The sequence below is a fragment of the Pavona decussata genome, unplaced genomic scaffold, assembly GCF_977016875.1.
Source record: "Pavona decussata unplaced genomic scaffold, jaPavDecu1.1 SCAFFOLD_156, whole genome shotgun sequence".
NCBI classification, from domain to species: Eukaryota; Metazoa; Cnidaria; class Anthozoa; order Scleractinia; family Agariciidae; genus Pavona; species Pavona decussata.
Genome location: NW_028145568.1, coordinates 1,685,950 through 1,820,000, shown reverse-complemented (window position 1 = coordinate 1,820,000; position 134,051 = coordinate 1,685,950). Strand labels below are relative to the sequence as shown.

The 134,051-nt window shown below is 39.6% G+C and overlaps 5 protein-coding genes, 1 long non-coding RNA gene and 7 pseudogenes across 8 annotated transcripts in view; 10 read left to right on the top strand and 3 right to left on the bottom strand.

Annotated features, from left to right (window-relative positions):
• LOC146465213 (uncharacterized) overlaps positions 1-4,624 on the top strand; it is a 5,631-nt gene extending 1,007 nt beyond the window's left edge. The window contains exons 2-5 of the mRNA XM_085128465.1: positions 1,266-1,452; positions 2,118-2,201; positions 2,480-2,511; positions 2,928-4,624. Of these exons, the coding sequence (XP_084984591.1) occupies positions 2,503-2,511; positions 2,928-3,362 (444 nt within the window). The 5' untranslated portion in view covers positions 1,266-1,452; positions 2,118-2,201; positions 2,480-2,502 and the 3' untranslated portion in view covers positions 3,363-4,624. The remainder of the gene's footprint in view (positions 1-1,265; positions 1,453-2,117; positions 2,202-2,479; positions 2,512-2,927) is intronic.
• A 2,630-nt stretch (positions 4,625-7,254) lies between these two features.
• LOC146465212 (uncharacterized) lies at positions 7,255-9,814 on the top strand. The gene has a single exon (XM_085128800.1). It carries the CDS (start codon positions 7,337-7,339, stop codon positions 9,812-9,814), a length of 2,478 nt encoding a protein of 825 aa, XP_084984926.1. The 5' UTR covers positions 7,255-7,336.
• A 14,557-nt stretch (positions 9,815-24,371) lies between these two features.
• LOC146465210 (uncharacterized) lies at positions 24,372-35,869 on the top strand. The gene is made up of 5 exons (XM_085128463.1): positions 24,372-24,565; positions 25,539-25,709; positions 26,205-26,432; positions 27,273-27,476; positions 35,651-35,869. The coding sequence occupies exons 3-5, from the start codon at positions 26,295-26,297 to the stop codon at positions 35,765-35,767; spliced, it is 459 nt and encodes a 152-aa protein (XP_084984589.1). The 5' UTR covers positions 24,372-24,565; positions 25,539-25,709; positions 26,205-26,294; the 3' UTR covers positions 35,768-35,869.
• LOC146465211 (uncharacterized) lies at positions 29,859-33,074 on the top strand (annotated as a pseudogene). The gene is made up of 3 exons (XR_014868245.1): positions 29,859-30,363; positions 30,655-31,900; positions 32,589-33,074. The product of XR_014868245.1 is annotated as an uncharacterized LOC146465211 (transcript).
• A 693-nt stretch (positions 35,870-36,562) lies between the features above and the next one.
• Positions 36,563-41,389, top strand: LOC146465209 (uncharacterized). Of its 2 annotated transcripts, XM_085128461.1 has the most exons (8): positions 36,563-36,711; positions 36,973-37,102; positions 37,633-37,791; positions 38,649-38,788; positions 39,208-39,333; positions 39,508-39,701; positions 40,346-40,403; positions 41,269-41,389. In XM_085128461.1, exons 3-8 carry the CDS (start codon positions 37,776-37,778, stop codon positions 41,269-41,271), a joined length of 537 nt encoding a protein of 178 aa, XP_084984587.1. In that variant the 5' UTR covers positions 36,563-36,711; positions 36,973-37,102; positions 37,633-37,775; the 3' UTR covers positions 41,272-41,389. The 2 variants fall into 2 exon arrangements, with proteins under 2 accessions (XP_084984587.1, XP_084984588.1); XM_085128462.1 differs by lacking the exons at positions 38,649-38,788; positions 39,208-39,333; positions 39,508-39,701; positions 40,346-40,403; positions 41,269-41,389 and adding an exon at positions 38,163-38,348.
• A 955-nt stretch (positions 41,390-42,344) lies between these two features.
• On the top strand, positions 42,345-44,046 carry LOC146465208 (uncharacterized). Its single transcript, XR_014868244.1, has 3 exons — positions 42,345-42,687; positions 43,583-43,747; positions 43,997-44,046. It is a non-coding gene; the product is annotated as an uncharacterized LOC146465208 (long non-coding RNA).
• Positions 44,047-45,750: 1,704 nt separating this feature from the next.
• On the bottom strand, positions 45,751-57,950 carry LOC146465206 (uncharacterized; annotated as a pseudogene).
• LOC146465207 (uncharacterized) lies at positions 47,093-51,692 on the bottom strand (annotated as a pseudogene).
• An 11,996-nt stretch (positions 57,951-69,946) lies between the features above and the next one.
• Positions 69,947-70,753, top strand: LOC146465205 (uncharacterized; annotated as a pseudogene).
• Positions 70,754-72,415: 1,662 nt separating this feature from the next.
• LOC146465203 (uncharacterized) lies at positions 72,416-80,362 on the top strand (annotated as a pseudogene).
• LOC146465204 (uncharacterized) lies at positions 77,155-78,993 on the top strand (annotated as a pseudogene).
• Positions 80,363-88,099: 7,737 nt separating the features above from the next.
• Positions 88,100-89,187, top strand: LOC146465202 (uncharacterized). The gene is made up of 2 exons (XM_085128474.1): positions 88,100-88,330; positions 88,637-89,187. The coding sequence occupies exons 1-2, from the start codon at positions 88,116-88,118 to the stop codon at positions 88,812-88,814; spliced, it is 393 nt and encodes a 130-aa protein (XP_084984600.1). The 5' UTR covers positions 88,100-88,115; the 3' UTR covers positions 88,815-89,187.
• An 11,563-nt stretch (positions 89,188-100,750) lies between these two features.
• Positions 100,751-101,509, bottom strand: LOC146465201 (uncharacterized; annotated as a pseudogene).
• Between the last annotated feature and the right edge of the window lie 32,542 nt (positions 101,510-134,051).

Here is a 134,051-nt window from a genome sequence, read left to right as displayed (position 1 = left end):
GATCCATGCAGACAACAAGCATGCATATGTGCTTCTTGAAGATTGTTGAGGTGGTCATTCCCCATTTAGTTTTTTTATGAAGCCTTTGAAAACGTTTTTATGGAGTAATTTGTAGCTGGGTTAATATCATGATAGTCTTGGTATAAGCTGAAAACGTGAGTGATCGATCTTGATTTGGCGTGAAGATCAGTTTATGATCTTCGTGGAGTGTATGGCTCATTTTACTCAGATCAGGAACTAACAAGATCGTTACGGGTGAAAAGCTCACTGCAACATTGTCTAAAAAGTTCATGACAGCCTAGCCAGTCACTGTGATCACTCAGAAGAACTGACTTAAAGTGCACAATTTTCGGTTTTACTGTAGATTTTCAACTCCATTTTGTAATGGGCCATTCCATTTAATATCTGCACCCCCCTATTGAGGTACTGGGAAATCTGAGGGGGAGGGAGGGGGTCTTTTTAAAAGAGTTATTTCTGAGGGGGCATTTATGTCGGTATCTTTGAACTCTTTCTTTTTTCCTGAGGGGTAATGTGTCGGCACTTTGATCTTAATTTCTGAAGGGGTCTTGAAAAGTTATTTCCGATGGGGGTAGACACAAAAGCCCTCAATAGGGGGGGGGGGGGGGCGAATAATAAATAGAATGGGCTAATGTCAAGGTCGAGACTCAAGACTGCAGCTTCAGAGTCAAGTCACCAAATCCTGCTCAATAAAGTCACTTATATTTATGACTGTTGGAGTCTATTTTAACTGATTTAATTTTGTTGTAAATCGTGACTTCTGCTACTTCTACTCAGGAACAATAATACTAAATAAAATTTTGTAACTTGCATAATGATAGTATTTGATCAGTACTTGATACCATAGTTCATTAGTTGAAAATAGCAAGCAAAATAAAGGGAACACTAAGTAACAATCCTTTTGATCAATGCAATAATGTTTTCTTAAAGAGTGACCTATTTCATTGCAGGTGCAACTACATGTTCAATGTAAGTTGCACTGCCCAGACATACATCTGTACAGTTAACAATGAAATAATCATTATAATAATCTTTTTGTATTTGAGCTTGGAATTTTCTTTTTATATCAAAGCCACATGTAAATTTAGACTTGGGTTTGCTATGAACAAGACAGCCAGTTGTCTGAGTTGTCTGAATGTGCTACTACAAAACATTGTGAGAATGCTGACTGAAGTAAGAGAATGAGATAACACTGTGTACTCTGGTCAGGACATAAGTTAACATGACTGTCTTATTTTCCTGTACAGGTCCCTCTAGCCCTGGAGGTGCAGCTGAATGAAATGTGGGAGAAGATTAATTTTTCATATTTTTTTAATTTTATAAGTTGGAGCTGGCAAGCAACACTTGCAAAGTGATCGCATCCATGGTATTTTTCTATGCCACCACAAATTGTCAAAGTGCATGTTTAGAGCAAGTTGAACTGAGTGAGCATCTGTGAGTTAAATGCAGACCTTGTGAGAAAAAAGGGTTTATTTTTATTTTTTAATGCTAATTTACTTATTTTAGCTCATTTTTTACTCAAGATTCACTTTATTTCTTGAAGTCAAATATCAACGAAGTGCTTGTATTTTAAAGGTAGTGCATTTTGACCCAAAATTGTGGTACCCTAATGACACTGCCTCTTTGATCTCTGTAAATTTTCGGGGACACAATCAAACCAAATTCAGTGTAATAGGTTCACTTATTAATTTTTGAGTATAACTCAGTTTCCAGTTCAGTTAATGGCATGATTTGTAAATAAGGGGGACAAAAAATCATCACTAAATGAAATAACAGGTTTTCTATAGATCATATAACCGGTTTTTTAAAGTCTTTGTTATAGTACAGTCGAACCTGTATATAACGGCCTTGTATTAAGCGGGCACCCTCTATTAAGCGGCCAGTTTTTAAAGTCCCGATTGTTTGCTCATACAAACGCTGTATTTCTTACCTGTATTAGGCGGCCACCTCTATTAAACGGCCGCGGCCACCCTGTAGCAGTCCTATGTTTGTCTTTCTTTGTTATTTTTAGTGGAGCTCTTGTGCGCGCCACAGGCGCGTGCAGCAGAGCGCCATAGCTAACCATTACACATGCAATTTATTTTAATTTCTCTTTTCAGGCACCAGTAGTACTGGGGATGTATCATTAGATGATTACACACTATGCACCGATGATAGTGATGGTGACAGCACATGAAAGACAAGTATGTAGCCTTTTTTTATAACAAAATAGAATAAGTTAAACATGCCTATAGATGCACATTACATTTTTTAAACTTGTGTTACCTTAAATACAGTACATCCACAAGCAGTCAATGATTTCTTATAATTAAAGGTGATAAAAATTAATTCCAAGCAATTGGTAAAAGCAGCACAGTCACTGTTAATTTGCTGCTGACTTCACCGGCTGTCCGTTTTGCTGGTCCATCTTCCCTTATTTACTACACTGACACTCAGTTAAGTTATTTTCCTTTCATATTAGGCGTTTGCAAGCAATCCCAGAACATGAGACAGGTGAGACTTACATGTACATATTATGGTTTATCTTTCCCAATTGTATCTTCTCTTTCTGAGTGTTTAGCCATTTAGCAGTTACATGTACTACTATTTAAGACTATTGTACAAATTGTGTTGAACTATCATTATTACTTATTACCGTTCTCAAAATAAGGGCCAATAATAATTATTTTAAAACACCGTGGAACCTCAACAAAGTGCCAAGGGACTAAAAAAAATTGGCTCATACATTAAAAACGACCAGGCCAGCCTGGAGAACGTTGCTTGTTGTACCAAAGAATTTATTTTTAACATCAGGTTTATTAAATCAAGGTTCCACCTGTACAGCCAAACATTAAGTACTTAAACGGATTAATTGACCATCTCCATTCTTACCACTTTAATATAACAGTACATGTATGTTTTTCTTCCAGGACTGTTGCAAGAGTTGTGAGGCCGAGTTCACAGAATTGAAGAAATCAATTGCCAATATAACAGATGAGTTGGCCACCATAAAAAGAAAGACAAGGAAGCTTAAAAGAAATCAGCCTGCTGAACTGGACCCACAGGTTTCTCAGTCCACAGAGTTAGAAAAGGAATGTCGATCTTTAGTTGGGAACTCAACTTCCCTTTTCAACACTGTAAGCATCCTCCTGAGGAAGTTGTTTACAGTAGATGAAATTTTAGCACACTCAGTTTCTGGTAAGGCACCAAATTCTAAAACTATTGCAAAGCCTAAGTTTGATGGAGCAAGGCTAGACCTCCTTAGGAGTCTTTGCCTTGAGGTACACAAAGAGGCAAATTTCACTCAAATAACAGCAAAAATGCAAGCTGTTCAAAAAGCTGTTAAAAGAGAGAAGGGTGAATGAGACTTGTTGAGTTGGTTAGTGTTTATTACTTAATGTGCTTTAATGACGTGAAAACTATTTATGCCTGTTGGAAAGGCCTGTCAAAGAGAACAAGAATCAGGCCTTTTTTTAATTTAGACCTGAAAACGAAATTGTTGCCATTATTATGTGATCTACCTTTGCACTGACACTAGTTGTGAAATCATCAAGTTTTGAACAAAAACTTGAATATCTCTGGAACAAGAGAAGATATTTCAGAAATGAAAAATAATACCATTATTTGTCATAGTTCAAAAGGCCTTTCAAATAAGCATAATTTATGGTTACTTCATGGTCACTTAAAACAACAAAAGTTTACTTAGTGAGTCTGGCTTTGATACAGTGTAAATGTCAACTTTGGTGTAGGCTTGATCACTTGTGTTCAGATATGTACATTTAAGATAAAGGACTGTGGTACAGTGTAATTAGTTCACTTCAATTGTACTTGACTAAAGTGTTGGATTATGGCAAAATTGTGAAAATCAGGAAGTTTATGAGATGGTTGCTGGTTTGGCAAGCGATTTTCGTCAGTGGTTTGATAACTGAAAGAGTATAGTCTGTACAGTGTATTCCTTGCTTATGCTGTCAGCAATTTTGTTCTGGCCAAAAATGAAATTGCTAAATCATTCATCTTGAATGTTGCACTTTGTGCCTCTATATTGAAAGACATCATGTCAGATAGTGCTTACCATTATTTTCTTTTCACAATGTGGTGCTTTAAATACATTTGTACAGTTTTTCCCCAAAAGGCAGGCTTATTTCAAACTACACTGTTCATGCGTGAAAGTCTTTAAAATGTATGCCTACTGACAAGCTTTACTTGAAATGCCTTTAAAAGTTAATCACTTCTTGGCTAAAACACTGCTCAAGTTGTAATGTTGTGAAATATGACTTATTACAGTGGTGCTGGTTGGTTGAGAGTTCAGTTACGTTACATAATGTAAATTGAATCGGAAAAGTTTTCGGGATTCAATAGAATTTATTGCACTACATATTTTAATATTTGCAACAGTCCTGGTAATGCTTGTAACTTGACTGTACATATATGAACTTAACTTCAACTTTACTCATTAAAAAAGTTAAGATTCAGATGATGTATTCTGCACGCAGAATATATGAAATGTCTTGTAATGCCATGGCAACTTATAAGTCACTGACAGTTTTCTTTTGACTATGTGGCATAGAAATTTAATGAGCATTGGTCAACCGTGTAATACGGGCTGCAATGTAATAATAAATTGTAATAAACCTAAACCTTGTTTACTTATTTGCTATTCAATATGTCATTATCTCAGTCTTTCACACCTTGTTCAATACAGAAAGTACAATTGAAGGGGTGCCTGGAAAAAGCCTTAGGTGACTTCTGGAAAATAGCTAGATTCTCCTTCCAAATTCATTGTATTCGCTTGTGAAACAAAAGGAGAATTTGACCTTACATCTTAAGTCACTTAGGGCATTATTCCACTCCTTCAATTTTGGTCCGTATCATCTTCAGACCATGGTAAACTGTTTTAATACATGGCCCATATCAATGTCAGACCATGGTCAACCATGTTAATACATCGTCCTTATTTATATCAGACCATGGTCAACCATGTTAATACAGGGTCCTTATCGATCTCAGACCATGGTCAACCATGTTAATACATGGTCCTTATCAATGTCAGACCATGGTCAACCATGTTAATACATGGTTCTTATCAATGTCAACCATGGTTTGGCAATGGTGTGGTGTGATGTATTAACATGTCAACCATGTTAATACATGGTTCTTATCAATGTCAGACCACGGTCAACCATGTTAATACATGGTCCTTATCTATGTCAGACCACGGTCAACCATGTTAATACATGCATAACGTTTTACATTGTTTCCATTTTTGGCCATGTTTGACCATTGTTTAACATGTTTATTGACCATGTTCAACCATGGTCGGCTCTGGTTTATATTGTCCCATTTCTACAATCATTTTGACTATGGTCGACCATGGTCAAACTTAGTGCAATTTAATGTTCATGGTTGACCATGGCCAGACCATGGTCACACCATTGCCAAACCATGTTTGACCATGGTTGTGGACCGTGATCAACCATGGTAAAACCATGGTAGAACATGGTCTGTCCATGGTCCTGTTGCAGGGGCTTAATCCAATACAACAGAAGTTATGTCACAAGCCCTTATGAAACATATTTGCTCTTCTTGTATGGAGAGACGAACTGATCTGATTTGTGACATTTTCTAGTTATTGTTGTGAAGTCCCAGGCGTTCGTGACCGCGTGGGACCTAGACCGGATGTAGACTATTATGGGCTATTAAAAAAAGCACATGGAATGAAATGGCTGTCGTATAGATGAATTTTGTTTGTGAAACGATAAATATCCATAGCGGTCCTTTGAGAGCCGGATGAAAAGAAACGGCGATGGGAGATGAGGAAAATACGAAGCGGAAACGCAATCTACCAAAATATTTGAGCGACTATGTGGGAGTGCCAGGACAAAACAGGGACAAAACCGAGAGCACTTCGGTCACTTCCAGCAGTAGACACAGCAGCAAACAAGGCAGTCGGACGAGCAAGAACACTTTGACCACGTCGAGAGAACGAGCCAGACAGGCCGCGAGGGAGGCAAATCTCGCAAAACTGAAAGTGGAAGAGCTCAAAGAAAAATGTCGACTGGAAGTGGAAATTGTTGCTCAAAAAGCTGAACTTGACGCGCAACTGAAAATCAAAGACGCACAACCGGAAGCCGACTGGAAAGAAAAGGAGGCGATGCTCCTACAAGATGAAGCGAGTGAAGATGAGATTGTTGATTGCTTGGAAGATTTTGAAGAACTTGTCGAGAACGCAGCTGGCGCCGAAAACAAGGCAAAAACCGAACCAAAGTTGGAAGTTATCAAGAAAGAAGATGCCCCCGAACAGGATACAAAGTTCAGAGTAAAGGAGTGGTTGGAGAAGATAAATCCTAAACAGGAACCAGCCGATGATGAACCGAGGAACAAAATTCGTGAGTCTGCAATGGAAAAAGGAATGGTTGGGGACTGGACAGCTTTCGGTAAGCCACCTTTCTTACCTTCGCTTCCTAAGATTAATTTGCCTGTGTTTGATGGAGATCCATGTCATTGGCCGAACTGGTATGGAATGTTCAAAGCACTTGTTCATGACCAAAAGCTCTCCAAAACACAAAAGATGATTTATTTAAAGGCATCAGTAAAAGGGTCGGCAGAGAAGGCTATTGCAGGAAAGGTCTTTGATGGAACAATGTATGAAGAAGCTATCAAAGAGTTGAAACATCGGTTTGGAAATCCAGAGCTTATCTCCAAGTCTTTAATTAGAAAGCTTTTGGACTTGCCAACACTGAGAGATGAAAATGTTTTAAGTCTCAGGTCATTTGTTGACAACCTGCACAATATTGTCAGGACATTGAAAACTTATGGTCATGGTGCAGACCTGCAAGCAGCCGCCAACATGCAACAAGTTATGGAAAGATTGCCGCCTAGAATTGCTGAGAGGTGGAGCCGACGGAAGATAGAGCTGGAACCAAAGAAAGTTGATCTCAGTGACCTAGGCAGATGGTTGGAGACAGAGGTGCAAGTCAAAGAAATGGCCTATGGAGGTACCAGTGAACCAGAGAAGCCTTAACATGAAGGAGGGAAGTCCAAAGCAAATGCAAGTAGCTCAAGGTGGCAGGCAAGACGGCAAAATGGGCGAGCCAACACATTCGCAACTTCAGGAGGAAAACTGGAATGTGCTGTCTGCAAAGGTGATCGTCAGATTACTACGTGTGAGACCTGGAAAAGAGCAACTGTGAACAACCGATGGGAGTTAGCGAAGAAACACAATTTATGCTTTCTGAGCCTCAAGAGGAACCATCGAACATGGCGTTGCTCATCAAAAGATTCCTGTACAGTAGAACGATGCGGTCGGAGGCATCACCCACAGTTGCACAAAACAGAGGAAATGTTAAGGTTAAACCCATCTGCTGACACATTCCGCCCTGCACAAGCTGCTGAAGAGAATGCACAACAGACAGGAATGCCCACAACCTATGCAACCTGCGGAGCGATTGAGCAACCTGACACTGTGAGACGCACTGGAAAAGTGGCTCTTCAGATGGTACCAGTAATTCTAGAAGGGAGAAACGGTATCAGGATTAGAGCAAATGCATTCCTAGATGGAGGTTCAGGTTCATCTTATCTCAGAGAAGAGGTAGCTGATACTTTAGGTCTAGAAGCAGAACGTCAGCCACTCCGTGTTTCAGTGTTTGGAGCAACGTCTGTTGTGACGGACAGCAAAACTGTGACTGTGCATGTAGAAAGTATGGATGGTGCAACCAAGAGGGAAGTTCTTCTGTGGACAACTCCAAGCATATGTGAAATGAAAGCAATGGATTGGTCCCGGAGTAAGAAAGGATTGAACCATCTTCGGGATTTAGAGATTCCAATGCCGGTTGGACGTGGAGAAGTCGATCTACTCATTGGCAGTGATTACTATGAGGAACTGCTTCTGCCAGTTGAGGATCGTGTAGGCAAACCAGGGGACCCTGTGGGTGTTAAGACACAGCTGGGATGGACAGTTGTTGGACAGGTGCCAGGTGGAGTTAGTGAGTGTCGTGCAGCAAATCACACTTACAGGTTTCATGCTATTCCTACTCCAGAGTTGAAAGCTGATGAATTAATGCAGAAGATGTGGGAACTCGCTGATCACAAGAGTGAACCGCTGACCGCAGAGGAAATGCTGGCCGCAGAAAAAGCAAGCAGGTCAAGACGGTACCTTGATGGGCGTTATGAAGTGGGGATTCCCTGGGTGGATGATCAACCACCATTGTATTCCAATCGAGCAGGAGCTGAGGGCCGAGTCCTTTCGCTCGAAAAGCAGCTCAAAAGAAGGCCAGATGTTGCTGAGAAGTATTGCCAAGTGATGGAGGCGAATGTGGCGAAGGGTTATGTTAGGAAGGTGGAGCCAGGTGAAGTTGATGATGGAGAAAGCTGGTATCTACCGCACTTCCCGGTGGTGAGAGAAGACAAACAGACAACCAAAGTGAGGATTGTCTACAATTCAGCGGCGAGGTATGGGGGAATCAGCTTGAATGACACCATGTTGCTGGGTCCCAAGCTGCAACAAGACATCTTCAATGTGTTACTGCGATTTCGTAAGAACCCTGTTGCTCTTGTAGCTGACCTCACAGAGATGTTTTCGCAAGTTGTTATGGCGAAACAAGACAGGCGATATCACTGCTTCCTGTGGCGAGGGCTAGATCTCACCAGACCCCCTGAAGTGTACGAAGCGATGAGACTGTTGTTTTGTGATCGCGCTTCACCGTACCTGGCGCAATGCATTGTACGACAACATGCTGAAGACCATAAAGATGACTACCCAGTAGCAGTTGCTATCATCCTTCTTCAGATGTACATGGACGACATCATGGCGTCGCTTGAGACTGACGATGAAGCGATAAAGACTCGTGATCAACTCATCAAGCTGCTTGGTGAAGCGGGCTTCAAAATACAGCGATGGTGTAGCAACCGGCCTAAGGTTCTGGAGGATGTGCCACTAGAAGATCACGTAGCAAATGTTAACATTGAGGAGTCAGAACTGCCATGCATGAAGGCGCTTGGAGTCCAGTGGAACGTTGAAACGGACATGTTTACCTTCAAGTTGAACCCACCAATGGACATTGACTACACAAAGCGAGGATTCCTGAAGAAACTTGCAACTCTGTTTGATCCCCTTCAAATGCTAGCACCATTTACAATCACAGCAAGGATGGCAATGCAAGAAACTTGGCTGCTGGGACTGGGTTGGGATGATGAGTTCCCAACTGATTTGAAGAAGAGATGTCAAGGGTGGTTTAATGAGTTGCCAGAGCTTGCTGGAGTTCGGGTTCCGAGGTGTTATCGTGCAGAGAGAAAGCGTGTTGTTGACAGCTCGATTCACACAATGGTCGACGCTTCACAGTTGGCGTATGCAGCGGTCAGTTATGTCCGGCATAAATATGAGAGTGGAGAAGTAATGGTGCGGTTTGTTGCAGCGAAAGCTAAGGTTGCCCCCAGGAAGGCAACAAGCATCCCTCGTTTAGAGTTGATGGCTGCAGTATTGGGAGTCAGATTGTTGAGGAAGGTAGCAGAGCTGTCACAGATCCCGTTTGAGGCTTGTACAATATGGACGAACAGTGAGGATGTTGTTTGTTGGATTCAGGGACAGTCCAGGAGGTACAAGACTTTTGTCGCAAACAGAATCTCAGAGATTCATCAGAAGTCAAATCCTCAACAGTGGCGTCATGTTCCAACTGACTTTAACTGTGCTGACGACGCGACCCGAGGTCTACATGCAAGTCAGTTGACTGTGAACCACCGCTGGTTCCGTGGACCTGAGTTCTTATACCACACCCCAGAATGCTGGCCCCAGAAGAAACTTATCCGAGAGAGAGACTTCTGAAGACTGCCAAGTGGAAATAGCCAAGCTGAAGATGACGTTCGTAACTGATGTTTCTGAACCATTGATGGATCCATTGAAGTACTCCAGCTGGACCAGACTGATAAGAGTCACTGCGTGGGTGATTAGATTTGTTGCCAAGCTGTCTCCCAAGGTTAAGAAGAGGGACAACCTTCCAGAAGCACAGATGAAAGAGTCATTGACACCTGCTGAGTTAGATGAAGCTAGAAAGTTCTGGGTGAAACAAGCACAGAGTGAGCGATTCCCAGAGGAGGTGCAAAACTTGAACAGAGGGAAGAAAGTGAGGAAGCAGAGCCATCTAAAAGCGCTAACCCCAACCATGGATGAAGCGGGCGTGTTACGAGTTGGCGGACGACTTGCTAGAGCAGCTCTCCCTTACAATGCTATTCACCCAATGATACTGCCAAAAAAGCATCACATTACTCGCCTAATTGTAGCAGATGTACACAATCGGTGTCACCATGCAGGGGTAAATCACGTCTTACCACAAGTGCGACATCACTACTGGGTTGTGGATGGTCGTCAGGAAGTGAAGAATTGGGACAGAGACTGTAAGGTGTGCGAAAAGCGGCGCGCAGAACCGGCAGTGCAGATAATGGCACCTCTCCCGGAACCCAGACTTGGAACAACCATGAGGGCGTTCGCGAAATCCTGTGTTGATTACGCTGGGCCGTTCTTTACCAAGATGACACGAAGAGTTTCCGCCAAGAGGTACTTGTGCTTGTTTACATGTGCAGCCACCAGAGCCGTGCATCTTGAGATGGCATTTTCTCTGAGTAGCGCAGATTTCTTGAATGCATTCAGTTGGTGGCTACCAGGGGGAGACCAGAAGAAGTCACAAGTGACAACGGTACTAACTTTGTGGGAGCCGAGAGGGAGCTGCGAGAGCTTGTTCAGTCAATGGATCATAAGGGCATTGCAGACGACGCTGCAAACAAGGGGATCAAGTGGAACTGGAATCCGCCCCTTGGTTCACACTTTGGAGGAATGTTTGAGTCCCTGATTAAAGTAGCCACGAAAACCTTGAAGTCAATTGTTGGAAATGCAGGGCTGAATGATGATGAACTCCAAACTGCCATTAAAGAAGTAGAAGCACTAATGAACTCGAGACCGCTGACGTATGAGGGGACTGACGCCCGTGATGAACCCGTGCTGACCCCGAGTCATTTCCTTGTTGGACAGTTGGGAGGACAGTTAGCGCCTCGAGTTGCTGATGAAGTAGCATTCAACCCTAGAAACCGATGGAGACTAATCCAGAGTCTTGTGAAGTTGTTCTGGAAGTACTGGAGGGATGAATTTCTTGCGACGCTGAACACACAAAAGAAGTGGAGAGAGATACGTGACAACCTGAAAACAGGAGATGTAGTGCTGGTTGTTGATCAGAATGCACCGCGTGCGAAGTGGGATCTTGCACGAGTTGCTGAGTTCCCAGGCAAAAATGGGCAAGTGCGCGTTGTTCAAGTAATCGTCAAAGGTCACAACTTCATCCGTCCAGTTACCCAGCTGTGCCCACTGAATGTATGATGCTGACGCTGAGGTCAAGATTCCCATGAGAGGAAGAGCTGTACCTGGATCCGCTCTTCGGGGGGGGATTGGAAAGACGAACTGATCTGATTTGCGACATTTTCTAGTTATTGTTGTGAAGTCCCAGGCGTTCGTGACCGCGTGGGACCTAGACCGGATGTAGACTATTATGGGCTATTAAAAAAAAGCACATGGAATGAAAATGGCTGTCGTATAGATGAATTTTGTTTGTGAAATGACAAATATCCATTGTAGGTTGCCAAAGATAAGGCCATTATGCTCTTCACTATCTAAAGGCCAAGACCATATCAAGTGTATGATCTAAAGTACTGAAAAACAAATGCAAACACTTTTGCATTCTGTACAAAAGCACTTCGAGTAAAAGTGATTTGTTAAGGTCCTTAGGACAAAGGGATTATGAACAAAATAAATTATTGTGATAAGAAAGGAACATGAAGTAATAACTCATGATAATTTCATCACTGCAGATAAAGAGTCATCTGAAGGGGAAAAATAGGTTGTTTCCATGCACATCCTAGAAAGCTACTGTCATTTACCGTTTTTAACACTGATGAACATTACATAACCACTTTGAGATACACAATTTACCTTGTAATGAAAAATATTGCACCCATTCCCTGTGCTCACTTATGAAAATATTTTCCACAGTCAATGATAAAATTACAATTATTTAAAATATTTAACTACATGTAGAAATACAATTAATTAAAATATTTTCAACAGTCAATGATAAAATTTCAATGGCCATAAAGTTTCCCCTATTTAATGAATAATGAAATGAATTTAACAATAGTTATGAAGATTATACTGTATGATCTCAATTATTAAGGTAATATATTTTTTTTAATGAGAGTATTGAACTGTTTTAACAAAGAAAAATAAGTTTTAGCAAGCCGCATGTATTTATAATTGCATCATTGTTTTTGATGTACTGATTATTGAAAATTTCAGTGATCAACATTGTTATTCCTGGTGATGAAGAAACTTTTTATACAGATACAATGTAGGTTTTAAAAAGAACCTTGCAATTAAAAACAAAGGAATGAAAATGGTGTTTGATTAATTGTTACTGTCAAATGCTTCTTGTGATTTATGGGGTCAAATTCTTCTCTTTCTTCAGATTTAAAAAGTGTATGAAAAACTCCCTTTTTACATTTACAGGCTTTTAACAGAGTCAAGCCAGGCCCTCTTTTTTGATTTACAGGCTTTTTACAGAGTCAAGCCAGGCACCCTTTTTTTATTTACAGGCTTTTTCCAGAGTCAAGCCAGGCCCCCTTTTTATATTTACAGGCTTTTTACAGAATCAAGCCAGGCCCCCCTTTTTTAATTTACAGGCTTTTTTACAGAGCCAAGCCAGGCACCCTTTTTTCAATTTACAGGCTTTTTTACAGAGTCAAGTCAGGCGCTCTTTTTCGATTTACAGGCTTTTTATAGAGTCAAGCCAGGCCCTCTTTTTTTATTTACAGGCTTGTTACAGAATCAAGCCAGGCCCCCTTTTACAATTTACAGGCTTTTTACAGAATCAAGTCGGGCCCCCTTTTTTCGATTTATAGGCTTTTTGCAGAATCAAGCCAGTCCCCCTTTTTCGATTTACAGGCTTTTTACAGAATCAAGCTAGGCCCCCTTTTTCGATTTACAGGGTTTTTATAGAATCAAGTCAGGCGCTCTTTTTCGATTTACACGCTTTTTACAGAGTGAAGTCAGTCCCCCTTTTTCGATTTACAGGCTTTTTACAGAATCAAGTGAGGCGCTCTTTTTCGATTTACAGGCTTTTTACAGAGTCAAGTCAGTCCCCCTTTTTCGATTTACACGCTTTTTACAGAATCAAGCGAGGCGCTCTTTTTCGATTTACAGGCTTTTTACAGAATCAAGCCAGGCCCCCTTTTTCGATTTACAGGCTTTTTACAGAATCAAGCCAGGCCCCCTTTTTCGATTTACCGCGTTTTTACAGAATCAAGCCAGCCGCCCTATTTTATTTACAGGCTTTTTACAGCGACAAGCCAGGCCCCCTTTTTCGATTTACCGCGTTTTTACAGAATCAAGCCAGCTGCCCTATTTTATTTACAGGCTTTTTACAGCGACAAGCCAGGCCCCCTTTTTCGATTTACAGCGTTTTTACAGAGTTAAAGTAGTCCCCCGTTTATGATTTACAGCGTTTTTACATAGTAAAACCAGGCCCGACTTTTCCATTTACAGGGTATTTACAGCGACGAGCCAGTCCCTTTTTCTATTTACAGGGTTTTTACAGAGTGAAATCAGGTCCCCGTTTTCGATTTACAGAGTTTTTGCATGGTCAAATCACAGTCCCTTTGGGAGATTGACAGAGTTTTTACAGGGTCGTGGCAAGATTTACAACCTATTTACAAGGTCAAACGCACTCTCTTCCAAGATTTACATGTTATTTACAGGTTACAGGCAATTTTTACATGATCTTGGCTGTAGTGTCTTACAAATTTACAAGACGTTTGTCACTTTTTACATGCTCTATTCATAATATTTAGAGTTTCTTTACAGTATCTTCTGAGATCCTGTAAAAAGGCATTTTAGCCATAAAATGATAATTACAGTATTTTCCAGGTGATTTACATGTTATTTACATGTAAAAAGGAAACTAAACAGTGCATGTAAATTTATCATTTTTTCCAGTGTATACTAGTGTGTTTTTATTATTATTCTGATCTTGATCTTTCCGGTCGGCGTTTGTGACAATTTTTAGTAGAAAAAAATTGAGCCAGGGCTAACAATTTTAGCCTTGGCAGGCTTGCCCACAATTCAAAATATATATTAACAGTAAAATATTGCAGTTGCATAGACGACCATATACCATGACCGACCTTGTTTCATGTTATCAAATCTCATTGAAACTGCACAGCAGAAAAAAAACTGATCACGTCCCAACGTGTCATAATACCCTGTTTTAGGGGCATCTGTTTTTTCTCTCATTTGTTTCACTTAGGCAGCGCTCGTTTGCTTAGTTAAGAGCTTTATTTTGGTGTATTTTCGTGGTTTGTCTGTCAAATCAGAAAGCTCTGACCTCATACGTTCATTGTAAGTTTGATTCCCAGAAACTGAAATTACCAAATTTATACTTGCTAACAAGAAAAAACTTTACAATAATAACGATAACAATAGCTGATTCTGGCGGTGTTTGCATGATACCACACCCCTTGATAATTTTGCCGGGCGACGTGGCGCACACTTGGAGTTTGAGTGACATTCCAAATTCACAGGCTTTCGGTTCATTGTAAATTAAAGTGCTCTGAGATTTGAAGAACAATTTTGCAATGCGGAAGACAACGGAGGGAGAAAAATTGTGGAGTATCTCGATTGTTGATGGCGGCGCAAAAGTTTCAGAAACGATGCTCCCTTAAAAAGTACACAGAGTGAAGAGGGGTATGGGTTTTTGTTGGATGTTAGCAACGACATCCACACAACCAAACAGTCAGACAAACCGCAGTCAGGAAAAAAGATGATCCAGGTAAGAACCATCCTCAGGTATACGTAAGCCCTCCTTTATTTCGCCTTCATTTTCCTTAGTTGTCGGGTTAGTTTTGTTTGAAGACCGCACCAGCCATTTCATATCATTTCAGTGTCGGTCAAGTAATGTTACTTAGAAGAGGGGTGGTTCCAATTCATTATGTATTCCTTAACCCGAGTCACTGAGTATTATTAAGACTAAGATGACAAAAGTAACTGAATGGCGAAACATACACAAGACTAGTATCCAAGAACTGTTATAAACGGACCACAACTTTCTGTTGTAGGCAACAATGAAATTCAACGACTTGAACAAAGAAAGTTGAAATGATAGCAAGGAAACGTCCGGAGTAACTGCAAACATAAAAAATCGATCCCGGCGTTATCATGAACTCACTGATTGAGAAAATTGTTAGATTGTTATGGTCAAATAGATGTGTGGATGCTCGACCGGTTTATTTAAATATCTGGTCTCGACATTCGCTTTATAAAGAGCATCAGTTGCTCATAGAGAATTTTTATGTCATTACAAATTGGTATTACACGGTTGGATATAAGCTTATACTGTATAATTACTTTTTTGTGGAAACATGAACTTGGCCGGGTGTGGATCCTTTTTATTTTTCTGGCTGCCTTTGAAGAGCTACGTATCATGCTATGTTTCATGCTCTCAGACAATTTGTGATTGATCGTGTTACATGAAGATAAATTCCAATATTATTGTTGTGAAAATCTGAAATGGCGGCTCGTGTTGTCCCTCGTGAGACGAGAGCAGACTCTTGCGGGGATTATATTGTGGATGAGGAATCGGATTAGAAGACGAAAAAAAAGAAAAAAACAGAATGAGTCAAAGTAGAGATCATGAAATGAGATGCTGGTAAGGAAGAATTAGAGTACGATGTATATATGTAAACTTGGACTGTAAATCTGCAGTCTTAAGGCTGATTTAGACGGTAAAACTTTTGCTTACATCTGTCGCATGCGATTTCTAGAGCCCTTTACAACTTCACGCGGATTCAAGTGTGTCATTGAGAAATGGGTGATACCGCTGGATTTTGTGGCTTGAGGGCTCTGTTTATTCTTTACTGAAAGCACGCGAAATAGGTTCGGTTTCTACTCGGTTGAAAAAGGTGAGATCTTATGGAGGAAGACCCTGAAGTGAATTCAAAGAACTGGAACAATAGCTCGATTAAGTGGCTTTCCACCGCGAAGAAGTGAAATTATCCTTTTGTTCTTGACGTGTAAATTAACTCCAGAGAATGGTTGGGAATCACTGCGCACATTACTTTGGATTTACGTTTTTTGCAACATGCTTTCAGCTTTAATTTTCGTAAGACTACAAATTCCCCGCCCCTGGGTCACCAGAAATTACAAATGTCTAACAACGCTGTTTCTTCGGGCAACTGAAAACAGCAACAAAACATATTACTGAAGTCAGTTGTTCTTATAGTAAAACCTTGCTAACTCAAACTCGGTTAACTCAAACTCTCTGCTAACATCCCCTGGATTTGACCTATATTTTACCTTTGATACAGCCCCAACACACTTCATTGCCATTGAGAAATTGGAGCTACCATCAAAAGGGAAGCAGTTTAGGAGGGTGAATGATGACTTTGTGAATAACCTGGAATCTGAACTTGAAAAAAAAACCCAGCTGGTAGCTATGGAGCTCTTTTCGTCGTGGCCAAAGGCCTTGTGGATAAGAGCCAATGGAAATTTGAGGAGAAAGACTCCTATACGTATGAAGTTCTTGGTGGAACACATCTCTCATTGGCTACCAAAAGGATGCATGAGAAGTATCCCAAAAACCCACACTTCTCTGGGAGATTGTGTCGTGTTTATGTTGGTGCAACAGATGAACAGGCCGTTTATCTTGGTGCAATGCACCAACAAATGTAGATAACTGGAACTAGTTACTAAGTTTCCCGAAAAGGACTGGCACTAGCCTGAAGAGAGAATCGGAGAGAATGTAAAACTACTGATCGCTGTAGAGCGAATAAAACAGTTCTTTGTTGGATTTTTGTCACTTCTTGGGCGTATCGGGCTAACAAATTTGGCAACCCTGCCAGGACAGTGACTCGACGAAAATGAAACACCGAAGGAACCGCTTGTGGCGACCGATTGTGGCATGTTTTTGAAGTTTGTTGTTGTGCTCGCTACAACTACGTGGTTCAGTTTACCACCATTGACGAATGAAGAAACCATGTTGATTAGTAAAATGGCAGAGGAACTTCAATTGGAAGTACAGTCCCGAATTTACGCCACAGATTGGAGCTCGCTGGAACAAATTGCCAAATTTTTCAAGGTCGAACACGAAGACAAGTCGAAAGTTGCGGTGGCTAAACATGTTGTACAGAGGCTAGAAGAAGAACTTGGAAAACTAAAGGAAGAGGAAATCGTGCCCTATTTCGAAGACATGAAAAAGTTATTGGCGGAAAAGCCTTCCTCTAGCATCAAGGGCGAAGGAAAGGGCAAAAAAGGCAGTTCTTAGCGATTCGAAACCTCCCACATTATCAAAGGAAGATCCGGTTCATAAACTGTTGTCAACTAGTGCTTTACGCAGACAGTTTAAGGTTAATGGACAGATTGGAGAGCCTGAGCAAAAGGATAAAATCAGTTTCTCATCGCTACCACGCCAAATTCAAACTGGGTTGGCACAAGGTTATTCTGAGAATGAAATTGTTGATGGTGTTATCCGCTCTATCACACCTGGATTGGTACTTAGGAGCTATCTCGAAGCTTATAAAGATTTGACATTGGATCGATTAAAGAAAATCTTCCGTAGCCACTATGGTGTAAAGAACACATCAGAGCTCTATCATCAATATGTCAAAGCCCTAAGGAATCACCCCAGACATTTTTGATGAATGCTTTGGATCTCTGGCAGCAAATCCTGTTTGCATGTAGTGACAAGGATGATGACACATGTCTCCAGTATGACCCTGTGCACATACAACATCTTTTCCTTCAATCGTTAGAAACTGGTTTGAAAGGACGAAAGCATTCGGGCTAAGATCCGCCCATTCCTAAAGAATCCAAGCATTACAGATGAGGTTTTGATACAACAGATGAGTGTGGCAGTTTTAGCAGAGAAAGAAAGAGACAAGAAGCTGAAAAATAACAGCAAATCCAAATCCCAGCAGCATCAGTAGCTTCAGTGTCTGATTCATCAAAGGAAAAAAAAAGGACCCAAGGAAAGCCCCCCGCAGAATGACTTATTAGCAGCTATTAATGCAATTAAATCAGAGGTTGAGGCATTGAGAGGAGAAGTTAGAAAGAGAGACAGCACAAACAGTATATCTTCTGGAAGGGGTCCCAGAAGACTGCCTCTGTGTTCAGGTTGTTTTGAAAACAAGAAAGAAAATTGCAACCACTGCTTCAAGTGTGGCAGCGATTCTCATTTTGCAAGAGGGTGCCGGAAGTCATTAAATGAGAGACGGTTGTTTGCGCGAGACAACAAGCAGTCGTATATTCATCAAAGTCTCACCAATGTAATCACTGCTGTAAGAGAGGAGGAGAGCATGAGCAACTTAAGAGATGCAGCCAGTGCCAGAGTGTGTGGTATTGTTCTGTGGAATGTCAAGGAGCGCACTGGAAGGACCACAGATTGTTATGCCAGGCGATTGGTCATTTAAGTAGCCGTGACTCGAAAGAGTTCAGAGACCCCACTTGTGTGAGTCACTTAACTCCCAGAGAGCATGCGAAAGTCATTGGCCTTGTTGGTAAGAAGTGTATAGTAAAGTGCCTACTCAATGATTGTGAGTTTGAATTATTATGGGATACTGGTGCCCAAGTATCGATAATTTCATTGGCAGCAATTCAGCAGCATCTAGTTGTCAGAACTGCTGGACACGAACTTGAATTTGACAGCAGTGAATGGGACCAAGATCCCTTACATTGGGTGGGTGGAAGTCAGACTAAAGTTAACCCCTTCTAGTAGAGGCAGCAACCAAGAGGAAATGGTAGTGCCCTTCTTAGTAACGTCAGAGAAATTGGACTGTCCTATTTTAGGATATAATGTTATTGAAGAGTTAGTGAGCCAGGATCAGAATCCAATGCCAACAGTGTATAAGAGTTTTCCAGGAAAGGACAAGAAAAACCTTGATGCTCTTGTCAACTTCATTCAGGGTTCAACCTCAGACTCCATTTGTAGAATAAAGTCTGCAAGGAAAGAAGTGATAATTCCTAAGGATAAGACTGTTCATGTTACTTGTCATGCAAATACAGGACCTGTGGAAAGGCTTATGCCTGTGTTATTTGAGCCAGATACACTAGCACAGTGGCCGGATGGTTTGGAAGTCAATGAAACTGCTAAATATCAAACCTGGAAAAACATCTAAGGTGCAAGTTGCTGTACACAATAGAACAGATCATGGCATGGTGCTCAGGAATGGTACACCCCTGGGAGTTCTTCTAGCTGTTAACTCAGTTACAGCAGCAGATGTAAAGCTAAGTGAGGAAAGCACCCAGAGTACATGTAACCACAAATCTCCTGAGGAGAATCAAGATCAGGGAGCTCTAAAGAAGACTTTCCCCAGCCAGCAGAACAAAATCAGTGAAAACCCTCTCCCAGCAGTTGATCTCAGTGGTTTGGACCAAGACAAGCGTATTGTGGCTGAGGCAATGCTAAGGGAAGAGTTTGAGTCATTTGCACCATCTGAAGAAGATATCGGTTGCATACCTGGCCTAGAGATGGAAATTAATCTGAGTGATCACCACCCAGTCCAAAAGAAGTACACATCAGTTCCGAGACAGTAGTACCCAGAGGTGAAACAGTACATTGAGGACCTGATGAACCAGAATTTCATTGCTGAATCAAAATCACCATATTCGTCTCCACTTGTTTGTGTCCGCAAGAAGGATGGGACCCTAAGGCTGTGCATTGATTATAGAGAACTAAATCGTAGGACGGTTGCTGATAGACATCCTGTCCCAAGAGTTCAAGAAACTCTGGACAGTCTGGGTGGGAACACCTGGTTCAGCGTACTAGATCAGGGTAAAGCATATCACCAGGGATTTGTGAGTGAAGGAAGTAGAGCAGCCACAGCATTCATCACACCATGGGGACTCTATGAGTGGATAAGGATACCATTTGGATTAATGAATGCGCCTGCAAATTTCCAGCGGTTTATGGATCAGTGTCTGGGTGAACTGAGAGATAAGGTGGCCATTCCATACCTTGATGACATAATTGTGTTTAGTAGGACTTTTGAAGAGCATGTTGAGCACCTGAGAGCAGTGTTAAGGAAGCTGCTTCAGCATGGAGTGAAGTTAAAGCCAAAAAAATGTAGTCTGTTTAAGGGTGAGGTCTGTTTCCTGGGGAGGATTGTGTCTGGTGATGGTTATCGAATGGATCCAGGAAGTGTTAGAGCCATCGAGAAGCTAAAGGAAGCAAGGCCAAGAAGTGTTGGTGAAGTAAGACAGCTTGCTGGAATACTCAGTTACTACCGTCGATACATCAAGAACTTTGCAAAGGTTGCACGACCAATATATAACCTGCTAACAACCACAGGAAAGAATGGGCAGCCATCCTCAAAGACACCAGTTTGCTGGGGAAGTAAACAGCAAGCAGCCCTGGAGGAGCTCGTGGGAAACCTCAGTAGTCCACCTATCATGGCCTACCCGGATTTCTTGAAAGCATTTACTCTTCATACTGATGCAAGTGGAGAGGGCCTAGGAGCAGTGTTGTACCAGAAACAGAATGACGTCATGAGAGTAATTGCTTATGCTTCACGAGCATTGTCACCAGCTGAAAGGAACTACCACCTCCACGCAGGCAAGCTGGAGTTTCTGGCCCTGAAGTGGGCAATTACTGACCAGTTCTGCGATTACTTGTACTACACTCCCAAGTTTACTGTTTTCACCGACAATAATTCCCTGACCTACATCCTCACATCAGCGAAACTTAATGCAACAGGTCTGCGATGGGTGAATGAACTTGCTGATTTCCACTTTGAAATCAGATATGGACCAGGCAAAGCGAATGCAGATGCTGATACCCTGTCGCATGTGCCACTTAGTTTTGAGGAATACATGGAAGGTTGCTCAGAAGTAGTCAGTCAGGATGTCTTGAATGCTGTTACATCATCAATTCATGAAACAAACTCTGGTCAAACTGCCTGGTTGTCCTCCCTCGCGGCGGTACCTGACCTGTTAAAGGAAGACTGTGAAGACGTAGCAACTTTGCCCACTTTTGAAATTGTAGCTGCCCAACAGGAAGACCCAACAATTGCTCGTGCTTTACATTTCATGCAAATCAGGAGGCGTCGCACCTACCAGGAGAGACAGAAGGAGCCTGCTATGGTACGACAGCTTTTACACGAGTGGAATAACCTGTTCGTTGCTGAAGATGGAATTCTCTATCACAAGTCTGGATCTAGAAATCAAATGGTGTTGCCCAGGAAGTACCACAAAAGAGTTTATGAGGAACTGCATAAGAATATGGGACATTTGCGAGCAGATAGAGTTATTGAACTAGCCAGACAGCGTTTCTATTGGCCTTTTATGCGGGCAGACATCACTCATTATGTTACAGAAGTGTGCCGGTGCCTGAAACAACGAAAGCCTACAACCCACATTAATGCACCACTTCAGCCCATCACTTCTACAGCACCTTTTCAACTTGTATCCATGGATTTTGTCCATCTCGAACCAAGCTCTGGTGGATATCAATATATACTGGTGATCATGGGCCACTTCACGAGATTTGCTCAAGCGTATGCCACGCGTGACAAATCAGCCAAGACTGCTGCTGATAGGCTGTATAATGACTTTATCATGAGATTTGGATTCCCGGAGACCATTCATCATGATCAAGGAGGTGAATTCGAAAATAAGCTTTTCTACAATCTCGAGAAACTTAGTGGTATCAAACATTCGCGAACAACACCCTATCACCCGCAGGGGAACGGACAGGTTGAGAGGTTCAACTGGACACTCTTGTCAATGCTGCTAGCACTACCTGCGAACAGAAATCCCGCTGGCGTGACCACCTTAATAAGGTAGTCCACGGCTATAACTGTACCCGTCACGACTCCACTGGCTTCTCACCATTCTATCTACTATTTGGGAGAAACCCACGACTCCCCATCGATCTAATGTTTGGCCTGAAGCCTCCAGCAGGGTAATCGACATATCCGGAATATGTCAGGAAATGGAGACAAGCGATGAAAGAAGCTTATGACTTGACGTCTGCTCATGCAAAGAAAAGTGCAGAAACTGGTAAACAACAGTATGACAAGAGAGTGAGACATACTGCCCTTTACGAAGGAGATCGCGTGCTAGTGAGGAATATGAACGAGCGAGGTGGCCCAGGCAAATTACGCCCTTACTGGGAGCAACAAATTTATGTTGTAACTCATAACATGAAAGATACACCAGTTTATGAAGTAAAGCCGGAGAATGGGGATGGAAGATCCAGAGTTCTGCATCGCAACCTCCTATTGCCATGCTCTTACTTTCCTGTTGAAAGTGAAACTAAACCATTGAAACGTAGCCAACGAACATCCAGGAGCACCAGCAAGCAAGTGATCCCACAAGAGGAAATTTCCGTTGCCACTGATGAGGACGTTCCTAGTTTAACACCAAATCAGCTTCAAGAATTTTACGGGTCTACAAGCTATCATGAAGAAGATAACACTAGATCTGCCGCAGGGTTAGCAGAACAGAATGTCGATCCTCATCAGGCTGATGACCTTGACTCAGAGCATGATATGGAAGGCCTAGCACAACCGGAGGTGATTTTAGATGATGCTATAGATGGAGCACCTCCAAGGCAGTCGCAATGAACTAGCAGACCACTGCTTAGAATGACATATGATACACTGGGACAGCCTTCCTTTCCAGCTGGAATTCAAGGTATTATAGCATCACATCCACAGCAGTTTGTATGGCAACCGTTTACAGTGCCATGGATGTTACAATCTACCCTGCAGCCTCAGATTTGCGTTGTCTACCTTCCTGCACCAGTCCAACCGTTTCCCTGTGTTCCCTGGTGCTATTGATAGCTCCTTGGAAAGGAACAATTGAACTGATTTGTATCTGTTGGAGTCACGTTCATTTTGAGATAACACTAAGTAATTAATGTCCTTTTATAAATCACGTTATATTATGACTATTTTGGCCTATGTTCAAGGAGAGTATTCAAGGGGTGTAATTCCGTTTCGGAGATCGTTTCTTTTATGGAAAGTTCTTTGTATAGAGTATGGGATGATGTAGATATAGTGATTTTTGTGTTATGCTGCAGCAGGAGACCGAGACTTGAGTGTGACAAAAGCTATTGTTCTGGCCTGATCACCCGGAATAATAATTTAAATACGTTCACTCGTGGATGACAAATAAGAACACAGAGAACTCATGTACATTAGTCAGTGACATTTGATTCACTACCTAATCTTGAGGACAACATTCCTTTTAGCGGAGAGAAATGTAGAGAACTGGAACTAGTTACTAAGTTAACCGAAAAGGACTGGCACTAGCCTGAAGAGAGAATCGGAGAGAATGTAAAACTACTGATCGCTGTAGAGCGAATAAAACAGTTCTTTGTTGGATTTGTCGCTTCTTGGGCGTATTGGGCTGACACAAACATGGATGTTTCAACATGACGTTACTAATATAGAGGAGGTAAAGCTCTTTATAAATTTTAATATAGGAATGTTCTGGCAAGAGATACATGTACATGTACAGGAGACTTACCAAGTGAATAAATAGAAATAAATATTAATAGCATTTGATTTTTCAGCAATTTTATTATTTCAGAGGTACACTGAGATTCATTTAGGAAATGTTTATAGTTGTACTACAAAAGTATAAATTTTAAAATAATGCCCGCCTGACTCAAAGGTGGACTTCAGTCAATACCTGGCTAGGTTCTGGTCGAATTTCATTTACATGTGTCAGAAAAATTAATGTCCTTAAGACTAATAAACCAGATATATGTTCCTCTCTATGGAAGCCAGCTATGGAATTCATGTCAGGTTGCTTGCACATGCATTGTACAAAAATACCTTACATGTACATGCAATTGTTCAAACGGCCAAGTAAAATTAAATAATTTCATGTGCCTACATTTAAGAACCAGGGTGTTGACGGAATTCTGAATACCAAATTGTATCTCCATTTGATATACTAGGTTGAGAGGTGCCGTAGCCAGTTGTTTGGGCAGGAGGACATTTCAGGTGATCCACCAGAACCGAGTCAAACATGGAGGGATGAATGTTCTCGCTTGTTATGTAGAGAGGTAACTTCTCATCGCCCATTTTGTTATGGACAGAAATCCATTTTACTGTCTGAGTTGGGAGTACGAAGTACCAGATATTCAGCTGTTTCTCATTGTACATGTACATTGGTTCTAAATGTTCCAAATAAACGCCCTCTCTCTATTAAAATAATAGTGAATACATTTTGTCAAGAAAATGAACTTTTTTGGGCCCTTTCACAACTAAGAGTATTTTTCTTTTACAGTGTATTTCTTATTCATATGATCATTTTTTTTGTACATATTTACAGAAAAAAGTTTTTGCTATACCCAGAGTCAGAAAAGATGTCTGGAAGGATTTCCAAGAAGTTAATGCTCTGTACGAGAAAGGGAATTTGAAGGACCAAAAAGTTAGTGTTGGAGAAGCGGTACGGGTAATTGTAACGCTGAAGCAGTCACACATGAAGCCATTATGCAGCCTGACGGACGAGCAAAGACTCTCTTTGTTAAGAAAGGTGAAGTGTACACGTACAGTGTTAATTGTTGTTCATAGTATTTAAAGTTGATATATAATCTTGTGTTATTTTGCATTGAGCATTTTTTTAATACATTTACAGTAATGTTATAAATACATATTATACATACTGTATGTAAACAAGGGAACTACAGTCTAAGATATACTGCTGTGGATTGTAGGTTTCAACAGCTGTGCCTGTTAATTAACTTAGTTCAAGCTAACGTTGCAGTCAGTTATGTCCCTTATTGGCACATATGCATGCTGCTCCTGTTTCTTTTACTGTACATCAAAATTTTGTGATATATGTGAACCATAATTAAAGGGGCAGTGTCATGGCAATTTTCTTAATTTTTGTCACACATTTGCTAAATTTATATCAAAGTACCTTGGGCAGTACATAGATTTCTTTCAGACAATGAAGGGAACAAAGTTGGACTCCATTTCCATCCTGGCCATTGGTGACCAGACATATTCATTAATATTTTATTAATAGCTTCTGCGTAATATAATAGCCAGTCATTTAACAACACTGGTCTATTTTAAATGTCTTACTCTAGCCTTTCATTGATACACATGCGTTTCATTTTTGGCTCTTTTCAGTGATACTAAAAGTTGGTGGTACAGCTGCCCCTTTAACATACACACAAACAACTTCAACTACATGTATCCCGGTCTAGTGGAACTGTACAATCATATTTATTATCATACTGCATTTACATGTAGTACATGTAGCAGCCTTCATTGAACTGCAAAAATTGAAATAAACACCCAGGGCATCATTTGGAGGATGTGCATGTTAATTCAGGCAATTAGTATAATTAGGAAATAAATCTGACTATCTAGTTCTTTTGGCCACACTCACCATTTTGTTATTGTATGTTAGATTAACGCTGCCTGGATTGACTATATAATGTATGCAGGTTCCATTATTTACTGTAAAGTTTTCTAAAACATGATTTCCTACCTTTTAGGTAAAGGAAAGGGAGTTGAGCTTGAAAGAGCTGAAAGATGAAGCCAATGATGTGAACGCTCTTTCTCAAGTGCAGGAGGCAATTGGAAATTTTTTCAAAATAATCAGCTGGTAGGAGGCAGTGAGAAAATTTGGAGGCATTGTTTGTTCAGAAAGGCTTCTACGGTTTAGGGTAGACCTGATTGTGTTACTTAAAAAAAAAACTCATTAAGTTAAATTATCATTACTTCTTACATTGCACCATCTATCAGCTACATGCCACCAACCGGCACCGTCATACTGACGGAGTAAGTGGAAACCATACTCACCTAACCCACTATTTACTTTGCTGCATATGTACCAATAGGGTGAGTGGAGTGGGAGCAATAATCTGCAACAATCTGCTACGATTCGCAAATGAAGCTAACCAGAATACAAAACGATTCGCAAACAAAGCTTCAACATGCATCCACAATGACTTAATGCAAACAAGCGTCAGGAAGAATCCGCAATGATCATCCAAGACCAGCCAGCATGGAGAGTATATACGAGCAAGTCCAGCAAAATCCCTTTGGCCACCCCACAGGTCACATACAGCTAAGGGAAGGACTGCTGGCTGCATTGACTCAGGTTTAATCTTGCCTAAATTAAATTTAGCCACATATAATATATTCTGTTAAAATTATAGAGTGATTTTGGGGAATTACACGATTTCAAGGTGTTTTTAAAACACCTCAAAGACAAAGCAGACAGAGGAGAGGAGGAGGAAACAAACGACATGGTGATAACTGGACTCGATGGTGTAAGCGGCCACATTGTCTTTTCCAGATATAAGGATATCAATATAGAGGAGGCATTGGCATACTTTGAAAATGGGGCATTCTTGTCAGTGGGACATGCAGGGTTCAATTATGAGGTTAGTGGATCAATAATGTAACTTAGTTAATGCGGCTTTTATGACAAGAGGCATATACATGTACATGAATACATGCACTGCAGTCTTGCATAAGAAACTCTTCTGCACTATGTAGCCCGGTGTGTACAAGGTTTTCGGATTCGCACAGTAATTGAGTCATAATTGCAACAGTTGTTGTTTGGAGAATACAAGCTGAACCACTGAAATCAGATTTTTATCTCAACCATCTCATACACTACAGGTGTTAAAACATCAGGCATAGTACTTAGCACAATACATGTATTTTCTTGGGTTCTGTGCCTTTGTCCTGAAAAGAAGGCAGTTTAACAGAAACGTAATAATAGTAATTTGAATCGAACAAAAAGTGCATCTGATATTAGCTAAATGTTAACAATACAGTTGAACCTCCCTCCGCGACCACCCCTCATAAGAGACCACCTCTCCTGAGCGACCAGTTTTCCAAAATACCAAGAGTTTTCAAGTCACTACAGTTAGAACCTCTTGTAAGCGACCACCTCTCGTTGTGACCACGACCACTTTTACAGCTGAAAGTTGAAAATTTTCTTGTTTTTTTTAATCTCCCATAAGCGACCACTTGACAGATAATCAGCAAAAAAATAGATAATTTGTAATCAACTGTTATTAGTAACATTCTCTCATCATTGCGTAGACAAGAGGCTGAAATTTCACAGTTGGAGGTACAGGAGGTATTTTCCGAAATAGACTTTTCTTGTGAATTTAAAAATTACCATTTGCGTATGGTTTTGCCTCTCGTAAGCTACCACCTAGGCTTGACATTTTTGGGGTGGTCGCATACAGGAGGTTTAACTTTCTTTCCAGCAGGACTTAGAGAATGAAGTCCGCGACATTGTTGATCTGGTGATACGCATAAATTTTAAAAGGCTGATGACAATCGTCAACCTCATAATAGTATGCCCTGCTGCAGCATCACACCAAGTTCAGCAAGCTGTCTTGTCTCATGGAACTGCCATGACCCAATGGGGCTTTGTAGGGAGCAAAAATGCCCGATTTAGAAAACCAAAGGTAAGTGCACTAGTGCTTCATGGGTAGTATCGAAAATGAATCACTCAACCTAAGCACGCAGCACCCTCGAAACTCGAAAGCAAAGCACCCCAACTTGAACATGGTTGTTCTGGTTTTGAATGCGTATAACTAAAATATCTGATGTGTGATGCTAGCCCTTGAACAGCTTTCCCCTCCTTCAAGAAAAACTTAAACAGAAAAAGTTATTTAATTGCCAACAATGTAATTGGCAGGTTTCTCCAGTATAAATCATCAAGTCTATCTACACTTGTAGTTCTGCTGCAATACAAAACTACAACATTACTGTAGTAAAAGTTACAAATAATGTTAAACATGTTTATGTATACACATTGGTTTACCATTATGGATACTGATTAAAGTTAGCATTCCCCACTGAGTGATGTTTACTAAGCCTGTGTGGTCCTGAGTCATTCTTTGGCCACAGAGTGAACGAAGCCACAGCGCGTGATGAGAGTGTGCAGCCGTGAAAAGAGTGGGGCTGCAATCCACAAGGAGCCTCTATCCCCCTCTCAATCCTCCCACAGTGAAAGCTTGTGCTCTCCCTACCAGGATCCCCACGGCTTTGCTTGCCCCTTGTCCAAATAATGCTTTGCCATGCAGGCTAATGTTTAATAGGTTGTTGAAGCTTGCAAACATGCATTTTGTCTTTCAAACTTACTTATGACTGAAGCCATTGACTGCTTTGTTGTGGGCCACTGGGCAGTCTCTGACAAGAAGCTAACTGATAGACATGTTTCCAGAAACACAACAAATTTGATTGAGGTGGAGAAGGAAAGTGTTCAAGGCCATCCAAAAGAATTTTATAGCAACTTTTTCAAAGGAGGGAGATCCTGTCCTTGACATTGGCAGTGGAAATGTAAACTTATTTTCTGTCATGGCCAAGTGTTGACTCTTATTAAATTGGTAGTTATTAGTTATGGGAACCTCTTGATCAAGCAAACAGTAAAACGTTTGAGTGAAGGTAATGTTTTCAACGTTCAATTAGGAGATCAACAAGCAACAACCACACTACCCAGCAATTAATAGCAGAGATAATTTCCATGCTTGATGGATGCTTTTAACGTCATTCCCCCGAAACAGAAATAAACATAGATTTTTTCCTAACTTTGCTCATTCGTTGACCATAATAAGAAAACTCCAAAAATGAAATTAAAAAGGGGGGTCCCCATGCTCTGGAAGGAGCCGCAAGCAGTCAAATATATCGCCTCGTCAGCAAATTTCCAAAATTTGGAGGCTAGTGTTTTATCCACAGAGATTGATTTCTTATCACACACGCATACAGTATCCTCCAACGGTAAATGCTAGTCGAAGCTGGTAGTGTAAATCTTCACGAGTGAAGATGCACTTCAAGAGTGTCGCATCAATAACTTTGGAATAGAGAACTGACCAATTTCCGATTATTCTCAAAAAGCGTTGAGTTTTTTGTATCAAATGTACTAAAAAGGGAAGATATAGTTTAACTAATGTTTAAAACACGAGCAGCAGTGTTTTATCGAGATTTAAAACCACTGCAAGTGATGTTTTATGGACCATTTTATTGGTCAATGGGCTTATGAATTGTTAATGAGTTTTCGAGTGAAATGTACTGTGCTTATATTTATATTGAAATAGTTTTAAGGTATGTGCCCTGGCTAAAATGGTGAATTTTGAAAAAATAAAATAAAATACTTATACCTTGGCTGAGTTCCTTTTATTTAATCAAGGTGACATAATGTTTATAGTAGAACACAGAAACATCAAGAGATTTTACACATAGCCACCCTATGGTGCACACTGGTTTAATTATTAATCGAATCAAAATCAGGAACTTTCTGTTTTTCTTCTCTGGTATGTAACATTATGGCAAAAACTTTACTGAATCTGTTTCAGTTCCACATAATGCACTGACATGGTTTTAATACCACCTTGAAGTGGAATATTTTTATTAAAAATTAATATTTTTCAATTGCAAACGGTATACTCACGGTCGTATTTTTTTGTTGACCTCATTTTTATTCCCCGGACGGTATCGAAACTAGGATTGTACATCGGCACGTAATCGTTCATCATGCCAAGTTTTATGAGAAAATGCTCAATAATTCCCGAGAATTTTCATTTCTCCTAGTGCCCCTACCTGTGAAGAAGTTTAAAAGTGGAAATCCATTAGTCAAAATGTCCGATTACACCAAAAATTGCTCATTTCATTCGATTTCTCAACTTGGACGCCATCTTGGTCTTTCTCCGCTGTCCAAATCTATCGCAGAGCAGAAAACGCTTTTTATTCCCTCACCCCTCCCTAGTCAGGTGACGTTTCGGTCGTTGCTATGCGGAAGAACTTCCGGTCATGTGCGCATGCTGTGATATTCTCTCGAATCATCAAAAATGGCGCCGCCGAAGAAGAGGAGAAAGATTTCTTCCGCTGAGAAGAAGAAATTAGCAGAAGAAAGAGGGATGAAAAGTGCAGAAAAACGTGGAAAAGGCCTTGGAAGCAGGAAGACGTTTAGCAGCCTTCCAGCCAACTGGAGAGAAAAAAGGTACCAACGTGGTTCAAAGACCCAGTTGCAGTTTTCAAGTCCAGGTAAAACAGTATACAAAACGCAGGCAGCCGTTAAAGAAGCTCTCAAGTCGAGGAAAATGGATGCATGTCTACTTGAGAAACTAAGCTCTGACAGCCAAGACGAGGGAAAGACTGACGATTCTGACTATTTGCTTTCTGATGAGGGATTGCCAGAGAAGTTACAAGTGGTCGAATGTGACAGCGAAGATGACAAAACTGCACGTGGTCAACATATGGAGCGCCGCTTATTTGTCTGTGAGTCATCACAGCTCATGGATTTCGTCCAGCAAATTAACGACACCTCCAAGTGTTCTACGGCAAACTGTAATGGTAAGTTAGCCTCAACATTTTACAAACTTTATTGCTATGTTACATCTGCAAAAGCCAACAGAATATTTTCATTGTTTTCTTGATATTCTCGCACCTCTGCATGTCTCTGCTATCTTGCTCCTGCTAAAAAGTTATCTGCCCACATTTGCCCTTATTGTATACAGATGACCTGAGCTGTTATGCCCATGAAATGCTAAATGAAGAAATATAATTTATGATCAACAGCTTTGCATGTCTTTTCTGTCACAGAGTTATATTTCTAAGCTAACTCTCGTATTCCAAATTTGTTAGGTTTTCTAGTGCTTTCCAAAGTTGAGGCAGTCGGTCAAGGGGGGAGCCTGAATGCCACCTTCACGTGTAACAGTTGCCAACTGCGTACAGTTAATTTCCAAGGATCAGCCCTTGTTGAAGGATCTCGGCGAACTGTTGTGGGGCTTGCCCTTGGGGTAGCCTTTTTTCTATCTGGTCATGGATTTGCCAAGTTTGACAGAACTTTGAGACAGTTCCTAGGCATCAGCTGTGTCACCAAGAATCGTTACTACGAGATCATTAAGCTTGTATACCCTGTTGTTACGGATATTTTGAATGAAATGTGCGAAGACGAGAAGGAGCGAATGAAATCAATCTCACCTGATGTTCTTGGTAGTTGGAAAAAAGCGGTTGTCACATCTGATGGTGTTTGGCATACCAGGGGGCACTTCAGTAAGAATGGTTCTTTTATTATTAAGAACTACCTAACTGGAGGGCTCCTTTGGTATGGCCATAAGTGCATGAGAGGAAAGGATAACGTCATTGAGGAAGACCTGTACGAGGGCACTGCGAAATCCATGGAAGGAGTTTTGGCAGATGAGTGTTACCAACAAGCAAAGGATGAAGGATGCAAAGTGAACACGGTTTGGCAAGATGGCGACTCTACATCGGCAAAAGCTGTAAATAGCACCCATCCCACAGCAAAAGTTTATAAATGTGGAGGGCATGTAGGAAGAGCCCACACAAACAATTTGAAAGAATCCTCAAAAAAGAAGGAATTCACCGACGACATCAAAAGGAAGTACAAGGAAAAATTTCCTACCATTGAAACAATAAAATGCAAATGTAGTGGAACTAGGCACAAGTCTGGATGTGGCTGTTTATCTGACAGTTTCATCAAAGGGGCCCGCATCAACCACTTCATCATTCTGCAGCAGAGTAAAACACCGGAGGAATACGCCAGCCGTATCAGAGATTTATCGACCCACCACTGCAGAGATGTTCACGAATGGGAAGGCGGGTCTTGTGATTTCCATGATGCCCTGACATGTTCTTGCAAGAAATGTGCCGAGGATAAAGATTTGCAATGCGATGGCATTCCATACAAAACCAAGTGTCCTCTCACGTGTGATTTCCATTGGATGTCATACAGAATTGAATGCAAAAACAGAGCAGAGCAAGCCGAGAAAGTAATCCACCCAGAGTTAGGGCGAGGCCATTCTAATCTTTGTGAAGCCCATTTCACTGTTCTGCCGCAATTTTGAGCAAAGGATCAAAGTCTTGACAGGTATGATAAATACCATAATGTATTTAGTAGCTAGGATCCTAAAGAAGCAAGACTTTTGCAAAGCCCTCCCCTCTATTAGAGTACCCCTCCTGATAAAGAAAGCAAGCAAAACCTCCATGTGATATTACATTTTTTATTAATAACTGGATCATTGTATAATACAATGCCAGGGAGGGCTCAGTGGCCAAGGTATATAAGCCATTATACCCAGCCCGAGAAATAGCAACTATAAATTGCTTTCTAGTTGTTCTTGAAAAGGAAATCAGCAAGGCCTACTAATATTACTTGATTGTTTTTAAAAACAATTCCACTCGCGCTTGTTGGATATGAGATGATTATAGCCAACTCGGGCCTACGCACCTCGTTGGCTATCTGTCATCTCATATTAAACGCACGCTCATGGAATAATTGTTAAATACACTTATTGACTGAGTGGGAGGGCTGGACCAGAGAAAAGTTTTCTGGAGGACACAGCATACAGACCAAATGCAGCAAAGGCCCCACCAGATTTTCTTTCCCTGTTTGCGCTAGTAAGTTTGGTATAGAAAGCGTGCACAGGGTCATATGATAAATGTAAATTCTTTTATAGATTTTCATGTGAGGCTGTGAATATCCCATTTGTGACTTGTGTGTACTGAAAATCAAGTCACATGGGATGTTTATAAACAGTATTCTTTTGTTTACTTAGATTGCACTACATGGCATCTACCAATGCAGGGCTGTGTCAAGGCAACATGTCATGGTGCTATGAAGTTCGAGGAGCGAATTATCACTGGGTTGCTGATCTCTATGAGCAGTTAAATCTACCTGTGTTACCAGCTGTCGTACAGGCATTGCAGAAAGCTGTGGAAGAGAGGGCAGCAACACTACAAAAGGAGAGGACTGACGAAGCAAAGGCCAACCGAGTACACATGAAAGTCGCCAGGGCAGAAGATCAGGAGGCCAGAAGAAAATGGTTGAAGCGAAAAGCCATTGAGCACACCTACGGGCATGATGATGATGACGATCTAGGTAATGAGGAGGAAACATCTGGTACAACAGATGGACCAAGTAGTAATGTGGTTATAAGTGGAAAGAGCTGTCGCTGTGGGTCCACTGAACACAAGCGGACATCGCACAAGTCATGTCCACTGAACAAGAAGAAGTAAATGAAAATGTGGAGTTGGACACAAGCGCTATCGTGTATATATTTTACAGTTCGACTACTGTTACCGGGGTCACTTAATCAAAACTGGCCAATCAGATTGCAAGACTAGAACAATAAATTTCAACCAAAGTTGATTGAACCAATCACCAGTAGACGGAGTTTTGAAATTATTCACCGTTTGTATCATAATGTGATCTTATTGGCCAGTTTTAAGTGACCCCGGTAATAGTAGTAGTAGTCTGTAACAATAACAACTAATGTTTTTCAATTGAGAGGGGTACTCAGGTACTTTTAATGTTGGGGAAGTAGCAAGACCTTTTGGTTTGAAATTTTTGATATTGTAATTTTCTTGTGTTTGAAATTTCCTGCATGAGTCTGTTTTTGGTAGAAATTTTTGTTGTACCAGATGCAGCATGCTTCCTCCTCATTGCCTAGATCGTCATCATCATCGTGTCCATAACAATTTTTCTGCACAGAAAAAAAAACATTTTTGGTTACATTCCAGTTAGTTAGACTTTTGATATGTTAGTTGAAGCCTCCTGAGCACCCCTGTGATGGAAAGCAATGTCTTGTTTGCTTACATTGTAAAAACTCTGACTTATTATTATTCAAAAGGAGGAAAGTTTGCATCAAACAAATACACCTCCAGTAAGCATGCTTTGTTCCCACCAAGACAGGCCACTAAGCATACAAACGAAACTCATTGCTACAGCTTTGTTTCAGGGTCTATTTCGTTCAGGTTTTGCTTCACATGAAAGTTAGAGCATGATGGACCAATGTTTACCAAATTAGGGCATTTTTGAAACAGCAGTGTACTGTGTGGGGTCCTTTTAGTGATACTTCATTGTTAGGAATTCAAACCATGCTCATAGTAACAGGGCTATTGAAGATTGCATAAACACTTTTATTAGCCTATGTGTAAATATTATATATATAATTTTCTTCATATAATTTTCTTTGTTCAAACTGTACTTCTTCAAAATACTCTTTGAATATTCGTGATTTGATAATGATGATGTAATTATTTGAAAAAAATATATCTTTATAAAAAAAATAGACCACAATCATTTTTTCTTTCCCTTTGACTTTATTTCCCTGAGATCGTACAAACACTTTTATTAGCCTTTGTGTAAATATTATGTATATAATTTTTCTTCATATAATTTTCTTTGTTTACACTGTACTTCTTCAAAATACTCTTTGAATATTCATGATTTGATAATGATGATGTAATCATTTGAAAAAATATATATCTTTATAAAAAAAAATAGACCACGATCATTTTTTCTTTCTCTTTGATATCATCCCCCTGAGACGGCATTACACTTTTATTAGCCTATGTGTAAACATTATGTATATAATTTTTCTTCATATAATTTTCTTTGTTTACACTGCACTTCTTCAAAATACTCTTTGAATATTCATGATTTGATAATGATGATGTAATCATTTGAAAAAAAAATATATCTTTATAAAAAAAAAAAAAAACCATGATCATTTTTTCTTTCCCTTTGACTTCATTTCCCTGGTCTTGATCGCTGGCCACTTAGCTTTTGAAAGGTCACCAATGTTGACCTTGTACACCTGAAAATGGGATAAAATATCATGTAAAGTCTACGGTCACAAGTTATTTTCATTCATACCCACCCATTTCCAGCAGTTGGACCTGGGAGAATTGAGGTAGCAACTAGAACATGGGCATACAGGAGATAACAAAGGTTTTATCTGATTTTGACTTTTCCACAAATAACATTTCTATCTGTTTACCTTTGCGTGCGTTGGGTCAGGCTTCTCTACAGGGCAGCCGGGAATGATTTCCCTCACCACTCCTTTCAGAGTGGGAGGGAAAACGTAAGTTGGCTGGCAGCCAACCTCTGCCCCCAGCGTTTGCCCACTTCCATGCTGCATTGGGAAAAGAAACATTGTCAGCCATTTCTAAACGTTTTCGTATTACTGATGTTAAATTGCAGTTGGCAATTATTTATTACAATTGGTCCCGAATTTTTGCTCCATAATCAAAGCATATGTCTGTTTAGATTGTTGGGCAACACGAAGCTGTGTACATGTATGACTGTCATTAGTAGATCAATAGATGCATAAAAGTAGGTAAAGGAGTAATCCTTGCTTGCTTCAAACAAAGATGAACCCACAAAAATACGACAAAATGGCTCTATACAAGGAATGAACAAGGGAAACTGTATGCGCTAGTTTTCACTTACCCACAACTTCAAAAATAGGTTCCGATAGAGCCTTGCACTCTTTGCCTCTTTCTTGCCTCTTTCAATGACTCAGCCGCCGCCATCTTTTCCTTCACGTGAAGCGAGGAGTGGAAAACCGCTGCCCAGAATTTCGCAAGCTCAACTTTTCCCTAGTAACCGCCCCAGCCCCCTCCTCGGTCATAGGAACTAACTTCCGGTGAAAACAACAAAACTTGTCAAGGCATAGAAGTCTAAGCATCCCTCATATCGGCCTAAAACCATACTTTTTTAAAATTAAGTGTTATAAACTGCAAACAGGCCAAAAATCGCTTGAATCTGAAATGCTAAAATTATCCAGGGCCCATACCTTAAGATCCCAAAAAAGTCTTCCTTTTTCCATTTCAGTTATTACGAGAGGGTAAAACAAATGAGAGAAAGCGTGGAAGCCAACCCCGAGAAACACCAGGGAAGAGGTTGTTCTCTCGCATACTCTCTAGCGTTGGAGTGGTTCAAAAAATTTGAAAAAAATGCAGACCACATGCCCAACTGTGCGACAAAAACCCTTCCCTCGTGCCTCTCAAAGACAGCCGTGTTCCAGCTGTACCGGGAGCAGATGGCTGGGAAGCCAACTTAAATGCATACTTCGTTCGTGTATGGCATGTGGAAGAAACATTTTGGAAACGTAATAATTCCAAAGGTTGGTGGAAATAAGACCATGTATTACACACATATCTTATTGTGAGCCTGTTTTCAGGCTTGATTTGTCAGCCAAGGATACGTTACTTTCTAATAATCCATATCTGCATACTCCACGATGGAGATGAAATTGTCTCCACCTGTGGAAATGACGATTATAACAATAATTCAGCCCAGGACACCACCAGTTTACTGATTTCCCCCTTTATAGATAATGCTCGTCGAAACGTTATTTATTCTGGGTATGGCCAAAGCGTATTTGATTAAGAGGATAGTAAGTTGCAAAACAGATTGATGCATGTCACTATCACTGGATCGTGGCCTCTTCTAAATATTCCTTTGCAAGCCTTAGCTATGAATTGATGGCTATCTTCGATGGTCGACGAACTGATCAATAATAAATAATTAACTTAATAACTAACTAAGTTAATTAACTTAATTAACTTTTAGGAGATAACTCGTCTTCAAAGGCGCAATAATTGAGGTACATTAATAACAATGATAATAATAATATAATAAAAGTCTTTATTTTCTCAAAAGATAAAAAATACATATCCATTAACCTTACTTCCTTAAAATGCTTAAGAATTGAAATTAAACTATTAATAACGCATCTTTCGCTTTTATTTTTATTTTTTTTTACAGCAAAGCCGGTTCAGCAAGTGTGCAATTTGTGTACACATCAAAGAACGCCTCTTAAGTCCAGGTACATCAGGTGAAAGGAGGATTGAGCTCGGTCTAATGAGGAAGATACACCTCACGCAGCAATTGTAAGTATGCCTTGTGAACAAAATGTGCTTCACGTATTGCATTGATTTAATTAAAGTAATGGGAGATACAAACATCAACAGGGAACAGGTAATCCATATTAAAAAGGTAAAGCGGGAAGGATACATAAAACAACATAATTCAATGGGATGACCCAAATCTTAGCTTGGGGCTAGACTGCATTGACAATTACGACGAGTTAAGAACTTTTATGGAAGACCTTCTGAAGAGGCTATTCTAATTACGTACTTACTAATCTACAGGGCAGAAAGAAACAAATATTACAAGCATGGGTTGAAAGCTAAAACAAACCCGGAGAAGTACCTGTCCATCATCCTTGATGGAATGGATCAGGGCAAACATAATTTATCGAACTTTGCCACAAGCACCAAGGTAAATGGCTGAACTATTTTTTTTCAGCGAAATCAAGAGCTCACGATTCAGGCCTTCCGCCATTAGAGAAGTATATATATGTTATTATTTAAACATGTATACTACGAGTTTGCTGTCCCAAAGTTCAAGAGCAACTTTTTCCAATTTTCTAGGAAGATTGAAAGGAAGTCATGAACTTCTGGTAAATAAATTTCTGGCTAAATCGTACAAGTTAAATCGTGACTTACAATGAATGATTTTATTTGCATGTAGGTATACCATTTCCTTTTATTAACCTTTTAACTTCAATCTTTTATCGTGCAGTCTCGGTTAAACTAGCATTTATTGGGAGACTAAAAATTAGGTGAAAGAACAAAAAAAAGGTTACCAGGTTCCCCTGTAGCATATGACTTGATTTCATTACATTCTCGTGATGTAGCAAACTTGGTTATATTTGAAGCCAGTTGAAGGGTAGTTAAAATTTTAATAAATGCATCATTTAGCTCTTGAAATGAGCATTCAACAAACCAACTTTATTGGTTTAATTTAAGGTTGATGGAAGCACCTGGCGCTTGAAGACACACATCACAGGGGTCCTGGTCAACTGGAGGTCTTCCGGTGCCGCCCACCTTGACTTGTGTCAGAGGCCTCACGATTCAAACCTAACCATCAATGTTCTTCTCCACCTGTTGTTATGGATACAAACATCGGTAATATCTGAAGTTTGAACGCTTAAAACAAACATACCTAAAGTTTTCATGACATATCAACGAAAGCGAAAAAATTTGTAGGGGAGTAGGGGTGCTACAGTGGTGAAAGCACTTGCCTCTCACGAGAGTGGCCCGGGTTCAATTTCCTGATTCCGCATCATTAGTGGATTTATTTTGTTTGTTATTTTTGTCTGGTTCTTATCCTTACTCCAAGAGCTTTTTCTCTGGGTACTCCGGTTTTCGCCTCTGTAACCTAGCACAAATTTTGAGCCATTTTTGAGATTTTCTATTAACTTGCTTAATCACTACCTTTTTTTGCTTAATGGCGTACATCCACAACTCACTTTTCTGTTCAATTTGAATTTGTCTAGATGGGCCATCTGCCATCTACATTATATCTCCAAATGGACAACTGTTGGAGGGAGTGCAAGAATCGGTACATTTTAACCTTCCTTGCCCTCCTCGTGGAGTTAGACATTTTCAAGAAGGTAAATGCTAATAATTGATTTCTTAATTTCCGAATTTAGTCTCCATTCCGTGAAAGTTAATAAAAGCTGTACCACTCTTCATTTTCATACTTGCTGCAGATTTCGTTAGTCAGAACAGAAGACACAGCAATATTCAGGCAGTTTTTTTTTAATTGATATAACCTTCAGTTTTATATTTCGTCCCACTGAAGATACAAATCAACCTTCCCTTGTCAGGTACTCAACTTTATAAATTTTAGTTCTTAAGTAATTTGGTTTATTCTCTTTTTCATTTGAGATCAAAATTTGTTTTTTAATGGTGCGCCACATGCACGAAGACGTGGACCAGCTATTCTCGACTAACAAAGTTAAATGTTCTTACACTGCCAGATTTGCTGAAGGAAATTGGTGAGAGCTATACGCCAGCCATCCTCGTGTCCCTGTTAAAGTTTATGTTCGAAGTAAAAGGTTGGTTGGAAACATACGCGGAAAATGATCTCAGCGGTCATGTGGAACCGAATCAATTCAAGGTAAATATTAGATGCCTATGGACTTGGGATAAAATTAAATTTTTTAAAGTAATTTGCAGCACAATAGCCAAGTCTGCTGGTAGCTCCATGCTAAGAACATCAAATCCTAAGGACAATAGTCTTTCTGAAAGATGCCTCATGAGTGCTCTTCAAACTTCCCGTGTGCTTCATATCTCTATGAACGTACAGCTGAGGCAAGAAAAATTTATTTTAACATTTTCAACGCGGTAGGTAATTTTTTCTCGAGGCATTTCTATGCTGACATTATCCGAGTGCACACCGGGAATACGAAGCACCCACGTGCAATTGAATTTGATTACAGTAATTTACTAGTTTTGTTAAATAATTGATGGACTTTTCTTCTGGCAAGGGTTTTTTCTCATTGTCAACCTGTTTTGATTGCTTTTGGTAATTTGCAGGTCACTAAGGGCAGGGACGGTAAGGCAAAACTAAAGTACAAAAAGTGGTCGACTAGTGAGGTCTGGCTCCCTGAAGATTCAGAAGGAATCACTCTTTTAAAAAGAATTCCCAAAGGAACACCACCAGTATGTTTAAAACATGTCAAGTTAGTGGTAAACTCTCGCGTAACACACTCTTTTTGACTTGAATTACTTTTAACTTTGGTTGGATTAGGTGTCAAAATAGTTCGAATGTCTTGGAACACGTGGGTAACTTCCACCGAGTAAATAAATATAATATGCTCTAATTTGTTGTGATAGGTTGTAGAGGCAAACACTTCGAAAATGAACCTAGAGAGGATTAAGGCAGACTTAAATAAGTTTCGCCTCCATTTTGATGACGACGCAACAAAATGGTGGGAATTGTTTTTGCAAAACCCGGACAAAGTAGAAGAAGCCACTCCAAGATGGATACTTCCTCTGTTGTTTAAGGCACGGGCAGAAGAGCCTCAGAGGTAAGAAAGTGAAGAAATTTCACGAGCAGAACGGGAGCTAGTAAGGCTCGTTGCAAGAGAAGAGCGAGAAGTAGAGGTAATCGACCTCTCTGAAGTATTTTATCTAGAGCTCTAAAGATTCAAGTTTTTTATACCTAAGAAGAGAAGAGATTGCGACTATTTCCTTTTTAGAATCCCCAAATACTAAAAATGAAACTTAAAAGAAACACTGATTCCGATCACACGCGAAATATTCATCCATGAAACTTTTGTACGTTCCTATTATTACATTCCATCTTCGTTGCGAAGGAAATTACCTGTTTGATTTAAATCTTGACGTTCTTTCCCATTTCAAACGTCATGTTGAAATAATGGTGCAGTTATATTGAAGGATTGAGCAAACAGGTCTTGAACCAACTATCCTAGAAATTTGGTCTATGGATTTCTTCAAACTTCCAGCTCCATCTTAATACTTCTGTTTTCAGTCCCCAAGTTGTATACAGGACTTTTTTAGACGCTTCCTTGGATGGAGAACGCCGCTACAAAGCAGTGGGCAAATAGTGGATGATTAATTGATCACTTAGAGCGAGGTTTCCTTCTGTCGTATGTTAATTTGAGTTATTTTGTTTCCATTGTATTTATTACTTCTTCACTTTTTCTTTTAGGTACGGGCAGGAGGAAAAAGACGTAACAGCGACAAAGCTCAAAGAGAGTAAAAACATGGTAAATATTTACTTTTGATGGGTAGTGTATTAATTTGAATTACAACTTAGTTGACACTGTATGGATATTGTTAGGAGAAAATTGTTGTTGTTCACTATGGGAATTAAAGGGTTAAGACCTCTACTCATGCAGAGGTTATCTTATGTAGAAAAAACATTTTATTGAAACCTGTTCACATGCAATTTAATATTTCTTCAATGGGAATATAACAGGGAATAAGTGTTTGATGTCTTTCTATATGATTTTGAATACAGTTGAAGCTCCCATAATATTTAAGCAACCACTTCGAGGATTTTTAAAACTGATTGTATCTTAGAGCTGGTCACTTACAAGAGTTGGCACTGATCACTAATCCTGCCTTTGTTAAAACTGATCTTCCTTTTTAATTCATTAAAATTGGCACATTTCTTCTACATAAAACAAAGGATGGTTTACTTTGTTTATTACAAGTATATAAGTTGTTACATGTTGCATGTTTGAATCATTTCAATTTCATATCATATATCGGCTTTCTTTCAAATTTACGTCCTTTCCTGGCTTCATCCATCTGTGAATGTCAACACTCAAAGTGATGGAGGAAAAAGTTTTGTGCCTGGAATTGGCATCAGGGCCAAAACTACGGATCAGTGGGCAGAAGTCTCAAGACAAGTATGATACTAGACAGAAAAGGATTCTACAATTTTAGAAACAAACAGTTTTGTTTTAGATGCGGGAATTGCTATTTTATTTCAGTTTATAGCAGTGATGGTTTACTGTAGGTCAATTGTTGGTAAACTGATGGCTGACAGTATGCCGACAGTCAACCAACAGAGTTCTTTTGTCTCTTTTCTCTTGTTCTATTGCATTGGCGATTCAATCGAGGTAGTAATTTCTGAACTTAACAGAGCTTTGGAAGAGCCTCTATACTGGTGCAAAACAAACTCGCTTGTGCCTCATCCAAAGAAATGCGAAGCAATGATCCTCAACCGTGGAAGATTCACTGGCCCATTGAAAGAGTCAACGTTGGCCCAGCACACCATCAAATGGGTTACACACTCTCGTCTATTAGGCGTATTGATAGATGATCAACTAAACTGGTCTAAACATGTTAGTGTTGTTAAAAAAGGCTTTGTTGATATGTTAACCTTGTTAAAACGTACCAAATTTCTTCCAAAGAATATGCTATTAGACTTGTATTTTAGAGTTATTATGCCGTTGATTGTATATGGTATATCAGTATGGGGAGGCCTCACCAATAAGGAAGGTTTTAAGGCATTAGAAACATTGCACTGTAGAGCCGGAGAATTATCTTTGAGCTACCTTGGGAGATATCTAATGCAGATGTTCTGAAAAAGGCTAATTGGTCTTCTTTAGCCTTTATGTATAAAATTAGCTTAGCTAAGCTTATGTATAAAATCAACAATAACCTGACTCCAGACGCTATGTCAGCTATTATTAAGAACAGTGATAACATCAAGCGATATCAACTTAGAAAGAAACTGAAAATTGATGTCCCTCGTTTCAACACCAACTACATGAGGAACTCTGTAGCTCGTAGAGGAGCAATAGTTTGGAACAAGTTGGTTCCTCAACTCAATGAAGATATAGACAATGTTAAGAAATATGCGATTATGGCAAGACGGTCAAAGACTCTGCTACACCTAGATTTCGACTGTATCTCCCCTCAAACATTGTCCAGAAGGGAGGAAGATTTCAAGTATAATTAGTGTTAATAATTAGTCGATACTAGAGTACCACCTTGTACTTTAGAATTTTAAGCTTTTATCGTTTTAGACTTATATGTAGTAAGTAGCTATATTTTAGCTGGTGTATATCCTATTTATTTTCTAATTCATTGGTAAACTTATTTAATTATTTGGACACGACCCCACAAGCGAAGCGTCGCTTTAATACTTATTGTGTATAAATAAAGATTATTGATTGATTGATTGATTTGGGAGCTCTTCTTCACTTTTAATTCATATATGTAATTTCTTAATAGGCTATATGCGCAGGTAGCAGTGTGCAATCAATGCAATTATCCATATCTCCACAAAGATAGTAAGTTAATGATAATGATCGAAACATGTATGTATTCTTCAATCTTTGTGCCCTACATAGGAACTTTCAACGGAGGCAGAGAAGTATGGTGTATCTTGTGTTAATGTGGCAATTACCTTTGGAAATGAGAGTGAATGCTCAACAAGTGACCTTACAAAAAGGTCACCAAAGAGCGAAATGAAGAAAGGCATCAAGCTTCCAAAGAGGGAACTCAATAGTAGCTTAGTGGCTCTGATAGATGCAGGTTTGAGCAAATTTTTACTAATGATAATTGAATTCACTCCAAAATGCTCGTGCAATATACATAGTTGATGGGTAATGAAATATATCTGCATGGCATACTCTGTTCTGTAACACATTGTGACGAAAAGCGATGCAAAGTTTAATTAAAATAGATTTTGAGGATACAGTAAATCCTCTGTTAAGACCCCCAGGGGGGGGGGGGGGGTAAAAGAGTGGGGGTTAGGCTTATTTAATTAAGCGAAACGCATCAACGGAACCAAGATTTCTTGAGGTTCCATGACTGTTTACTGCTTTTTCTAACAATAAGAAACTGGTGAGAATTCTCCTCAGAGAACTGTATAGCGTAAAGTTGAAAGGAGTGAGGGGTAATTATGGAATCTCCTTTTGGGTGTCTAGTAGCTTGAGCTTTTAAACAAAGGAACGTCTCAATCTTAACCCAAGAAAGTGTATACGGCCTTATTTCTCATTATGGAAATGCATACAGCTATTTCGAGAATGCTTGTCAGAAAACATGTGCCCACAACAATCTTGAAAGGTAATGTGGAATATGATCAATACACTGTTCCTGACACTGTAGCTGTCGAATCTTTTATTGTTGATTTACTTTAGCACTCTCAAACATATGTCCACGTTTTCTTCGAAGAACAGTGAACTCAAAAACCATCCACAGTACCTGTTGAAATTGTCACGTGCACTTTTCCGACAACCTTTCTCGAAATAGCTGTACATATACATGTACAGAGCTTACATGGGACTTTAAATGGGGTTAATTTGTTCAGAGACACTCACGAGTTAAACTGCATCTGCTTATACATTTATGAGCTTCTGCTGTATTACAATTTTTTCACAATTATTGCTATTCCACAATATTCTATCTATTGAAATCTTATTTATAGTGACAGGAAATGCAGGCAATGAAGAGGATGTTCTTGAAGACTTTCTTAATGGAACATTAATTCAAGATGAAATTCCTGGCTCCAATAGCACTGCCCAGGTACTCAGTGTCAAATGAAGGGACAGCATCAACCAGCTTTCTGCCAAGCTCGAGAAACTTGTAGAAGGTTAGCTAATAAATAGTAGATTTGCAAGTTATTAAACGTTTATTCCCTGAACTAAATATTATGCCAATTAAGTGTAAATTCGAGTGAGTAATTAAGTCCGGTGGTGATGTACTGGTAATATAATAAGAAAAGGAGATGAACTGCACATAACATTAGGTCATTGCACAAATTAATGTCTTGTAAATCGTACCTGTGATCATACATTATGTGTGGTATCTAATGGTTTGATGCAAGATTGTTGTTTTGCAGAGGGGAGTGATGGAGAAATCTTTACAACTCCTCAAGAGACTCCAGAGGCAAGTCTTAATTGTAATGTTGGCCAGGGGTATTGATCATAACTTCTTTATCGTGATCAGTTGATCGAAATGAGAAGATCTTTAAGTTGTAAGATAATAGCTGCAGGCTTTGGATGTTAATAGACAAGTTTCTATTAATTTAAAAAAAATATGTACATCTTGGACACAATGGAGGCAATGACTCCGAATTCAAAACGAACGGCAGAGCAATACACTCCAAAGAGCAGAAAAGTTTTCATACAGGTACTTTAAAATAGATTTTACATTCTTCTTTGCTAATTTAAATTACTTGTCAAGCATATCACTAAAATGCAGCTCAAAAAGAGTAAGAGAATTAGGCCCTGCTTTGGATGTCCTTGCAGCTAAGGCCCATTGTCACCCTTAATGCATTGTGAGAATTTTGTGTAGTTAAAAATTGCCATTTGAGAATTGAACGCCAATCAGAACAATGCATTCAACAGATGAATTTTTCCAAACAAAGGGACAATCACCCAAATCCACCTGGGTGAACATAGGCCTTCAACTTAATAATATTGAATTTAAGTGATTTCACTGTTAAGCAAGATGTCTTCCTGGTGATGTAAAACACCAGTTATACAAATTTTGAAATCCACTAAGTGTGTCTACTTTGAAACAATGATTTGTTCAAAAATGTTATTAACAATTTTTCCTCAAGCCTGACTGGGCTCTGAGGCAATAGCTATTGACTCATAGGCCATGAGGGCGAGGGAAATGAAATAATGTTTTAGTAAAATCCAACTAGTTGGCCAAAAATATTGAGACAAAACAACTTTAGCTAGTTAAAGCTAGACTTAAAGCCATCGTTTTACCTTTCAAAGCCGTCGCTTTTTGCTACTAGTGGGCCATAACATATAGGTAGCCTAGTAGTAGCTCAACCAATCACATTGCAGCATTGATAATAGGCCACTAGTCAAATTTTACTAATAAAAAATAGACATGTTCTACACATTTAAATTGAAGGGATATAAGCTTGGAGTGTCAAAAAGGCTAGCTTTACACCTAGAGGAAGAAGATGGAAAGGAAGATAAATGTGATTCAATATTGTAAACTTCCTGTCATGTATAATTTCTGTCCTGTTATTAACAGCTTGCAAAGTAATGTGGCAAAATCAATCATCATTATTAATTGATATATTTCTAACATATAACCAACTCTTCAGACTTCCTGGTGATATGGAATAATATTGAAGTACTGCCAGTAGCTGCATGAATATCACTTTTGAATATTTTGTTACGAAACTCTCAACAAAAGACAAAACAGACAAAACAATAGGACTTAAAGGAGCTTAATTGGGTTTATCTTCCTTAACAGCCCTTGTACTAGCCTGCGAAAGCATCAGATTCCAGGTTTTTCCGATGGAGATCTATGTGATGACCAGAAATAGTCTGTGGTTCCAGGCTACCCTAATTAGTACTAGAACAATTGGCAGCCAAACTCACACAATTTGAACCTCAGTATCAAAATTTATGTGATATGTGTGAGATCGAAATTTATTATTCTTTGTTTCCCTTTTTATCTACAAACTTGTGAAGCTGGTAGTATATGTCCTAATTCCAGAACAGCGAAATCACTTAGGAACGTGGTCAATGTATTCTTGTTAATGCACTACAAACATTGACTGTGTTTGGCTTTGCAGGTGATATTTCTTCTGTAAATTCTGGTGCTTCCAGTGACAATCCTGGCACCTCAAGTGTCAACGGGACCATTGGAATTTTTCCAAAGGAGCAAAAAGGTGCTTGATGGTGCATTACAGGTTGGTTGCTGTGGACCTCCACTGATTGGTTCATCTAAAACGTTCTCTCTCGGCTGTACTGCAGCATGGTTTTGTTCACTTCTTGACGTGGAGATCATGTTAACCTCTTCAGCGAGATTGTTGACAGCATTTTTCATTTTTTGGTGGTATGAGCTCCACCAACTGCGTATTTGGATTTCCTTTAGGGCTTTAATACCACGCTGCCTCATTACCTCGATTGCATCCTTTGGGTTTGCACGAATTCCCTGGGTAGCTTGACGTTCGTAAAATTCTATCATTACTTCTTTTTGTGCCAAGGTAGACGTCACGTGTTTTCCACTGCCTTTCTTCAAGGCAAAGGCGGGTAACGGCTGCTTCTCACTATGAGGATATCGCTCTACTCTGACTCTGTTTGCTGTGATGAGAGAATCGGCTGCATGCTGAACAAATTGATGCTATAAATAGCAGCAGGTACTCTGGGCTGGGATTGTACTCTGGCCACTGGTGTTGACTCTTGCTGGATAGTGGCTCCTGTCGCACCAGCAAGTGGGCTCGTTCTTCCAGACAGTGCTTGCAACTGTTGCTTAGTTCTCTTGAGCTCCTTTCCCACTGCTGCCAACGACCTTGCAACCAGACCTCCAGCATGTTTTCCTTCTAGTGGAAAAGTGAAGCTCTGTTACGAGTTCGTTTTGTGAGTGGCGAATAGTTCGTAGTCTAAACAGAACGCAGGGTTGTCGGAACAACAACAAGGTTATTTATTCCAAATGAGCGTAGCAAATTCAACACAAAACTTCACAACAAGCACACGCTAGGCTTGTAAATTACAGTTCGCCCTCTGTCACACTTGAATAAACACGGCCTCTGCCAAATATACACACGACCTCTGTCACACTTCAATAAACACGGCCTCTGCCAAACTTTACACGTGACCTTTGTCACACTACGATAAACACGTACTCTCTTCTCATAAACAACAACCTCTCTAAAAGCTAAACCGATTTCCTTATATACTAATGAGCGTAAGATTCTAGAACTTTCCGGCGCAACTAAATAAAGTAACATTACAATATAAATCTATTTACGGGATCATACGTAAACGGCTTCAGAAACTGCTTAGTCACTATGATGCAAAACTAATTAAATATGCGAGAATATTCTAGACTAAATTAGCATACGGTCACGCAACAATTTTTCGTAACATAACCCCCTCTTGAGAAGAAATTTCTTAAATTTCTACTAACGACGAAAAATTAATTAAATAGTGCAAAGAGAGGAGGTAGTCCAATGTCTCTAAAGTTATTCCTCTACTCTGCTCAGATAATCTGCTCCTACATTCTCGGATCCCTTGATAGCCTCAACTCTAAAGTTGTAGCTCTGAAGAAACATAGCCCAACGCATGAGCCGTCCATTAGCGAACTTCGCACTGTTGATATACTTCAGTGGTTCGTGATCAGTTTGCAGTACAAAGGGAACTCCGTATAAATACAGGTGAAACCTGTTGAATCCCCACACAATGGCTAAACACTCTTTCTCAATGGTTGAGTAATTACGCTCCGCACTTGATAATTTCTTGCTACCGTAGCAAACGGGGAACAGCTTGCCATCATGTTCCTGCATTAGTACAGCACCAATACCACTGTCGGAGGCATCAGTCCGCAGAAAGTAGGTTTTCTCTGGATCTGGCAGCCGCAGGATTGGTTCTTTTGTGAGGAGGGCCTTAATACTCTGATAGGCTTTCTCTTGTGCCTCGCCCCATTCGACTTTGTTCGGTTGACCTTTGCGCGTGAGGTCTGTCAGCGGGGCAGCTAAGGCTGCGAAGTTGGGAATAAAATCTCGATAATATCCGGCTAAACCCATGAACGATCTTATCTGCTTCTTTGTAGTAGGTCTTGGAGCATCTCTAATCTTTGCCACGTTGTCTTGATGAAGACCAATTAAACCTCCCTCCAAACGATGACCGAGAAAGTCAACAGCGTTAACTCCAAAAAGACATTTAGTCGGTCTTATGGTCATTCCAGCTGCTAATAATCGTGTAAACAACTCTTGTAGTATCTTGATGTGTTCTTCCCACGTACGGGTGTGAACCAAAATATCATCCCAGTAAAACTCTACGTTATCCATTCCATGCAATAGCTTCTTCATGGCTCTCTTTAAGATCGCTGCGGAGTTGATCATACCAAACGGCATCTTCAGGAATTCGTATGATCCGTCAGGCGTCACAAAAGCGGTCTTTGGTATGTCTTCCTCAGGGATAGAAATTTGCCAGTAGCCCTTACTCAAATCAATTCTTGTGAAATACTTGTCACCATTCAACTTCTGGAACAAATGCTCGGCAGTCGGCATAGGTCCAGGGTCAAACACAGTTAATTTGTTCAACTTCCGGTAGTCCACGCATATCCTATTTGTGTTGTCTTTTTTCTTAACAACCACGACAGGTGAGGCATATGATGAACTTGACTCTCTTATAACTCCCATCTTCATCATGTCTGTAATATCCTTCTTCAGCGATTCTCTCAGGCTATACGGTACTGGGTAAGGTCTTGATCTGACTGGTTGATCGGATGTAAGTTTTATATGATGTTGAGCCAAACTTGTAGTACCTGGAGCTTCTGTAAACAAGCTTTGAAACTGACTTGCAAGGTCTTTGAACTCTGCTCTTTGCTCATCAGTAAGGTTATCTCCAGTAGCCACATCTTTGATTGACTCTTTAGCGACATATCCACCAATTTCTAAAAAATCAACACCATCCACAGGATCAACTTCTTCTGCTTCATTTTTAGCATGTCCGCTCTTACTAATGTCAGCGTTCACTTCGACAGCCACTGCTCCAACGGGTACAGAATCCTCTCGTTCAAAATACTTCTTTAGCAGGTTGGCATGGTAAACTCTCTCCTTTCCTTTGACACACACCTTATAATCAGTGAGACCCACTACTGCACTAACCTCAAATGGACCTTTCCACTGCATTAGAAGCTTGTTATGGTCGGTCGGTAGCAGTATTAATACTTTATCTCCTTGTGCAAACCTTCTGGCTTTAGCCTTACGATCGTAGTAATGCTTGCCTTTGTGCTGTGCTTTCTGAAGTTCAGTATGCGCAAGCTTGAGGGTATCTTCCAGCTTCTCACGTAGCTCCAACACATACTGGTAGCTGTTCTTTACTTCAGGTTCCTCCAACTCTTTCGTCCAGAGCTCTTTAAGAATAAACATCGGCCCTCTGACAGCTCTTCCATACAGCAACTCAAACGGCGAAAAACCAGTAGACTCCTGAGGAACTTCACGATACGCAAACAATAAAGCGTTGATGTAACGATTCCACTGTCTCGGCTGCTCGCTGCACAATCTCTTTAACATACTTTTCATGGTTCCATTAAACTTCTCCGTCAGGCCATTACACATAGGGTGATAAGGAGTCGTAGTGAGCTGTTTAATGCTCAACAACCGTGTCACTTCCTTCATACACTCAGATACAAATTGCGTGCCGAGGTCACTCAAGATCTCTTCAGGCACTCCTAAACGACTGAAGATATCCACCAACGCTTCCGCCACAGTCTCCGTATCAATGTTTTTGAGCGGGACAGCTTCAGGATAACGGGTTGCAAAGTCGACCAACGTCAATATGTATCTATGACCGTCTTCACTCGGGGGGCCAATAGGCCCAACCAGATCGATTGCTACTCTCTTGAACGGCTTGTCAATTAATGGCATCTTCTCCAGGGGAACCTTCGGTACAGAACCCTTGTTAACCGTCTTCTGACATACATCACATGACTTGCAGTAACGAGTCACGTCCCCTTGAATACCTGGCCAATAGAATGCGCTTTGAATCTTATCAGCCGTCTTCTTTATTCCCATGTGACCTCCCATGAGCGATCCGTGAGCTAGTTCCATGATCCGACTTCTCAGCTGCACAGGAACCATAACTTGCTTCAGGGGTTTACCATTATTCACGTAAGGGTGTTTGTAGACGCGGTACAAAACTCCACCTTTCACTTCAAATGAAATCTCAGCCTGGCCTCTCACAACTACATCATTTCGCTCCCAATATTTTTGTAAGCTCTCGTCATCATTTTGCATTTGTTTGAGCTTTTCTCTATCAACTACAGGACTTTCTTTAGTACTCGGTACCTTCAATGGGATACGTTCTCCGGCCTTCTTTGCTTGACCTCTCGTGGTTACAGCACACGCCTCTTGCACATGATCTTGCCAGCTTGGATCTGGGTCGTCAGCAGCTCTCGCGCCTGGTACATTACCAACAATTAAATCATAAACAGCATCGGGAAGACACTGCGCTTCCACTTGGCCCTTGAGATAAGGTGTATCAACGTCAATCTTTGCAATGGGCACTTTCCTTGCCGTGTTGTCGATGAGCAGCATAACATTAAATTCGCCAGTGAACTGATCCTCAGACACAAGATCCTTCTTTACTACTATTCCGCTACAGCCAGTGTCTCTCAGGACATCAACAGACTTCTCTCCAACTCTACCTTTCACTACAGGCATTTTACTTCTCACTCCAGACAAAGGTTCAACACAGGCGCTACTCAATAATGGAATCTTCTTACCACAGGCTAACAGCAGCTTCTCATCTTTCATACAGGACTTAACTTCTTCCGCTGTGGGTTTACTCTCAGTCTGCTGGACTAAGCAACTGGCGCTCACTTGACCACGTTGCACAGGGTTACCATCCTTACTTTGTCCTCCGGATCTCCGTCCACCTGATCGACAGTTTCTAGCTTCGTGTCCTTGCTTGCCACACAGAAAACACCTTTTTCCTATGGTTGGGCAGTTGGCGGCTCTATGACCACGAGCGTTACACCTAAAGCACTGGAGGGCTGTTGAATTAGACTGTGTGTTCTTGGCTTCCTCCCTCTCAGGCGGTAATACCGGCTTTCTGCTCACTGGGCTAAACAAATGCTTACCATGGGCCTCTAAGTACTGGTCAGCGATCTTTGCAATCTGCGCTAGGGTTTCAGGTGCCCTTTCTCGTAGGTGAATGGCCAAATCCTTAGGGCAGGAGTCAATAAACTGTTCTTTCACTATCAAGTCCTTTAGACCGTCAAAGGTTCGCTCAGTATCCGAAAGCTCTAGCCACCGTAACAGGTACCTGTCCAGTCGCACGATAAACTGGTCCGGACTTTCGTCAACTTCCGGCTTAGACGCTCTGAATTTACGACGATAGCCGTCTTCTGTGAGATCATATCTCTTCATCAGCGCAATCTTGACTTTACCGTAATCTCTAGCTGCTTCTTCAGATAGGCGTGAGTACACTTTGAGTGCCCGTCCAGACAACAGAGCACTGAGCTTTGATGCCCATCCAGTTCTATGCCACTTGGCTGTATCTGCAAATCTCTCGAACCTCTGCAAATATGCGTCCAAATCATCTTTACCATCCACGAACGCTGGAAGTTTCGGCGCTTTAGCTCTATCATCTCTCTCTGCGGTACGACCATCACCATTCGTTGCTGCTAACCTAGCAAGTTCCAACTCATGTTCTCTCTTGGCGGCCTCAGCAATTTCCTTCTGTCTCATGAGGTCAGCTTCATGTTGTAATTTCCTAATTTCTCTTTCCTGACGTCTCGCTTCCCTTTCTTCATCCTGGCGTCTGCGTCTCTCTTCCCTCTCTTCTTCCTCACGTCTCTGCCTTTCTGCTTTCTCTTCTTCCTCACGTCTTTGCCTTTCTGCTCTCTCTTCTTCCTCACGTCTTTGCCTTTCTGCTCTCTCTTCTTCCTCGAGCTTCTGCTCCTTTACTAACTGCCTTTGTTTTTCTGCTCTCTTCTTCCTCACGTCTTTCTTTTTCTTCTCTCTCTTCTTCCAACTTCTGTTGTTCACGCACAAATTCGAGTAGCTTTTCACCTTCTAGTCCAAACTCCTTACCAAGTTGCATAAGTTTCTCCATTTGACAGCGTTAGAATTCCAAGGCTCTTTCACTTGCTACCACTTGTTTCTACGGCACAGTTACTTCCTTCCGAGTTGCGATCCTTTCCTGGTTATCGGTAGACAACAAACAGTTCCTTGAATTCCACTCTCCCGGACAGGCCCCCAATGTTACGAGTTCGTTTTGTGAGTGGCGAATAGTTCGTAGTCTAAACAGAACGCAGGGTTGTCGGAACAACAACAAGGTTATTTATTCCAAATGAGCGTAGCAAATTCAACACAAAACTTCACAACAAGCACACGCTAGGCTTGTAAATTACAGTTCGCCCTCTGTCACACTTGAATAAACACGGCCTCTGCCAAATATACACACGACCTCTGTCACACTTCAATAAACACGGCCTCTGCCAAACTTTACACGTGACCTTTGTCACACTACGATAAACACGTACTCTCTTCTCATAAACAACAACCTCTCTAAAAGCTAAACCGATTTCCTTATATACTAATGAGCGTAAGATTCTAGAACTTTCCGGCGCAACTAAATAAAGTAACATTACAATATAAATCTATTTACGGGATCATACGTAAACGGCTTCAGAAACTGCTTAGTCACTATGATGCAAAACTAATTAAATATGCGAGAATATTCTAGACTAAATTAGCAAACGGTCACGCAACAATTTTTCGTAACAAGCTCCCAAACAAGGATATATCCTTGAGGGTGCCCACTTTCTTTGGTGCCTTTTCTCTGTCTATCAAGAGCTGAAAGCAGGATGTATTCTTGATGCTCTGCAAAAAACATTCAATTATTTATGGTTAGACATCTGCTGTGCAAACTCCAGGTCATTTTTTTCTCTTTGGACAGTACAGCATTACAACAAAAAGTATAATGCTGGAGTACACAGCCATTTGATTGCAAAGATTTCTACAGTGTAATAAACATGGCAACAGACATCTTAAAACAGGCAGGTGGTCACTTCTAAAAAAACTGCAAGGGCTGTTGGACCAAATTTGAGATGAGAGAGCAGAACTATCTGTAAATTATTGGTGAACTATCTGATTGTTATGCCATTTTTTCAGTAAATCTAATCACCCCCTTAGTTGCAAACTTGGCAGGGTGATTATTTCTAACGTAATTTATTGGATAACAGATGTACATGTGTTGTTCATCAATTGACATATTTTAAAAACTTGTTCTCAGTCCTCTGCTGCTTTTAAATTGGCTAATGCAGGGTTACCCCCCACCCCCAACAATGCATCTGGGAATAAGACAAGACGTATAAATAGTAATAATATCTTGTCCAAGGTTCTCTTAACACAAGTTCAGTTTTTGCAAAGGGACCTGGTTTCTTAGTGGTATGGAAATTTTTTTGCTCATTGAGGTTTTTCTCCGCGTACTCCGGTTTTCCCCTCTCCTCAAAAACCAACACTTCTAAATTCCAATTCGATCTGGAAAGTGTCCCCAATTAGTGCTCTGTGCTAAATACATTGACACTTAAATAGAGTGATTTATTTTTTATTTAATATTGTTACAGCTGATTTCATTGCTGTGTATAGACCCGGATTTTTTTTACATGATTCGACAATATGATTCGAGCGATAATTTACCAAGCTCATCGATGAACTCGCAAAATCATGAAGGTTCTGTACAAAGACTTGAGGTGGCGGGTGATTTATCACCAATATTTGTACGGGAGCTCCATAAAGGAAACAGCCAATGTTATTTTTACGAGTTTCAAAAATCCGTAGATTGTATCGGCAACGTGGCGAGGTAAACTGAAAGAGAAGAAAAGGAAAGAATCAAAGAATCTTGTCTTGTAAGCTCGTGTTTGTATTGTTTATGTTTGGTTTCTTGAACAATATTTTGACCAATATATGCTAGCATAAACGTTTCTTTGCCTGGTATCTGAACAGATAGAGAAGGCGATGGTTAGGAGCAAGCCGGAACTCTATATAGATGAATACCAAGACTGGTTTCACGCCGTTACAGGGACCCGGCTTAGCTGATTGCAACAATGTGTCAATCGATTGTGCGTCTTGGTTTTACGTACAAAAAGGCAAGTTAGACTTGCAGACACAAGATTAGCTGTTCTCCAGTCTCCAAGTTGTTTCCCACACGTACCCAGCGAACAATTATGTGGGCAAAATGGGCGTCCAAAACTGTTTTGCCCTCTCCCGCCTCAAAGTTGTTGTACTCAGCCTGTATCAAATCAAAGGTTTCATTCACTTCAGCCAATTAAGCCAAGAAACTGGTGTTGTGGTAATGCGGTCCATTGTCTGCAAATAAAATAAAATAATAATAAAAATATGTGAGCTCTAAATTTAGAGACCATGTTCTTTCACAGCATCAAACTAATATACTTTCATTTGTGTTACTGTTTGAAGTATCAATTTTGGACCATAATTTTATGCAGTCTGTACACCTTTAAATATTTCTGTTGTGGTTCAATAATTTTCTTATTCACTCAGAAACAGTGACTGGATATATTAGGTACATATACAATGGACAAGCATGAAGAAACATTGGAAATATGTGTGTATAATTAGGACCAATAAAGCTGATGCACAACAAGAACTACCTTTGTATGCACATTCAATTATTTTACATTCCTTTGATTTAAAGAGAAAAGTAAAAGGACTTCTTACTCGTCAAGAAACAAGTAATAGCTGCAGTATGAGAAACAAACCAAACTTCCCTTCAAACAAGTCCTCTCATAGCAGTGAGGTATACAATGCAACTCTCCTTTACATGTACTTGTAGCAATCAACTTTTACACCCTTGTATATGCCCACCTTCAGTAACTGGTGTGAGAGATATCACTTACCAGAGAACAAATAGACCTTGAATCCTGGAATGCAGTCTCAAGCCAGTGAAAACCAACATCAAGGGCACTCTGAATACACCAGGTGTCTTGTTTTGTGTCCTTACTCCATAGGTCTATCACCTCAGCAGATCCCTGGTCTGGCAATACTTGAGCAGTAACATAGAACCCATGGAGTGAGATGCCCCTCTTCCCTTTGATTCTCCCGTGTTCGCTTTCCTAATTCCAACTTCATCTTGTAGACAACTACTACAACACACTCACCAGGCTTCAAGTTTTTCAGGACGTATTAGTAATAGTCTGTTTGATGCTTTGTGCGCAAGAGGTGGGAGACATAATCCCAATGGGTGTTGACAGTTTTTTGAAGTTTCTGGTTGAGCTTTTCTTTTGCAACCCCACTGGATGATTCCTGGAGGGCTGATGTAAGATTGTCACAAGCCACATAAAACCCTGTCATTTCATGTAGGCTATCAGGGTGTTCTTCTGAACAAGTACCAAAAGCATGGGTAAGGCAAAGTTCCAAACATGAAGAATGCCTTTCTGCTAACTTTCTGCTAATGTTTGGTGGTTCCTCAACTGCCTTGCCACAGAAGCAGAGTCAATGTTGGTTGCTTCTCCTCCCAGGTTGGCAATTTCATGAGGAAGCTCACACATCAGATCAAAGTTTGTATGACCGTAACTGTCACACAAATTACACAGTCCTGCAAGCATGGTGTTCATGCGAAAGTTCTGTGGTAGGTGTGTGTAAATAAATGTCCTCTTGACACTGTTGGGGTTTACCAAAAGGTACTGCTGTACAATGCTCTTCAGGGAGTCTTGCCAATAACGTACAGCAGTTTCTTTGCCATCAACCAAGACTCCCCGACATGATGATGCTCTGGCAATGGCATCACAATTAAGAAATTGTCAGTTCTTCTTATGTTTTTGAACTTACTCGCTGCCTGCTGAATTTAAACTCACTTGGTGGAACACCACGACATCCAAACAGGATAGCATGGACTCTTGCTGCCGTGATAGTATTTGGGGAACATTGAAACAAATTTTGCAGAAAAGTGTATGGGTAGTCATGGGCCACAATTGAAAGCAATCTTCGTTTCTCGTCCCCATAGTGACGAATTCTGCCAAGCCTTTTGGCTGCTGCAACCCTTGAGTTTACATCCAGGGGGGTATCTCTAATTATAGCAATTTTGCTTTGTGTCTTTGTATTGCCAATCAAAAGTTTCTGTTTTTGTAACTTAGCATTGTCCTTGACTTGTTTGGTAGACTCTTTGTCCTTACATGCCTTGTACTCCTTTGCTAAGGTTCGCAGAAAATCGCTTTTTCATGAAATGGTTGTTGTAGCAATGAAAAGCCAAATGTTTGCTGCCAATTTCTACTTTGCACAATGTCCTCCATTAGTTTTATCAAAGGTGGTCCAGGTTCAAAGTGTACATACTTCATCGCCACTGTCTTAATTGTCTCAATTATTTCTTAACGTATGGCCCTTTTGGTTCTATCTTGGGCTTCTTGGTAAGGCCTCAATGGAGGAATAGGCTCTTGTGTTCCTCTTGATGCAAATGAATGTGAAGTAGCAGCTATGCTGTTGTTTGCTACATCTGATTCAGTGTTGACCTGAAATAGTTGCATCAGAAACGCTTCAGTCTCAAATGTTAGAATAAAGAACAAACACAAGTTATGGAGAGCTAGCAACAACAACATTCCACTTTCCCTCATTTTCATAGATTTATATATTTTTCATCCAATAAAACAATAATAACACCACGTTACACAGATACCATGTATAAACATAACACGTCTGGTAATTGCAATGGGACATATACAAGTCAAGGAAGCTTTCTAGGCGGCCAGACCTCCAGGAGAAGTACACTCCAATAGAAATAATCCACCACAACAATAGATTTAGCTATCTCCTGGAATAACAGGCGTGTTTTTAGTTTATAATTTACAACACTTGCACATTATATGAACTGGAGTCTTCAGAGATCAGAGAAGGAATATCATTCAATTCAAGCAACCTGAAACTAAAAATAAATAAATAAATTGCACTGTAGCTTACCGTTTGCATATCGGGTACCAAGTTAATCCCCGGGTCAGTTTCGGGCTGAACATGGTGTGAAGGAAAGCTACCCTCCTCCATTTGAAAGTCTCCCTGAAGAAAAAGGAAAACAGATTCAATTTACATCGAGAAATACAACTGAAGCTTGTTTCTTCATAGCAACTTTTTTTTCTTAGAACTGGAGATCACGGATTTGTGACAAGTTTCATATCCTCGCACAGGTGTGATAAATTGTGCTACGATTGCCTCAACTGTTAATTTTATCGTGTTCAACCCCAAATCCTCCCCCCCAGGTGATAAATAATGACCGATCCCTAACTGCCTGTAAGCGATCTTCATGGAAAATGTTCTCCATCAACGTATGAAGAACAGTGCACCCCTCTTGCAATGATTATCGATTCAATGCTTCAACTGGATTGGTGGTACATGGTCCCTGTTCGCAATCCTTGTCTTTCATTTCCTTAAAGGCCCTTGTAAACATTGCTAGGTGATTTAACCGACACCACCATCTGCTCCAATGCTTTAGTTTTTTCCAGTTTTGGTTATCAAGCTTGTCAAGTGAAGAAGACAGGTCTGTATCAATCAACGCCTTGGCATCCTGTAGTTTTCTGGAGCCCGATAGTACATTGAAAATCAAGTACACATTCTCTTTATCTGTTTCTTGTTCAATATTGAGAGCTAGGGATTTAAAGAAACGCGATTCAGCCTCGCTTTGGCAAACCAACTTACAAACTCTATTGACCGATCGTTGCCAATGAACACTGCATCCTCGTATGACTTTCCTGGCCAGTTCGTCACCGATGCATTGTTTTAGTCCTTTGTATTATGCATCGTCGAAGTCCACGAGTATAGACCTCAAATTTATGCCATTCATAAAATGGGTGTGATCCCTAAAAACCTTATTGAAAATCGAGGTTATCGAGTTTGCATATGTCTCGCTATCTTGCCTACTGCACATGACCCTAGCGACCGCGTTATACATGTACGTTTATTCATTGAAAGTTACAATGTTGAGGAGGTATGGAAAAACGTCATTACCACTGTAGGTCACATCCATGAATAGGTCTTCTGCTTTACTCAAAATAGATGATTGAAATGGCGACATAAAGAACACATACTTCCTAGAAGGCGTGAAAATATACTCACCTCCTTCCATCTGATACTGTCCCATCATTTTGTTAACTTGTTCGCTGATATTCATGTTTTCATCACAAAACTGGTTGCCTTCCACTTTTTTCCTAATGTTCTCAAATCCAAGAAACTCATCTAGTGGACGAAGTTCTTTATGACAAGATGTCCATTTACCAAGCGCCATCTTCCTCTCCCGCCTGACACGGTCAGCGTTGGCTGCAGGTGAACTGGCTTCAGCGGGGACATAACCAAGTCCATACCCTTTCATGATATCTTAACTAGTTTTAGTACTATCATCAGATACCACTTTTTGGATGTCTTCTTTGACTTTGCTCGACAAGATATGTGGTGCTGGTGTAGAGCGATAGTGTTTTGTGCCTGGCACAACCCCAATCCATCGCCTTCCATCATCACAGGATGGCCATATGTAAACCATGTGCGTGGGACATGCTACAGTGAAAACGAGAGAAAAGCTGCCTTTGAGATGTACCCATCGATTCACCTTTTGTCTGTTAGAGACAACGTAGGAACAGTCAGGGCCAGTATACTTCTTTACTCCTTCACAGGGCCCTCTTTTCACGTTTACTAAGGTATTCACACCATCAATAGCTATGTTGTGCTTTGCTGTTTGCGTGCCTCGTTTGGAAACCTGATTATCGTCCCAAATAAAGTGAGGTCGACTACTGGGGGCGAACTCAAACTTTCTACAATCTTTTATGAGGGCAAAGCTTCTTTGCTTGGTCTCAGAGTCTGCGTTGAAACCTGGGAATTCGTACTGGGACTTGTTTTTCAACTCAATTTGTTGATCTTCTCAAGAATTCCTTTATTGTTGGAAGATGATGATGCCCTCTCCCAGTCCTTGCTGTAGTGGCAACCCTCTTCTCCTTTACTTTTTGGTCTAGCGGATCGTTTCTTGGATCCAAAACGAGGACGTCATATGGAGAATCTAGGAATTGTTTCCCTATTCCAGAAACTTTGTAACACCTCCATATTCTTGGGAACGAGTTGCACCTTATTATATTTTATGTCAATGAACTGTAAATGGATAGCTTGTCTTAAAATCCTTGACCACCACCCATTAGAACTTTTAGGTCCAAAATTCTGCGTACCAGCGGAATATGTTTGTGTTTGCTCCATGATTTTTTAATTACGGGCAGTGAGAATGCATGTTTTTTGCTACCTCGTAGCCATCCAATTAGTACTTCCTCTTTTACCCCTTCCTTGTAAGCTTGCATTTGTCCAAGGTCTAAAACCGCCTCAATAAGAAGGCTTATTGCTTGCTTTGCATTAAGATCTCTTTCCTCTTTGATATCACAACTGGAACAACATTCATCTACACACTGCAAGTCCAGCTGGCCTTCTCCAAACTTCCTGATGATTTCCTCTCTCATATATCTTCCGCAGTATATAGAGTATGCCCAACGCCATGACTGAATCAATTGTTTGTATCTCTTCTTCTTCTATCTTTGAACAGTTTTTGGTCCAGTAAGCTAAGCGTTGGTCATCTTTTGACTCATTGACTAAGAGAAAACCATTGGCACTGTTACCACTTCTTCCAGCTCTGCCAAATTCTTGGATTAAGACGCTGAGGTTACGCATGCAACCCACCCTGAAAATATTGTCCACGTGTGGACTATGTGTGCCAACCTTGTATGACTCAGTGGCTACCAAAACTTGGAACTCTTTTGACCTGAAGTCAGAGTCAGTCTTCTTCTTAACATTGGCGTCATGCCCCTTTCATAGTAGGGTCTAACATTTTCTTTTCCCAAAAGCAACTTGAGTAATGACGTCATTAGTTCTACATCGCTGCAAAAATCCATGTAGACAATGGCATATTCCTCACCTGATATATTCTTTTTGTCCTTAGCACATTGTGACCAGATTTCTTCCTTCCTATTTGTTTTTTCATCTGAACTGGAATTCGTCTTCTTCCTTGATATAACGTATGATTTCATGTTCAACTTGATGTTGATACGATTGATCGAACTTTTAACGAGGACAGGATTCTTCAAATAATCAGCGCACAAACTCTCCAGCTGGGCCTGACTTACAGTGGCAGTTAGTGTCATCACAGGTACGCAACTACAACTTTCTTTAATTCCTTTGAAAAAATCGTAGTTTGACAGTTGTAGAACCACGATGAGACTGAGAAGAGCTCATTTATCAGCTTACGTTATCGTAATCACTAATGGATTTCCAGTACAACTACAAGGAAAACAACATCACCCGATCATCGTGACTCAAACTATTCCATTAGCATGGATACATTTATCAATCTGCGAAGCATACACTTGGAATAAATGAATCAGCATCACGCGTAAATGCCAGTATATGCATCTTGTTCTTATTAGTTTGCCTGAGTCACGAGGGGCGTGACGCACTCTGGCCGTGAATGTTTGTCATAATTACGTGCTCCAATCAAAAAAAGCAAATTTCCTGTAATTGCAGTAGTCGGAAAATTGGAATATCTATCTGTAAATTAACAAGTATTTGAAGAAACCGTAAAAGGTATTCATTCCAAATAACCTTATATGGTCGCATAATTTGCATTTTACTGCATTTTTCAGAACAATTGTCATTCTGGAACCATTTTAAGGTGATTCTTTCGTTCAAGAAGTTGAAGTGAGATTTACTCCAAACTTTCCCTGATCGTTTCCTTCCTTAGCAACAGAACGAGAATGTCATTTGAGGACGCGAGAGCTCGCGGAATAGTCTGGACAACAGTCTATTTCGACTATGTATGGGTATTCTTGATGCGCCCGCCGTTGTCAACTGACGTTCCCATTCTGTTGCTAAATCAGCCTATTAGTGGTCTAAGTAATTGGTTCACTCCACTGATTTACATTCCCTTGCTGGGGGACTCACTCCTTTGTCATATAACAAAGATTACTTTGTTCGTTTTGACCAATATAATGAGTCGATGTTTGTGTCTCATTATTTTGTTACGTCAAAGTTGTGCTTCCTGTTTATGTGAAAGAGAGCATTAACCTATGGAATTCAATGCGTCCCAGTTGTAGTTGCATTAAATGGCTTTCTTTTTTTGTTAGATGGCTTTAGAAAACTCGCAGGATAGTCTGGCGGATTCCTCCAATGTTCCTTTGCCAGAGCCTACTCCAGAGGAGGAGAGAAGGCTCACAAAGAATCACAAAGAGAAAATCAAGAACCTGATAATGAAGAAGAACCAAGGCCACGAGCTGATATTCTCTGAGAACTAAACTGGGTCACAAGCGAGCCTTGAAGGAGGGAGGCTTGTGATGAGGCATTCAGGAGGGGAGGAGAAGCTGGATCACGTCAGTTCTCTCGAAGATCGAGGCAGCATAACAGAGAAAGTAAGTATGTCAATCCATACACTAATATTAACCAGAATTAAAACTAATTTCAATTATTTTCTTTCACAGGGAGATGTTATAATTGTGGCCGTCTGGGCCACATCAGAAGTCGGTGTCCTGCTGCAAGAAGAAGTGCGCCTCGCAGTGGCACCACATTAATTTTTAACGCAAAAACAATAAATGTTCACCAATCCGCATAGATAATTTATGTGGATTGGTGAACATTTACTGTTTTTATACTACATTTACTGTATACTTTTAGAGATGTCTCGCGTCCAAGGGATGTAGCGTGTACAGTTTAAACTGTATACATAAACCAGTATGTGACTTTTCAGGCCAGTAACTAATGGCCTAATTTGAAACTGCTCCTAATACATACTGCAACATTTTAGGCCAGTAACTAAAGGCCAAATTTGGATCCACTTATATTACATACTGTGACATTTTAGGCCAGTAACTACTGGCTTATTTTCCATCGGTATTTTAACTCATATTGCAACATTTTAGGCCAGTTTGCCGTCGGTATATTAACTCTTATTACATATTGCAACATTTTAGGCCAGTAACTACTGGCTTATTTGCTGTCGGTATGTTAACACCTACTACATACTGCGACATTTTAGGCCAATAGTTACAGGCCTAATTTGCGTCTGTTGCATAATATAATATACAGACCAAAGTTAGTCGCCTAAAATGTCACAGTATACAGGGTGTTTCAAAAGTTCGTGGACATTTTAAAAAGTCTATACTTTGTCCAGATTTCTTATATTTCTCTCCATTTTCTTGCAGATATTAACAAATCTTATTGTTTATCGATTTTCAGAACTTTTGTATGAGTCAGATAAAAAGCCTCGTTGAAATAAATATTTTCCCGCCAAAAGGTGCAAATCTGTGTCATGTGTGTTTCTGTACTTTCCCGCCATTTTTGTTTGTTTTCAGTAGCAACTACATACTGTAGATTTTCAACGTCTTGATATAATTTCTAATTATGAACCCTAAAAAAGCAGTCTATTTAGGAGCACAGGCAGCAATTCTACGATCATCTGGAGTATCTGTTCGAGAAACGGCTAAAATACTGCAAAAAAGCAAGAGCTGGGTAGCGAAGTGGTCAAGTTCACAAGAGTTTTACGACAAGCCAAGAAGTGGTCGACCATCAGTCCTTGACAGAACCGCAAAGAAAGTTATAGAAAAAGCAAAGTATAAAAGAGGAAATTCTGCAAGAAAAATCAGCAAACAACTGAAGAACAAAAGTCTGCCTGGATCTGCACCAACAGTGTGGAGGTATCTGTCAAGAAAAGGATGGAAACCTTTGAGACGAAAAAAGCTTCCACTTCTGAGCAACAACCAGAGGAAAGCTCGCTTAGTATTCGCTCGTAAATATCGTAAATTTACAGCAGATGAATGGGAAAATTTTCGCTTAGCGATGAGTGCCCTAAATACCTTTTTCATCTTCCGAACCCTAAAAACGATATCGTATGGGGCTCACAGGAGAGTCAAGTTCCGCCATCGTACCAAGTTAAAGGAAGCGCCAAATGGATGGTTTGGAGTGGCATGACAGGCCGCGGCCTTACTTCCCTACATTTCATCCCGCAAGGACAAACTGTAACGGCAGAGTATTATATCACAAAAATCCTTGAGAAAGAAGTGAAGCCCCTTTTCAGCCGAAGATCTACAACAGAAGAGCCTATAAAACGAAAGCTTTTCACGAACAATAGCAGTGCGACTTTCGTTCAAGATGGCGCACCAGCTCATACGGCGAAAGCAACACAGCAGTGGTGCAAGAGAAACCTCCCGAATTTTATCCAAAAAGATGAGTGGCCAGCAAATTAACCTGACCTTAACCCCATTGAAAACCTATGGAGCATCATCGACGAAGCTGCATACAGAGTTCCGATCCCCAAGACGATGGGAGGACTAAAATCAAGGTTACGGCAAGCCTGGCGGAACATACTGCTAGCAAGCCTAAGGGAGCTAGCTCGTTCCATGCCGCAACGGCTCAAAAACGTTATACAGAACAATGGGGGGCACTCTGGATATTGATGTTTCAACAGTGGTCAAAGGAAACAATGTACATAAAACTGGAAAACCTTCATTAATATCGGATTCCTAAAACTACCATTTATTTGTATTAAAAAAAGTGTCCACGAACTTTTGAAACACCCTGTATATACTGCGATAACAACATATTATGTCGTTCTCTAAACGCCCCCCATAAAGTTGCCTTCATGCCGAATTATCAAAATCTTTCAGTTACCATAGTTATCCCTCTATAGGAAACTCCAGGTAATACATGTAATAATGTATGGCCATAATTTTCAAAGGCACAGTTTTTAAATTATTTTCATTTGCAGTACCAAGGACACGGGAATCACACTTCAAGAGTTCAGTGCATTTGCCCAAAGTCAGTATCCCCAATTTGATGTTCTGGAATCCAACTGGATACTTCATGTCCGACAGAATGCAGTGTTATTTTGGACCCAGAAGATGGACTTTTGAGTAAGCCATCTACTTAAATTCAGGCATTGCAAAATTTCTTTATGTGCAAAGAAAAATTGCATCAGTTGATGCAGCTGTTGCGGTTTTGTTTATTTTGAACCAACAAAAGAACAAACAAAAATCAATGCTATGTGATGAAGGATTTTAACTTTGCATCTTTATCGAACATTTACGTGATTCAATGTGATTACTGGGTGTGCTTGTATACATGCATTTAAACCAAAATAAAGGGGTGTACATAGTTAAACTGCTGAACATAAATTGGTTGCCTTTGGGGGAATATCACTTTTGCTGCTCTAGCTGGAAGCTATATATTTTGCATGTATATTTACTAAAGTGCATAGGCCAAACATAGCTATTCTTTTACCATCTGATTATCCAACGTCCCTCCTCTACCTGTGAGGATAATGGATGACCCGTATGGCTATACCTTGAATGGAAGAGCAGTTATTACTTCTTTCCAGTAAATAGACGGTAAGTCGTTTTTTTTTTTATATATATATTTATTCATGTCAATGCATTTTTCCTCGTTGATATTAATACACTCAGTCAGCATTGTAACATGATGATGTTAGTAAAATTGTATTTTGGCCTTTCTAACTCTAACACAAAAAGGGCTGTGTTCCCCTAATTTTCAGTGGTCATTGTGAATTTTATTGAAACTGCACTTGAAATTTTCCTAAGAATATCAAAGATGGTTCTTCGTTGCGACCACTCCGTGGTTGTCTTTAGTACAGATGTTCTTGACCAAAAAGCTATTTCCCCTGGTGCCTGCTTATACCAAGTAAGCTTATTTGGAATTTTACCTTCAATATCAATTAAAGATGCAGAGAACATTTCGAAGGATGGATATAAGACCATGCTGGAGAAGTTAATTCAGATGTTCAAAGATGGCCACTTAAGGTGGTCCATATGTGTGAACGAGAAAAAAAACTGCCTTCATTCTCTGTCATCTGAAAGGGCATACACATCTATAACTTATGTGAAAACATAAGGCTTTACTTTTTACTGGTTTCACCGTGAGCAATGTTAAAATATCGTCGTCAAGGTCGCCATCGGTCTCAAGTGGCAGCCAGCGGAACCCACAACCTTGCACAATTTGTTTCTGTCAGTGGGAGTCCTAATGAGACCTCGCGTGAAATCACACTCATTCGCGCGAAACAGTGTGACAAGAGAGCCATATTTTGGTGGCTGGTAAGTTCACTTTCAGTTTCGTTTATAGAACATTAAAATTCAAACTAATCCAAATACTCTGTTTCAAAAAATCTCCTTCGAAACAAAACTAAACAAAGCGCTAATTCCGATCATAGAGAGTGTAAGAATGCTGGGGTGAGTGAGATTATTTAAACTTGTTTTGCCTGGCTTGTGAATGATTCTCACAAATATTTGTTATGTCAACTTGCAGCTTTGATTTGCCAAAGCGTCCACGACAATTGCTGGCTGAGGCGAGAGAAATGTCGGGGAAACCCAACGTTCACAACAAAGAAATACGTTCATTTATTTATCGTGTCATGTACACGTTTCTGGCGGTAAGCAAGGTCATTTTCTGGCTTTACATCAGTCAGCTAGTCAAATATTCCTTTTTTGGAATGAAATGTTCCTATTCGCCTGATACCCATCATTTTATGAGGGATATGTTGTTCAATATATCTTGGAGAAACAATTTCACTGAAATCGGATGTGCAGCCAGAAGGTGAGAAATTTTGTACTCTGTAGAGCGCACGTGGTCGAAATTATCTTATATAACATAAGATTTATGAGCCAAACTGCCATTTTTCAGAGCAGGAACAAGTATTCCAGAAAGACCCACATATTTCGTTCTCCTAATTTGTTTATTTGGCGTCTCTTAGTAGGAGAAAACAGATTTAAATAAAATCCAACAATCAAACAAATCATAATCAAAGGGTGTAGGAGAGTGTCTTCATGTTGTTGAGGGGAGGGGTCATAACACAGTGCACTCTACTATTACTAAAAAGTAATATATCTGTTTTGTATAATGCACATATTTTTAGATGTAAAAGTTGGGACTTTGTAAAAGGACTAATAAATACGTGTTAAAAGATACGCGTCTTACATATCACGCATATTTTTGTAAAGGATAAATAGGTAGGTGCCTCGCTTCATTAAGTCAGAAGAGAAGGCAACCAGAATTGTAAGTAGTTTTAGTGATTTTCTTGTACCTTTTGCAATTCCTGTAGTTAGCTGTATCTGTAAAATACTCTAACGTCTATATCTCTCTTTTTTTCCCCTTTGTAGTTTGACAACGTAAAACACAAAACTTAACTGTTATTAACTCATTGTTTGTTCAAAAATCTGCTTGGTCGACGTCTCTTCCGAAAGGATAAACATATATCCAATTCAATATCTAAATCTGGTTGCTGCATGACAATGGCATTGGGGATGGTAGCTCACTCATCTACCCAGAGCAGGTAGTGGATGCTACATGTATAGGAGCAATTTACCCGGGGGACATAAGAGATTATGCTCTCAAAAAGCAGGAAGGTAAGGAAGTGCCAATTAATAATAATAATAATAATAATAATAATAATAATAATAATAATAATAATAATAATAATAACAATAACAATGTTTTTTTTCTTTTGACAGGGGAGGAAAAGTAAGGCATGTTCACGGAAAGTATAATGTTCAAAACATCCACATTTCTGTAGAACATTGTTGCATTTGCTGTGACTTTTACGTCCTCCTTTACGCTCACGACATCTTCTGGCGTGCTCTCCAAACCTCTTTCGATATCTTTAATAGTAGATTTAATCCCCTAAATTTCGGTCTTAAATTCGAAGCGGAGGTTGCTATATCAGTATGGATGTTCGCAAAGCTGTGCATCACCACTTTGTTCAAACTATCTTTAGAGTTCTGTAGAGATTTAAACTTGGAGGCGGCCATGTCATCTTCATCTACGGATGAACTCGATCTTTATTTCTGACGTTTTCTGCCCATAAGAGTACAGAAATACTGCTTCTGTCGTAAGGAAAGCTTTTAAAAACTTGTTAATCGATTTCTTGATCCAGAAGTGCTGCTAGATGTACTCATTTAGCTGAGGAAAATAACCATTTTGTGTAGAACTTCAGAGAATATGTCCGTGTACCATAGTGCTCTTCCCCAGTCCCTTTTATCTTCCTTTTAGGAAATTGACAGTTTTCTCCACAAACTCAATATGGTGAATGGCATGTCACAGCCGATAACCTTTGCCTCAGATGCCAACACCCTTATATTGGCGCTGAGGTCAAGGAAGGCAGGAGATTCTGCAGTCACAAGTAAGAGGGCACACAAGATCACTCTCAGAATCCTTGATCCATCTTTTGTGGAGTGGCTAAATTACGGTAAGCACCATTAGTGGGATAGTACTGTAGATATTATTATAAATAACAAATTTGTAATATTTATTTATTATGATTACAAAATTATTAAAATGGGCATCTGAAACACTTGGTTACACTACACTTTGAAAGGGTGCCAATAGTGAGCAGTTCATGACTCATTCAAGTCGAAAAGACCATTCGACCCCAACATGTATTCTTGCATTATTAGATTTCTTTTATTAAGGATTGCATAACCCTGAGCTAACTTGGCAGCACTTGGTATCACTGACCAAAAACTTGCGGAAGACTTTAATGCAGGGAATGAAATGGAAATGGAAGATCAGTTGCCAACTACTCAATTGTATGAAGAGGTTTCCATCCTGGAACATACAATTCTAACAAGAGTGCAAGGTATGTGATAATCAACAATTCTTTAATCAAAAAGGTTCTGTCAATATCTAATCATTTATTCATCGACATTTCGTCAGCATTCAATCAGGACCCTCTAAACAACGATCATAGACAGTTTAACAGGGAACCTGAGCCTCAAGAAGCATTGTACATGTCTGAGTATGCCAAGGCAATTCCTCAGATACCCTTTTTACAGGAATTAAGAACAGTCTGATCTTAACATTATATGGCAACAATTTGGCACTTAAGAAAGTGAAAACGGAGGAGCATGATCATGGGTAAATATGGTAACAGGTTAGAATATAATAAAAGACGGAAAATTATTTTCTAATGTGCAAATTAAAATTATGTAAATAAATTGATTGAAAATAAATTATGATTATGTAAATAATTATGTAAAAAATTATGTAAATAATTATGATTATGTAAATAAATTGAGAATTAAAATTATATATTTGCTATTGAGAAGTTTCATTTCCACACTCAGATGTTAATTGAATGTGAAAATATTAATACAATACCATTTTGTTTTAAATTTATGTATATCTATCTGGATCCCAGGGGGGGTACTCGGGTATATTAGTAACGGGGACTTGCGAAGACCTTTTTTGGGTTTGAAATTCTCGGCTTGGGACTTTTTTTGGGTTTGAAATTTTCTGGTGGACTTTTTTTGCCCTTAAGATTTTGGCGAGGACTTTTTTAGGGGTTGATGAAAATCGTGCCCTACCATTCTTGATTGTACGCAAAACGACTTTGAAAAATGACTGCAGTCTGCCTAAAGTGTTGTGACAGATGCACGAGGAATGAATAAAGTCGGACGCATGAAATATCTCGCATTCTCTTGGTGTTTTGTACTTTTATTGTTTTTGATGCTTAAAAAATTTGGACTTTTTTTGGGTTACGTTTTTGGCTGCTGGACTTTATTTGGGTTTTCCTTAGCGTGACAGGACTTTTTTTGGGTTTCAAAATTTGGCCTCATTCGCACCTCCCCGTAACTAATATACCCGAGTACCCCCCCTGGGATCTGGATCTATACAGAAACTGTCTCCAGCCTCGAAACAAGTTTTTTCAAACCCTTACCCCAAGAAGGAAAAGGGCCTTTGAAATGGTGGGTAAATAACATGGGACCTCACTGTTTCTCTAGTTGAGAAACAAACTAAGTTAAAAGTGAGAAGATTTTTATCTTTAAAATGGGCTTCAAGCAAAACACAAGAATCATCAGCTCCGGCTATTGGATTAAAATGCGAGGCTGTGCTCCAAGAAGATGGCCCAGTACCTTAAATTCAGTTTATACCAACTTTTATATACAACTCACATTTATATGTCAAAACACATGGTACCATAGGCATAAAATAAAACAAAAAAATAAAAAAAAATAAAAGGAAAAGAAATTAATGGTTTTTATGGAATTGTATGGTGGTCAGACGAGATTAGCTTTTGAGCTTAAAGCTAATGCTGTATTATGAATAGGTACAATTATGAAAAAAAAAAAAAAAAAAAAAAAAAGGTGTAAAAATGTCCTGGTTGCCAAAAGCAATATTTAGACAAAAAAAGAAAGATGGTTCAGTTTAACCCAGGATCAAGCCAAATCTCAAGCAAGGCTTTCTTGTCATAAGGACTCTCAAAATAATGTTGAGCCTTTACAGTAATGATAACACTAAATTGTTACTCTTAGCAATCAATAGGAAGGTACAAAAGTGCAAACAATAATTGAATTCTGGATTAGCGCTAATCGGCCTTTTAGGGCCCACTGGGTGGTGCTTGGATTATGGTATCACAAAAGGTATCAGGTTTAGAAATGATTGTTCCTAGTTCTGAAACTGGACTTTGACTGCATAACCAGCTTATTCAAATGTTAAGGATTGACAATTATCAAATATATTAAAACTTAATAATTTTCATGTGCAAAGCATATCATTAGAGTCTATCTACGCAATGACATGGAAAAGACCTCACAGCACTGCTAGACAATAAATTATAAGGTGGATATGGCAGGTCACAATTTTATGTTACATTTTTTTTAACATAGGTTGATTCTCAAATGTTCTTGTGTTTTGACCCTAATTCATGAAAACTCAGGGGTAGGAGACAATGGAAATAGAGAATAATCCTAATTAGATTAAAAATTTTAACATGAATTTAATTTCACCTGTAACAGACATTTGTCATGATAATTGACAATTGAATTTGGAGAATGTTAATTACTATGTGAAAATACAAAATGCATTTTGAATAACAAGGTTTTACTCCCACAGGAACAACAACCATTGGCACACAGTGCACCCCAACAAAAGCAGCTGCAAGCTGCTCAAGTACACATTCAGCAAGACCAAATGCAGTACGACTCAAGACACTGTTAATATTTCAAAACACCTTTTGTGGATAGACAATATTTATCTTGAGAGCGGCTGCCTGTAAGAATCAAGAACTGCATTTCAGCGACCACTTGGTCGAATTTCTGATATTTCGTCTGAAGATATCCTTAGATTAACCATTTTCGAAAATCATGTTTTAAAGTTCCAAAGCATTTTATTTTTTGAGAAAATGGCAAGAGTTTGAAATGTGGCCTAGGTGAAAACCGCGAAAATTTAGGTCAAAGGACGAAGCCCCGTTCATGGTGTAAAATAACCCAATGAACTTGAAACTTTACACAAACCTAGACCAACCATCTCACAAGAAAATTAATGCAATAAACATTCCAAACTGAGATGATAAATGAGATGCCTCCAGGAGAAGCCAAAGACATGGTGTTGCGTCTATGAGGGCATTCTGACAGATTTGCAACTTTTTATGTGACATCCCATGAAATTCCCACGGTAACAACTCTCAGTGCTTTGAGAAAGAGGGGTGGGGTATTGAGCTTGTAAATGACTCCTAGATGTACCCAACTTAGCTGTATTTTTTCTTATCTTAACTAGCCAGTGAGGCTACGTTCTCCCATATTAAGACTTCCTTGTCTCACCAATCCATATTACAATTAATTTTGCTCTTCCTTTTTCAGAACCAACAGGACACATTTCAAAGACGACCTCTATCCAATTGGTGCATTAAAGAAAGGCAAACTTGATACAGCTTTTGAAGATGATCTTCTTTTGTTCCTTGGCATGGAATCAAGTGCTGATGTCATGTTTTTCAATTGAATGCAACTTGGAGATGCAGTGTTCCATTCCCAAAAGTACAAGAGAGTTTCAAGAAGGAACAGCTTGACCGTTGCCTACAGGCAAGAAGAAGGCACAAGATATGGGCAAATTGAAGTGTTCTTTTTGGTCCGGCAGGATCCAGCAATGACCTGTGGGGCTGTCATTTGCTCCAATGTCAAAATCTTGCCAACACATCTGTGAATGCCATGAACTGTTGGGTAAGCCAATACACCATATTGTTTCCCTCCGACATCCAAACAAGGACAGATTTGATATAGTCCTTCTTGAAGAGATCATTGATGTCTGTGCATGAAGTTTTCGGATAATGAGGTTGGATATGCAACACATTTCCCAAATCATTTTCAGAAAGATTAATTGTAATTTTGTTATGTTGCCTAATTTGAGTGTTGGTAGTTTTAACAAACAAATTGATTTGCATCATCTGTAAAGGTTCTGTAACTGAAACAAAATGTTGAAATTATTTGAGACAATCATGAAGTCTTCGCTTGAGACTCAGCAAGTTTGTGCTAGGTGAAATTCTTAACTTTTGTAAAGCTAGAGATTAGATTACTACAATTGAAGTGGCTTTTAAGAGTGAAGATCTTAAGTCTTATTTATAAGTAGCATGAGTTACATTGTATAACAGGACACCAAAAAGGACATAAAATAATGACAACAATTGTAATTATTACCATAAACACCGGCGTATAACCTCTCCTTGCTGCTAGAACGACTGCAGAAATCATTAATTTGGCATCAGAGGAATGGTACTGCAATGGTTCGATTCTTACCTTTCTCAATGAGGCGGATTCTATGGTACGAGATCTTCCCGTGGGTGTACCCCAAGGTTCAATTCTGGGACCTGTACTCTACCTTCTGTATACTACGCCACTTGCTAAAGTGATTAGATCTTATAGCTTGGATTATCATCTATACGCTGACGATAATCAGTGATACTTTGCATTCACATTGATGGATGTGGATACTGCTAAATCGAGGGTTGAGAATTGCATTTCTGCAATATGTTGCTGGATGGATCTCAATGAATTGAAGTTAAACCACGACAAAACAGTGGTCATGCTCATCCACTCAAAGTATCGTCCCTCTCCATCCTTTCAGTCCTTATGTGTTGGTGATGAGAGCGTGGCTGCCTCTCATTCGGCTAGGAGCCTTGGTGTTATCTTTGATGAGCACGTCTTTTCATGCACGTGTCTAGCATCCGTAGATCATCATTTTATCATCTTAGGAACCTATTTAGAATTGGGTAGTATTTCACTCAAGAATCAGCAGAAGTTGCTGTTCATGCATTTGTCACATCGAAACTAGATTATTGTAATGCCTTATCGTATGGCCTGCCTATGTGCCAGCTACAAAGATTGCAGTATGTAAAAAACACGGCGGTTAGAGTTGTGTTGCAAGTGAGTAAGTTTCAGTATATTACACCTGTTTTGTGCGAGCTTCACTGGCTACCCATTCAATATCGTTTTATTTTCAAGATTCTGCTTCTCGTGTACAAATCACTGAATGGAACATCGCCTAGCTACTTATCTCAGAAACTGCGTTATTGTTCTTATACTAGATCATTGAGGTCTGTTAGTAATGAACTCTTAATGCAACCGAGACTTATGGAGATAGAGCTTTCGCTGTTCTGTTGCACTAAGAGAATGAAACTTAATACGCTATACGAAAGCCTTATTGGAGAAAAGTGAAACAAGCAGAACTGCGATAAAGCTGGTAAATCATGTGTACACGGAGGACAAAGAAAAGATACTTGTGAAGGACATGACCGTCGTTGGAACACCACAGGCCACTGAGTACTCTCTCCAGTACTAGGAACTTGCAGATCACTCTTAAGAGGCAGTTTTGATATTGGATGTACTAAATACACATACATATTGTTTCTTTTAAACAAGCTCTCAAAACATACTTTTTTAAGATAGCTTTTAATTGATTTACTGTTATGTGCATATGAAAATATTTCTATTGTATATGCCCAATAAAAGTTTTATATTTATTATAATTATTATTACTGTCAGCATGGTGGGAAAGGTCAGCCAACTAAAGAATCCGAACACTGTAGGCAACCCACTAAAGCCCCTTCAGTTCGTGGAGGCGACTTTCACCAACACTACAGGTTCCATTCCCTGGATGTGTTTCAAGAACACATCCCGAAGATATTGGCAGGCAAGTCCCACAAGTTGACCAACGTGCAGTTAAAGGTGTGGCGGGCCCCAAGAAGATTTCCACAACAAAGCCACCATAAACCACCATAACAGAAATTAATGACAAAAGTTTAACCACCATCATTGTTAAGCAACATGATGTCGAAGATCCCCTGTCCACCGCTCTAATCACAGAAGTAACGGTAATTTTGAAGAGCTCCCCAAACCGACTGTTGATGACAATCGGCCAACAAACGGCCAACAGTCAGCTGACAGTTTATAAACAGATTGTCGACCGACTGTCGGTCGACTGTTGTGATCTGTCGGTGAGTTGTCGGTAGGATTTAGGTTGAAAATACATTAAAATAAATGCATTATCAAAGAAATAACAAGAATTGGATTAGATTTGCTTAATTTACTTATGTTTCTGCCTGTGTGCTGGGACGCCATATTGTATTTTTGCCGTAACTGTTTACTAATACCCAATCCCCCTTTTTCGAAAATTCAAAGATCCCGCTGGCACATTGGCTGTATGTCATTTTCCCGTGGTCCATTGAAATACAAAGCAAAAAAGTGGCAATGCTGATGGGGTTATCACTGAGGACAGTCACCACAGCACTGCAGGCACTCAGAAACATCTGCTCCCTGAGGATCCTACATGGTCACATTAAGTTAGGCAGGCGCGGAGAGACAGTGGAGATCGATGAATCGATGTTCGGCCACAAACGCAAATAGGATTTTTATGCCCCTTTTTCTCTGTGTAATAAGTAAATGTAAATAGGAGAAGTCTTGGGGAGGAGTTTATGGTAGTTGAGGAAACCCCCTCTAGTATTTCATTGGTCAGGTGATCATTCGCTCCATGTGCTCGTCATTCGTCTCTCGTTTTACATCGATCAAGACGTGTTTTTTGTTGCTAGGTAAGCCAACAATTGTCTTTTGAGGGTTTTTGTCTCGATCATTGGTTTAGCTGCGGGTAACTTGTCCCCCTCTTTTTTCTTGGCTCGTACATATATACTTTTCGTGTCATCTTTGTTTCCATCACACGATTTCTTCGTCTCGCAAGCGCTCGCTCCCTCGTGGTCGTTTGCTTTCTTAGTTGGGGGTTTTTTCCCATGGCTTCTTATCGTCATACGGTTCTTGTTTTGGGTCATTCATTTGTCCGGCGAACAAAGGAAGCTCTTGAGGCTAATTTTGATCCTCGGGCAGATATTTCTTACGGCATCTCAGACGACACCATTGTTCATTTACATGGCAAAGGCGGTCTTACGGTCCTTGGTTTGCGTAGTGATCTGGTTATTGCGTCTTCCCTCGCCCCGATGTAGTGATTTTGGATATCAGCACAAATGATTTGGCTGCCAGTGGGCCTGAAGTAGTTGGCTCACGCATCGAGGAGCTGGTGAATTTGTTATTGGACACTGATTCGGTCGAGCGATCGGTGTGTGCGAGGTAATACCTCGTGTTGGGCAACCAGCCTTTAACGAGGCGGTCCCGGTCCTGAATCAGTATCTTCGGGTGGTTTTAGACCCGTTTCTTAATGTTTTTTGTTGGCAGCACAGGGGTTTTAGTAATCCCTCGGTGAGTCCGTATTTACCAGATGGTGTCCATGTGAATAAATTGGGTCAATACTGGTGGTACCGGAGTTATCGTGGCGCCATGTTGCATGCTCGTTCCCTGTTGTATTTCACACCTTCGCTGTAACTGTATACTCTCCATTGTTATGTTTGCTCATTTATTCATTTTACTTTTGGGGGGCTAGTTTGCATGGGCGGCTGTCTCCCATGGTTCAATTTTCATTCATTTTTATCCATTCATGCATGTTAATTTGAGGACTTGTTTCCCCGGTTGGCCATATTTGATCGAGATTTTTTCCCGTTATATAATTTTGTTGCAGTGTTTTGTTTTCGTTCCTTGCTTGAAGTCTGTTGTCGCCCCAATTTTTTGTTCTGGGGCCTTGTTCCAGTAAAGCTCAAAGTTTTTATTCCTCACTTTCTTTATTGTTGTGCATTTTTTATTTTTATTTATTTCTTTATTTATTTGTTAGACGTTTCTGGAACTTGCTATTGTGGTAGCATTATGCCAGCCTTGCTCGCTCCTGCCCTTCATACGCAATTTTTGTATCATTTGTCCCGAGGCTTTTGTTCCTTGGTTTTTTTTTTTTTGTTTAGTTCTCCCAGGCTCTGTTCCTGGTTTTATGTTAGACGTTGCGAGGCTTTGTTCCTCCACATTCTTTTTTTAATAGGCGTTTAAGGAACTTGCGGTTGCGGCGGCATTATGCCAGCAATGCTCGTTCCTGTCCGAGGCTTTTGTTCCTCGGTTTTGCTTTAGTTGTCCCAGGCTCTGTTCCTGTTTTTTATGTTAGATGTTGCGAGGCTTTGTTCCTCCACATTCTTTTTTGATTAGGCGTTTAAGGAAATTGCGGTTGCCGGCGGCCATGTGTCAGCCATGCTTATTCCTGCCTTTCAATGACTTTAAATGACTTTACTTAGCCTGCTTGGCTTGTTTATTTGGTCCAAGGCCTTGTTCCTTGGTTATTTATTTTCTTTGCAAAGTTTTATTTCGCATGTTCCTGCCTTGTGCTCGATTCTGGCTTTGTTTTTGTCTTCCTAGATGCCTCCTCGACGTTGACAACGCCAGAAGTGCCCCTCTTCCCAAGCATTGGAGGCTCTGGTGGTGTCACCCCCACGGCGATCGCGGGCCAGCTCTGGCCAAAGTGCACCTGGTGGGGCGCCTCCAGTGAGCACCACCGCTACTACTGCTGCTCCCCTAGCGTCCAGTGGGGATGTTGCACCTGCCGGCACCCGTGCTGCTACTTTGCTGCCACCGACAGGCATGCCTACTTCTTCCGCCGCAACCTTACAGTTGCCCCCGGAGCTTTTGAGCCAGATTGTTGCCCAGGTGACTTCCGAGGTGACAAGGCAGCTGCGCCCTTTCATGGCGGCACCTCAACCCAGCCAGGAACAGGCGCAGGCAGGTAATCACCTTTCCCAACCACTCGTTGAAGTTCCCCTCGAGCAAGACCAGGCCCGGGATCACGCACCAGCTGCGGTCACAGAGGCCAGTGAACAAGTCCAAGTGGCTGTTCAGCACCTTCACTCGTCCTTGGCAGGTGAGACCAGCTCTTTACCTGGGACGGCCAAGCCCACTGAATTGTTTACCTCGGTTTATTTGCCTGTTGATGCCCGTGTTCCTGCCAAGATTAAGACCAAAATTTGGCAGGAGGAATATATTGATTTTGGGTCCTTGTTCGTCAATCCAACACTGGATGGTGGTTTTCAATTCACCATCCAGAATTCTGGGGAGGGCTCCTCGCCATCATTGGCGCTTGAGCCTTTGACGAAACCCAAGCTTGAGCCTTTGACAAAACCCAAGCGTATTACTACTATTGATGCCTGGATGCAGGCTTTCCATGTTTTTGTTGGTATTTATGTTGGGTGATACCCCCACGAGGCCCAAGGTCTCATGAAATATGGGGCAACTGTTCAGGACCTGGCTGCTCAGGGGAACAACTGGTGCTTTCACGACGAGCATTTCCGTTTTTTGCGGCAGTCCCCAACTACCTCTGTCCCCTGGGGCAATATTCACATGGAGTTGTGGCTTAGGTCGCAAGGTGCCCCTAAGAGATCACTGCCTCAGGTGGGTTCTGTGCGATCAGGTTCTTCCACTAGTATCCCCAAAGGATACTGTTTCAAATTTCACCGGGGCGGTGATTGCTCGGGCTGTGCCTTCAAACATTTGTGTCCCAAGTGCGAGGGTTCCCACAGGGCCCTTAATTGTAATTTTCGTGCCTTTGGGAAGCATACAGGTCCCAACTCCCAGTTTCGTGACCCCGGTAAGCCCACTGGCAGCCGGGCCCTGCCTCAGTCAAAATCCACAGCGCCTACCAACACCCGTCAATAGTGATCGTTTGTTTTTCTTTCTGTCTGGGTACGACCCATCAATTGCTGAAGTTTTAGTTAAGGGTTTTACACAGGGGTTTCCCTTACATTATGAGGGCTCGCCTTCTTTTCATGCCTCCAATTTACTCTCAGCCATTCAGAATCCTGCCGCGGTCGATGCTAAGATTACGAAAGAGCTTGAGGCGCATAGGCTTGCAGGGCCTTTCTCCTCTCCACCTTTTTTGGTTTTTCGGGTCTCTCCACTCGGTTTGGTTCCTAAAAAAGTGAAGGGTGAGTTTCGTTTGATTCATCACTTCTCGTACCCGAAGGGTGGTTCGTTGAATGATAACATTCCTGTTGAGTTTACCAGTGTTTCGTATGCCACTGTTGAGGATGCCATCCGTTTAATCCAGTCTGTTGGTCCGGGGTGTTTTCTTGCAAAAACCGACATCAAGAACGCTTTTCAGATAGTTCCCATCCAGCCCCAGGATTATCATCTCTTGGGCATATGTTGGCGGGTATGTATTATTATGACCGCTGTATGCCTATCGGCTGTTCAAGCTCTTGCAAAACTTTTGAAATGCTTTCATCAGCTGTTGAATGGATCGCTCAAACAAAACTGCACATCCCGTTTATTTTACATTTGTTGGATGATTTTTTGCTTGTTTCTCACACTGAGAAAACCTGTCGGAAACAATTGGAGTTATTTTTGATGCTTTGTAGTTACTTGGGTATTCCAATGGCCCCCGAGAAGACTGTCGGTCCATCGACCACCATTGCTTTTGCAGGTATTGAGTTAGATTCCATTTTGATGGAAGCTCGCTTGCCCCAGGAGAAGATTGATAAATGCCAGGAATTGATTTCCATTTTTCGTCAGCGTCGAAAAGTTACTCTTAAGGAAATACAATCCTTGACTGGTTTACTGAATTTTGCTTGTGCAGTGGTGGTCCCTGGACGAGCCTTTCTTCGTTGCTTAATTGACCTCACCTTGGGAATTAGAAGCCCTCATTTTCGTATTCGCCTCTCCCAGGCTGTCAAGGAGGACCTGCGGGTTTGGCAGCAATTTTTGGCTGGGTTCAATGGGCGCACTATTTTTCTTTCTGAGGTTTGGTATAATTCTAACCAACTCCAATTATTTACCGATGCCTCTGGTGCTGTTGGTTTTGGGGCAATTTTTTGGCGCCCATTGGTGCTATGGAGAGTGGCCGATCAGTTGGAGGCATCAAAATATCGCAATCTTGGAATTTTATCCCATTGTTTTGAGTATCCATTTGTGGGGTAACGAGATGTGTAATTGCCGAATTTTGTTTTTTACCGACAATGAGGCATTAGTGCACGTTATTATAAATAAATAAATAATAATAATCTTTATTGAGGAAATAAATGTCACTAATAAGTGATTTACAAAAGAGTCCTCGAAATAATTAATTAATAAGCAATCTTGTCGGGATAAGGAGTTGATGGTCTTTGTGCGTAGGCTGGTACTAGTATGTTTATCCCATAATATTGTTTTCAAAGCAAAGCATATTCCAGGTGTGAAAAACAAATTAGCTGATTCTTTGTCTCGGTTACAATTGCAGACCTTCCACCAACTAGCACCAGCCTTCATGCATCCATCTCCCACAGAAACCCTCGGCATCTGCAACCGCTCAATTGGCAAATTTAGCGTCGTTTTTGTTGCATTCCAGTCTCCAGCCTTCTTCTATCCCTACATACAAACGCGCGTGGCACCTTTTCCATCAGTTTCATCAGTCGGTATTCCAGTCTCCTTGTGGTCCATTGCCTATTTTGCCACCGGTGCTCGCTCTTTTTATCGCTTATTTGTTTGATTCTCACTATGCTCCATCCACTGTTACCACTTATGTTTCGGCATTGGGCTACTCTCATAAGCTCATGGGTTTTTCGGACCCTGCCAAAATTTTTTTTATGTTTTTCAATTGCTGAAAGGTTATAGTAAAGTTGGTTTCCGCTTAGACAGCCGTTTACCCATCACACCACCTATTTTGGACAAGTTGATATTCGTGGCTGATCAGCTACAGGGCTCTCCTTATCAGGTGAGCCAGTTCCGGGCGATGTGTTCCCTAGCATTTTTGCCTTTTTACGCGTAGGTGAAATTACTTTAAGCTCGGGGCGGGGGGCTAATCTTCCACTTCATCTCAGCCACTTTAAGAAATTGTTAAATCCCATGGGCGATCTAGTTGCTTATAAGTTGACTTTTCGGAATTTTAAGCATAATTACAATCGTCGCCCTTTTTCCCTTGTTATCTCTCATCAGGCTCGTTTTTGTCCGGTGGACTTGTTATCGCAATACTTGGCTAAGCGTGGTAATCATCCAGGCCCCCTTTTCATCACAGTGGATGACTTACCTGTTTCTAGATCGGTTTTTTCTGCGCAACTGTCGATGGCAATCAGTTTATGTGGGCTTGCTCCCTCTCGCTGTAAAGGGCATAGTTTTCGTATTGGCGCTGCCTCGCATGCTGCAGATCAGGGGTTTTCTGATGCCCAGATTCGTTTATTGGGGTGTTGGAAATCAAACGCTTTCCAGAAGTATATCAGATTGCCTAGCCTTTCTCGGTAACCTAATGTGCTGGTCAAGTGGGCCTGATGGTACAGTTGGTATGGGTGGCTGCATTGTCGGGCCCAGTTGGTCCGGTCTTTTAGTTGTAATGCACTGGTGTTGGTGGGCAGTTGTTTACATTAAGATGGTCAAGGGGGTTCAGGGGTGCAGTTAGCATGGGCGGCTGCACTGTTGGGCCCCCTTAAGCCATTCTTCTATCGATACTACTCTGGTATTTGTTGTCATTGCTTTTAGGATACAGTTTGCATGGGCGGCTGTTTTAACCTTGTCATTTAGCTTTTATTAACTCCCGTTACACTCAACAGTTTGCAGGGGCGACTGTCCACCGGTTTCTGTTTTCCAAAATGTGCTGGTGTTAATGGGCAGCTGTTTTTTCATTAAGCTGGTCAGGGTGGCTCAGGGGTACAGTTAGCATGGGCGGCTGCATTGTTGGGCCCCCTTAAGCCATTCTCCTATAGATACTCCTCTGGTATTTGTTGCCATTGTTTTTAGGATACAGTTTGCATGGGCGACTGTTTTCACCTTGTCATTTAGCTTTTATTAACTCTAGTTGCACAACGTTTGCGGGTACAGTTTGCAGGGGCGACTGTCTCACCAATTTTGTTTTCCACTTATTGCTTACTTATTACTTCATGTTTTTAGTGCTTTTCCCCTCTTTTGTTATTTCGTGCTGCACTTGCCTGGGGTGGGGCAGCATATGTTTCTCATATGCTTGTGGCGTTTTCAGTGCCCTCACCTTTACTGGGCCAGAATGTTAATTATTAATTTTATGAAATTTGAGATTTTAATAAAAGCGGCTATGGGCCTTTGTCCATAGCCATATAAGTCCAAACTTTGAATTTTGTTTATTGCCCAGTAAACGAAGCTCAGGCAAGGCGGCTTTTTCCTGGGGAAAAGATCTTAGGGTTAAAGAGGAAAAGGCATAAATACAATACAGGGTGCATTTCCAAAGGCACCGGGGTGTTCGGCATAATTAAAAGAGGAAGTGGCAGAGCTCTCACCTTTCGAGTACCCGACCGTACCAGAGAAACCCTGGTTACTGGCCTTGTGCAGAACTTCATTGAACCCAGAACTCTCATCATTTCTGGCAAGTTTTCGCCCTACTTCAAACTGAACAAGAAATGGTCATGTTCATCTCATGGTGAACCATTCGGAGAACTTTGTCGATCCTTACACAGGAGCTCACATGAACACCATAGAAGGAGTCTGGAGTCAGGTGAAGAGAAAGTTGAAAGCAATCAACGGGGCCCACAGTGACAAACTGCCTAGTTATCTTGACGAGTTCAACTGACGGAAAGTGTATCCATATGTAAACACACCGCCATCTTGGTTTTTGCATGTGATCGTTAGGATCATCATTCTAGTGTGAATTATTTTCGTTAAATGGTTTACAATACAAAAGCATCCGCGCATGTTTTTTAAGAGGTAAGTTTTGTATTGTCTAAAAGTTTACAACTCGGTCACTTTGGAACGTGAATGTTTCATCTCGTTTTTATCAGTATTATCATAATCTGAACTCAAATATAATGGTTCGGTCATTTTCTGGGCAGACTAAACCTTTCACTCAAAGCCAGTAGTCTGAGTGACACCATGCCACCGCAAAATGTTACAAGAGAGTGATGAAAATGTCAACGTTCGTAAAGACAAACTTTATGTGGAGATACATGACACACTTACACACAGAGAGGTGCAAAGCATTATAGGGCGATTCCAAAACGCTTTTAACTACGCTTATTGATGAGAAAATGAGTGAAGTTTAAGAGGGAGCAGTGGATAATTTCAAAGAAAATTATTTCGAAATGGACATTTCTCTTATTTGATTCTCTTTCAACTACTGAATGTATGTATAGTTTTAATTCTACAGCTTATTTTGATCGAGTAATACAGAACAGTGTTTTGTTTGTAACATAAAACGTGAGCTTAGATACCATAAAATAAGTTCGGTTCGTGGACTGCTCAAGTAGACTTGTAATCTCACTTATATTGTACAGTGGAATTGATCTGTCGGTAAACTGTCGGTTAGCTATCGGTCCACTGTCGGCCGACAATTTACCGACAGTCGGTTTGGGGAGCTCTTCTTCAAAATTACCGAAGTAACAAGTGTCCCACATTTCGAAAGGTTCTTGAAGTGTTATAAATGTTCAACAAAATAAGCCAGGCAGAAGCAACGAAAGTTGCACACTGTATAAAATGTGGTATGATAAAAGCCAATAACTGTTAATGGTTTATCAGGTACCATCAAAGTCATTGACGACACCAGAAAGTAACTCCTACAGAAAGTAACCAGTGAAATTCTCAAGGAATTGCTCGGCGAAGATGTTTTGCCATTAGACGAGAATTCTCTTGGCGAGAAGCTGCTCTTCGCCGAAAAATTTGAAGTCAAATGCGATGCTAAATCTGTGGAGAAAGGGACAAACAAAGAACCGAGACAAGCCTGCAAGGAGAACAGTATTGGCATTCGTTTGACTTTGTGGTCTATGCAATAACAAATCAATGAACGTTGTTAACGTTGATTTTATGAATAATGATTAATTATGTTACATCACTCACATTCTCTTTTATAAAATGTCAAGAGACATGAACGTTTTTTAACTTTGATTGAGTTTGTATACCGATGATGAAGTTACACTTGAAACAAAAATTACCAAGAAAACATTCGATATAAAGAGAACATTTGTGATATTTTGTGATTATTTGCCAAGAAAATATTGATACTATTTGTCAACAGAATATTATTCATGATAAGTGAAAAGAGAAAGACTGTTTTTGAATGAGTCTAGAATTTTAAGTCTCGAAATGAAGACAAGATTGACATCAAATCAGACAAAGAAATTTAGAAGATGACTGTTACAAGCTACGAGGTTAAAGAATGGAAGGAAATGCATGGAGGCTTCTTCATGACATAGCGTTGCCCATTGATGATGTACCTGTTGTCAGATTACATAAGAGCATTTGTAACAGAGAGAGAGGAGCAGGCGGGGTTTTTTACTCAACAGGACCCAGCTAATCATGATTATATGAAGGCATCTGAAAGTTGAAAGAAACATGTAGTATCCAGCTATACTTATTTTGCTAAAATTTGTGGCTAGAGTTACACATGGAATTTGTCAAAGACACCTACAAGGTTAAGAAAGAGCAACAGTGCGATTCATGTGAAAATGGTTGGCTGGCTTCATGATGGACAGAATTCCACGCACTTTCCCGGATAAAGAGAAAGAAGTCAAGGTGCAAATTAAAATGTCTTTGAATCCCCGGCTACTTCTTTAAATGGAACAGCATGACCAATACTGTTAATGGCTTTATGTGTTATTCCTTCGATGAAGGAAAGCTGAACACAGGGAAAGAAATTGCAGAATTTTCTTCTCCGTTTGTTCCTGAGGAACTAGTTAAAATATACCTAGATTATTCAAAACATCTCCATTTTTCCAAAGATTTGCAAAGTCAAGCAACCGTTGAGAAGCGATGAAACCGAGAACGAGGATAACAATTGGGAAGAGTTACTACTATCTGGAGGGTTAAAATCTCTGTTTTTGAATTTGACACTTACTTGAAAAAACCCTCCCTTCCATACAAGAAAAAAATTGAAAAATTAAAAGATTCTGCTAATAATCAGTCATCTACAAGAAGCAAAGGGGGCAGACATTAGTGACTATGATTAACAAAATGATATCCTTTCACGCTATATTAAGCTATTTTGCAAGATAGCCCTTGACATCTTTGTTATTAGTTTCAAGTATCAATTGTCTATTTATCTCACGCTATGATTGTGTTAGTTTTATGCATCAGTCAATTCCGGCGGTGCCCATCCCCCTTCCTTTGGGCAACCCCGGGGCATTTGCTCACATTGTCAGTCTGGGCGGTGGGGCATTCGTAATTTTATCGCAGCCCAGGGGCTGAGCATTTGCCTACTCTGGGGCGAGCCCCGAGCATTTGACACACATTTTTTCGAAAGTGCCATGGAGGAATTCATCGGCAAAGACGAGGCGTTTGTTGAGGATTGGCTAGTCCGTCAGGGACTACACAAACTTGTGGATGTTTTTAAAGGTATGTTTTCTCAATTTTAGATATTTCTTCATTAGTTGAAAGCATATAAATATAAAAAGCAACAACTTGAACTATATCTTGTTTGTCACATATCGAGAAATGGGAAACAATCAACGTGAACAACTACAGCTGTATTTTGCATTTTGCATTCAAAACTAGCATAGCATTTTTTAAATTCACGAAAGTCAACCTGGGGTGCACTTTGCAATAATTTAGGTTTGACAATTCATATGATACGATCTTCAAGACAGATCTTGCAAGCTTAAAATGCAATGCATCATATCAAAAAACGAAGCCTGCAAATACAGGCGCCTATCATCGCTCACGGCAGGAAGGGCGTCCTCTGCAATCCCAGCACAGTTTATTAAATATAAATATTAAATTTTCCAAAAGCTCCATAACTTTTTTGTTCTTAAAAGGCTCTGAAATAGTTTTTAAAGCAGTACGAATTGTTTTCATTGAATTCGTAGTGATGTTTAATAGCAATAGGCGACTTTTTAATTATATATATATAAAAAAAAAAAAACTGCAGTGGTGATGGAAGGCGACGATCCCGGGGCGGGGCATTTGCCCTCTTCCTTCATCCCCACCCCGGGGCATTTAGACAGCTTATGTGTCCCCAGCAGGGGTTAGGCCGGGGGGGGGGGGGGGGGGGGATGGGCACTGCTGGAATTGACTGACGCATCGTAATGATTGTTTTACTCTGTTAGATTTGTATTTCATGTCTTATCTAAGTAGGACGTATTCTCAACTATCGCTTTTCAGTTCGAACCTACTAGTACAATTACTACTCCCATTTATATCTGCTACTACTATTACTTGCAATCTACTGCTTTTCTCTACCTCGTCAGTCGCTACCTATGGTGAACTTGATCTATGGACTTGACCTGTAATTAATCTCTAGAATCTTTACAATTACAAGCGGAAACATTTAAGGTAAAAGAGCACGTTTTGGTACAGTACAGAGCGCAAAAAGGAGGCAAACTTTTACCGAAAAGAGGGTTTGTTGTTTAAGGTACAGTGGTAAAGAAGAGAAAAAGAAATCCTGATACATATAAAGTCAGGCTTAGGCCTCCAAATTCTTCTAAACACAAAGAAAAATGGCTTTCGGTAGAAGACATTGGAAGCATTAGGAAACCCCACCCAGGAAGCACAAACATTGGGAAAAGTTTCATATCATTATGACAAGACAGGGGCATTATCAACCATTTCTCGATCAAGGTTACGAAGTTTCTTTCAACCCAGCCAGTGATAGTAACTGCCAGTTTGCAGTTTGCAGCTTTAGGCTGGTTTTTTCGACATCTTGGCATGTTGTGTTCGGAAGAAGCTCAGCGGAAGGAAATTGTTGATTGTTGATCGCCCAAGACGGTTTTCCCTTAGAGTTATTTGTTGGGGTACCGTGGTCTCAGCACTTGGCAAATATGAGCCACAATGATGCTTATGGTGACCATATTACCCTACAGGCAATGGCAAATGTTTGTAGCGTAGAGCTCGTCGTTATATCTTCGTTAGGGCCAGGCGCACAAACGATAATTTCCCCACAAAATTCTGAACCCATTGCTTCATTTACATTGGGGCATTTCGCTGAAAATGACAGCACTCATTATGTCTGTCTAAGAGTTCCAGAAAACACACCGTGCAGAGCAAAGTAAATTGTGTGGAAAAGGATTAGATAACATTTTAAAGCAGCACGATTTTAATCCCAGTAATAACAATATTTAAGAGAGCCACGCATATAAAAATAGGTGATTTCCCAGGATCACGTGGTTGAAGAGATCAGCGAAAACCAAGAGGGTCACGAGGAAATGGTCGTAGCCGTCAGCAACAAAACTGATGACGAGAATGCTGTAGACGATAGCATCCACAAGGCGAATAACTGCATCAGGGACAATGCAGATCAAAATGGAAATGCAAACGAACGTGACAAGATTTCAGATGATCACGTGGATGAAGATAACCACGCAGGAAACTTGATCATAAATGCTATAAACGATGGCGATGGAATTTGTTTCATAGAAAGTCTTCCAATTGAAATTCTAACCTTTATTGTTGACTTTGCATTAACGGGAAGTCCCAGAATCATTGTTGATACATACAACAGTTTATGTGCTCTCAACACCCATTTCCGAAGACTAGTTACACCACACATTCAGAGGCTACCAAAAATACGTTATGACAGAGATATTAACATCGGATATCACAGTATGAGGGGGATTTGCAGGAAACGGGGAAGAGGAAGTGGTCTGGTTTTAGCTCTTAAGGCCATACTAGACAGTCTGCAATGGATTAATGCATTGGTATGGCTTCTTTACACTGGAACAGGCTCGTGATTTTATGTAAGGGCTATCAAATAGAGAAATCAAAAAAGTAATTGAAGCCAATATAGGATAATTAGTAAGGAACTTGTTATTGAAGTTTTCACTTTTTTTAAGACTGCCAAGAAATTATTTTGACGTTAATCACGTCATTATATTGTTCACATTTGTTTTGTTTCAATGCTATTTGTACTGACCAAGAAAGTTCAATTCATATGTCATATTATACATTTCAACTGACTCATAGTTATTCTTAATGATTGGTAATTAATTACAGTACTTATAGATTTTGTTCCAATATAAGTTTTGTTTCTGATTCTTTGTTATAGACTGTTACTGTTAACAATAAAAAAGTGCGAAAACAAGCTTATGCGAGGAACATATTTAACATTAATTAATTTTTCAGGGAATATGATAAGTTGCACAAGTTACTCAACAATGTCCGAATGGTGAATGATGTAAAGAAAATGTCTCCAGATGCGCCATTAAGTTGCCTGGAGGGGTTTCATTCGACTTTAAATCATTGGCATCCCAAAATGGTTTGCTTCTCCTGGTAAGGAACCTTTTGTCGGTAAGAACAGAACTCCTGAATACACAAAAAATTACACTGTACATGAGACAAAGAAATTTTTCTTAGTTGCCTGTAGGCTGCCATAATCTTTTAGCAAAATAGCTTGTAGAAGAGACCTATATAGTTGCATATTATCAACCAGTAATAAAAAAATACCACATTTGTACATGACAGTCCTAGTATATTGTATCCTTCATATTTATTGGCTGGTGTTAGCATAATACTGGCTAATAAGTGTTTCATTTCTTAGACACATTTTGGCATCCTTGCACTTCAATGAAAATGTGAGGCGAGAAATGCAGAAAAGCAAGGATGGAGAGGACTACGTCAGAGGTCACTTTCTGAAGTACAAGCTTGGAGAAGAAGTGGTCAGAGAGGTTACTGTGGCTCCAGCATATGGTAAGTGATGACCTACTGTAATATGTTGTGGTATTACACAATGACTCATCGCTTGGTTGAAATGTGTTAATCAAAATCTTTTGGGTAAGCCAACTAATCCACATTGTATTGAAGTTTTGCTAGCTGTGCAAAGCCAGTGGCTGCTACTTGCAATCATTATATTTATTTGTGTAAGATGATATGTACCCTGTAAATAATGCATATCCTGATGGAAAAACCCATTTTAACTCACACTACTGATAAGGAAACTAAAATGAATGATTGGTGTCAGATTAAAGGTTCAGTCACCATGGAATGAAGTCTGTTTTGGCAAAGGATATAAGGTAATGCCTTCTAACCAAAAGGAAACTTAAGAAATAGACTACCAAGGTAAAAAAATGCTCAAAAGAGGCAGCACACAAAGAGAAAAATCAAGGAGGGCTTGGAATGTAAAAAAAAAAAAAAAAAAAAAGAAATTAGAAGGATTGTGGTCGACAAATTTAGTGTTATTTTTTTAAAAGTGCCATTCATGACAAAACTCCTTTAAGCTGCTGGCAGAGCACTGCAATAACGTAATTACCATACTGATAATCACATAAATTGTACCTTTCTTTTGACAGGTTATGTTGAGGATTTAAAGGAGGAACTATTTAGCCTAACAAAGTCAGAGATTGATGACCTGCTAATGAGTACAAGTGCAAAATACAAAGCTCCAGCCTCTTTGTTTGAGCTCCCAGTTTACAAACAGGGTAAACAAAGAGCAGGCAGTTAAAAGATACAGACAACAAAAGGACAGAGAGGCTACAAATCTACACCCTGTGGGTAAGATTAAGAAAAAAAATTATTACATAAAGATCATTCTACAGTTTTAAAATTTTACTGAAACATTGACAGTTCAACTCATGTAAGATAACTGAAACTTCTATAAATATAACAGCAGATTAGGTATTAATGCTTATGTGATAATCATACTTCTAACATTCTTGATGTTATGCACATTGTTTCCAGCGGAAAAACAAGATAAATTACATGAGGCTGCAACTTCTACTCAAGCTGCCGCACCAAAGAAAGCTATACAATACAATACAATATTTATTTTTGCCACATACACAACATTTGCAGCACAAGATGGAAAAAAAAAACATGAACTCGAAGGAGTGCATGTGGTTTCAGCTACCATAAGGAAAAGTTATTGCCTGTGTTCGAGTGACCCTGAAAAAAGTCATTGTAAGAATATGAAAAGGAATCTCTTCAGAGATCAATAAATTATGTGACTGTTACAGTTACTGTAGGTTTTTTGTCTGCTTTATTGACTCCCTTTTTGTGCATTTATGAAAAAGTTGCAAAGCTGGGGTGTTACTTCGGTTGGTGTGTGTTATATGTTAGTGGGGTTGCAAATTTGTAAGGAGGTTATTTTCCAAGTGAAAGAGGGGGATTTTTAGACTGCCATTATAGGCATCTCTCTAGCGATTACGAGTCACAAAGATGTGACTCATGTCAAAAAATATCCTCCTTCTTGAAACGAGGCTCACTCAAAAAACGAGTCCATCGGAAAAAGAGATTTGTTTAAACGAGACTCGTGGAAAAATGAGATTCCTTTGAAAAGACTCATTTAACGAGACTCGTTTGGAAAGACTCGTTTAACGAGACTTGTATATCAGAAACTACTTGTTCGGAAAGCGAGACGGATCACTCACGTGTCTGGGGAACCAGTCTAGATAGCCTCAAAAAAAAACAAAAAAAACAAAACAAAACAAAAACAAAAACCCAGAGTACACTGAGTTGTACTGTAAATTCTCCTACAGGAAACTGTGATGGAACAAGTGGAAGAAAAGGAAGATATGGTTGTGTCATTCTCCTGGAGAATTTACGACCTCCCTGCCTCTCTCACCACCATGACAGAAGAACGACCCCTCACGAGTGGCGAGATTAAATCCCACGGATACACTTGGAGGGCAGTATTCACAAAAAACTTGGATTTGTTTTTACAGCTGGTTTCTGACGCATTTCCCGTTTCAATAGAGATAAGGTGAGAGGAGCTGGTGTGAAATATTGGCGTGTAAATTTTTAGCATGCCAATGGACAACACCTGACAGACCTCTTAGGCCCCCCTAAAAAGTCAGAAAGTAGATTGGAGTCAGGTAATTAAATGAAAATTGTTGCGGGAGGGTTCTGTTCTTATGATGAGCTTATATCAATAACAATCAGTTAAAATCCATTTAAAATCGACTTTTCAAGAACGGTTATTACTGATATGAAGTAAACAGGTTTACATTCGATATAACACAGAGAAGATTAATGGCAATTCATTACCTTTTGGTTTTCATCTTCATAGGATGGTGATTTCTCCAGGAAAGGAAAACGAAACCATCAAAAAGCTACCACCCACAAGAATGAGAGAGGGATCGATGTGGGGATGTAAACTTTCACAAGTAAACCATTGGGTCGATGTGGAGGGGGAGATTGAAATAAAGTTTTTAATCATTTGTAATTTATGTTTTAGAATAGAATAACAAGTGAATTTTCCTGAGGATAACGTAGAACGGAATATTGTCTGAACTAAAGATCGGCCTACACTCTGCGACACAGTAGCCAAAGCATTGTCATTAAGAGTACAACATTTCTGAATAGTTTTAGCCTTGATTCCCTTACTTTGACTAACTCCCCCCTGATAAAATGAGTCTGAATACGGGAAAGGGTATAGGGTTATAGTGGTATTGTGTTTCGAGGTGTGGTAGATTTTTAAGTTCATTTTTAAGTGCGGCAGAAAAGAGCGGCTCAACGAATTTTAATTTTGTCGCTGATTGTAGTGTATTGTGAATAATTTAAACAAAAAAATTTAAACCCTCCACTTTTTGAATAGACAAAATATATTCCGTCGAGCGCAAATGGTGGAACAAATCATTGTTAATAGATAACATCATTTCTAGCCGTGAATAATGTTGTTTTCAGTGGCGCTATCTACCTTTCAGACATTTGTGTTATTTTCAGACTCAATATTTCGATTGGCAATTTTTGCATTTATTCTAATCATTGACATCGTGTTCTTTATCAATTATAGATCGTGTTGTGTATTCTAGATAGAATGATAGAATGGTAGAAGCACTTTATTATACCTTATGGGCAACCTATTTGTTGGTTATTGTTGATAAAAAAATTCCGAGAATGAAACAGGTAGTGGTAGTAGAAATTAAACTGATTTTTAAGTTTACAAAAGGGTACAACTTGAGAATAATGACATCAATACTCTTTATTATTTACGTTAGTAATATTTGCTCAATCAATTTGTAAGTTAGATACTGAAAAGAAAAAAAATCATATTTGTTGGTTATTGTTCATAAAATAAAAATTTCTGTGGATGAAACAGATAGTGGTAGTAGAAATTAAACTGACTTTTAAGTACACAAAAGGTACAACTCTAGAATAATGACGTCAATACTCTTTATTATTTACGTTAGTAATATTTGGCCAACCAATTTGTTAGTTAGATAATGAAAAAAGAAAACATTTGAAATAAATCATTCCACACCAAATGAAAGAATTCATTGCCCCCTGCCTACATTGACATAAACAAGTACAACAACAACAATATATGAAGTTAATGGTCCTTAATCAGAGTTTTTCAAAGTCAAGACTATTCAAAGCCGGAGTTTCTGGTCAACGCAAGACTGCAAGTAAAATAATTTTCTTGATAATTACATTACTTTACCATTTACAGTGAAATAAACAGGATAAATTAATTGGTTAACTAGCCTCCCATCACGAACGCGTCTGGTTTGATGAACGAGTCACGTTTTCCTGGCGAGTCTCACTTTCCGAACGAGACTCGTTAAATGAGTCTTTTTAGTGAGTCTTTCCAAGCGAGTCCCATTCAACAAGTCTTTCCAAACGAGTCTCGTTAGACGAGTCTTTCCAAAGAAATCTCGTTTTTCCAGAGTCTCATATGCAAAACGAGTCTCGTTTCAACAAGTCTCCTTTTCCGAAGGAGTCGTTTTTTGAACAAGCCTCGTTTAAAGAAGGAGGATCGTTTTCTAAACGAGTCACGTCTTTGCGACTTGTTTTATCACGACGTTTTTTTTTAGGCTATCTAGACTGGTTTCCCAGAAACAGTGAGTGATCCAGGGTCATTCTACTTTAATTTAGAGGAAATTAAACAATTTCGACCTGCTTTGATATTTCAACACAAGATTGGGACAAGTAACAGTTATGATGGCTCAAACGTTATTTGGAACATTGGAAATATTTATTATTCAAATGCATTAATAAGAACGCCCCACTGTACAAAAAACGTATTCAGGCATCTAAATCACCCTGGATCACACCTCAGCTGAAGAAAAGAATGCATTATAAAGATGGTCTCAAAAGGAAGGCCATTCGTTCTGGAAATGCATGTGATTGGTTGATATTTAAAAAATGCCGCAACGCAGTAACCAATGAAATCAACAAGCCAAGGAAAAATTCTTCAAAAATGCATTGCGTGAAAGCAAAGGTAATTTGCGGTTGACTTGACAAATAATTAACGAACTTGCTTTGAGGAAAATCCACAACTCTTCTATTAGAGAGATTAAATTACATAACAGTAGCATTAATGATCCTCAGAAACTTTCTTCTGCTTGTAATGATCATTTTTCTAGTATTGGACTGAAACTTATCAATGCCATCCAGTAGAATGGAGACACCCCATCTTACCTAGATTATGTTATGGAGACAGAATATAGATTCAAACTCAAAAGCACTGACTGCTCAAAAGTTTTTCCTTTGTTATCTAAACTTTTTGTAAATCTAAAGCAAGAGACCAAGATAAAATCTCGGCACGACTTCTTTGAGGGTGTGCTGATCTAGTCACAAGTTCTCTTTCTGCTACTTTCAACAGATCTATTGTATCCGGTGTTTTTCCTACTGAATGGAAATCCACAAAAGTAATTCCTTTATTTAAACAGGGAGAATGTTCCGATTTAAATAGTTACCACCCTATTTCTATTATTCCTGTTGTGGCTAAGGTCTTTGAGCGAGTCGTATACAATCAATTTTACGAATATTTAACTTTAAAAATCTATTTTTTCTGTAATCAGTCAGGGTTTCTTTCACTTCAGTCCACTGCTACTGCCTTGCTCGAAACCACAAATAATTGGGTATTTAATATAGATAAAGGTAATATTAATGCAGTAATTTTTCTTGATTTGAAGAAGCTTTTGACACTGTCACTCATTCTATTTTGTTAACTAAATTAAAGGCCTATGGTGTAGGAAGCAACTCGTCTAATTGGTTTAAATCGTATTTGGATAATCGTATGCAGAAATGCTTTGTAAATGGCTCTCTCTCTGATAGCCAACCTTAAACTTGCAGTATTCCTCAAGGTACTATCCTTGGACCTCTTCTTTTTATACTGTACATAAACGATCTACCGAACTGTCTTGTTAACGCACATCCTAGAATGTATGCGGACGATACTCATTTGACCTTTGCCAGTAACGGTGTCGCTCATCTAGAAGAAAATATGAATGATGATCTAAATAAAATTACTGAATGGTTAACAGCAAATGACCTCACTCTTAATAGGTCAAAGACTGAGTTTCTGTTGATTGATTCAAAGCAAAGGTTAAATAATTTAAACACACTCCCGTCCTTTACTATCGACGGTAATTCTATAAAACAAGAAGAATTTACAAAATCTCTTGGAGTATATATAGATGAAAACTTAACTTGAAACATACATATCGAACATATTTCCAAAAAAATTGTTTCCTGCATTGGTATCTTTAAGAGAAGCAGGTCTTTTGTTCCTTTTGAAACGCTTATATGCATCTATAATACTTTAGTTCAATCTCATTTCGATTACTGTAGTGTAGTATGGGGAAATTGCAATATATCTGTTTCTATTAAACTACAAAGACTACAGAATCACACTGCACGTATCTTAACCTCTTCTTCATATGATGCCAATGCGGATGATCTCTTCGTTTAACTTGGCTGGCAAAAACTTAACCTTCAACGTGATTTAAAAACAGCCACCATGGTCTATAAATATCTCAATGGTCTCGCCCTTGATTAATCAGAGTGCAATATCTACCTATTCTCTTAGGAATTGTGAGGGCAAACTAGCTGTCCAACTCCAAAGCACCTGTTTTGGCCTAGCGTCCCACATCTGTGCACGCCACTTGCCCCGGATAAAAAATTGTCAGGTGGACAGACTCAGTTGGATCATTCAATCTGCGACTGTCTAATTTGGTTTATCTCTCATCCATATATCAACAGGATATCTTGCCCAGCTTGACCTTCAGGCCAAGTTTGTATCTGCTGCTGCAGACGCTCAGTCAACCCTGAGCACGTGATGCAACCCTCTCAATGGCGTACCTATGTACAGTTTTGCTCTAAATACAATATGGTGGCCATCCCAGCAACAAACCAAACAACCATCAGCTCTCTAGTTCATTTGCCTTCATACTGCAAGTGCTCAACGATGATTAACCCTTTCCCTACCGAGACCCACTATAGTGGGTCCTGAACTCATAACTTGGTCAGTATTTGCTCCATTGCAGTGAAATTTTGTTAGTAAATTGGGCTTGGAAAGATCTTTTCATTTCGAAGGAAAAAATGGTACCCTCTGGTATCTATGATGTGGTTTAGCACCCCTATGATTTGTTGAATATTTTCATTTAATGCATTTACAGACTCTCACATATCTCAGAGTGTTCTATGCATTAAAAGCTGCAAAATAAGCTACAGTTTTGAGGAATACCTATCACATGAGTCAATCTGAAATTTTGCAGTTTTGAATTTTTTCGTTTTAAAACCATTTCTATCAAAGACCTGACTTCCTTCAGTTATCTTGATTTCAGAAATGAATTACACTTATCAAGACCTTTTAAATGGTATATTAAATTAGCAAACTGGGTTTTTCTTTACCGTTTTGGAAAAATGGGCCAAAAAACTTGGTAAGGAAAGGGTTAACTATCTCTCTGCAATCTACACTGACATTTTGGCGAAATGTTACATTGTCTAAGATACCATCCATACCAGGACGTGGATGTAATTATTCAACTGTTTTGGCTACACATCTCATTAATGAATTGATTTGTACACCTAGTGAAGTGGCTAAAGTACTTTAATCTCTAAATGTAAATAAGGCCTGTGGACCAGATGGGGTTTTCCCGCAATTGCTCCATGAATGCCACATGGAACTAGGTCAAACTTTGGCAAGGCTCTTTAATTACACCCTTTCTCGTGGCACACTACCTATTGAGTGGAAGACGGCCAACGTAGTTCCAATTTTTAAGTCGGGGGAGCAAACGGCAGTTGATATTTATCACCCTGTTTCTTTAACTAGTGTAGTTGTCAAGTCTTTAGAACGTCTTGTACACAATCACAAAATGAGTTTCCTTTCTGATAATAAGTTATTATGTGATAATCAACATTGCTTCAGACCACTTTGCTCACGTGTAACTCAGCTGTTCCAGCTTGTCCATGGGTGGCTTCGCATTCTTGAAGAGCGTGGCTCTGTAGATGCAATTTTTCTAGACTTTGCAAAAGCCTTCAACCCATTCACACCTGCTACTAACAACAACATTACGGAATCAAGAGTCAATTGTTGGAATGGATTTCAGACTTCTGGACTACCAGGAGACAAAGAGTAGTAATTGACAGCCATTCTTCCGGCTGGTCTGAAGTAACATCTGGCGTGCCTCAAGGAAGTTTTTTGGGCCCCTTGCTATTTCTTGTTTACATTAATGACTTTCCTTTAGCAGTTAAGTGTAACTGTGGACTCTTTGCTGACGACAGTATTCTTCACCAGAAAGTTACTTCAATGTCGGATTGTGAAGATCTTCAAACTGACCTTGATAGTGCCTTTGACTGGTGTAACTCCTGGCTTGTTACTCTGAAGTCCGAAAAAACCAAGATCCCAAACCTATCGAAATCCAAGGATCCGTATCATCATGAGTACGGATTGCCTGACAAACCCTTATCAGCAGTAGATCACCATAAGCACCTTGGTGTCCGGCTGGAGTCTTCCCTGTCTTGGGATTACCATATAAACTATATCTGTGGTAAAGCTAATAAAGTTCTAGGTTTGATAAGAGGAACCTTTGGTTCAAACAATCCTGAAGGAGTCTCAACAGCATATAAAACTTAAGGGCATCCAATTTTGGAATATGGATGTCAGGTTTGGAATCCATATTTAGTGAAGCACATCAAAAGTATACAGTCGATACAGAGGCGAGCTACTTGAGTCATTTGTGGATTAGAGAAAGAATATCAGGAGAGACTTGGGGTCTTTAAATGGCCTTCGCTTGAGTTATGAAGGAAGTTTATCTGCTTAGTGCAGATGTACAAGATTATTTTCGGACACTGTGACATAGATCCTCATATGTTTTTTGATTTTAATATCTTAGCAAAAACGCGTAAGAACCATAATTTCAAGATAAGACCTTACAAGACACGTACAAATTACTTTAAATTTTCATTTTCTAATCCCTACATAACAGACTGGAACAGTATTCCAACAAAAATTATGCATGCATCTTCATTGAGCAGTTTTAAATTCCATCTTTTAGATCATTTCTGTCATTTAAATCAGGAGTAACTCGTTAGGGTAGCTTAAGGCCATTTGTAAATTTTACTTCATAATTCTTAGTATCAATTTTAGTAGGTAATTTAATTAAGCTACTTTTTAGCCGCATTTAACATTTGTCTCATTTTTTTCTTTTTTTTTTTAGAATGTTTCCATTTTTTTGGAGAATATTCTTTGTATGTGAATTTAGTTACCCCCAATCATTTCCTGGTCATGTGCTTTTAATAACTTTTAAAATTTCTTTTTTTTTTATTGTACATATACTAGCATGGCAAAGCATTATTAAACATTAAACATATCACAATCATCAAATGTAGAAATAAGAACGGTCTCTGCATAGCCATCTACATATGACATGAAGTGCTTAAGAGCGCCTGTCTGTAAAAATCAGACAAACTCTAAATTTCGTGGCAAGGGTGGAAAATTCGATTTCTTTCATATTTTAATGTCAGATAGGCTAGGATATAACTAAAATCACTGTATAGTTTTTCGGTGAAATATCCTTTTATTTCAAAGAAAAACGCAAATAACGAAAATCCGTTAAAATCGTCATTTGAGGCGCTAAATTATTACACGGGTTTGAGAGCCTCGCGTGCGAGAACAAATCATTTTACCGCTTTTAAAACACGAAAATCTTTTTTTACAATCTTTAAATATCCGTTTGGAATGATTGGGAAATATTGCGTCGTTCTGTGTATGCGAAATAATTTAATTTCGAAGGCATATAATTCACTGCAGTAAAAGTACTTGGTGAATAAAATTAATTTTCACCATGTGCGAAACCTTCAAATCGATTAAGCTTCTGGTGGTTGAATGTTAGAAGGATGGTCTATACATTCCTGTAAAAATTTCTTTGGGCAAATGATGAAGAGCGAGGTGAGAGCTTCTCAAAGTCCGTACAAAATGCAAATATTTGAACCCTCGCGGAAAACTTTGAAGTCATGGGTCAGAAAAAATTTTTAGTCCGTGTTCATGTCTTGACCCATATTATGTTAAAGTAAGCACATAGAAAAACATTTCGAAATGTTCTAACCTTATAATATGCTTAAAGACAGGTCCAAATGCCATTTTAGCATGATTCTCTGGTCGTTCGTCGCATAAGTTTGAGCCGGCTGTTTGTATTAAACGTTCGATGTAGTCACCACGCAAACTCGTGGAATACAAATCTTTGATCAACTTTCGGTGCACTTCATCAAGACTGCATCTTCTTCGAGGGCTAAGTCAATTGTGAGTATTGCTTGGTTTACAGTGCACGAAAACATTACATCTGATCGCTGCTAGAATGACAAAAAATGTCGGCGCTTTCAGTCTATCTTTATCTATCTTGCATTGCAGGGAGTTGTTTTTTCCTCACGCAATACAATGTCCTGGATATTTTAGGGGGGTGGAGGAGGGTGAAAATGCGAAACGCTTGATAACTGAACTTGAAGATGCTCAAGGCAACACCAACAACAACAACAACAACAATTTAAAAAGTGATACCTTACATTATGTTATTTTTCCCTTGCTAAAATCCAGATAATTTATGTATTCGCGAACTCATTTGCGCCCGCAGGCATGGTTGTTGAGAGCGTTGCCATTGCGAGGGTGGGGAGGGGGGAATAAGATTTTACTAAACAGTATCAGTATTTACTGATGAAGATCACTACACGTCCTTTAGCTAGTTCTTTCCATCTTTAAATGCAATAGATCCTAGTATGAAACCAAAAATATCCCTCATTGCAGGCATCTAGTTGTCATACTATGTCATGGGCATGGGCGAGGACTAAAATGCTTGAAGGCTGCACTCGGTACTAGTCCTGGAACTAGTACATACTCTAGGTTCTGAAACACAAAACTGCAAAATTCAAAAAAAAAAAAAAAACGATTTATTTAATGAATTTCGTCTTTCCTTGCTTGCTTCATCTTTGGTAAGCCCCAACATTAATTTATCACTGGTTGCAGGCCAGCACTATTCTTAGTGTTAGATATAACAGCTTTTCGGGCCTTATTTTTCTTACTCCTCTTAGTTATGCTAGTCCGTTCACCAAAACTTGAAAAAAAAATTACCTCAACTAAACAGCTTGCGCAACTTCTATAACAGCTTGTAAGTGGTACGTTAATAGTCTGGACATAACTCCGATCCGCTGCAGGTAAGTGTGCTGTCCTTGACAGGTAGATAGGGCTAGCCAGAACAGGTTATGGCGTTCTGTTGACGTAACTCAAGCGAGGAGCAGAATCGGCTCCTATATATTGACTAATAAATGCAGTCTGAAATGTGGAAGAGTGCTCTTTTTCCAATCTGATAGGCGACACTTAGGGCCTAGTTAATGTCGTATTACTTACGGACCAGAGGAGGGGTGGGGTGGGGAAGGGCGTGGGAGGAGATTGGTATAAAACCAGCCTGTAATAACCTAACTCCCTTCGAGTTACTGTTATCACCTTCAATTTCCTTGCCTAATTCATAAACCAATCATCATGCCACATGATGGTTTCGGCCTCAAATTTGATACGCTCTCCTCCCCTCCATTTATCTAATTTTGAAAACAAGTAAGCACCCCATACCGTCTCCCCCATCCCTCACAAAAAAAAAATGTTCCAATCCTTCAGTTGATAATAATAACCGGTTTTTATGTGGTGCTGGCGTGGGGTGGGGCTTCTGACAGGAGGGTGCTCTCGGGACGGATGATGTTGTGGCCCACGCGCGTTACGTAACACCATAATTTCCTTCAGGTAGTATCCAGACACGTTTGGTGGCTTGTACCGCGTAGTCGTAGTGTTGTACCACAAACAAGGGCCTTGAAAGAACTACAACCCTCCATTTTCAGTGTAACAAACTTGACTTCAAAAAAATTCACTTGTGCCCCCCTCTGAGCATGCAAATGGCGCCAAGTAACTAGCAAGACCAGAATTTGTTTACTTACTTACTCTTTGGGGATTCTTTCTCCCGCCGAATGGCCATATCCATAGCCATAGCCATAAATTCGACTGAAATCTTTTAGCGATTTCATTTTTAAATTTAGAAAGATCTTCAAATTAAATATTGTTTAATTTAGAACATATATTTAATAGTATTTGAAAAACAACACACCTAACGAAGTAATAGCAGATGAATAAACAGCCGAAGCCACAGCAGACCCAGACTTAGTTACGGCCTTGGGTATACCTGTTCAGTAATCAAGCGCTTTCGCATTTTTCACCCTCCTCCACCCCCTAAAGTGGCCTTGAGTGGTATTGCGTGACGAACAAACGGCTCCCTGCAATGCAAGATAGACTGAACATCCTGAAAGAGCCGACATTTTTTGTCATTCTAGCAGCGATCAGATGTTATATTTTCGTACACTGTAAACCAAGCAATACTTCACAAATGACTTAGCCATTGAAAAAGATTCAGTCTTGATGAAATGGGCCGAAAGTTGATCAAAGATTTGTATTCGACCAGTTTTCTTGGTGAACATCGGACACTTATTACAAACAGCCGGCTCAAACTTATGCGACGAACGACCAGAGGATCGTGCTAAAATGGCATTTGGACCTGTCTTTAAGCATATTTTTAGGTTAGAACATTTCGAAATGTTTTTCTATGTGCTTACTTTAACATAATGTGGGTCAAGACATGAACACCGACTAAAAATTTTGTCTGACCCGCGACTTCAATGTTTACCGCGAGGGTTCAAATATTTACATTTTGTACGGACTTTGATAAGCTCTCACGTCGCTCTTCATCATTTGCCCAAAGAAATTTTTACAGGAATGTATAGACCATCCTTCTAACATTCAACCACCAGAAGCTTAATTGATTTGAAGGTTTCCCACATGGTGAAAATTAATTTTATTCACCAAGTACTTTTACTGCAGTGAATTGTATGCCTTCGAAATTAAATTATTTCACATACACAGAACGACGCAATATTTCCCAAAATCATTCCAAACGGATATTTAAAGATTGTAAAAAAGATTTTCGTGTTTTAAAAGCGGTAAAATGATTTGTTCTCGCACGCAATCTCTCAAACCCGTGTAATAATTTAGCGCCTCAAATGACGATTTTAACGGATTTTCGTTATTTGCATTTTTCTTTGAAATAAAAGGATATTTCACCGAAAAAACTATACAGTGATTTTAGTTATATCCTAGCCTATCTGACATTAAAATATGAAAGAAATCGAATTTTCCACCCTTGCCGCGATATGTTTGATTTTTACGGACAGGCGCTCTTAAATCTACATATGCGATTACAATAATTGTAGAGATCATGACAAATAAACTCAATAAAATAAATACGAAAGCAAAAATTAAAGGAAAGAACAACCTCCCTAGGCGTTCTCCAGGGAGTAAGGGCATGGTAACAGCTTGCGTGTCTGCTGGAAAAGTTCCCACAGAAGGCTATTAGGTGACGTCACGAATTTTTCGTGCCAAATCGAGTGAGTGGGAAGAAAACACCTGTGTGCTAGGCTGAGGAAAGGATATAGTTACCCAAAAGCTGCTTGAAGTACTCATTTCGTTTTTCATTTCTAATTTATAAAGCAATTAAGATTCGATTAATTTATAATAAGGCGAGAAGAAGAGAGAAAGAAAAGAAAACAAATGGCTTCTAAAAAAGCCGTTAACGAGAAAAAGATAACCAGAAAAAGGACGACAGAGAGAAAGAGAGAGAAATGGCCAATAGGTTGAGGAGAGCTTCCGCAGAAATATAGAAAACGACCAGCTAGTCACTGTCTTCATGTTCTGTTTCATCTCCATTCTCAACTTGAACGGGCATTTCTAAATAAAAGTTGCATTAAGGGGAAGGAATGTGTTCCCAAGCCATCTTTTTAAGGTCACGGACCTTAACATGCTTTGGTACCGGCGAGTATGGTACAACTGTTCTACGGGAACAGTTCCTGGCCTTTCCTTCAGGATCTTCACCTTTTTCCAAAGCTTCCCATCAGATAAAGTGCAGCGCGTCCAAACTTTGTCTGGATGATGCACTAAAGTTAACTTGCCAGTGACTGGGTTCACTTCCCCCCAACCAAAGTTAAGCCAGGGGAGGCCACATGAGAAGAAAAAGACCGATTAGTGTAACATCCAGAAATGAAATCCTTATAAATCAAAAAGTTCTCCTGTTGCAAAGCAACTTCGAAGGGGGTTTCGGCAGTGGGCTTCTTTCACAACCAAAAACCAATCACTCTGAACGTACATGGTGGCACTTGCCTTCCTCTTTATGATTTCGGCAAAGTTCGTGTCGTTCCTGAAGAAGGTATGCCTCCTCGGGAGGAACTTATGATTAAGGATATCGTAGACCCCGCTAAGATCAAGTTTGTTGTACAAGCCAACGACAATGAGGTTTTTGTTTTGGCCACTGCCGCATCAATCAGAAACCAAAGACCTAGCACCTATACGGTGCTTCAGACAAGAGGCGACCTCCAAAGACCTACGCTTTGCCACTGTCTCATCCCACATGAACCCCTTACCTGCAACACAATCATGAATTCCAAAATTGCACGTCCAAAGTTGACCTGCATAGAAAATATCATTGTGGTGCAAATTCGGGGTAGACAAGTTTTGTTGGAAGTCGAATGATATCATGTCAAAAGCATCCACAGACCTGCAGGCAGCTGAACCTAATGAACGAATAGTATTAGACCAGCTGGCGACAGCTGCCTTTTTGTCGCCCCGCATGGTCCAATAGCTCTGTGCTACCCTGTCCTCGTGATCCGCTAATTCCTGCTGGATAGATAGATGATAGATAAACAAAGATAGATAGTTTATTAAAAACTGCATCACAGCCAAAGGCTAAATTGCGCAATTATTTACAAATGTTTTATGATACTTTAAAAAATTAATAAAAAACTGATTACAGTGTTAAAAATTCTATATAAAATATTTATATTAAAATATGTTAACTTATAAAGTGGGATAAAACTACAGCCTCGACATCGCATATATAACAGGGTTTCTTTTTCTGTTTGTACAAAGCTTCGGTATATTAAAATGACGCTGTCGTCTTAGGTTATAGTGTGAGTTGTCATAACCTGGTGAAAGGAGCGCTTTCAATTTATGGTTTGGATCACTAACAATGTTATCACAAAGCTTGCTGCATAGACCGTAATGATGATCCAAAATGGGTGTTACCCCCACCTCTATTGCCAAATTGCACTTTCCTGATGTTATTATTGATATTTGCTCTTTTCTCGAGCCGTACCAGCTTGTCTTTAAGTACTTGGGGAGACCGTTGAAAAAGACAGGTACTGCATAATCTATAACAGATCTCACGCACGATACATAGAACATTGCTAGATCTTGTTTCGGAACTCCCGCTCTTTTTAAGTGAGTTAGGAAATAGAGTCTCTTGCTGGCCTTTTTGGTTATCTCAGTTACATGGACGTTCCATGTTAGATCGTTCGCTATTGTAAGGCCTAGTAGCTTAATACTAGTAACTAATTCTACCTCCTTCCCTTCTAAGATAACGGGATCAAAGGCTCTTTGCTCTTAAGCAAAGGAGATCCTGAGTTCTTTACACTCATCGGTGTTTAATTGAACCCTGTTCTCGTGGGACCACTTTATTACTCTGTTAGCTATTGCTTGCACATGACTTTCTCCGCCTTTTACTACTACTTCAGACACCGTGGTGTCGTCCACATATTTCCATTGCTGTGCGTTCGTATCAAGGTCCTTAATCATTAGAACAAACAACCACGGGCCTAGTTTGGTACCCTGTGGTACACTGGCAGGGACTGGGCCCCATTCAGAAAAACACACTGATGTAAATTTAATATGCTGGGACCTGTCTGATAAAAAATCTATAATCCAGTTGATGATACTAGCTGGTAATTTACACTGCTGGGGAACTACATCACTTGGATCAGACTTAATCCTGAGACTAAGCCTGTCACAAGTGGCACAGGTGTCAGTGCGGGGAAGACCGAACCCTAAATTGAATTCAGTGTTAAATATGTGACGATACCTGTGTTCCGTGACCACCGGCTTGATTTTTGGTGGTAAAGGAAACCTCCTCTCTTGCCTTGCCTTAATTATATCTTTCTCCCTTTGCACAACTTCAGGCTCCTTTGCCTCCAGGTATTGCTGATATATCCGTTGTATGCTCAGGCCAGGGTTAAGGAATCTTTTTAAGGGGGCATCGGCTCTGGAGTAGTGGCTCGTCATTCTTGGACAGGACTTAATGTGATTCTTTATCTAGAATAAAAAAAGAACAAAACGGTCGTTAAAGTCATCAACTACAGGTATATCAACATTTTTGTCCAGGTGGTGCGCCTTTTTCACCCTAAATTTGCAGTGGATTGTGTAACGATGCATGACCATGTGAGATCCCCGATTAAAAATTAACCAAAGTTTTCCTCTCGCTTATTTTAAATGTATTTAATAGCTAATTTTAAGATAATGGTAAAGAAAAGTCTTAGTCAAAAATAAAGGATAAAATTTTTTAGGAAGAATCTTCATCGATTAGTCAACATACATAAATCAGAATTTTTTTAACCCAGGATTAGCTTAACCAGGCTTAAACTGGACGCGCTAAATCGCTTGAACGCAAGATACCTCTGATGTTACACGGTAACCTTAAGATCTACTGTCTTGAAATACGATAATTTCCATCTTAATTTAAGATGGTGTTGCATTAGACGGAAAACGTACGGAAAATCTTGGTGTAAGATTTAATTTTGACGCAGCATTGTAGTATATTGACTATATATAGAATCATGAGTTGAACTGGTGGTAATACTAACATCGACCCAAACGATTAAAGTAGAAGCAGAAATTATCTTACCCACTCGATGGTTTCTGGCTTTATTTTGTTTGGCCTGTTGTTGTGTTTTCCTTGCATTGTTATTGGTGATGGTGTTGAACATACTCTCTGCAGGCGTTTCTCTCCAATTCCATGAATGGACATAAATGCTGTTTTGCACACGTTGATTTGTTGGTTAGTTTCTGAAAATCAATCAATAAATCAATCAATCAATCAATCAATCCATCAAGCAAGCAAGCAATCAATTAATTCATAATTGGGAAAAAAAGGAAGCCAAAAATAAAAAAAATGCTATTAGCAATAAAGGAACAATCTTAGAAAACGTTCGGCTCTATGGCACCTATTTAAGATGCATGTGATGATAAACAAAACAAAATGATAATTTCACTCCCATGGCGACGAAGTATAGACACACTTTCTAACAGTCTAGTACCTGAACTCTCTCTTCTGCACCCTACATAGGGACTGAACCCGGGCACCAGAAGAAAGGATCCAGAATAACTTGCCAAAATTTGCCGAAATTCAGGGGATGGAATAAACGTTCGGTGAGAATGGGAACTACAGTGAGGTATCCGTTTTTAACAGCTACCCAACTCATACTTAAAATGTAAATTCCAACAAATTTACCTGTAGTGATGTGGTACTTGTAGGTACTTTTCTTTTTTCCTCGGTTTTGTAGCTGGTTTATATCTTCCTCCTTTTCCCTGGGTGCCAACCCAGTTGGGGTAGCTGGCCACAATTTGACCCCTTAGGTACTGGTCTTATGGACCTTGTCTTTTATTTTCTTGAACTGCGTTATAATGTGGTACTGCAGCTCCGGTTCCACCGGTTTGAAACATTTGTTCGTGCAGTCACACAGATTTCCCGTGCTGCTGGCAGGAACGACTCTTACCTGGTGAACCGGTCGCTGCAGCCCACGTACTCCTGCGTCCTTTCGAACATTTCGTTTCCACCTAAAAGTATAAATTAATAGGTCAATAGATCTATAGAGAAATATGCGCATTTTTTTAGGTTTGTGTGTTGTAAAATCTTGGTTGCATTGTGAAACCCTTATTTGGCAAATCATCCGTTTGATGTGTCCTTCGGGTTCAGAAAGCAAAGCACGCATTTGTCTCATTAGAATAAATTCTATTGCTTTCACACTGAAACTTCATATGCGTCAAAAGCGAAATAGTATTTTAGGGGGTTTGTTTGGGTTACTTTTGAATAGGAGTTACAATCTACACGGAACAGTCAACTCCAGTAACTGGAAATGGATGCACGTTTCAAGAACAACACAAATTAACTGCTGTTTAAGTGTAACTGCACTGATAGTCATAAAGACAAAGGATGGCGGTACCAACGCTTCAAAAATAGAAACATATTCTTACATTTTTCTACCTTTTTTCACTGTGTTTTACTATTCTTTTAGTTTTTGGTGCGACTGCTGTTACTAGGCTTACTGAAAAGAAACAAACCAACCAGGTTTAGGGAGAGCGAAATTTTGTGCCCCAAAACTTTGTTTTCTGTCAGCCCATGATTGGTAAACACGACTTGAACTGGAATTTATTGTTTATGTTTTTCACCCAGAATTGTCAATTTTGTATGAGTGACCCGGGTCTTCCAAAGAATTATTTTAGGCTACTTTTCTTTGCACAGAAACACAGGAAATTTTCTTCACAGTAATTAGGGATGCCTATGTTTGCAAAATTTTTGAATTAGTATTTCTTTCTGTTTTATTTATGAAAGCGATTTGTTAACAGTAATCAAATTCAATTTCACGAGCGTTTCATATTCCAATTGTGCACGCTGATGACGTCAGCAAACAGATGCCTGGGAAAAAAAACAAACAAACAAACAAATGCCCTGAGTGACTTCGGCATTTTGCATTCAAAAACGGGGAAAACTTCAGCAAAAAGTTTCACTACAAATGGCAACAAGCGAGTCAGCTGATGAAGAAAATCTGTCTACTTTTTCTTTGGGAGTGAAGTTTTTAACTCCCGAAAAAAAACAAAAAAAAAAAACAAAGAAAAGGTAAAAAGAACAAGCAAGGCCCGTGTCATCGTGTCTCGCAAAGCTACTAATTTTCAGATACCAATTTCGCTTTCTCAGAGGGAAAACACCTTTTCGAAACCATAAACTGAAAGAAAAACTGTCAAGGAATACTCTGCAGATTCAACAGCAGAAATCCGATAATACCAATTGGCGAAGAAATTGTGCTGCAAGGACAAATTTGTCGTTTTATCTGGCAAACGAGCAAGCAGACATCTCACACAGATTATTATTTAAGCCACAGACTTTCTTGGAAATGTTGGAGTACCTGTGGGAATCCAGTTCACAAGAAATTACAGGTTTCATTGTGAATTTGTACTTAATCTTAAATACCTTTCTAATTGACCAATTCTTTGTATTCCTAACAGTTTTTTTGGAGAAAGTGTTGAAAACCGTGTTCGACACTCAGATTCGATAACTTTTACTTCAAAATGGACGTGCAGTTCCTTCAAATCGCTTGCGCAGATTAATAAATTGTACGCCTTAAGTTCTAAGAAGAAAAACTTATCTGAATAAATTTTTCAATAAGGAAAGCTACGGTTCTCTGTATTTTTTCTATATTTTCATTGATGAAAGGTGACAACTGCATAAATCTTGTGTAAACAAACACATATCCTCGCAAGGATCAAATTTTCAAGTGTGCTTTTTGGAATATTTTTACCGAATTGGCAACCAGTGTATTTTATTCAATAATTAGAAACTTTAACACCGAAGGGGTGTTACTTTTTTACCCTTTTTTACTTTGCACATTGGTTGAATGGTTGGAAAACGTCTAGTCAACCTATAATCAACGGGTTAAACTACACGTTGAAAATGTTATAAAACAATTGATTCATGCGTCAGCTGTGCGTTCATCGAGATATGAAGCACTTGGGTAATTAGGAGAGCACTCAAGAAGCTAGTTTGCTCTCTCTGCAACTCGCACGCATCTTTCGTGCTCTCCAAACTTCCCGCGTGCTTCATATCTCAATGAAGCACACTGATGCAAGAATCAATTCTTAATTAGCTAGAAGCTTTTCTTAGCAAGGAGTGGTAGTTAAGAGTGCTCCCCCATTAAGTCTCATCTTTCGATTCTCCTCTCTTTCTGTAAAATGTATTTTCGTTTTCAGATCTCAACAGCTTAAAAGCATACCCTTAGAATGCTCGTTTCTATGATAACTTAATGCAAGCTCGGAATTTTTTTCGGTTACTGAATGATTATATCACCATACAGTTACAACTCTGCATGGCGGTTGCTCAGATAATCTCCCGTTACCCCATAATCCAAGTACAGATAATTCCCGTTAAATTGGCAGCCTTGTAAAATGATGTTCCGGTGAATTGACATCAAACTGTTGTTCCTTTCACCTAATTATTTTTAGGTGGTTTACAACATTCGATTAAGTTCGACTGGGTTTCGGAAAGGGAACAAAATCGAACTCAAACACAAATGGTTCAATTCAGGTTACTATATACCTTTTAAGGTTTCTTGTGTCCTAGCGATGTAGCGAGTCTGGTTTACACAGTATCAGGCTATCAAACTATACTAAGAATTTTGAAATAAAATGAATTATCGAATTTTTCACCACATCTAATTGCGACCGTCCTTAAGCTAAGTCAAAACGAATGTTGTTTTTGCTAATTCAATTTGCTCCTCAGTTTCCAGACCCAAAGCGCTAAAACAGCGTGTCTGCGTCTTGCCATATTTAACCCCAGTGAAAAGTTACAGAGCTCTTGGGGAAAATATTTGAAAGAGAAAATTCACAGACCTTTTTTTGTTGTTTATATGTTAAACTACATACTTTCCAAATATGACGGCAAACGAACAAATTCCCTTTTAGTTTTAGCCCCTTCAAGTACAAAAATTGATTTGAGAAGACAGCACTAAAAATTCGACAATTTATTCTATTTTAAAAGATCTTGGTATAATTTGATAGCCAGCTCTATAAACTTTAATTTGATCAGGGGTATTGCGTGGACGCGAGACACCTCTGAAAGTATATGGTAACCTTAAATTAGGTAACCGAAAAGTTCAAGTAATTTCTTCAGGTGTATTAGCGTCAAAAAGCCAGGGGCCCGTTTCTCGAATGTCCCAGTAACCTCATTGTACCGGGCCCGATAAGTATCTTTGGTGATAAATGTTTCTTAAAAGAAGTCGATTTTTGTTAACTTTAAATACCAAATTTTAAAATCGTATAATTCTATAAAAACATTGGCCAAGTACCATGTCTGTATCTATATCACTGCGCAATAGGCTAAAATACAATTAAAAGGATACCTATCAGGCCCGGTAAGTTTCCGGACCTTTAAGAAACGGGCCCAAGGTCAGTTAGTCATCTGGAAATTTCAGTGCCATCAGCTTCATTTTTTTTGTGGAAAACGTTTTGCAAGACTAAGAGATTCTGGAACATTGGTTTTTTACTTTACAACCCACAAAACATTGAAGTAAATCCAGGAAAGTTTTTCTAACCTTTCTGGTCGTCTGACTCTCTTTCGTGGCCCTTCGGCTGGATCTGTATTTTTTTTCTCGGCAACGTCGAACCTAAGACATGATGAAACGCATTAGTATGTTGCAGAAACAAAATCAATTTAACACACAGCGCTAAGAGTCAAATGAAGCTATTTAGGGACAGTCTTGCGAGAACCAACCCCAATTTTCAAGGTGTTTAAAATGACCTCAGCGAAAAGACACTGCCCCGGTCAGATATTGATCACCTGATGGAACACTCCAACACAACTTTAAATCGGAATCACGACAGCACTCGAAACAGTATATTATCATCGCTTACTGGTCGTTTCGCTACAAAGTCGTTTCGCTATACTGCAGTTTAATCGATTCGCTACGTTTTAAAATGGACAAATTCTCTAATATTTGAACTCAATTTATTTCTCATGCTATTGTGAAAAGTAAAAACAACTAAGATAATTTTTCACCTGAACTCAATTTAAGAACGAGAAATAATCACATTTTCTTACTTAACTGTGTAGCAAAACCACTGACTTTGTAGCGAAACGACCGGATACCTTATTATCAGATAAATGTAAGCAAGATTCACCTTCATTTTACAAGTATCAAACCTGAGTAAGGGAAACGAACTCAATATTCTTACCCAACCCACAAGTTTTGTCAGTTTTCTTTGGTCACCAGCAGTAGCACAAGGCTACATCTACTCATCTAGTACACTACTCAAAGTTCCAGTGATTGACTAGGTGTTATACGGTAATTCGTGTTATACAGAACCTATCGACGTATATTAATTGGCTGCCTTATGTAGCAAACCAATTTTCTTTTCAGAGTTTAAACCAAATAAAAAAAAAAAACGAAATAAATCGAATACAAGTAGGCAAAATTAATAATGTCGATTTCTTACCTCTCTTCCTCTCCCCGGTGATGAGTCTTTTACTTGGCTTCGAACGCCAACGTGCTCATCCTCTTCTTCAAAGCCATGAAACTCCTCGTCTGAGCTTAATTTGTTAAAAAGTTCCAATAAAGAACGGTTCAGATCAGGCAGTCCAGTGCCTTCGTAGCTTTCTTCTGTAAACGCGTAAGGATCGCTTGCCATGATTGTAAAACCGGAATGCCTTCCTGAACAGAGGAACGTCTTTAAATATGTACTTGATTTTAATTTAAGTAACCAATTAGAAAAGCTTGTGCTTTCTATTAGGTACATAAACAAAGCATTATCTCACATATTGTTTTAGATATTTTGCTCTAAAACAATATGTGAGATTGCTTTTCTGAGGTTATACTAAAAACTAAGCCTCAATGAAACCATTTTTCAGAATCCATTGTCTACTATAATATATAACAGTTGGCAGTTTTAGGATCATTTCTGTTTTACATTTGCTATGGACGTGATCGAGTACATACACGACGAGAGACTTCAGCTGGTGGAAGTTCTAGCAGAAAGTCGTCTCTGAGCGATACATACACTGAATTACCTAGGAAACACTTCCCCGCCGATGTTGCAAAATTTTCAGCCGGTTTTAGAACAATACTTTCAACTCAGGGAGAATGTCATTTCAATGCTGATTAATTTAGACGCGTTGGAACAAGAACTAGTATTACGGATGATCAAATTTCAAAACCACTTCATGGAACATCACACAAAACGGCTCTTTTAGGAGCCACAAAATAAAGACAAGTCATAGCCAACAACATTTTTTTCTGAATATACTTTGTTCTTGTTATTTTTCTTATTTTAGAGCTCGTTTGCTGACTGCTAAGTTGTTGGCAAAACTGCTGTAAGAAAGCGTAAACATTTAGTAACTTAAATGCAGAAGGCTACATCTCGAAGGCTTTCGGGTCTGTAGGGCTTACTAGTATCAACGGTTTCGGTAAAGCGGATTGACAGCCACCGATGTAACTTCTTTTGGCTAAGAATAAGCTTGTTTATGAAGTAAACCAACTCAAAAAATCTTAACTTACAGGCTTCTTAGATTGCGATGTTGATACACTCTACGGGCTTGTCTCTACCTTGAAAAGATTCTTGTGGTTTGAGTATTAAATGGGAACAATGATGTCAGTAAATTAAAACGATTAACACACAAAAGACAAGTTTTTTATAAACGAGTTTGGATGATAAGGATAAGTATAAACATTGATCACTGACAATCAGGCTGATATATATCACTAAGATTGATCTTTGATCCTTCTGAGTATTTTATAACCTGAGTAGGAATGCTTCTTAAAGGGCAGAGATCAATCTTCCTTTGATCAAACTCAAGTCCTCATAATAAAAGCTACAATGCAGGTCAAAAGTGTTGGGACACTTAGCGAGATACTACTGAAATAATCTCCCCCCACCCCCTCCCCCCCAAGCAATGTTGAGATTTGACACTACAACACAGATTTCAACAAAAATACTGTTTATCTGCATCTTCCAACATTGTCTGGGGGGAGGGGGGTGGTACGCTCCAATTGTGACCCCAAAAAGCCAACTTTACTTGGAATACATGATTATTGGACAGGTGTCCCAACTACTTTTGACCTGCATTGTCTGAAAGTGAGTACTTGAAAGAGATCAGGTTTGTGGCCTATTGGTCGATGAAAAGCGGGGCTTCTTATGAGAACTCTTGTTTGGTAAGCAAGAAGAACATATTTGTGAACAATATACAAGGAATTTCAATTGCCGCACTTTTCGTATTGTCATATTAGAGTATGGATACGGGAAAGGCGCAACAGGTGTATATCAGGAAAAAGATAGACAAATGAATACCATGCAGATCAGTGAGTCGGGGTAAAAAATAACAACTTGCATGTTCACACTGTTGTAACGCTTAAGAAACGATGAGCTTTATTTCACTTTCAAAGAGTTCAAAACGTGGTGTTTTGTTTATTAAATCGGATATGCCATCCGCTGCCCACAAGGTCTGTTGTTTACATAGAAATCGTGTTATACTGTGAGCGCGCGGCTCTGAAAGCTCTTTAGAGTGTTGTCCTCAATGAGAAAATGGAGGCTTCAGAAAGCCAGAGAGTTGTTTACATTATAACGTACAGTCGCGCAGACACTGAAAAGTTCCGTAGAGAGACGTTTGGCGAAGCGATAATAGAGGCATGGAATAGCTTTAACATTGAAATCTCTCACTGGGTGGTAAGCATGGAGGGTCATGCCACTACCGATGCCGATGGCGATCTCAACAAGTACCATTTTCACATGGCGGTAAAACTGAAGAAGAGAGGTAGATGGCTACAAGTAAAGAGATACTTGAGCCAAAAATTCCACATCGAAGTTCATTTCAGTGACCGCCACAATACATATTACAGCGCCTACAAGTATGTCACGAAATCAGACCTCGAAGCGGTTCATTCTGTGGGTCATCCAGACTTAACTACTTGTCCTCGAACGGAAAATGCAATCGCTTCTAACAAAAGAAAACGCAAACTAGGCGGGGTATCGAAGCAAAGAAAGATCAAAGATCCACGGCTAAGTGTTTTTGACGTTTGTAAACTAATTCAACAGAAGTCAATATCCACAAGGCTGGAGCTTGTATGTTTGGCGATGGTTCAAGAACGAGAAGGAAAACGCTGTCTGGCCGAGTTTATAGCAAACCGCGGGAATAAAGCGGTGGATGAAGCATTATCATTAGCGAAAGAATTTTCCCACGCTGAAGAGCAGTGTCTTCGCCTGAAGAAATCGCGAATACAGCTCTTACAAGAATCTAAAGATGCGCCATGCGTGAACGGTTGCGAAGGAAGGTGGTTTGTGGCGGCAAATGAGGTTCTCGACAACCAAGGAATAATCCCCTCGGTTTTCTGCAATGCGATTTATACAGCCCTGTCTAAAGGTCGAAGAAAATTCCGGAATATTTATTTGTATGGAGCTGCCAATTCTGGAAAGACTTTTATGTTATCGCCATTGAAAATAATTTATAACACGTTCTGTAATCCAGCAACGGGCTCCTTCGCATGGGTTGGCGCGGAACAAGCAGAAGTCATTCTTTTGAATGACTTTCGGTGGAATCCAACAATAATCGCGTGGGCTGATCTTCTCCAGGCGCTAGAGGGCGATACAATCCATTTACCCGCACCAAAGAACTTTTGTTTAAGTGATATTGAACTAACGCGCGACACGCCTTTTTTTGCTACATCGGATCCCCCGATTGTTTTCATTAGAGCCGGTGCAATAGATCAGACAAACACAAACATGATGGACATTAGATGGTCTTTTTTCCGGTTCTGGAAGCCCATTTCACAGAGTGAACAGCGAGAAATCGCGCCCTGTGGACATTGTTTTGCACGATTCATTCTAGAGAATCCTAGCAATGTTTACATTGCTGACTGACGGCGACATGATGCTCGCGACAATACTCAGTAACGTTTGCATTCATTTCGCATCAATGAAGAACAGTGTTTAAAAATAAACTATGGCCGGCTACTCTTGTTGAGTATATAAAAACAATTGTTGTATAATGCACTCCAAAGGAACGTGTCTGAATAGAGTTTACAACATTACTCAGTAAATTGAATGTTTTATATAAAGACCTAATTAATAGCTTTCTTTTCTTGTGCTTTTACTGAGTACTGAGTTGAAAATGCGCAATAACTCATATAATGAAAGAAATAGTTTCTTCAAACTAAAGAAAACATACATACTTTCTAAATTTGTGTTCATTTAATGTCAAATACGTTTTCAATTTGCATAAATCTCCACTATTTAAAGTGAGTATTGTAGTGAGTAATGTTCAGTTCTTTACGTCAACAAAATGCAAATGTCACGCATGTGATAAACTTCTCGTTGTCACGAGTTTTCATCATCATCATCATTTGGTCCTTTTCCCTTTAAGGGAAATGGGACCTTAAGGTTTCCGTAATCTGTTACTTTTTACAAGAAGGGGTGATTGGCCCCAAGCTCAACCTACTACCGGTAGGAACGGTGGGTTATTCTCTGTCTGGGCTCTACCTCTTGACCAATTCGGCAAGGTTGAACCTGCCAGGGACCAAGGTCCCAGCCGGCATAGCTCTAAAGGTCACTGAGCCTCACAAGCTTCACCACCACGTCAAGGTGATAACCCACGGTGAAGAGTTTTACAAAGTGACAATTACAATTTACACAAGCATTTTCCTCAGATAGCATGAAAATGAAGTTACACTTTACACGCTTTAGAAATTCACAGAATATACTGAAGTGTAAATAATAAAGCATGTTCAGTTTTCACAGTTCTGCATTGCGTGATTAACATTTGGTTCTACCGCCTTTAGAGGCAAGGATAGCTTCTATCCTTTTGTTCAAACTGGCAATTGTGTTATCTATAGTTTCAGTACAAATACAATCAAAAGCTCTTAAAACTCTAGCCTTGGTAACTTGGTATCCCTTGACCACGTTAACAGCACTTTTTCCCAACTAGTCGTTTTCAGACAATGCAGGTCAAAAGTGTTGGGACACTTAGGGAGATACTACTGAAATAATCTCCCCCCACCCCCTCCCCCCCAAGCAATGTTGAGATTTGACACTACAACACAGATTTCAACAAAAATACTGTTTATCTGCATCTTCCAACATTGTTTGGGGGGGAGGGGGGTGGTACGCTCCAATTGTGACCCCAAAAAGCCAACTTTACTTGGAATACATGATTATTGGACAGGTGTCCCAACTACTTTTGACCTGCATTGTAGGTTTGGCAAAATGAGCTGTTTTCATCTTTCCTGCCATTTTTAATCTTTACGATCAGAGGCGGAATAGTCGGAATATGTGACCTGGCTAAAATGTCAAACTTGCGACAAACTTACACGAATGGGAATGTATTAGGCTATTTTGTTTGCACTCCAAACTTATGTTAATTCAAAGGGCTGACCCTTTGTTATTGTTATGAACATTAACAATCCAATTTAACGACATCTTGCGTGCGTCCTTGTAAAATGCTTCAGTATGCATGAGAATCCAAAGCATTGATCTTAAAACCAATTTCTAATCGTGCGTTAAGGTACACAAGTTGGTCGAGTCATCTGTGTTAACCCATTAAGCACCAGCCGTTTCCAGAGGTTTTCCAAAATTCAGCAAAATTGGCAAAGTGGTTATTTCCTAACCCATGTGCAGTAAAAATACATAACTTACAGGGCAAAAAAAACAACACCCCTTTGGTCTAAGATAGTTAAAATTACTAATTATGGAATAAAATACACTAGTTGCCAATTAAAAATTTTTCAAAAAACAAACTTGAAGGTAAAAATTTCCGAAATTTCGATGTAATTTGATCCGCGCGTCACATGGGCGAAATTGGATCCGTCTCGAGAGCATGTGTTTGTTTACGCAAGATTACACAGTTGTCACGTTTTCTCAATGAAAATAGAAAGAAAAACACACAGAAAGCTTTCCTAAATGAAAAATTTATTCAGAAAAGTCTTTGTTTACGCCTTAGAAAGAAACGCGTATAATTATAAATGCGAGACGAGCGACGCGCAAGCGATTTGAAGGAACAACAAGTCCAATTCGAAGCGAATTTATCGACCCCTGCGGGACACGTTTCTCAATAATTTCGCAAAAACTGTTCAGAATACAAAGAATCGGTCAATTAGAATAGTATTTCAGTACAAATTCACAATCAAACCTGTATTTTTTTGGCTGTTGAATTCCCAGAAGTAGTCTAAAATTTCGCAGAAAGTCCGTGGCCTGAATAATGATTTGAGCTGTCCGCTCGCTCGTCGCCTGGATAAAACAACAATTCGTACTCGAAGCGCAATTTCTTCCCCGTTATTTCTCGGATTTTCGCTGTCGAAACTGTTGACTATTCCTTAGCAGTTCTTCTTTCGATTTACCATTTCGAAAAGGTGTGTTTTCCTTCGGAAAACGCGAAAATCGGCGACTAAAAATTTAGCCGCGCGGCCCACGAGGCAACAAAAATTGAAATCGGACACCAATTCCTAAAGATAAAAAGCTCTTTTGTCTGGGCCCCCCTAAGACCTAAAAATATATGCGCAGTAAGTGGATTCTGATTGGTCAGTCCTTTCTGAAGACAATGAGAACAATAGGGGACAAAAAATTCCCTTCTAGGGGAGGTAGGCTCAAATCGTGGAGTGCGCGCAGATGAGGCCAAAATCACGGCCGGTTTTGGCCGGCACGGTGCGTTATGGGTTAACTACAACAATTAACAAGCATGAGACTTCAACGCTTTTTTTTTTAAGAGCGCCTTTATTCAACTGTCTTTTGTTAGTACCTGCTCCTTGATTTGCGAATGATTGACGCTCAAAATGGTCATTAAGTGAAGGATGATCTATGGCCATTTGTTATGATTGAAGAGAATAAAAATTTGCTGTCGGTGTCAATTTTTGGAAAAAGCGCTCCTTTATACTGATGGTAGAAGATTTTAACGTCACCTGACCAAATTTGATTACTGCTTCTGTAATGGTCATGGCTAATAAATGAAAAAATTCTCGGGCTCATGTTTATTTGCACATAAATGCAGTTTCACACGCATTTAGCTGCACCGCTTTCACAGAAGAGGGAGGAGGAGAGTGCTCTTTTAGGCGGGTTTTCATTCGGGATTGACATGTATTTGCTCCTTGCATTCATGCTCAGATAAGTGATGGTTTGAAACCAACAATGCTGTTGTCAGTCATACTCATATTGTCAATCACTATGCTCTCCAAAACCAAATAGTTTATTAATAACAAATGCATTATTTAGTTTTGGTGACAAGCAACATTTTCTATTCACTTTTATTTGAGTTGCGTGAATAGCCAGCATTTAAGATTTGTTTAATGGGTTATCCTATATATGAACAGAGGCTTGCCCTGGTTCAATAATAATATTAAACAATAATAAATCATTAACTCAACGTAAGTCTTACCTCCGACAATCAACATATGAAGAGGCCAGTTGAACAAAAAGGGGTGGGAATGTACACGGCAAATCATAAATAACAAACACGCAATTTTTTTCAAACCTCATTCTTTGACAGAAGTTACTGTAAAATGTGAATGAACTACCAGCATATATATATAAAAAAAAAAACAAACATGGATTGATTGATTCCCTGTCAAATTCACAAAATGGCTGTTTTCGAACAAAAAACTACTGTCGACTCCCCATAACTCGACCCTTCAAGGGAAATTGAAAAAGGTTCAGGTTATGGGGAGTTCGGGAATGACCTCATAGACAAATCAAGTATTTGCTTTGTTATAATCAGTGATAATAGAGGCGCATGTTTGAAACAAAGCAGTTGGCACTTCTTGTCACCTTTTCAAACTTAAGAGCGACCACACGCAAGACATGAAACGCTGCTCAAAGCAATAATAATAGTAATAATAAATCATTAACTCAACGTAAGCCTTACCTCCGGCATTTAACATATGAAAAGGCCAGTTGAAGAATAAGCGGTGGGAATGCGCATGTACGCGGCAAATCATAAATAACAAAAAGAAATTTTTTTCAAACTTCAGTCTTTGACAGAAGTTACCGCAAAATGGCAATGAACTACTAGTATAACAAAACAAGCATCGATTGATTAATTCCCTGTCGAACTCACAAAACGGCTGTTTTTGAACAAAAAAAAAAACTACAGTTGACTCCCGATAACTCAAACCTTCAAGGGAAATTAAAAAAAGGTTCGAGTTACCGAGGGTAAAATTATATAGAATGTGACTTGAAAGGAAAGGAAAATTGGTTTGAAATAGCAAGGGTTTGAGTTATCGGGAGTCAACGTTTATTCACTATTTCAGTCTCACACGCGCAAAAAATAGTTTTTAGCGCCGGTAAAGTGCGCAAATCCTGTTTGAGAGTGTTTTTTTACTCCTTTGTAACCAAACCCTCATAAGAAAGAGTAGGTTTTGCTAAAACAATCTTTCACCGTGAACTCCAATGCAAAAATCATTCAAGGTACGCTCTTAAAATTTCAGGCAATTGCATTCATTTCAGTGTTTTAATATAAGAGAGATTCTTATTTTAAATTAAAGTGTAACACATTTCAGATTCAGTTGATCAGTGACTTTTTTTGACTTCGTTGGCTTTTAAAAAAGCTGTTTGGTGATTGAAGATGCTGCTACAGCCTTGCAATTATTTCTTTAATCTTATCTTTAACAGAAACGTCTTCAGTATCATCCTCGCTAGAAAAAAGAGTGACCGGCAACTGCTTGCTTGTCCGCATTTTTCATCTTGGCTGGGTGCATTTTTTTCCATATGCCAGTCTAACCAAGACATCAGGACTCTATAGAAGCGGCAACCGATAACTTGACACGCTCGGCGTTCTCGATCGCTTTCCTTCACCAGACAATGATTGTTGTGGTTTGGAGAAGGACAGTTTAAATTATCCTCTCTCTTCATTCGTGGATGGCAACGTTTCAAGTGTTTGTCAAACCTTTTAAAATACATGTAAAGCTTAAATTGCTTACAGGAAAGAAATCTATAAACACCGTCCACTGGCATGAGTAATCACTTATAAAGACGTAACACCTTTGCAATGTGTATGGTCACTTAGCAACGGAAAGTATAGGACTTGGGGAAAATAATTTACGTATTCCTAATTATTATTCTAATCTGCCTCAAACCAGGATACTCGTTCCTTCACGCACCCTGCGCTTAGCTTACAAAGCCCGGTTTCTGTATGATCACTTCGATCTTTGATAGTCAAATGGCCCTTTTTATCGAACACACCTCTGTTTAAGCATCGCCCTCAAATAAACCCCCCATTTGAGGCCCAAAAAATGTACTAAGCACTGCGGCACTTATTCAAGTAATTAAGGTATTCAATAAAAGTGAATCTTTGTTGTTGAAACTAAGTGTGAGAAAAAATTGTTGCAAGTACAGTCGACTCCCGATAACTCACACCCTCGCTTAACTCGAGCCTCGCACAAATTCAAACAAATTCACCTTTCCTTTCAGGTCATTTACTATATAGTTTTACCGTTGAAGGTTCAAGTTACCGGGAGTCGACTGTAGTCAAAAGTTGCATTTGTAAGATTTAACAGAAACATTAAGATTTGAAATGGTTTTCGTGAGCCACAGAAGCTCAAGGTACAAGCAAAAGGGCAAGCAAGAGTCCTTATTTCATCATGAAAACGTCATTGACACAAGCATAAGAACAACTATTCCTGTGCTTGCATCGTGTTCGTTTCACTTGACATAAGGCTCCTATCCTTGGGATTGTGCTTGAGCCTGTGCTTGTATCACTGGTCAAAACCTGCAGAAAATTAGCATCAACTTAAAGAGATAAAAAATGTTAGTATATTGCTGTGATTGTGTAAAGTGTCCCAGTGTTCTAGTAAGTCGGTAAGTCTTCGGGAGGCAGTTGAGATGGCGGTGGTGGTGGTGGAGGAACGTCTGGCGGTGATGATATTTGAGGCGAAGAAGATTCTGGTAGTTAAGATGGGGTAATCGACGATACAGCAAACGTTTCAGTGGTTATGGGGTCTGATTGCAGTAGTGGTGGAAAACGAAATACGAAACATAATAAGAACAATCCGAAAAGAAAAAAACCCAAAAGAAGTATCGCCACAGCAACAATATAAAATCTGTCCATAAAAGATGCTGAGGAAGTGATTGGTGTAGAGAGGCGTGAAGTGAAGTTTGACAGCAAGGACGAAGTGGACGAGGCAGACTGTTTTGCGTTTCGCGCCCTGAGCGCTTGGTTTAACTGGGACCTACAATTCACGTGACATTCTTTTGTAGTTTTCGATTTTGAGTCCGCCATTTTGGCAGTATGCGTGTAAAAATGTAGGCTAAGAAAGCTAGACATTCGCCATTGAACGCTATAAGGACAAAGACTGAACCCTATTGTAACGCACTCTTTTGCGCTGACCGTCACAGGATCCATAGTGAGTGCTTTAGCCGTCGCTCTGTCATGTTTAATATGCAGTTCGTATTTGCTGTAGGTTTTCTAGCTTTTCTATTTCACTTTCTGTATCTCCTTCCGGTATTCGAACATATTAAACCTACCAACTTGTGTTGTGTTGGAATCTGCAGATTGTTATTGCTGTGGTCAGTGCGAAACACAGACGAAGAAGTAGTTGGTGTTGAGAGGAGGCTGGAAGATGACAAAGAAGCGGTTGGTATTGAGAGGAGACTCCAAGACGACGAGGGTGGGCTGATGAATTGCGAAGGGGGTAAGCAGAGATGAGGTGGTGACGGAAACAAGGACCTCTGGCCATTGTTGATGGTGTGCAGTGAAAACGTGGTTGCTGGAAGTGTAGAAAGAAAAACAAACTTGTTGACAGGGCAGCAAAACAATAGAGCGGCGTGTAGAACAAAACGGAAATAATGTGAAGCAAACCAAAATTATTGAAAGCGTGGAACATCCAGAGTAAAAGAATGGTGAGAAATGGAAAATAATGGTGTCCTTGTGCATGTGGTTTAAATAGTCGTCGTCGTTGGTTGTAATAATAATAATATTAATAATAATAATAATAATAATAATAATAATAATAATATAAAACAATCTTTATATAGGGAGCCCACATCACGAAAGTGAAATTCAGTGGGGCCCTGTAGATTGAGAAATGATTTAAAAATTACAATTATTTAAAAGTAGAAAATACAAGGACAGCAATAACACACAAAAATTAGAAATAAGAATTAAAAACTAGCTAAAACATGCTCCATGATACGTTGCTTAAAAATTAAAAAAGAATTTATGTCTTTGAAAAACTGTTCCAAAAGGTTCCATTCCTTAATACCCTTGTAAAGGAGTGTCTTCTTTCCGTAGTTTGTTCCTACGCGTGGAAGACGGAAATCATACTTTCTCCGGGTATTATAGGAATGGATGTTGCTGTTCTTAAGAATATTAAAATTATAATCTATGCGTCCATGAATATACTTAAAAATGATCATGTATCTGTTTACAAGGCGACGTTGGGACAAGGTTGGCCAGCAAAGTGATTTGAGTGCATCGGTGGATGAGGCATAGCCAGGCAAATCAAGGATAACTTTTGCTGCCTTATTTTGCAGAATCTGCAAATCGCCCATAATAAGAAAGCGGTTCTACTTTTCGTGAAACTTGTCTCACAACAGCAGTTGGAAAAAGTTTCACGAAACCGACCATGGTACAAGGTGCAATGCCTGCTGAAACTTGTTTCACAGCGCCGTTGCACACAAGTTTCAGCTAAAAGTTTCAACGTGTAATGCCGGCTTTAGATAGTTCTTAGGTATACATGTCACAGTTCAAATTCATCAAACCAGTGACAGATATCATCGCTGGCCCGCTTACCCATATTATCAATGCCTTTATAGAGATCTCATCTTTCCCAGAAGCATGGAAGATTGCCAGAATAACACCGATACCAAAAAATGAAAGTATTGCAAGTGAAGCAGACATGAGGCCCATATCCATTCTGCCAGTGCTATCGAAAGTATTCGAAAGACTTCTCCATCAACAGGTTTTGTCTTTTATTGATTCACATAACTTGCTTAAAGATAACATATCAGGCTTTAGAAAAGGCCAATGGACAACCACTGTGCTTTTAAGGATAAAAGACGACATCATCAAAGCCATGAAAAGGGGAGAGATTACACTTATGGTTCTTGCCGACTTTTCAAAAGCATTTGACACCAAATATGAAACTGTCCTGAAGAAGCTCAATTATCTTGGGTTTTCAAAATCTTTTCTTAACTGGACCATCTAATACTTAGCTGACAGGCGTCATTTTGTCCAAATAGACGATAAAACATCTGACCGCAGTAGAGTTAACTTTTGAAGTGCTACAAGGATCGATTATGGGACCTCTAATAATCAACCTCTACGTCGCACATCTTCATGCCCACGTTAACATGCAATGTCACCAATACGCGGATGATACAACATTGTATGTGCTCTGCAAGCCATCAAACCTTGAAAGTTGTAAACGTGACTTAAACAAAAACTTATGTAATCTTGAAGAGCGGTCTAGAAATGCAAATTTAGTAATTAATCCATGAAAAACCAAAATGATGGTCTTGTCTACAAAACAATTGTCATCTGCTCGTGCCTTGGAAGACTTACATATGAAGATCGCAGTAAATAACGAGAACATTGAACGTGTTTCTAGTGCTAAACTCTTGGGAACGTACATTAATCAACATCTGAAATGGGAAGACAATGTTGAGTACATTTGTACCTCTTGCTATGCCACACTAGCAATGCTTCGGAAGGTAAAAAATCTGCTGCCTTTTCATATTAGGAAGAACCTTGCCCAAGCACTTGTTCTATCAAAATTATATTATGACATTCTTTATCACTCGCTACTGGAATATTTAACAGCACGTCTTCATAGAGTACAAAAAGCAGCTGCAAGCTTTGTCAATGGTAAATATGCAACAACGCTTGATATCCTGAACTTGAATTGGTTACTGGTGACTGAACAGCGCGAATGCCATATTCTTAAAAGTACACACAAGAGTCTATACAGCTCAGACTGGCCAAATTATTTGAGACTTGAGACTTACGAAAGTAATCGCAACTTACGCTCCAGCAAGGGTATACAGCTCCAAAGATCAATGATCTCCAACACGTTTCAAGATGAAGCTGCTAATTTATTTAATAACCTTATTTTTAAGGAGACGAAGAAATTGCTACAAGATAAAGCCAGGTCCAGACTGTGATTGACTTTCATTTAACGTTTGAAACACATATTTTGTTATTCATTTTAACACTGTTTTTCTTAAGTTTGTCTTAGTTGTAATTAATTTTAGTTAGATATTAACGGATGAAAAGCCATTCTGTGGAAATGCTGTTAATAAAGTCTTTATTATTATTAATATTATTATTATTATTATTATTATTATTGTTTAGACTCTTTTGCGTCTAGTTCAAGCTCTTAGATCCAGTCACCAACCACATGTATTCGCTTTGCAGGTTTAAATTGCGCAAAGATGTGACAGTTCTTTTGTCAGTAGGGCCGATCTGTTAAAAACGTTGACAAAAAAAATTGTAAACATCCTTTGCAGTTGATAAAGGTTTTAACAATAGTAATGACCATGAAAGTCAAGTTTAAGATGATGTTCTTTGTACTTCCAGCAGACTGTGGTTTCGTATCAAATATTTTGATATTTATAGTATGACCATGAATTTGCACCAGTTGTTGCTAGATCTAATGTGCACATGCGTGTTCAGGAATTAGGCTCCCACATGAGTTCGGGCAGGGGGGCTGAACAAATCTTACTTTGACAACAGTCATAACCCAGATATGGATGAACCCAAGAGTTCAGATCCGCCACCTCCGCCCCTACGGCATCAAAATGCTATGTGGGGTAAAGAGCTGGAGCTCTAAACCTTCAAGGAAAACCTGGGGGGTAGTTATTGTGTTTATGGGGGGGCTTTGCCCCCCCCCCCCCCCACCTAACATAGAAACAAAAGCCCTCGTAAAAGATGCTGTATACGTTCAGAAAAAATGTTTGGCATTTTCCCTTTATGAAAATAAACTTACCGGTAAGACCTTACTTAGCGATTTCCATCGGAAGTTTAACTTGACACTCCAGTGTTATGATGAAAAGACTCATGTCGCGCTTGATCAAAGTTTGAAAATAACATTACCTCATATATTTATCAGGAGTACAAAAAATAATAGTAGTGTTTCCGAAATTCACTTCAAGTAACATTTGCGAATGGTTTGGTCAACTTTGCATTAATATTTTTCAACCTTTGTTGGGTGACATTCTCTCAAATGATAAGATTTTGCATTTGCCCAGGAGAGTATTTGGCGTTTAAATCAATCTATCCCATTGATTATCAGCCAAATAGGTTTTGTAGAGCAAAGGGTCATTTTTTGTATACCGAACACAATCCAGCCGGTAAGTCATTTGCGATATCGGCCAAATATGGGTTTCGCGTTATATACCGACAAAATTGGGCCGTCAATTTGAGTTTCATCTCATTCATCTAGGTTAAACTTGGGGGACTCACAAGTATGTCTGCAAAGCATCAGCGATTGATCAAAGAAATAATATAAGATATTGACCCTTATCTCACTCCGCTCTGATCCTATTCAACTTCTCTATTTTTGGTCGCTCCAGAAAGGGGTAGTCAATCTCAAAAAATGCCTTATCACTAGATTTTCGTGGGTAGCAAGTTTGTTTGTTCGGGAAATTTAATCAGACCCTTAACAACATCGCTTGACGCAGAGACAAACCATTGCAGCATGGACGAAGCCTTGTCACTGGCTTGTGAACTTGAGGCCTTTCGTCTCTTGGATGGAGATTGGCGAAGAAGCTCGGTGAAGGTTTGCTCTGGGGATGAAGCTGTCAGGGAGCCTGATTTATTTAAGGCTCAGTTGGAAATGTTACGTAATGACATTCAAATGCAACAACGTCAGGAGACTCAGCAAGTCAGCTTTATTCATTTTACACATTCTTTGTTACTGTATGCCTTCAGAGTTGTCTCACGTCCAAGTGATGTAGCGCACCCGGTTGAACTGTGACAGGTGGCGACACTAAGAACGGCTGCGAAGAAGACTATAGATTCCTAAACTCCTCTATCAAATTAAAGCTTATAGAGCTGGCTAATACCTCTGAATACGAGTGTCCAAATCACCTTTAGAAAGCTACAAATCAAAGTGAATTTAGTTTTTTGCTAATTTAAATTTTGTCAACGCTCAATGTGACGAGTTTCGAGGTGATTGATCGATAGCACACACGCATAGAAATAGAAACTACATTTACACTACAGTCACTCACATTCTGGAAAATTTAATGGGGTATTATGTTGCTCAAACAATCTTAAGCAGTTTCAGGATTCAATCGCGTTTTTCTTTTTTTCTATAGGCGAAGAGATCAAGTGTCATGATGCAGAAACGTTTGTGGCTGGATGTGCTTCCTGCTTATTAATTTGTAGCATTATTTTTGCTATTTACTACAGTGCCCGCATTTGTGCCAATAAAAGGAAGTTGAACTCCATGCAAGGACAGTACAACCATCTGGAGGGGCTGTACCTGCAGCTGCAGGGACAGCTCGCCGAATATCTGCGGGGACAGCAGCACCAGATAGAGCAGCACCAATTACCTCTTGAGGTAGGGTGTGGGCCGGAGGAAGGAACTGAGGATGAAGACAACGGGTACAAATCCCGGGAGGCTTGAAATAATATCCAGGCAATTTCCAGGACTTCAGGTGTCTTTGTTTCAAAACGCCTACCCAGGCAAATCTTTGGACATCTTAAAATAATTTTTAAATAACTTGTATCGATCTGTCTGTTCGAACAATAACCACTGACTTCCAATCTTTAATGCCTAACAAGAGCTCATACAGTACTTTACCCGCTAATCAGATTATCCTGTAAATGTTCATGAATGTGAACATGTTGTTTTGCCGGATGGTGTGTCGTACTAATGTACGGAGTTCCACTGCAAACTCGGACTGATTTGGTTGAAAAACGAGAAGAAACATTCTGTAGCATTTTTCCACTTTGACTGACAATAAGATATAAATTAATTCAAATAAAAAAAATTGCTAAAGCTAGAACTTCTTAGAAGGTGACAATTAGCCAATAAATTTAATGGTATTAACATCCTATTTCCTTCTTCTTCATTTTTTTTTTTCAAGAGCCCCATCCGTTGCCGCACTCTGCCTGTCCATATCGCTGTTTTACCGAGCCCCCTCGGTTCCAGACTACTGGAGAGGAACTGAAAGTTTGGACTGCCTAGCTGGATATTTGAATCGAGCCACTGCACAACTACATTGTGAGACTATGTATGAATTTATAATCTGGATTCATATCTTAAAATTTAAGTGCAGAATGTTTCAACAGCAGGATTTCAGCATTTTCTATCGAAATTGAATGCGGAATTTATGTTGTAAGGTTTGAGTTCCAGGATTTCATTGAAGAAATGCACGTTTGGATTGAATGATCAAATGTTTGAATTGAAAAATGGCATGCTTGAATTGACAAAATGCATGCTTAAACTGAATGATAGCCAAGGCAATACATGGAATGCATGTTTAACTTAAAGAATGGCATTTCAGGAATGAAGAAAAGGGTGTTTGGATTGAAGAATCGAATGTTTAAAACAAACAATTCCATATTTGGATCATCAAATGTTTAAATCGACCCATTCCATATTTACATTGAAGGAATGAATGTTTGTATTGAAGGATCGAATGTTTGAACCGTACAATAGCCCTCTCCCAGGAAAATTCGCGCGCAACGGAGACTGCGCAGAATTGTCATGAAAGCGAGGCTATGGTAAGTACAGATTTCCCAGAGCCAGAACAAAACAATGGCAGAAACCAACAATGTAGTTAAAGCCGATGACTTTAAAAGCTGGAAGAAGCCTGAGCTACAAAAATGGCTCAGAATCCATGGCCTTAAAGTGACCGGGACAAAAGACGAGCTAGTGGTCTGAGTAAAAAATGCGAAATGAGTGGGAGTTGAGACAGTCGTCGAAAGAGATGCAAGTGAGAAGGAGATAAAACGAGCTGCTGCAAAGCTGAGTACACCGACAGAGAAATGCGCAGGAGTGAACCGAAATTCAAGTTGTACGAGGTACTCTGTATTGTTGTGTACCACTATGTCACAGTTGGAAGGGGAAAGTTGTAAATGGATTCGGCGCTAAGACGGATGGATTAGGAAATTACAAACTAGTTCCAAAACCAGGAACACGAGTCTGCAGCCTTCACTTTAAAGGAGCTGATGGGCCGAAACCTTGGTGTAAACTCCCTGCTTTGTTTCCTTTAAAGCCACCACCAAAATCTCCCACCTTGAAAAGACCATTGCCTGACAGGTCCAAGGACTGGCAATCGAGATTTGGGCTAAAAGTAAGAAAACGCGTTCATCTTGAAAAACAATTTGACAACAGCCGAGTTGTTAATAGTAATATTTAGCACTCCATGAAATTTGAGGACAGTTTTCATGATTATTTACCTTCATAATACTGCCCGGGAACCATATATTCAGACATTATTTAAGAAAATGGAACTGATACTGGTTTCCATCTTAGTTCAAGTGCAGAGAACAAAAATGTCCAAACTGAGTTAGCAACATGTGACGCTGGGGTTCAAGTAGATCTTCCTTCGTTGACTGCAGAAAATCTTGTGGGTAACGACGAAAAGACCAAATTTTACACAGGAATTGTCAATTTTGGAACTTTTATGCTGTTATTTAATAGCATTGCTAAAGTAGCTGTTAAGAGCGCCTGTCCGTAAAAATCAAACATATCGTGGCAAGGGTGGAAAATTCGATTTCTTTCATATTTTAATGTCAGATAGGCTAGGACATAACTAAAATGACTGTATAGTTTTTTCGGTGAAATATCCTTTTATTTCAAAGAAAAATGGAAATAACGAAAATCCGTTAAAATCGTCATTTCAGGCGCTTAATTGTTACACGGGTTTGAGAGCCTCGCGTGCGAGAACAAATCATTCTACCGCTTTTAAAACACTAAAATCTTTTCTTACTTTCTTTAAATATATGTTGGAATGATTTTGGGAAATATTGCGTTGTTCTGTGTATGCGAAATAATTTAATTTCGAAGGCATACAATTCACTGCAGTAAAAGTACTTCGTGAATAAAATTAATTTTCACCGTGTGCGAAACCTTCAAATCGATTAAGCTTCTGAAGGTTGAATGTTAGAAGGATGGTCTATACATTGTTGTAAAAATTTCTTTGGGCAAATGATGAAGAGCGACGTGAGAGCTTTTCAAAGTCCGTACAAAATGCAAATATTTGCCCCCCCCCCCCCCCCCCCCGCGGTAAACTTTGAAGTCGTGGGTCAGACATAATTTTTAGTCCGTGTTCATGTCTTGACCCATATTAGGTTAAAATAAGCACATAGAAAAACATTTCGAAATGTTCTTACCTTATAATATGGTAGAAGACAGGTCCAAATGCCATTTTAGCACGATTCTCTGGTCGTTCGTCACATAAGTTTGAGCCGGTTGTTTACATTAAACGTCCGATGAGTCACCACGCAAACTGGTCGAATACAAATCTTTGATCAACTTTCGGCGCATTTCATCACGACTGCATCTTCTTCGACGGCTAAGTCATTTGAGAGTATTGCTTGGTTTACAGTGCACGAAAACATAACATCTGATCGCTGCTAGAATGACAAAAAATGTCGGCGCTTTCAGGACGTTCAGCCTATCTTGCATTGCAGGGAGCCGTTTGTTCGTCACGCAATACCACCCATGGCCACTTTAGGGGGGTGGAGGAGGGTGAAAAGACGAAAATGCTTGATTACTGGAACAGGTAAACCCAAGGCAACAGCAACAATTAAGATAGTGATACCTTTAGTTCATTCTTTTTTCCTTGCTAAAATCCAGATAATTTATTCATTCGCGAATTCGTTTGCGCGCGCGGGCTGGCTTGTTAGGAGCGTTCGAGGGGAGGGGGGGAGGGTGGATATTACATTTTACGAAAACAGTATCAGTACTTACTGATGGAGATAACTACAAATTTTTGGATACAATAGATCCTAGTATGAAACTAAAAAAGCGAAGAGAAAGGTCTTTTTTTTTCTTCACGCAGATGACCCCAAATAGCGCATTTCCCATATAAATAGTTGATAAATAGCAATGAAAGAACGCACCCCTGCGAAAAATATTGCCGTTCGTTTGTTTTTCTGAGCTAGTGAAATCCTAGGGGGACTTTGAATCACCCATTTTTTCATTCTTCCGTAAATAAGTCTGGGTCCGCTGTAGCTTCAGGTGTTCATTCATGTGCGTGTTACTTCGTTAGGTGTGTTGTTTTTCAAATACTATCAAATTTATGATGTCTAAATTAAACAATATGAAGATCTTTCTCAATTTAAAAATAAAATCGCTTAAAGATTTCTGTCGAATTTATGGTTATGGCTATGGCCATTCGGCGTGAGAAAGAATCGCCAAATAGTTACTAGGTAAACAAATTCTGGTCGTGCTAGTTACTTGGCGCCGTTTGAGGGGGGCACAAGTTAATTTTTTTTGAAGTCAAGTTTGTTACACTGAAAATGGAGGGTTGTAGTTCTTTTAAGGCCCTTGTTGGTGGTACAACACTACGACTACACGGTACAAGCCACCAAACGTATCTGGATACTACCTGAAGGAAATTATGGTGTTACGTAACGCGCGTGGGCTACAACAACATCACCCGTCCCGAGAGCACCCCTCCTGTCAGAAGCCCCACCCCACGCCAGCACCACATAAACACCGGTTATGATTATCAACTGAAGGATCGGAACATTTTTTTTGTGAGGGATGGGGGAGACGGTGTGGGGTGCTTACTTGTTTTCAAAATTACTAGGAAAATGGAGGAGCGAAGAGCGTATCAAATTTGAGGTCGAAATCATCATGTGGCATGATGATTGGTTTATGAATTAGGCAAGGAAAGTGAAGGTATAACAGTAACTCGAAGGGAGATTAGTTATTACAGGCTGGTTTTATACCAATCTCCTCCTACGCCCTTCCCCACCCCACCCCTCCTCTTGTCCGTAAGTAATAAGGCATTATCTAGTCCCTAAGTGTCGCCCATCAGGTTGGAAACAGACGCTCTTTCACATTTCAGACTGCATTCATTAGTTAATATATAGGAGTCGATTCTGCTCCTCCCTTCAGTTACGTTAACAGACCGCAACCTGTTACTAGCCCTATCTACCTGTCAAGGATAGCACACTTACCTGCAGCGATCAGAGTTATGTCCAGTCGATTAACCTACCACTTACAAGCTGTTATAGCCTTGCGCAAGCTGTTTAGTTGAGGTAATTTTTTTTTCAAGTTTTGGTGAACGGACTAGCATAACTAAGAGGAGTAAGAAAAATAAAGGCCCGAAAAGCTGTTATCATGTCTAACACTGTCTAAAAATAGTGCTAGCCTGCAACCGGTGATAAATTAATTTTGGGGCTCATCAAAGATGAAGCAAGCAAGGAAAGACGAAATTCCTTAAATATATCTTTTTTTTCTTAATTTTGCAGTTTTATGTTTCAAAGCTAGAGTATGTACCTTTCAAGCATTTTAGCCCACGCCCATGCCCATAACATAGTATGACAAACAGATGCCTGCAATGAGGGATAGTTTTGGTTTCATACTAGGATCTATTGCATTTAAAGATGGAAAGAACTAGCTAAAGGATGTGTAGTGATCTTCATCAGTAAGAACTGATACTGTTTAGTAAAATCTTATCCCCTCCCCCGCAACGGCAACACTCCCAACAACCATGACTGCGCGCACAAATGAGTTTGCGAATACATAAAGTATCTGGATTTTAGCAAGGGAAAAATAACATAACGACAGGTATCACTTTTTTAATTGTTGTTGTTGTTGTTGCCTTAAGCATGTTCATGTTCAGTTATCAAGCATTTCGCATTTTCACCCTCCTCCACCCCCCCCTAAAATATCCAGGACATTGTATTGCGTAACGAACAACACCTCCCTGCAATGCAAGATAGATAAAGATAGACTGAACGCCGACATATTTTTGCCATTCTAGCAGCGATCAAATGTAATGTTTTCGTGCACTGTAAACCAAGCAATACTCACAAATGACTTAGCCGTCGAAGAAGATGCAGTCTTGATGAAATGCGCCGAAAGTTGATCAAAGATTCGTATTCGACCAGTTTGCGTGGTGACTCATCGGACGTTTAATACAAACAGCCGGCTCAAACTTATGCGACAAACGACCAGAGAATCGTGCTAAAATGGCATTTGGACCTGTCTTTTACCATATTATAAGGTTAGAACATTTCGAAATGTTTTTCTATGTGCTTATTTTAACCTAATATGGGTCAAGACATGAACACGGACTAAAACTTATGTCTGACCCACGACTTCAAAGTTTACCGCGGGGGGGGCAAATATTTGCATTTTGTACGGACTTTGAAAAGCTCTCACGTCGCTCTTCATCATGTGCCCAAAGAAATTTTTACAACAATGTATAGACCATCCTTCTAACATTCAACCTTCAGAAGCTTAATCGATTTGAAGGTTTCGCACACGGTGAAAATTAATTTTATTCACGAAGTACTTTTACTGCAGTGAATTGTATGCCTTCGAAATTAAATTATTTCGCATACACAGAACGACGCAATATTTCCCAAAATCATTCCAACAGATATTTAAAGGTAGTAAGAAAAGATTTTAGTGTTTTAAAAGCGGTAGAATGATTTGTTCTCGCACGCGAGGCTCTCAAACCCGTGTAACAATTTAGCGCCTGAAATGACGATTTTAACGGATTTTCGTTATTTGCATTTTTCTTTGAAACAAAAGGATATTTCACCGAAAAAACTATACAGTGATTTTAGATATATCCTAGCCTATCTGACATTAAAATATGAAAGAAATCGAATTTTCCACCCTTGCCACGAAATTTAAAATTTGTCTGATTTTTACAGACAGGCGCTCTTAAATTGAATTACTGGCAAGGGAGGGATTCTTTAAAAGAAAAATCGTATCTCGCAGATGAAGGGAAACAAAAAACAGGACCTAAGAGAAAAATGAGGCTGATTGATGAGTTCTTATTAGTGATGATGAGACTTTGGCCGGGACTTCTTGAGCGGGACTTAGCATTCAGTTTTGCGTCTCAACAAGTAGTGTCCCGAATCCTAATTACTTGGTATAATGTTCTCGCTGATCATCTGAGACATTTAATTGTCTGGCCTAGCCAGGATGTAATTGTAAAGAGAATGCCACAGTGTTTCAAAAAATTCCCTGGCACTCGACTGATTATAGATTGCACAGAATTTTTCATTGAAACCCCATCATCTTTGGTAAATCAATCCACTACATATTCCTTCTACAAATCTCAATACATTTAAGGTTCTTGTGGTTATCAGTCCACCAGGAGCTGTCACATTTCTTTCGCAGTTGTGGGGTGGAAATGCGTTTGATTTACTAAGGCTATTGGGAGTTACCCTTAACATATCTCCCAAAAGAGATTCTAGCCGTCCGCTGACAAGAGAAGACGTGGAACAAACCACGCGAATTGCAGCTGTGGGTATTCATGTTGAGAGGAAAATGAAACAAATTAATAATTTCAGGATTTTAAAAGAGATTATTCCTGCCACAGAATGGGATAATGTGAATAACATTGTACTTATCTGTACTGCTTTAACTAATCTTGAGCCTCCTTTAGTCAAGTGAGTCTTAATTTAGGAGTACAAAACAAGAGATTTAGTGGGAAAAATTGCCAACAATAAATCCATGTGATAACAAGTTTGTTTCTATGTTTAATGGTAACAATAACAAACCAGCCAGCAATATATGGGAAATTTGGAAATAGTATGTGATAAGAGAAGAATAATATCATTACTTCTTCAGGGGAATCCCCCATTTAACCCTCTCAGTTAGAGCCTCTGACACAATGGCTTCTTTAAAAAATGTCATAAGTTTTGGAAGCATCTGCTTCTTCCAAAATGTTTCATTAAACTTAACTCTTATAACTACCAAACCTTTGACTGTCCATATCACAAACCCACATACCCTTAAAAAGCCATTAGACCCTGAATTTGATAATCGTAATTCAATGTTTTCTTGAGTTTTACCTTTGCCTTTGAGTCTATGTAGCAAAAAAACTTTTTGTCATGAGCTGCAGCTCTTGCAGTTAACAAAAGCCATTTATAAGGACACTTAATTTCAAGTAATCGTTGATATTCTCTACAGGGGTGCTAAACAAACATCCTTCGAAAACTTATCAACGGCAAAATACCATGTGGGGAAAGAAGCTCCAGAAGGCCCTGAGCGTCCTTGCACTTTGAGTCAGTCAGTGTATTTCACACAGTATTGAAGCCAAATAAGTTCATTGTTAGCTTAGAGTCAAAGCTACAAACATGAATGGCTGTGTGGTACTGTCACTCCTTGTCGCTCTTTTGGTGCTTTTTGTGTGCTACTTTTTTCAGTCGGAGAAATGTACCAGTATAGACAAGAAGTTTGTGGCATGTGCCCATTTTAAAACGAGACGTCTGCTTCAGATGAACACTTGAAACATATCAACAAGGACATTGTTATTTTACATTTTGCACCTTTATTTTACCACTCTCAAGAATTTTCGTTTGCTCCACTCTGTTTCCGTTTTGTTGTACATGCCATACAGTTGCTTTGCTGCCCTGCAGACATATTTGTTTTTCTGTTCACCCTGACTACTACCACGTTTTCACTACACGCCATCAACAGTGGCCCGACTTTCTCAACTGCTCTTTATTTCCATTGCCACCAAGTCTCTGCCTTCCACCATTGTCATTCATCAACCCAAGTTCGTCTTCTTTAAGCCTCTTATCCACACCAACTGCTTCTTCGTCTTCTCCTGCTTAATCCACTTCATGATTGCCGTTGAACTCCACTTCACACCTTTCTAAACCAAGCATTTCTTTGTCGTCAACAGCATCTTTCACGAACAGCTTTTATTTTGTCAAGGCGGCGCCACTTCTTTTGGTAATTCTTGTGTTCGGGTTTTTATTTCTATGTTACATATTTCGTTTTCATCCACCACCGCAAAGAGACCCCACGAACATTGTAACATTTACTTTACCATCGCTTGCTTCATCTTCTACTTCACCTTCACCTTCACCAGCACCAACAACTTCACTGCCAGACATTCCTCTTCCACCTCAACTGCCTCCACACCACACAGACTTTCCGACATACGAGTACACTGGAACACTATACGCCATCACCAAGTTATACTGACATTTTCTATTTTTAAGTTGACATTTTTGCACTTAAGCCTGGTTTTCACTAGTGATGTAAGAACAGGCACAAGGAGAGGAAAAATTTTTGTCCTTATGCTTGTAATTGTGTTTATCCATGCGCCAAGGCCATTTTCACAGTTCAATAAGCACTCTTAATGCTTGCACTTGTGCTTCCGTGGCTAGTGAAAACTATTTTCAAATCTGAATGTTTCGGTTAAATTTTACGAATGCAGTTTTTGAGTATTTGCAACGAATTTTCCTCACCGTTTGTTTTAGCAATAACTAAAAAAAGTCATTTCTAGACATGGCATTATCTATTTAAAAACGTCATTACAATTCATAATTTTTGAACCACAATTTTTTTCTAAATTTGGAATAAATTGATTATTCATTAAGACTGAGTTGATAGCATTAGGAAGAAAAGAATTTTGATTTTCGATTTGTATCAAGATCTTTGAAGCGTGTAAATGGTGATTTTGTGATCAAAATTTGTTTATGGTTATCCTGTGGCAAGAATTTTTAATGATATTGGTAATGGTACCATTCTTAGTATTGCAGATATATTGTTTGGTGCGGCAAACATTAAAGGGCCTTTTCATTGCTTTCATTGAACTTTTCACAGATGGTCTATATTTTTGGTGCAAGACCCAGTGGTTGTTCTCAGCCAACCTCTTTGGAGAGATTTAGACGTTATTTTGCAATGCTCTAAGGCATTAAAGCTTCTTTTCTTGCTACATGCAGTGTACGCTTAAACTGCAGTGGCTACATTCCCAGGATAACGTCAAATTAGCCACTTCCTGCATCGTGTATTTGTCAAAATTTACCGTCTCAGATAATTATTGTTTACGTTCATGTGACACGTAAATTTTACGAACATACAGACGTAGATTTAGTTTTGAGTGCATTTAACTGTGCCATTATGTGTCCAGTGCGCAGGGCACATATTGTAAAGACATTTAGAAATGAAGGTCCCAGCCTCACCAAGCAAGGTTTTGTTCATCATAAACAAGAAGTAAGAAGCAAACATGGTTAGAAGGCAGGCTACACTTTACTTTGAAATAAAAACAATTAGTCAATTACACTACTATAGCTCTCTATTTTATAAGACCAAGGTGTCAAGTCATAATTTCATTATTTTTTGCCTTGTTTCCTATTTCTTAGTTCATTTTTGTGTTTAAATGGACATACGCTACTGGTGCCATGTTTGAACACGATTTTGACTTTGTACTGAAGCTATTTAATAGTCTAAAGAGAGGGCTTTAAGGAAATGTCAGCACAGTTCTAAGACCTAAACTATGGGAACCAAAAGGCTCTTGTTGGTACAGGTATATTTCTTTCAATCCCAAATACAACCTGCTATAAATTTTTATTACTATCGATTTAGGCTATTTCGAGCCTTTAGGTACCATTAAGCAAGTAGTGGTATTGTCATTTATTGTTGGCCACAGGGCTTCTTCTAGAATTGTGGGAACAGCCATGTAACTTATACCTCTTTCCCTCCAAACATTGTCAAGGTGGCTACAGCAAGACTAGAAGAGGAATACCCTGTTGAATTTTAAAATCACATTATCAGTTGAATCTCAAAGGATGAAGACCTTATCCTAGAAGAAGGATATGGGAACCAAGTTGGTAAGTTAAATTTTATTTTAATTTTTTTTTAGTTTTGGCAGCAAGGGCTGTTCCCCTGACGTTGAACATAGAGTGACTGCATCACAGTACAGTCACCTTTGCATGTAATGTATTACAGTGTGTACATAGGCATGTAATTTAATTTTTCATGTATTAACCTGATCAATTTTTTTCCTTCATTTCCTATACGGGAGGCCTCCAATGACCAAATGATATTGATTGGAAAATAACTTAATCAAATTTGTTTGCTACAATGCACATGTAGCCATTTAAACTGTAGTGGCTATATAACAATGCAGTTGTGGATCTAGGAGAAGCTGGCCCAGGCCCAGGCCCCTGCTTAATATTTAAGCCAAACAGAAGAACTGTTTTGGAGAGTGGGCCCTTCACTTTCACTGTACCTTAAGGGCTTAATGAGCAAGCTCCTTACTTATTGAAGGTCTGGATCTGCTACTGTGTTTTGTATGTCCTGATACTGTAGTCCAGACTTGAAGAATTTACTATAACCAGACCTACTGTGCCAAATTTTGTAGATTTTGGGGTTTAATTCAGTTTTAGAATGAATTGAAAATGTATTGACTTCACTCTTTGAAAGTAAACAAACTTCCATTTTATGTAAGGCGCTTATTTAAAAGTAGATTATTAATGATTGCGATTTTCATTTTTCTTATATCCTTCATGCTTTTCTCCTACACAGAACGCATTTATTGTGGCTCTTATGTGCGGAAGGAAGGCAGCATTAATAGGCACATCATGTGATAAACATATTGTTTGCCAAAAGCTAAGTGCTAGGCTTACGCCTACTCAGGTTGATTAATACCTGGTTCTTCA

Bases quoted from the DNA above. Each gene is read 5' to 3' on its own strand.
- LOC146465212 (XM_085128800.1), top strand. From the start codon at position 7,337: ATGTTAAGGTTAAACCCATCTGCTGACACATTCCGCCCTGCACAAGCT.
- LOC146465209 (XM_085128461.1), top strand. The intron at 38,789-39,207 runs GTAAATATTAGA...GGTAATTTGCAG, and splicing joins TGGAACCGAATCAATTCAAG to GTCACTAAGGGCAGGGACGG. The intron at 39,702-40,345 runs GTAAGAAAGTGA...TTTTTCTTTTAG, and splicing joins CGGGCAGAAGAGCCTCAGAG to GTACGGGCAGGAGGAAAAAG.
- LOC146465202 (XM_085128474.1), top strand. From the start codon at position 88,116: ATGGAACAAGTGGAAGAAAAGGAAGATATGGTTGTGTCATTCTCCTGG. The intron at 88,331-88,636 runs GTGAGAGGAGCT...TCATCTTCATAG, and splicing joins CCCGTTTCAATAGAGATAAG to GATGGTGATTTCTCCAGGAA.
- LOC146465210 (XM_085128463.1), top strand. From the start codon at position 26,295: ATGGTGATAACTGGACTCGATGGTGTAAGCGGCCACATTGTCTTTTCC. The intron at 26,433-27,272 runs GTTAGTGGATCA...CTTTCTTTCCAG, and splicing joins ATGCAGGGTTCAATTATGAG to CAGGACTTAGAGAATGAAGT. The intron at 27,477-35,650 runs GTAAGTGCACTA...TTTCCATTTCAG, and splicing joins CCCGATTTAGAAAACCAAAG to TTATTACGAGAGGGTAAAAC.